Source organism: Strongylocentrotus purpuratus, unplaced genomic scaffold, assembly GCF_000002235.5.
Source record: "Strongylocentrotus purpuratus isolate Spur 01 unplaced genomic scaffold, Spur_5.0 spur5_scaffold_20, whole genome shotgun sequence".
NCBI lineage: Eukaryota > Metazoa > Echinodermata > Echinoidea > Camarodonta > Strongylocentrotidae > Strongylocentrotus > Strongylocentrotus purpuratus.
In genome coordinates this window covers 16,856,314-16,976,168 of record NW_022145606.1, presented here as the reverse complement: position 1 = coordinate 16,976,168, position 119,855 = coordinate 16,856,314, and the positions used below count along the sequence as shown (strand labels likewise).

At 37.3% G+C, this 119,855-nt stretch overlaps 2 protein-coding genes across 7 annotated transcripts; one reads left to right on the top strand and one right to left on the bottom strand.

Moving 5' to 3' along the window:
• Positions 1–13,703: 13,703 nt before the first annotated feature.
• On the bottom strand, positions 13,704–40,565 carry LOC575174 (recombining binding protein suppressor of hairless-like). Its single transcript, XM_030992891.1, is given in 13 exon segments — positions 13,704–15,212; positions 15,215–15,258; positions 16,004–16,107; positions 18,878–19,033; positions 21,545–21,685; positions 22,846–22,958; positions 25,930–26,067; positions 27,243–27,417; positions 28,050–28,215; positions 29,865–29,978; positions 31,756–31,933; positions 36,377–37,334; positions 40,450–40,565. Coding segments are annotated over 12 exon segments (1,806 nt in total). The 5' UTR covers positions 36,567–37,334; positions 40,450–40,565; the 3' UTR covers positions 13,704–14,925.
• Positions 40,566–46,756: 6,191 nt separating this feature from the next.
• LOC590672 (vinculin) lies at positions 46,757–113,760 on the top strand. 6 transcript variants are annotated; one of them, XM_030992885.1, is made up of 27 exons: positions 46,757–47,010; positions 67,182–67,289; positions 68,114–68,285; positions 69,018–69,163; positions 71,073–71,244; positions 71,887–72,111; positions 72,792–72,937; positions 73,368–73,560; positions 75,745–75,890; positions 77,625–77,787; positions 79,996–80,213; positions 81,695–81,806; positions 82,921–83,118; positions 84,127–84,218; positions 84,941–85,063; positions 87,411–87,533; positions 88,495–88,638; positions 89,479–89,895; positions 91,357–91,437; positions 92,562–92,681; positions 97,139–97,273; positions 101,071–101,167; positions 102,570–102,682; positions 103,291–103,406; positions 105,130–105,253; positions 112,153–112,243; positions 113,374–113,760. In XM_030992885.1, exons 1-27 carry the CDS (start codon positions 46,954–46,956, stop codon positions 113,538–113,540), a joined length of 3,999 nt encoding a protein of 1,332 aa, XP_030848745.1. In that variant the 5' UTR covers positions 46,757–46,953; the 3' UTR covers positions 113,541–113,760. The 6 variants fall into 6 exon arrangements, with proteins under 6 accessions (XP_030848745.1, XP_030848746.1, XP_030848747.1 ...); XM_030992886.1 differs by lacking the exons at positions 97,139–97,273; positions 105,130–105,253 and adding an exon at positions 106,778–106,901 and having other exon boundaries at positions 46,759–47,010; XM_030992887.1 differs by lacking the exons at positions 88,495–88,638; positions 89,479–89,895; positions 105,130–105,253 and adding an exon at positions 106,778–106,901 and having other exon boundaries at positions 46,762–47,010.
• The last annotated feature ends 6,095 nt before the right edge of the window (positions 113,761–119,855 follow it).

Genomic DNA, 119,855 nt, shown 5'->3' with positions numbered 1-119,855 from the left:
AACGGCCTCGCCCCCCCCCCCCCCCCCCTTTTGGCGGCGCAAAAAAAGTAAGGAGAATTAAGAGAAGAAAAAAAGGAGAAGAGAAAAGAAACTGGAGACGAGAAAAGAAAAGAAAGTGAAAAGAAAGAAGATAAATGAACTAGAGAAAGAGAGGGAGAGAGAGAAAAAAAAGGGGGGAAGCCACCCCGCCCCCCCCCTTCCCACTCCCGTCCCACTACGGGGTCAGAGGGACCGAATTCGTGTTCCCAAAATCTCCGGTAATTCACGCACCAAAGTCCGGCCCGTAATACACACAAATCCGGCCTACTGACTTTCACACCGGATCGAGATAATAATAATAATAATAATAATAATAATAATAATAATAATAATAATAATAATAATATACCGCACTTATATAGCGCATATAAGAAGAATGAGATATGCTCAACATACAGTTTCTCTTGTTAACATTGGAAAGTATTTTTGGAAAGAAATGTTTTAAGGCGCGCCTTAAAGTTGTCAACAGTATTACACTTTTTTTTAAAGATTTTCCAGTAATTTATTCCAATTTCGGCCGATGCAACCTGAAAAGAACGAGACCCGTAGAATTTAGTATATATTTGTGCAATGGTTAGGAGAGACTTTTGGAAAGATCTGAGGGTTCTGTTTGGAACATATTGGGAAAGTAATCCGTTAAATAAGTGGGAGTTAATCCTTTGAGGCACTTAAAGGTTAAAACAAGGATCTTGAACTCAATTCTAGCGCGGAGGTAACCAGTGTAGTTTTTTTTCAGAATAGGGGAGATTAAGAGAGGGAACCGTGCATACGCGTGGGGGGGGGGGGACAGAGAGAAAAGTTGGGTGAGAAAGGGGGACAGACAAGGAAATGGCGCTAAGTGACAGTAACGACGAATAAGGGAAAAATTGTAATCGGGAGATTGGGGGTCATTCAAGAAGGCTCGGGTAACGTAGAATAGAGGGGCCGACCGCATAAAATCTCGAGCCGTAGATTCAAAGTTAAACGTTAAAAACAGCCCCTAAGCTTTATAAAGGTCATCACTCTTTGATGAGAAATTTGAAAGGGGCACAATATTTTGGATGTCTTTTAAATAGAAGCTATATAATATATAGCTTCTATTTAAAATTAACGGTAGAGGGGCCGCTTCACAACTCTTATTTTTCCCTTCATTTGGCTTCAGCTCATCAGACCAGTAGCCACGGGGAGGGGGGGGGGGGGCACGTTCCCCCAATTTTTTTTCTCCAAGATTAGTTGAAATTTTTAGTCAACTCCCCAGGACGTCGATCAATTACATGCCCCCCCCCCCCCCCCATCAAACTCTGGCTACGGCCCTGCAGCTCATACCAATTCGCTTGAGCTTGTATGAACTCATGTTGGTAGTAATCATGGACAAGGGCGGCGATCCTGGGCCCTATAGGGGGACCGTCCCCAGGAAATTTAGAAATATAGCTAGAAAGAAATATAGCGGAAAGAACTTACATATTTGGCTTAGGGATTTTCAAGAATGCATAATTTCAGCATTCAACATTGCAAAATCTCGCTTGGTCGCTACGCCCCCTCACCCATAAACACATAACTATGATATGACACATTCCGCCACGCTTCCGGCCGTGATTTATCCATGGTTGGTGTATTAGATCTTTCTTTTCTTTTTCATTTCTACTAACAATATTGTGTGCTCCAGGCGCGGATCCGGGGGTGGGCGAGCGGGCCTTGTCCCCCCCCCCCCCCCCCCCGCCAAAAAAAGGGGAGAGAGAGAGAAGGAAAAGAAGGGAAAGAGAAAGGGAAAGAGGAGAGAAAGGGAAAGAAAAAAGGAAGAAGAAAAGTAAAGGAGGGAAGAAGGAGATCGGGGGGTGAAAGGGCCTTGCCCCCCCCCCCCCCCAGCAAGAAAAAAGAGAGAAGGAGGGAAAGGGAAAGAAAAAAGGAAAAGAGAAGATAAGGAACAAAAAAGAGGAAGAAGAAAGAAAAAAAGGTGAAAATAAGGGGGAATCGTTTCGAATAATCTCGCTAACAACGTGTGGATCGGGGGGAGGGCGAAAGGACTTGCCTCCCCCCCCCCCCCCCCCAGCAAACCTAAAAGAGAGAGAAGGAAGGGAAGGGAAAGGGATAGAAAAACAAGAGAAATACGAAATGTAGGGGAGATCAGTTGCGATTTTTCCCGCCAACAAGTGTAAATCCGGGGAGAGGCATTTGCCCCCCTCCCCGAAAAAAATCAATACCGATGAATTACAAATGATGTAATTTTCCGAGATTTTTCCTCACTTTTTTTAGTAAATATACTTTTTTATGCGTTTGTTGGAAAATGGCAAATGCTTATTTAGAGGCCTGAATGCCAGGGCCCGTGGAACGGTGGGGCTTGGGGGCCTCGAGCTCCCCCACTCTTTTTGAAAATGTATATTGAAGAGAAATAGAAAGAAAGAGAGAAAGAAAAAAAGAATAGTGACCTTTCAGTGTAACAAAATAACAAAATGATAATAATAATAATGCTTATCTGAGCTAATTAAACGCCTAAAACCCCTGAGCTTCCGAAGGTTCTGCCCCCTGGACTCAAACAAGGTCCCTAAGGCGGTGCCCCTGGATACTCAATTTAATTTAGTTTTAATGCATAAAACACTTGAGCTTCCAGGGGCTCTACCCCCTGAACCTAACTGATGGCCTTAAGGCAGGCCCCTCGATGCTCATCTGACCGTAATTTATTCCCTAAAACCCCCTGAGCTTCCGGGGGCTCTGCCCCCTCGACCTAACCGAGGGCCCTAAGGTGGGTCCCTAGATGCTCATTTGACGGTTATTAAATGCTTAAACCCCTGAGCTTCCGGGGGCTCCGCCCCTCGCCCCACCAGGGGGCCTAAGACACCTCTAGATGCTTATCTGACCGTTATAAAATGACTCAAATCCCAGAGTTTCAGGGGGCTCAGCCCCTGGACCCCACGCCAATTAGTGACCTGCCAGTGTCATGAATAAGGTATCAAAATATGCTCATCTGACCATTATTATTGGCCAATACTTCCTGAGCTTCCGGGGGGCGTTATTTTTTTATGCGGCACAGATTGGGGCATGGCGCGTGTTAAACCTATGGGAAGTACGTTCTTTCCCTTCTGAATATTGTCTGCACGTACGTGAGACTAGTCATGTTTATAGCTAGCGCATTAGCGCTGCGAAGAAGTTTGTATATCCATCGCGAACTGTGTTTAGATGACATTCCTCTTTGTTTAAATTAGTTAAGTTTTATTGACTAATTATTGTGATGTTCTCCTTATTGACGTGCTGCCTCCTCTTCAGATTTCCAATTTGATTTTAATTGTTGATGTAATGATTTTCCATGCGGTAGTGGATTAAATGTAACACTATTAAAAACAGACCTCTACTACTATACTGTCTAGTACGCACACGACCAGTATTAGTCTGTAAATCAAGACCCCTTTTTAAAAAAAGCCCCAATCTGTGCCGCATAAAAAAATAACGCTTCCGGGGGCTCAGCCCCTTGACCCCCGCTGGGGCTTTGCCCCTAAACTCCACGCCAATTTATGCTACGCTCTACCAGATCGTAAATGTCTTTAGCCTCCCCCCACCCACTTTAAAAAAACGTTCAGAGGGGCCGGCACGAAGAGTGGGGTGATGCGCATCGTCTTCTTTCTCTAATAATTTAATGAAATGTCAAAGCTTCCGCGCTTCGCTCGGGGGGGGGGAGCTGAATTCAGACAAGAATTAAGAGTCGAGAATGGTACAAAGAATCGTCTTCTTTCTCTAATAATTTAATGAAACGTTAAGCTTCCGTGCTTCGCGCGGGAGGAGGGAAACTGAATTCAGACAAGGGTTAAGAGTCGAGAATGGAACAACGAATCATCTTCTTTCTCTAATAATTTCATTAACCTATGAATGGTCAGAGCTTCCGCGCTTCGCGTGGGCGGGCGGAAACTGAATTTAGACAAGTAATAAGAGTCGAGAACGGTACAACGAATCCTCTTCTTTCTCTAATAATTTAATGAAAGGTCAAAGCTACCGCGCTTCGTGCGGACGGGGAGAACTGAATTCAAACAAGGATTGAGAATGGAGAATGCTACAACAAATCGTCTTCTTATTCTAATAATTAATGAAATGTTTCGAGTTTCGAGCGGGAGGTGGGGGGGGGGGGGGGGGGGGGGGGGGGGGGGGGGGGGACTGAATCTGAGCTTCCCGAATATGAAATTTTGATATCTTTTCTCGTTTATCTTGGTGATAAATATCACTTTCACAAAATACATATAATGTTTACCTTTTTCTCACTCGCTACGCTCACTAGCGCAATGGTGAAACCAGAAAAATGACCACTCCGGGCAAGAGGCTTCAGACCCCCCCCCCCTCCCCCGATGAAAATGTAAAAAATTGTATAACCTAAAAACGGGGAAAGAGACGTGACGTGCACCTGCTTGTAGGTACCGCTATGGTGCTTCTAATATGACCTTGTCAGTATTGGTATGTTGAGTTGAAAAGTCTGCAAAATTTTCAAATTTCCGTCCCCCCCCCCCCCCTTATTTGAAAATCCTGGATCCGCGCCAGATAGACCTATATAAATTAATTTATTGTTGTAAAAATGCCACACTTAGTATATTCCTTAGGATCTACTGAATACTGGATATAAGGGTTGGAGCCCCCTAAAAATATTCACATAGATGTGATTTGAGAGCGGGGGCGTCGTAGCCTACTAGAGCCCCCCAATTAAAAATAATGTAAAATAAATCTGTTTTTGTTGTACAAAGCCATTTTTGGTACTTAGACCTGCTGATTACGATCGACGTTAGGGTAGGAGCCCCCAGCATATAGGTGTTAGGGTAGGAGCCCCCTCAGCATATAGGTGTTAGGGTAGGAGCCCCCCAACATATAGGTGTTAAAGTAGGAGCCCCCAGCATATAGGTGTTAGGGTAGGAGCCCCCCAACATATAGGTGTTAGAGTAGGAGCCCCCAGCATATAGATGTTAAGGTAGGAGCCCCCCAGCATATAGGTGTTAGGGTAGGAGCCCCCCCCCCAGCATATAGGTGTTAGTGTAGGAGCCCCCAGCATATATGTGTTAGGGTAGGAGCCCCCCCCAGCATATAGGTGTTAGGGTAGGAGCCCCCCAGCATATAGGTGTTAGGGTAGGAGCCCCCAGCATATAGGTGTTAGGGTAGGAGCCCCCAGCATATAGGTGTTAGGGTAGGAGCCCCCCAGCATATAGGTGTTAGGGTAGGAGCCCCCCAGCATATAGGTGTTAGGGTAGGAGCCCCCAGCATATAGGTGGATTACGGGCTGGCATTGTACGTGTGCAGGAGCCCCAGATATGCAAGATATTTTTTTTTAAATGACACTTTTACTCTGGCATGTAACGGTATAATTTCACTAAGCCACCTCAGAGAATTCTCCCTGTAAAAAACCTTGTTACACAGTGCCGATTTTAACCAACGCCGAAATATCTTCCAATTTATTTTTTTTTAATTCAAAAGAATAAATAAAGTGAATAGAATAATTTTACCAAAATTTCCTCAGCAGCTTCAGAGATGACTTGATAAATAAGTATTTTTTCGATAAAGGATAATTCTTAGAGAAACAAAATTGCATTCATCATGCAGACTTTCAAAAGATTCTTCTTCTCTTTTTTTTATGACTCTAAAAATCTCATTCAAGTTAATTCCTGAACGTTTGATTATTAATAATAATGTTTCTGACAGTAAAGTCTAGCAAGTAAGCGGGTTTTCTTGCATAATTTGAATACTAGGACACTGCTAACGTTTAAATTTCACAGATAGGACATACATGACACATTCATAATTCCTGCAAAGTTCTATAGAATTTGATGTTTGCTGCATGAGGGACATAGTATCTTTAAGGAAATCATGAAGGGAAGGGGAATAACAAGTGTTTATTATAGTTGTGTCCTCCGATATGGATTTTATTTTCTTAATCAGTGTATTTTCCCTTTTTTCCTGTTGTTGTAATAAGAAATGTTGCAATATACATCAAATGGACCAAAAACTGAAAAGTAATGCACTTCTTCAATGTCTGATTATTTCATAAAAATGTACTTTATTGTTGCATTCTAAAAGGCAGAAGAGTTATTTGTTTTCATAAAAATACTGCCCAAATACATTAAATATGACACAAAATGCATTCATCTGTATAACAAAGGGGAGAGGAGGACATTTTGACAAACGAAAATCAGCTTATGACAAAAAGCTGAGAGTACATGTATTTCAACCTGATGACCTAACCAAGTCATGATTTACTTGTACACCATCTAAGCTTAAATGATCACCTACTATGCTCATATTAAGTACATGTACAACATATAATACACATCTCATTCATCAACGGAATAGTCATCATACACTCACTACAAGGAAATAATTTTGGGGGACAATACGAAACGGAAATGATCAAAACTCAGGTATTGACAAAGCATTGTATAAGTGGTTTTCCCTTAAAGGGATAGTTGAGTTCTGTTTTCAGACCGCAAATGCCTTCAAAGTGCATGGTTATTGCTCTTATTCTTATCTATGACATTTGTAGTGCCCTTTTAGAACCTAAAATTGTTATGAAGGTAATTTTAGACCCCAAAATGTGTGAAATTTAGTCAATAGGATCATACCAATTCAGCTCCACTTTCAAAAAACACAGTGACCATTAATTAATTATTTAATTAAAAGTAACAATACATGAGCCGGCTGATTGTGGATAATATAAGCAACACGAAAATGCCAACCAAAAAGCCACATCGGCATTGGCTGAAATACGACGTTAATATTTCGTTTTTTCAACGGCCGGTTTTCAACGTTTTTTTCAAATGTTTCAAAATATCTAATATTTGTGGTGGTACACAAGTATTAGAAATCCTTATATTTTCAGCCGTCTCTGAACCGATTTTGATCAAACAAAGATGATTTTGTCATTTAAATATTATGTTCTTTCAAATTTGACACTCAGTTTTTCATTATCTCACAGAATTTTTTTTTTGTGTAGCGCCCTCTGCAACAGAACTCAACTATCCCTTTAACAAGGAATGACCATGAACATCACATTTTACAGCATTCATGTACTGTATCAGCAAATTGACCATTGTATTTTAAAAAGAATGTCGAGTTCTGAACAAGGTGAATATTTTCATGTTCATGATTTTAGGGCGCAAGAGTATCAAAGAAAAAATGTGGGCTGAAACTAATGGTTCTTCAAATACCCTCATAATTATCAAAAATATGACAGCATAAAGTTGTGGCGCACAACTTTTATAATAATAATATGGTTATTTATCCATCAGGCTCTGACGCTCATGGCGCTTAACACATATTACCCTGGTCATAGCCGACCTGCCAAAGTAACTAGCGCTCAAGCATATCAGGTACCCATTTAAAATCTTTAAATGAGATTTTTACATATTTCCAATATAACAAAAAATAAAAATCAATTTTCTGATTAAACATGGTACAGGAAGATATGTACTCACAGTTTTGGCAACTTCAATTCACTTTTTTCTTAAAGGGAAAGTCCACCCTGAAATTAAATTAGTTTTAATAGGAGTAGAAAAATGAGAGAAACAAGTCAGTGAAAGTTTGAGCAAATTCTGATTAAAAATAAGGAAGTTAGGATTTTTGAAGTTGTGATCAATCAAACACAAATTGGCAACTCTATGACGTATCATGCGAGCTCAACTTCCATTTGCTCAGTACTAAAAAAATCTAAAATTTTCATTTTCCCTCAAGAAAAATTTCAACCATACATGCACCCTAAATATAATAATTGCAAATATGTTTCTATACTCCCCCTGCAAGGAACAAATATATATTCCGTCATCAATAACGAAGAAAACATGATTTTATGGAATATTATGCACAAAGCAAATGAAGGAGAGCTCGTATAATAAGTCACAGAGTTGCCAACTTGTATTTGATTAATCACAACTTCAATAATTCATAACTTTCTTATTTTCATTCAGAATTTGCTCAAACTTTCACTCACCTGATTTTCTTATTATTCTGCCTCTATCGAAACAAACTTATTTTTGGGGTGGACTTTCCCTTTAAAGGGATAGTTGAGTTCTGTTTTCAGACTGCTAATGCCTTCAAAGTGCATGGTTGTTGCTCTTATTCTTATCTATGACATTTCTAGTGCCCTTTTGTTATGAAGGTAATGTTAGACCCCAAAATGTGTGAAATTTAGCCAATATGATCATACCAATAATAACAATGCATGGGCCAACAACAAAACCAACATCGGCATTGGCTGAAATACAACGTAAAAGGCGCTATTTCGTTTTTTCAACAGCTTTTTCACATTATTGAATAATTGTGGTGGTACACAAATATAAGATCTGGTTATATTTATGGATATTTCAGCCGTCTCTGAACCGATTTTGATCAAACAAAGATGATTTTGTCATTTAAATCGTATGTTCTTTCAAATTTGATACTCAGATTTTCATCATCTCACAACAAAATTATTTTATGTAGCGCCCTCTGCAACGGAACTCAACTATCCCTTTAACGCTTTTTTTTCTTCATAATAATAATAAATACAAACAAAATTAATAAAGAAATATGAATAAATGCATGTACACATATTTCCAACAAATGGACAATTCCCTCTGAATATTTTTTCTTCATAATAATAATAATAATAAATACAAAAAATTTAATAAAGAAATATGAATAAATGCATGTACACATACTTCCCGCAAATGGGCACTTCCCTCACAATGTTTTTTCTCATACAAATAAATGAAATCATGTTAAGTCATCCTTTTCGTTGTGGTTTGATAATGGTTCCTATTAATGCATGGTTCCTGAAATAGGTATAATATTAAATAAGTAAATAATTGGTATTGCTTTCAATCAAATCATTACACTATACTATAATCATAATACAGCAAAATTCAGTATTTTCATGTCTTAATTCAAGGGAACAAAACAATTATGTGTATTACCAATACACAATTTCTTACAAGAAGCATACTAAAAAAAGGAAAAATTCAAGAAATATAAGAACAAAGAAAAAAAGTAATTAAAAGCATTGGCAAGTTTGAAATTATAATACAAAACTTATTGACATGTGCTTTCTTTTTCCAACAGGATCGTAACATATTCATTTCATTGAAAGAAAAAACCCATTTTCATTGGGTTTGATAGAGAGTTAGATTGTGGGTTTATAACATTAATTTGAAGGCAAAGAGTGTAATTTCTTGTAAATTACTCCAAAACTTTGCTATATTTTGTGTTTAAACGATTTCTATATACATGTACTTCTTACTGTTTTAAAACATAAGCATAACAACCCAAAAAATGTTCTGCTATATATTATGAAAATTTTTGTGCCCAGCAAGAGCACTGCCCCCTCCCCCCTAAAAAAAAAAAAGGAACGAAAAGCCTTGCTGTACGGTCCAAAAAAATACTGTAGTTTTGTAAGGAACTTGACATATAAGGTTCTTTGATTCATGACTCCATAGTCAAATTCCCTTGAATGTCAATTTCTTATGCAATGGACTTGGATAAATATACAATTGTACGCGAGCCCCAAAGTGGTCTTTAAAGGTAAAGACCAGTATTGGAAACGCCCCAATTTCAAAAAATGAAATGGAAGCTCTTATTACCAATCATGTGCAAGAATATGTTTTGACTCAGTAATACATGATGATAAAAATTTTGCCGGGAAACCGCCTACTAATTGATATATTTGGTAAATTAGTTTATCTATTGGTATGTGAGAGATAAACGCACGTGTCACGCACGTGTGCGTAGTCCCATATACATCTTTTTGTGTACAGTGCTTGTAACTTTACGAAGACTGGGCCAAATTTCTTATCATTTTGATGATTCCAGAACCTTGCAGTACACACCAATACTTATATGCTAGATGATCAACCTTTTTCTGATTGATTCCACAACGTTTCTTTCACAATGCAATTACATGACCATAACGGGTCTTTATCTTTTAGAGTCATCTTGCATACAATCAAGGCCGTTTTGCTCCCTCAATGCATGAACTAACATATTACATAGGTTATAAACAAGTCTAGAACAGGAAAATATGTAAGCAGTAACATCAATAGAGCATATCTAACAGGCCGGTAGGTATACATGTAACATATCAGTGTGTTCCCTTCATATCCCAATTCTTTTTCCTCTTCAGAAACAAAATAAATATAGTAAATAGCTGATAATGATGAACTTTCACATATATGCAGGGATATTGATGAATATTCAAATAAAAACAGTTGATATTCATGAATATTCAAACATGCTCAATGTAATGAACATGATATCACACATTGTTGGTCATCACATGTATATTCAAATCATATAGGCTGTGAACACTGGGGACAGCATCGATGAATGAAAAAAAGAAAAGGGCCAATAATGATGAATATTCAACAAATGTTTGTTTCTTCTATCTTTTTCAACCAACACAACAAGAAATACCATTTTCATGAAGTAACTTCCATTACTATCAAAACTTTGGTCATTTCAAATGATTTCAATTCTCTATTTAGTTTTTGTCTAAAAATATATATTACTTTTTTACCCAAGTATTCTTATATTGCTCCAGTCTGCCTTTGTATTGCTACACTTGAACATTGTAAAGCCTCATACATACCGGTACCTGTGTTAGTAAACCATGGTGGTTTAATGCACAGGTTTTGTATGTGTACTGTGTTTTACTGTCCTTTTTCTTTTCACCCACAATGAATATGCATATGATCACTGTTATGTTATGAACGAAATGAGGCAAGGAATAAACCTAGCATAAAGTTAAGCACCTCTCATGAGCATGGGCCACCATGTTTAAAGGTACTATGTCCCTTTTGCAGCCAACCTCAAATTCTGTAAAATTTTGCAGGAATTATGAATATGTCATGTATGTCCTATCTGTGAATTTTAAACGTTAGCAGTGTCCTCATATTCAAATTATGCAAGGAAACCCATTTACTTGCTAGACTTCACTGTCAGACACTATTGAGTGACTGACTGGCTTTTTTCTTCTTTGGTAATAACATACATGACAAGAGTTGTAAAGGGTAAACGAGCATTTGTCTACATCAATAACCCACTTCTTGTGATGGCCAAGATTAAACTGATTGAATCTTTGCGCAGCATAAAACGTATGACCATTTGGTACGATTGTCTGAAAATCAAGACTATTACTTTTGGGCTCTATAGCCCTAAAGTCGATTTGACAACTAATAGTCATTATTTTCCCACTTGAAGACATTTTCAAGCCCCACCTTTTTTAGGGAAGTTCTAAATTAGTATTATCTTTCAAATGCAGTTGGAATTTAACTTTTTCATTTTTTGGGCCTGCAAATGGGACATAGTACCTTTAAAGGGACTTGGTAACATTGTTTAGATGAGAGATAGTGGTGCTAAGGTAGTGACTTCAATGCTAGATGTCTACTTAAAGATAATCTAAAAATTTGAGTGAAAACGGACCATTATTCATGGTACAAATCGTGAAAAACTGATATGATCGATTCCTTAAAGTGACTTGGTAACATTGTTGAAGGTTGATGAAATGATTGCTTAATTTTTGTATAAAATGTTATTTACTATATTCCTTCTACTGTACAAACCCTCTGACATGCAAAAAATCCTGAAAAAATTCTCAAACCACGAAGATATCTATGGTTTTCTTTGAAGGCGTTGATGTATGATACCCTCTAACAGTGATTAACAGTAAATTCTCCCAACCATTTTTCCATGAAAAAAAGACATAAAACAGGCTATAAAAAATCTGTCAACTCTTAAATGTCTGGAATTGAATGTAGAGCCATTTTATTGCTTTGTGAGATTTCCATTCACCTAAAATGTAATTAAATTGTAACAATATAGTTGGGAGAATTAAGGAATCGATCAGATCAGTTTTTCCCCAATTTGTACCATGAATAATGGACCCCTTTCACTCAAATTTTCAGATTATCTTTAATTGTTATTATTAATGATACAAATTGGGAAAAAGTGATCTGATCGATTCCTTAATTCACCCAACTATATCATTACAATTTTATTACATTTTAGGTGAATGTTAATCATCACAAAGCAATAAATTGGCTCTACATACCATTCCAGACATTTAAGTGTTAACAGATTCTTAAGTGCCTGTTTTATGTCCTTTTTTCATGGAAAACGGTTAGGACAATTCAAAAATGGTTGGGAGAATTTACTGTTGATCACTGTTAGAGGGTGTTGACCAGTGTCCCCTTCTTAGAAAACCATTAATATCTTTGTGGTTTGAGAATTTGTTCAGGATTTTTTGCATGTTAGAGAGTTAGTACAGCAGAAGGAAGATAATAAGTAACGCTTCATACCAAAATTACGCAATTTTTAAAGTCACCCTCAGCTCGCATGCAGTGTACATTTATACATTAATACTGCTGTATCGCTCAAACCCACTCCCTAGATAATGCAATAACGCATGAGTTGCAAAATATGCTTAAATCAATTAAAGAAGAAATATTGCATTACAAAAATAGATTACTTGTTTTATTCCAAATGTACTGGCAGTGTGTACTATCGCATGGAAGGAAATATATGCATAATATCTTTGTCATGGAATAAACACCTATTGTACAAGAGTTTATCTTGTGTATATAAAATCATATTAAGGTCATCTTGAGTTCTGGTAATAAAAACGTGCCACAAAAAAAAACAGTCTAAATACTTGCTCAACTATCTAAAAATAAAAGTTACTGTGAAATAAAACAATATAAACACATGCACTTTATAATTATGGATTTTATAAGACACAGATAAGGGAGTGAAGTAAGAGGCCTTTGTTGTTGTTCTCCCCATCTATTAACACATGGCATGTTTTCTTTTGCAATGGCAGCTTTTTGAAGTACATGTACATTTAGATTATCAGGTCATGTGGGGAAAAGGCTGAAAGTTTTTTGGGTCGCTCATAATTTATTTAAAGTAAAATTTATATTGTCACTGAACATGTTATCTTATATGCTGGGATACAATTGTGGAACCAATTAGATGAACAAATGAGATCAAGTCGACTTTATCTAGACTTAAACAAAAATTGTCCTTGTTATTTAAAGGTAAAAGACCAGTTTTGGAACCCCCCTCTCAAAAAATGAAATGGAAGCTCTTATTACCAATCATGTGAAATAATATGTTTTGACTAATACGTAATGATACAAATTTTACCGAGAAACCGCCTACTAATTGATATATTTGGTAAGTTATTATATCTATTTGGACCTGATAGATAATTCGCACGCATCGCGCACATGTCGCGTAGTCCCATATACATCTTTCTGTGTGCAGTGCTTGCAACTTTACCAAGACTGGGCCAAATTTCTTATCATTTAGATGATTCCAGAACCTTGCAGTACACACCAAGACTATTATGCTAGATGATCAACCTTTTCTGATCGATTCCACAACGTTTCTTTCACAATCCAATCGCATGACCATAACTGGCCTTTATCTTTAATAAACAATTTACCAGATTTGGTGGTTACTTAGGGTTGATGCATTTGACTTTATCTCCGTGCGTGAGCAAATGCATATGAATGTATAAATTGTGTACATGTGTTTACTTTGGGTACTTCATTTCAAGTATTGATTAATTGGAATCTGTATTTCCACGGTATTTGTTGATTGTTTTCTATTTTATCTTTAAGGACCACCATCCACACAAGCATTTTGTTGTTCTACTGGTCTTTTTCATATTCCTAATGTATTTTGTATGTTTTTTATGGGTAAAGTTAAATTGAATATTTTGAATCTTGAAAATGGTGCACGTGTGCAGTATGTATTATTATGCATTTTTGGACCAGCAAATTGTTAACAAAATCATGACATTTAAATACTTCCCAATATTGAAGAATGAAAAAGTGAAAAGTTTGTTTGGTATAATGTTAGCCCAGAGCCCAGAGGGATGGAGGTAGATGACACCTCATCCAGCCCATCAGAGCAAAACACATTTTCAGCTACATTTGGCACATTTTCAGGCACTTTCTGGATATAAAAAAGAAGGGTTGATTTCATTCAAACCTAAAATATCAAATGTAAAGCCGAAAATAAGTCCCATGTGATTAATATGTAAATGACCGACAAAAAGGAGCATCAAAATCAGTGATTATTCAGTATTTATCAAAAAATGATTCTTGCTATTGAGAGGATGTACTAGACAATCAAATTACTTTGGCATACAAACATCCTTTTTCCACATTTTGTTTTGGTTTGTGTGAATTTTATCTTCGTTCATTACCAGAAATCAAGAGTACCTTTAAACCACAAAATAAGGAACATTTTACAAATAGAGAATATCAAATCCTCCACCCACAGTTCAGTTACACAGTATATTGTGTATTTATAGGTCATAAGGCAGGCATGTAATATTTATACTTATTTTTTTGGCTGATACAAAATGGAGATATCAAAAGCTTTCTCCATCATATGAATGGCAATTCTGTCATTTGATTTTGATTTCAGAAATGAAATACAAAATAAAAGCCATTCAGGGTCCTTTTCCACATTAAAAACATTCAAATACTGACTTTCTCATGCAAGTCCATACCCATGATACTTGCAAGATTCTGTACTCCCTTTTTCTCCATGGATAAACAGTGCCGAGACAAATTCACCTTGTATAAGCCCAGGTGAAATTGAAATGTCTGTGACTGTTAACATCCTCATGAGCCGTGCAGAGCATTCCACTAAGGTCACTTTGTTGTTCATGATGCTCATAAGGTCAAAGGTCAAAGGTCAGATAATAACAAACTATCTTGAGCCACCAAACCTGCACTCACTCACACAGAAAATGCTTGGATTGTTCCTCGATAGTGGATACATGCTGTAGCGAGGCATATGGTTAAAGAGTGTTTCTAAGAAAAGGCTTTGAGTCTTCCGCCGACGCCACAGGTTACCTTCTTTCTGGAAATGTCTCAATAAACGAGTACCGACTGACGATGACTCTCATTTTCCGCTCATCCTCATGGTGTTGTACGCCATCATCTCGCCGGACATGGCGAGCGAACCCCCCATAGCGCCCTCTATGGCCTGCTGCATACCATCCTGGCCTAACATGTTTATGTCTGGAAGTCGTTCTCGTCTCATGATGTTATCTATGGCTCTGCAGTGGTTGGTCTGGCAGGGTTCAGGGGTATAGGTGAACATGCGACCTGTGGGGTAGATGATCCCATCTTGCCTGACAAGCATGATGTTAACCTGGGTCGGCCGCTGGATGTACCTCCATTCCCACACAGGGCTGAGATGTCTGGTACCACACACAGCATACAGTCATTATTCCTAATGTGGAACAAAACACAACACATTTATTAATGAATGGGACAGAGGTTAAGAAACTGCAAGTCATTATTCCTAATGCGGAACAAAAAAAACAAACACACATTTTTAAAGAAAAAAATAAAGAAAGAAACTTTTGATGAAATCAATAGGTGATCTGTCAATGACAGACCACCTAATGAGAAGAAATTTCATAACACACAGATAAAGCACTCATTTAAACTCTATCGATATCTAATTGTAAGAATTATGATTATCATTATTGATATCATCATCACCATCATCACCATCATCATCATCATCATCATCACGATCATCACCATCCCCATCACCATCACCATCCCCATCACCATCACCATCATCACCATCATCACCATCATCACCATCATCATCATCAGCACCATCATCATCATCATCACCACCACCCTCATTTCCATCATCACCATCATCATCACCATCACCATCACCATCACCACCACCATCACCATCATCATCACCACCACCACCACCACCACCACCTCACCATCACTATCACCATCACCATCACCATCATCATCATCATCATCACCATCACCATCATCATCATCATCATCACCATCACTATCACCATCATCATCATCATCACCACCATCACCATCACCATCACCATCATCATCATCATCACCATCACCATCATCATCATCATCATCATCACCACCATCATCATCATCATCATCATCATCTCCTTACATTGAATGGGGTTGCTTACCTGTACATTGTCTCTGCTTCCACACAACCAAACCAAACTTTGAGGTCTGGTGTGAAGTTCTCTCCTCTCAATTCTAGCATTGCTACATCACCACCACCATTGAGCTGTGAATACAAAGGGAGATAACAACGGCGTTAAAGCAATTTTATATTAAACACATGCTTCAACGAAAATGACTCCACTATCAGTGTGGATAGGAGGCATTCACAGGTTGAAAGCACCAACGATGACTCAATAAATGAGTACCGACGATGACTCAATAAATGAGTACCGACGATGACTAAATAAATGAGTACCAAAGATGACTCAATAAATGAGTACCGACGATGACTCAATAAATGTGTACCGACAATGACTCAATAAATGAGTACCGACGATGACTCAATAAACGAGTACCAATGATGACTCAATAAACGAGAACCAATGACCTTTAACCATATGCCTCGCTACAGCATGTATCCACTATCAAGGAACAATCCAAGCATTTTCTGTGTGAGTGCAGGTTTGGTGGCTCAAGAAAATTTGTTATTATCTGACCTTTGACCTTTGACCTTATGAGCATCGTGAACAACAAAGTGACCTAAGTGGAATGCTCTGCACGGCTCATTAGGATGTTAAAAGTCAAAGACATTTTTTCATTTTCACCTGGTGGTAAAAGGGTGTTCGTCCACCCACATCACACAGCCTTCTGCAGTCTTGTCAGAAATGACACCCCCCCCCCCCCCCCCATACACACAAGTGTAAACATATATCAGCTGGTGGTAAAGGGTGTACATGCATCCACATCACACAGCTCTCTGCACTCTTCTAAAACATGACAATCCTCCCCCCCCCCCCCTACACACAGGAGTAATCATGTATCAGCTGGTGGTAAAAGGGTGTCGTGAACCCACATCACACAGCTCTCTGCACTCATTTTAAAATGTGACAACCCCCCCCCCCCTACACACAGGGGTAATCCTATATCAGCTGGTGGTAAAAGGGTGTTCGTCCACCCACATCACACAGCCTTCTGCACTCTTCTCAAATATGACAACCCCCCCCCCCCCCCTACACACAGGTGTAAACATATATCATCTGGTAGTAAAAGGGTGTCGTGAACCCACATCACACAGCTCTCTGCACTCATCTCAAAAGTGATCACTCTCCCCCCCGTACAAACAGATGTAATCTTATATCAGCTGGTGGTAAAAGGGTGTGGTGAACCCACATCACACAGCTCTGCACTCTTCTCAAACATGACACCCCCCCCCCCCCCCCTTATACACAAATGTAATCATATTTCAGCTGGTGGTAAAAGGGTGTGGTGAACCCACATCACACAGCTCTCTGCTCTCTTCTCAAATATGACAACTCCCCCCCCCCCCCCCTACACACATGAGTATTCTTATATCAGCTGGTAGTAAAAGGGTGTGGTGAACCCACATCACACAGCCTTCTGTACTCTTCTCAAACATGACACCCCCCCCCCCCCTTATACACAAATGTAATCATATTTCAGCTGGTGGTAAAAGGGTGTGGTGAACCCACATCACATAGCTCTCTGCTCTCTTCTCAAATATGACAACTTCCCCCCCCCCCCTACACACATGAGTATTCTTATATCAGCTGGTGGTAAAAGGGTGTCGTGAACACACATCACACAGCTCTGCACTCTTCTCAAACATGACACCCCCCCCCCCCTTAATAACAAATTTAATCATGTATCAGCTGGTGGTAAGAGGGTGTACGTGCACCCACATCACACAGCCTTCTGCACTCTTCTCAAATATGACACCCCCCCCCCCCCTTACTAACAAATGTAATCATGTATCAGCTGGTGGTAAAAGGGTGTGGTGAACCCACATCACACAGCTCTCTGCACTCATCTCAAACATGACAACCCCCCCCCCCCCCCCCTTACACCCAAATGTAATCATATTTCAGCTGGTGGTAAAAGGGTGTCATGAACCCACATAACACAGCTCTCTGCACTCTTTTCAAACATGACAACCCCCCCCCCCCCCCTTACTAACAAATGTAATCATGTATCAGCTGGTGGTAAAAGGGTGTGGTGAACCCACATCACACAGCTCTCTGCACTCATCTCAAACATGACAACCCCCCCCCCCCCTTACACCCAAATATAATAGTTTCAACTCTTTATCTTAACACCACATCCCATATTCTAGTACACCTAGTATAAGTGAATCTAATGCTTACATGTAAGTCTGATACAAGAGGTACCGGTGTTACAGGCATCTTAACGGGTCCCACGCCCTCATAGAAGCTGTACTCTGCCCTGTCTGTACTGATAATAGTTTCAACTCTTTATCTAAACACCACATCCCATATTCTAGTACACCTAGTATAAGTGAATCTAGTGCTTACATGTAAGTCTGATACAAGAGGTACTGGTGTAACAGGCATCTTAACGGGTCCCATGCCCTCATAGAAGCTGTACTCTGCCCTGTCTGTACTGATAATAGTTTCAACTCTTTATCTTAACACCACATCCCATGTGCTAGTATACCTAGTATAAGTGAATCTAGTGCTTACATGTAAGTCTGATACAAGAGGTACTGGTGTAACAGGCATCTTAACGGGTCCCATGCCCTCATAGAAGCTGTACTCTGCCCGGTCTGTACTGATAATAGTTTCAACTCTTTATCTAAACACCCCATCCCATATTCTAGTACACCTAGCATAAGTGAATCTAGTGCTTACATGTAAGTCTGATACAAGTGGTACCGGTGTTACAGGCATCTTAACGGGTCCCATGCCCTCATAGAAGCTGTACTCTGCCCGGTCTGTACTGATAATAGTTTCAACTCTTTATCTAAACACCCCATCCCATATTCTAGTACACCTAGTATAAGTGAATCTAGTGCTTACATGTAAGTCTGATACAAGTGGTACCGGTGTTACAGGCATCTTAACGGGTCCCATGCCCTCATAGAAGCTGTACTCTGCCCGGTCTGTACTGATAATAGTCCAAGAAGCTCCATCGTTGATGATCTCTCTCTTAGGGTCCTTGGGAGAAGGTGTGGCCTGAGGGATATAACAGCATAGCATGTACAGTATTGCTTGAAATAAAGTAGACACATTGGGTGGTATTCACAAAGGAGGTTTAAACCTTCATTCAATCTCGCGACTGCTGATGGTTGACTTTTTGTTGTACTGAGCGAGGGTTAAACCCATGGTTTAAAATTAGCTGAAAATAAGCGTAACACAGTCAAGAGGTCCAATATTAGAAGCGCGCAAGGTAAGGTACACGCATTTTGCGCTAATTTTTAAACCATGGGTTATGTAAATGATGGTTTAAACCATGGGTTATGTAAATGAAGGTTTAAACCATGGGTTAAATGTAAACCTCCTTTGTGAATTCGGTGGTATTCTCAAGAGCGGACTAACTTTAGTCCATGGTTTAATCCACCGACTAGGTATGGAATGCCAAGTGTCCATATGAATATGTTTTTTGAATAATTTAATCTATCACTGAATTAAAGTGAAAAGTAATAACATAATTAGTAAACAACAATATAACTATGATATAGTTATGTTATCATGGTAATTTAGGGACATATCAAATTATTCAAAAAGAACTTTACTCTAAGTTGGACTTAAAAATTATGGAGAGCCATTTGTAGCCTTAAAATAAAATATATTCATAAGCAAAAATTCAAGTATTTTAAACTTACCATAAATTCTACATCAAGAACATGAAATCTCCTTGATAATAGAAAATATAAATAACTTGAATCAACATTTTATGGCTTTTAAAATAACTTTTACAAAATATTTTCAATGATGCTAACAGCTTTCCATAATGGTTAAGTCCAACTTAGGGTCTTTGTGAAACACCTCCCTGGTTGGATAATCGCTGGGATCCTCGGAAAAATGTATGGTCTGATAGATGTAGGCCTCTAACCGTTCATCGGATCGGGGGCTATTTTGAGCCGATCAATAAAAAATTGCCATCTTGGATTATAATGCATGCCTACATTACAATCCAAGATGGCAGCCTGCATGTTTTGCCCCCGGCCCCCCCCCCCCCCCCCCTCAGTGTTATTTAGGGTATGCTCGTTCCCTCTTTTTGAAAGCACCCCCTATCTGATGACTGCCAACATTTCCGAAACCCCCCTTTCGCGGGCTTTTCCTGCCTTGGAGAACCCCTAAATTATGAAAAATGCTCAATGTACCCCCTAAATTCGGAATAATTTCTCAGGAGTCCAAAGAGACGAGAGAAAAAAAGAAAAACACCCCCTTTTTAAAGAAATGTCCGGGTGAAAAGTTAATATACCCCTTTTTTTACAATTCTCAAGCCGGACTTTGTCGCACGAAAAGTACCCCTTTACCGGACAGTGGGGGGGGGGGGGGGGGGGGGCGGGGTTTTGCCTCTTCTCTTAGACCAATATTATTAATTTCAAAGTCATGAAAAGGCACTAAATATCAACAAACATGGTCTACAACAACTCCAAATGACAAAATAATCCCAGCTCTAATTTTTTTTAAAGCATTTGATAGCCCAAAAAAAAATTTTGCCGATACCGATCACTGGTGCGAGGGTGTCGCTCCGATCTTCCGATCCGATCAAAGCCCCAACTTACAGGGTTAGATAGATGAACAGGTTAGCATGCACAAAACGCGCAAATCCTGATATCTCTCGTGTCATATATTGACTCACCTGAAACTGTATAATTCTTTCTTGTGAGAGGCATAGATACATCTTATCATTGTCCTTCATGTAGAATGCACATTTGTGTCTCTCTTGTGCCATATATTGACTCACCTGAAACTGTATACCGTATTTGCCGGCGATAAGGCCGCACCCCCGATTTTGACATTTAAAAAAAAAAAAAAAAAAATTGTCGAGGTCGGGATTTGATCCCTTGCGTACAAATGTTGATGTGACTAAAATCACAGCCTAAGAACGCTCGGAAAAAAAAAAATAAAAAAAAATATGTTTGTCGAAGTCGGGATTCGATCTCTTGCGTTCAAATGTTGATGTGACTAAATCAGTGCCTTAGACTGCTCGGCCATGCCGCACTGATGCTAGCATATGGAGTTTTCTGTGATGTATACATTGCGCCTCTCTCTTGTGTATTGAAATGGATTCAAAATAGCGACTTCGCGTGCTAGATGCTTCGCGGCAGCTCCGTTAAACGGGCCCTTCTTTTACTTTTGCAATGCATTGGCACGAACTTAGATCAAGATCTATCGGGAGATGTTGTTTTTGGAAGTTTATTTTCGTCTTCATGTCAACAATGCAAGATAAAATTGTCGTTTAGATGTGGGGAAATGTATAGTTATTGTACCGTTCGTAGATCTAGTCCCATATGTGCAAATTCGTTCTGGTTTTGACTTTTAAATTTTTTTTTTTTTACTCTTTCGCCGCATGGCCGCACCCCAACTTTTTGATATTTTCTCTTCCAAAGATACTGCGGCCTTTACGCCGGCAAATACAGTTATTCTTTCTTGTGAGAGGCATAGATACATCTTATCGGTGTCTTTCATGTAGAATGCACGTTTGTGTCTCTCTTGTGCCATATATTGACTCACCTGAAACTGTATAATTCTTTCTTGTGAGAGGCATAGATACATCTTATCAGTGTCCTTCATGTAGAATGCACATTTGTGAAGTTGTGAGACCGGATCATCAGCGTCCATCAGAGCCATCTGCTTGTCAACTTTGCGGATTATCTGTTCAAATAAGAGAAGAAAATATAAAGCAGGGGGTTTTTCACAAAGATCCTAAGTTGAACTTATCTCTAAGTTGGACTTAAAAATTATGGAGAGCCATTTGTAGCCTCAAAATAAAATATATTCATAAGCGATAATTCAAGTAATTTAGACGTTTTATAAATTCCACATCAAGAACATGGAATCTCCTTGATAATAGAAAATATGAATGATCTAAATCAAAATTTTATGCCATTTAAAAAACTTTTACAAAAATGTTTACATAGATGCTAACGCCTTTCAATGAGAGTTAAGTCCAACTTAGAGATAAGTTCAACTTAGAATCTTTGTAAAAACATCCCCCAGATGGGATTAATATTGCTTTCTTCCACATTCACTTCCGGGTTGAAAGTAGTATGCCATCCTTTCATACAGGTAACCCTACATTTGCTTTGGTAACAACAGCTCTAGACATTATTGAGTCTAAGATAGAGTGTTTGGGTTAGGCAAAATGTTTGCTTCGGTGCTGCAGTTAGGAATATTATCATCTGAGCATGTGAGGTAGAATTATCTAACAAGGTTCACTCACCATGCTTGGTAGGGAGGGTCATGCTAGTGATTGTATTCACTTGTTTGATTGTCAATCCATTCAAGGTTCAATCACCAGTCTCTTTGCAGACTGTGATGCTTTCTCATTGTATACAAAATATTCCAGCCTTCATGTTAGGAGGTCTAAGAGGGTTAACTTACCAGTCTCTTTGCAGACTGTAATGCTTTCTCATTGTATACAAAGTATCCCAGCCTTCATGTAAGGAGGTCTAAGATGGGTAACTTACCAGTCTCTTTGCAGACTGTAATGCTTTCTCATAGTATACAAAGTATCCCAGCCTTCATGTAAGGAGGTCTAAGAGGGGTAACTTACCAGTCTCTTTGCAGACTGTAATGCTTTCTCATAGTATACAAAGTATCCCAGCCTTCATGTAAGGAGGTCTAAGATGGGTAACTTACCAGTCTCTTTGCAGACTGTAATCCTTTCTCATAGTATACAAAGTATCCCAGCCTTCATGTAAGGAGGTCTAAGATGGGTAACTTACCAGTCTCTTTGCAGACTGTAATCCTTTCTCATAGTATACAAAGTATCCCAGCCTTCATGTAAGGAGGTCTAAGATGGGTTAACTTACCAGTCTTGGTAGGGCCATACCAGTGATTGTATCCACTAGTTTGATGGTAGACCCGTAGTGAATGTAGCCCTCTCGAACCGTGAATTCCTCACTTTCTGATTCATCATCATCCACTGCAAGAGATTAGGATTCAAGATTCAACATAATTTATTGTCATGTAAAAAAATACCCTATTTGCCGGCGTAAAGGCCGCAGTATTTTTTGGAAGAGAAAAAATAAAAAAGTCGGGGTGCCGCCTACAGTGTGTATGCGACGGAAGAGTAAAACAAATTTAAAAAAGTAAGTCAAAACCAGCACGAATTTGCACATATGGGACTAGATCTAAATAAACTTCCAAAAACAACATCTGCCGATAGATCTTGATCTAAGTTCATGCCAATGCATTGCAAAAGTAAACGAAGGGCCCGTTTAACGGAGCTGCCACGAAGCATCCAGCACGCAAAGTTGCTATTTTGAATCCATTTCAATACACAAGAGAGAGGCACAATGTATAGATCACAAAAAAACTACATAAACTAGCATCGGTGCGGGATGGCCGAGCAGTCTAAGGCGGTGATTTTAGTCAAATTTTTTTTGGTCAAAAATCGGGGGTGCGGCCTATACAGCGCTGCGGCCTTATCGCCGGCAAATACGGTACATAAAATTTGTCTTCGGACATTTAAAGGTGCTATACATGTACATAAATATATAAATACAGACAAATAATTACATTTCAACATAACATTTAACAATCATCACGATTTTAAGAAGGTTGCATTAAAAGAATAAGATAATACCGAGGAAAAGGCAGTGCAGCCAAAAAGCTTGTTTTATTTTGTTATTGAGCTCGTCCATCCAAGATGGTAGTATTAAAAGAATACAGCTCCATCATGTTTTCATACTACCAAATTATCACAAATTGAACAAAGAACAAATTATTAAAGGGATCGTTTAACAATGTTAAATCTGAGATGCACGGCCCTACATGTTATCAGTGTCTGTGATATGGTGTTATATTGAAGCCCTACAAAAAATTGCTCTTCAAAATGATCAAGAAGTGCCTCAAAAAAGTAAAAACCTTTGAATGACTGGTTTAACCATACTCGTTTTCCCCAATAGACTGTAGTGTTATGAAAACCGTTTGGCAAAACGCAAAATGTGATTTCAATTTTCAATCATAAATATCTTGATAATCGCACAGGCGATGGGCTTGTAAAAGTCACAGGGTTCCTAACTGACCTAAAGGTTTATAATCATCATTGCAGGCTTTGCAGCATGAGCTAAATCAAGGGTTTGTTTAAAGGATCTAAGACAAAGTTACCGGATCCCCTAAAGATTCAAGATTCAAGATTTATTTCATTTAATACTAGCAACCTTTACGGCTGAATTGTTACTGAATATACAATATGGTATTATTCAATACTGATTACTGTATAAGCAAACATAATTTCCAACAGACATTTCGCTTATGACAGGGATGGATATAGTTTGCAGGTTGTTATTTTCTTGATATTAAAACACTCAGGCTACTACCTACATGTACATGGTCAAAGAAGCATTACTACAATTTTATATTTTGCTGAATTTGGCATCCTACAATTCATGGAAATGCATAGAAATCATGGCTCATACAGTATTTCCATTATAAAATATAATATATGAGTCTGGAATGAAATAAGAGAACTCACTACAGGAACCTGGACATTAAAGATAAAGACCAGTTATGGTCATGCGATTGCATTGTGAAAGAAATGTTGTGAAATCTATCAGAAAAGATTGATCATCTAGCATATACATATACCGTATTTGCCGGCGATAAGGCCGCAGCGCCGTATAGGCTGCACCCCCCAATTTTGACATATAAAAAAAAAAAAAAAAAAAAAAAAAAAAAAAAACTTTGCCAAAGTCGGGATTCGATCTCTTGTGTACAAATGTTGATGTGACTAAAATGGCGACTTCGCGTGCTAGATGCTTCGCGGTGGCTCCGTTAAACCCTTCTTTTACTTTTGCAATGCATTGGCACGAACGTAGATCAAAATCTATCGGCAGATGTTGTTTTTGGAAGTTTATTTTCGTCTTCATGTCAACAATGCAAGATAAAATTGTCGGTAAGATGTGTGGAAATGTAAAGTAATTGTACCGTTCGTAGATCTAGTCCCATATGTACAAATTCGTGCTGGTTTTGACTTTTTTTTTCTGCTTAGCCGTAAAGGCCGCACCCCGACTTTTTTATATTTTCTCTTCCGAAAATACCGCGGCCTTTACGCCGGCAAATACGGTAAGTATTGGTGTGTTCTGCAAGGTTCTGGAATCATTAAAATGATAAGAAATTTTACCCAGTCTTGGTAAAGTTACAAGCACTGTACACAGAAATATGTATATGGGACTACCCTATATCTATCTAGTCCGGATAGATATAATAATTTACCAAATATATCAATTTGTAGGCCGTTTCCCGGCAAAATTTGTATCATCACATATTAGTAAAAACATATTCTTTCACATGATTGGTAATAAGAGCTTCCATTTCATTTTTTGAGGGGGGGGGGGGGAGGGGGGGGGGGCGTTTCCAAAACTGGTCTATACCTTTAAAACCACCTGCTTATATCGAATGACTGCTTCTTGATATACAGTGCGTCCCAGAAAAAACGAAACCGAGAAGTATCGATGTTCTATCATAACTTAATCACAAATCTGCTTTTTGCTACGGCAGGCACCCAGTGAAAACGAATTCGTTTGTTAAAATTATGAAAATGTAAGGGCTACTTTAAACAAACAGAACTTTGTTATTCCTGGCTCATTTTTCCTGATGGAGGTGTCATATGAAAGGGCAGAAACTCAACTTTCTAGAAATGTGATTTTCTCTTCAAAATTCAGATATCGTCCGCCAAATGACTTTTTGGTTTCCTTCCTTCAAATTGCTTTTAATCACTCGTGTGTGAAATATGCATCATCTGAGTAGCATCAACTAAAAGAGGAGACTCTAAGCTTTCCAAATATGTATCATTCATTAATTATGGTTGTGATTAAGTTATGATAAAACATCGATACTTCTCGGTTTCGTTTTTTCTGGGACGCACTGTATAGGTTTCTCTGTATACTTACAGAGGTGTATCGTGAATGCTCCCCACTGCTGTGAGCTTGCCTTGAAGTTATTGTTCTCTACATGTAGGTATCTGGTGCTAACCGTCTGCGATCTCAGTCTGTTGAAGAGCGCCACGGTCGACCCGGACTGAATACATACTGCAATAGAGGGAAATAGTATACATGTAAGTAATAATAATAATAATATGTCTTGTTTACCCAGGGTAGCCTCATCAGTATTCATACTGTTCTCCCTGAGGGCCCTGCAATCATATTATTACCCCGGTCATCTGATTCAGGCTTACCCGAACACAATGTATGCACATTCTCCACTCCCTGGGGAGCATTCCAGCCAGGCGTCATTTTTAGAAGCGCTAATCTAAGCACATTTGCTTTCGCATCCTACTGGGCACCCATTTAACACCTGGGTGGAGAGTGGCAAATGTAGATCAATGTCTTGCCAAAGGACATTAAAATATTGGAAGAGGACGGTACAAGGGACAGAGGGAGGGAAGCAGAAAGAGAAAGAGAGATAGACAGAAATTGAACTCAGTCACATCGCCAAACCAACTGCAAAGTGAGTAATTCCTGGCCATTCAGCCTTCAGGGTATTATCACAATTTGTTTGGCCTCTTGTCGGTCTGGGCAGCGTCTCACAAAACCGTCATAAGTACAAGTTCACCAACATCCCATTGAAATGCGTGTATTAAGTTTAACACATGTTTCAATGGGATGTGGGTGAACTTGTACTTTTGACGGTTTTATGAAACTTTGCCCTGGTGTCGGACTAGGAAGACGGAGGTACAAGGGAAAGAGGGAGGGTGACAGAACAAGAAAGAGCGAGAGAGAGAGAGAGAGAGAGAGAGAAAAAAAGGAGTAGGAAGAGGGAAGGGAAATAGGGAGGGTGGCAGAAAGATAAAGAAAAGGAGAGAGAAAGAGAGTGAGAGAGATTGCACAAGGAGGAGGAAGGGGGTACAAGGGAAAGAGGGAGGGAAGCAGAAAGAGAGAGAAAAGGAGAGAGTCCAATGGCTTCTATTGGTAAATCAATAATGATAAATCAAAATCGATTTTAGCAACTGTCCACCAAAAAAAAGTATATTCTAATCTCAATTGCATTAACTCCATCACATAGATCACTTGGAGTGAGTTTAAGAGTTTAAATCCTTGCATTAATTGCCGATATCTGCTGTCTCATTTCGGCGATTTCCGTCAAAGAGAGAGATAGAGAAAGAGAGAGAGAGAGAAAGAGAGAGAGGGAGGGAAGCAGAAAGAGAAAGAGAGAGAGAGAGAGAGAGGGAGAGAACACAAGTAATCAGATTAAAGGACATACTTACAGTCAGCATTTTTGAGTGATTGTTTTTTCTTGGAAGGTTTTGAGATGACCTTGATTCTCTTACTGTTGAACATTCCTATGTCTTCTCCATTACCATAAAACATCTTCACGCTCAGGAAGAAATGCTTCCTCTTGTCCGAGTCGGAGATATATAACGTCTTAGCTGCACAGTAATCCTGAAATAATAATAAAAATAATAATATACCATACTTATATAGTGCATATCACAATATGTCTCTATGCGCTGTAAGAAAGAGTAAGAAGGAAATAACAAAGACATTAAAGAGAAGGTTGAGTTCTGGAAAGAGGTGAACAATTATTTGTGAGCGTTATCATTGTATTATGCACGTGTGGAAGAACATCATAGTAAAAATGTTCCCTAAAAAGCATGTCTCTTCAAATGCCCTAATATTCTAAATATGGCATAACATAACAATCGGGACAGATTTTTTTTATGCCACATGGTTGAGTATATATAGATATATAAATGTCCAATATACTGTATTCTATCTAACCAAATTTCAGTGTATTGTATTTTAATGTCATTTTTAATCTTTTGTAAACTCAATTATTTGCTTCAGCCTTTGGTTGCTATATTGAAACCAGGGCCCCGTCTTACAAAGAGTTGATATCAATCACAACTTATTTGCCATTGACATCAATCGTAACTATGTGCATAGGAGATAGGAGACTGCAAACTTGCGATTGATTGGAGGACTTGGAAGTGATTGAGATCAATCATAAGTCTTTGTAAGACGGGCCCCAGTTCAATCAATCAATCGATCGATTGATTCCCCCTGTTTAATACCTTTCCTTCCAGGTTGAGTTGTTGCATGTCTTGATCACTGTTACCGATCCCAATAAAGGCACAGACTTGGCTCCCAGCTTCCGTCTCTCCGTCCTTCAGCATCTGTTCTCGCTTCCTCTTCCAGCCAGGGTTCAGCAGATAGATGCATGGAGGAGGGCAGAAGAACCTTAAAAAAAACAGCAAAAACATTATCATAATAATACTAATAATGATACAAACGGCGCTAAGGCCTCGAATAAAAAATGTTGTATTGCCCTTTGCGACCGACCCAAACATTTTGAAATCGACGGTCGGCTTTTTAATTTGTTTTTTACCGTTTTTTAGGAAAAAAATGTAATAAAGCATTCAAAACTGAGAAATATCAGCCCAAAGAGGGAGTTAAAAAAATATTTAAAAAAAAGGAAAAAAAAGATTTCCGACAGACCCATGTTTTGGCAACTAAAGGGCAATACAACATTTTTTATTCGAGGGGGGGGGGGGGAGGGGCCTTAATATAGCACTTACCACTGAAGTCTCTAAGTGCTATAACAAACAAAATACAATGATAAACAATTACATTTACACAAAACAAAAAGAAAATGCAATTAAACCTACTCATGTTGGCTCAGTCATAGTGAATACAATTAACTCATTTCATCATATGGTTAAATAAAACTATCGAAAAATGACCGGGAGTGAAATATTCTTATCACGATCTTCGCAATCGAAACCATGTGAAGCCCTGTGGACCAATCACATATCTTTAAAAGCTATCTAATATTGCTTTTTAATAAGATATGAATTCTCAATTACCATGACCGTATTAAAGATACATAGGACTTTAATAAAGCAAGCCAATGTTCACTGCTTGTTACTTTCTTAGCAGTCCAGAAAATTTAAATATAATGCTTCTGCACTGTCTATTAAAGGGTATAGACCAGTTTTTGAAACGCCCCCCTCTCAAAAAATGAAATGGAAGCTCTTATTACCAATCATGTGAAAGAATATGTTTTGACTAATACGTGATGATACAAATTTTGCCGTGAAACCACCTACTAATTGATATATTTGGTAAATTATTATATCTATCCGGACTGGATACATATCGCATAGTCCCATATACATCTTTCTGTGTACAGTGCTTGTAACTTTGCCAAGACTGGGCCAAATTTCATATCATTTTGGTGATTCCAGAACCTTGCAGTCCACACCAATACTTATGCTAGATGATCAACCTTTTCTGATCAATTCCGCAACGTTTCTTTCACAATGCAATCGCATGATAAGAACTGGTCTACACCTTTAAACCTGGTCAGGACCAAACTAGACTGCCAAAATGTCTTGAGCGATTGAAATTTATCCCTCTGCAGCTCTGCAGCTCGCTTAGTGTCAAGAGTGAAGAGGTCTCAACACATAACACCTATCTTAAGAGATATACACTGGTTGCCAGTTCAGTTACGGATCCGCTACAAGGTAATTCTAATCGTTTTCAAAACTCTCCATGGCATGTGTCCAGAGTACATCTCAGATTTGCTCACACCGTACATCCCACCAAGGCGTTTGCAGTCACCTTCTCACCCTCAATCATGGAGCCACAAAAACCTATGATGACAGGGCATTTTGCATGTGATGGACCAAAACTTTGGAATGCTCTCCCAGTGTCGCTACGCTCCATGACTGATGTTGAAGTTTTTAAGAGAGCGCTGAAAACTCACCTTTTTGATGAATGCTTCAAGTAATTATGTAAATGTACATTGTACATTGTAAAGCGCTTTGAGAGGGCCTTTGGTCCTGAAATGCGCTATAAAAGAACGAACTATTATTATTATTATCTACCTTTTCTCGTTCCCGTACGACTTCTGGGCTACTTTGGCATGTTGTATGACGACTGTCTGATGACATCGGTCCTCTAGGTATTTCTTCATCGATTCTTTGGTTAATCTTTGGCCTCTGCAGAGAAACATGGAAGAAAGAGTGAGAGCTAAAAAGTGGGAGGCAGACTTTCAACATAATCAATATATTTTCATGGCTTTTTCTCACATGTACGTGTAAGTCATAATTCACAAAATGTTGTACAAAGTATGTAAATATAAATTAAAGTGACATACAGTAAATAACAATAATACAAACAAATTTATATAGCACTTGCGACATAAAAGTTTCAAAGCGCTGTACACAAATCAAATTACTTCAAGAAAAATCAATATTACTAATGGAATTAACATTATTCAAATTACCAAGAAAACTAAATATTACTAACGTAACTTAACAAATTAACATTACTTAAATTACCAATTAGATCAAATATTACTAACATAACTTAACAAATTAACATTACTTAAATTACCAATAAGATCAAACATTACTGCCATTTCTAACATGTACAGTACATTGCAACCAACTGGCATAAATAATTCGATTGGAAGCTCTGTTTTTTTTTATTTTGTTGTTTTGTAATTTGTAGGTTTGTTTTTCATCAACATTTACAATAGCTAATTTCAGACTCTAAGTTCAAAGGTCCCAATCTCCCGGGCTTCTGTCTCTTTTTTGTTGGGGGGGGGGGGGCACTTCCAAATGTAATTGGGTTTGTACATTCTTTTCAGAATTTCAAGCCTCAAAATGTCACCTTTCGTGCAAACATTTGATAGATCTTCCTTGTCATTCAGAACTTCCACTATGGGGAATAAGATCTAGCAGTACATTTCTATAAACGGGTTTTAACAAAGATTCATGGAACTTTGTATTTTTGGAAAACAAATCCAGCATGCTTGAGTGCTTTTGGTGCATCCGGTTCACTGCAATGTAGTTTTTTAAAAGTTAAATAATTTAGTGGGATCCTCACATAATATTTATTGTCTGCAAAGAATTCAGTTAAACAACATATTTCTGCATTCCTCATATTCTGTACTGATCACTGTTATCATCACTGTTCTCAGCAATTTCTTTTATATTATAGTACATTTATACAAGAGTGCAATACAAGAACATCACAGTAAAATTCCAGCAAGAACAGATGTCACTTTCAGAAGAAATATAAAAAGACAGCAGTGTCATTTTGAAATGCCAAAGCAAAATATGGCTCAAACATTTGAAACTCAAGATGGGTTCCACTAATACAAGTACTTGACGAGAAGGTTGAGTTCTGGGGAGAGGTGACGAGTAATTTGTGAGCGTTATCATTGTTATTAGCACAAGTGTGGAAGAACATCAGAGAAAAAAATGTTCCCTTATTTTTATGCCACATGTTTGAGCAGTCCCATATACATCTTTTTGTGTATAGTGGTTGTTACTTTACCGATAATGGGGCAAATTTCTTATCATTTTGATGACTCCAGAATCTTGCAGTACACACCAATACTTATATGCTACATGATCAACTTTTTCTGATCGATTCCAACCCGTTTCTTTCAAAATGCAATCGCATGACATACTACCAGAACTCAACTTTATCTTTAAGAAACATTATTGTTAACTAATATGGGACAGCATAGAAATTCCTCTAGTTTGTTCAGATTCCTCTGTAAATTTGTAATTTAGTCCATACCATCGTATCTCAAAAATCATTCTCATCTTTTATCCACACACAGTTGCATAATGTACATGTAACTTTTTAAAACCCTGCTGGCAAATTGGTTTTAGTTTCGCCAAAGTTGTTTTTTTCTGTCGGTTACAATGCACTTTTCAGATGGGAACAGGGTTTCAGACCAATTGCAATTCTCCTACGTACCTTGAATGTAGTTCATCTGGGTGCATAGCTGTACTGCCTGTATTGGGAGGGGAGGAGCTAGGGGCGGGGCTTGGAGGGCTATGTACTGAGGTTGCTATGGTATTGCTATGGTGAGGGCTTGACGTCCTGGCAACCATGCCTAAGGCTTGTTGTGCATGTGACGGGATACTGGCTGAATCTGAATCAGACAAAATAATCAAATCAATTAAGCACAAATGAATCTTTAGCAGTTCAGGTAATCATCATAAGAAAGAAAGAAGATTAAAATAATATGCCTCCGCCCTAAATTCAGTATAGGAAATGGATATGATCTGTATACAATACATGTACATGTACATGTATGTAACAATGAAAACAAAATGTCTAGGTACTGACTATGATCTTGACCTACAATGTAATAGCCCAAAAATGTAATTGACCTCTATGACCTTTGACCTACTTACCGAACATCTAATTAGATTGTGTTACAATGATGGCCCATACTATCACCAAGTTTGAGCCTCATATCTCAAGTGGTTCTTGAGATATCACGATAACAAGGCTAATATCTAGAATCTCAGAAATTGACCTCGGACGAACAACCTGAAAACATACATGTACTGTACAGTACATGCAAGAATAAGAATATGTAATTCTCATATTCCCATGTGTGTAATATGACAGTAAGAACATTGCTCTCCAGGGAAAAAATTAATATTTATTTTTCGGGGGCTGTTTTTTCAAGCTTGCCTGCATAAAAATAACACTCTAAAATTTGTTTTGCATTGAACTCGATGCACATTTACGGGGGCTCTTTTCTGATTTTCGGGGGCTCTTTTGGGCAATTCGGGGGCAAATTCGCCCTGAGCCCCCGTGTATTTTTTTCACTGTTGCTCTCTCAAGTTCACAGCAGTTTCTATTTTAAAGATACAGACCCGTTAAATGGTCATGCGATTGCATTGTAAAGAAATGTTGTGGAATCGATCAGAAAAGGTTGATCATCTAGCATAAGTATTGGTGTGTACTGCAACTTCTGCAAGGTTCTGGAATCATCAAAATGATAAGAAATTTGACCCAGTCTTGATAAAGTTACAAGCACTGTACACAGAGAGATGTATATGGGACTACCTACACACGTGCACGACACGTGCGATATATCTTTCAGGTCCAAATAGATATAATAATTTATCAAATATATCAATTAGCAGGCGGTTTCTCTGCAAAACTTTTATGATCACGTATTAGTCAAAACATATTCTTTCACATGATTGGTAATAAGAGCTTCCATTTAATTTTTTGAGAGGGGGGTGTTTCCAAAACTGGTCTTTACCTTTAACTCTAACCAAAAATGCATTTTGTTTTGTTCCTGCCCCTTTAATATTACGGGTCAAGCTCACTATCCATAAGGACCGCTATCCATAACGCATAACTAAATGAATAGCAATCCTAGCGGCCCTTATAAATAGCAAGCAAATCATAGACAATTTACCTATTCATAAGGACCGCTATCCATAACGCGGGAGCAATATTTTATAAATAGCGGTCCTTATGAATATCGAGCACACCCCAATATTACATATGTGTGCTCTATAAGTTTACACTATTATTATTATTATTATTTAATTCAAAATGATATATTGGACCACATTCTGGATCCAATATTGCTCCGTGTCTTTAATATAGTGTTCAAATGAAGAGAGGTGGGATGAACTGTACAGTACAAATGTTGGCAAAGAAAACAGCAGAGCAGAAGGTGCAGCACATGCTCCACACATTACCCCATTTTCCATTGTCAATTATCATTTGAATTGCAGTGACTTTCCAGAATAATATACTATCAGAAATTACATACTAACAAAAATACTCCAAATGTATGCCAAACAAGCTGATAATTGTTGTTAATCTATAGTTCCCCCATTTCATTTCTAAATTTGTTCATGAATAATTTTGTATCTTTTGTATCAATGTAATTTTTCATCGAGAATGAAATAAATGCGAGTCCAATTCAATCGTCATATGAATCTACTTCCTGAAAATGATGCCTGTGCAGTTGTCTATTTTGAATCGATAATTATGAGTCGGGTATCCCTTGTCTGTGAGCAAGCAGGTCCCTACACACTATACCAATGATGGGCAAGCAGTCCCTATACACTATACCAATGATGGGAAAATTGAGGCCTGTGACAGCAGCACAATGGACTAATGAACATCATCCAATGCCTAGTCTATTTTTTCAGACACTTTGATGAGGGCGATGCCATTGTTCCATGTACATTGTACATCAGAATCACCCTTGAATGAAAGACGGTGAAACATCATAGTAATCCAATTATCAAATGTAACAACTGGGGGTGTTTCACAAGGACTAAGATATGAATATGGCAGGCCATTCATGCCACTGTTTGCTCTCACCATTTAATGGCATTGGACGTAAAAATCATGGTCTCAAACCTACAGAATTTACATTTTTTTGATAATTTATTATTAAAGAAAAAATACGAGGGCTGTTTCTCAAGACTATCCTGCAGACCATTGTATTCTGTGCTTACCATGTATAATATGATTTTTTTTTCTTCTTTTTAATTAAGAGGTATGGCAAAGTGTACTTGTACATGGAGATGAGGACTTTGATAGAAAATATCCAATGACGCGATAGCTCAGTTGGTAGAGCAATGGTCTCGTAATCCGGTGACTGGGTTCGAAACCAAGTCGATGTGCTAGTGCCCTTTGGTAAGGCAGTAATAATAACAATTTATATTCTAAAATCATTTTAATAACATATTTTTGTTTAAGTCTTCCTGAGAAGAAAAAAGTCTGCTTCATCACAAAAGTTGAAAAAGGGCCTAATGAGTTCCTTGATTTTGTTTGTAGTTAACAAATGGGATAGCTTTGAATATGAATGCATTTTTTAATACCAATCAGAGACTCCACATGTCGATAGCAATTTTGACTTCCAAGAGAGTTACAATTTTACTTTTGTACTGTCAAAAGATATCAAGTTCTTTCAATAAGTTGTTTCTACTGAACTACTGAACAGTACATACTGTACACTGTACATACATGTTTAACAGTTTGTACCTCATCCGATTTCCAGGAAGGGATAATTCCTCCTTCAAGCACAAACTATTTAACAAAGACCTGCATTTTACCAGTTAATACAGATCTGCAGAGTTACAGTTACGATATATGCAGTCCTGACTATGCCTCCAAACATTTTTTCTTTTCCTCTCCCTTTTGACTTTCAAAACCAGACATACTGTACAGAGGTTTAGGATCACAGCTTTTTATTTGTTTCCCACGGTACTTACATTCCCATGGTTATTAGGAGGTGGGGGGGGGGGGGCGGCCTGGTTACACTGTTTCATTTGACCTACATGTACATGTACACATGAATACGTTACTACACCAGTCGCCCTATTATTAGAACTTACATAAAACCAAGGTATTGCATACGGTTGTAGGCTGGCCACTTTTAAAAAGAAGTGTGGGGGGGGGGGCGGTGGGGTAAGAGCACTTTTTTTTGGGGGGGGGGGTAGGGCGAAGAAAAACATTTTTTTTTCTTTTATTTTTTTTTTGGGGGGGGTAGTTTTTTTGTTTGAAATAGGTAAAATTTAAGTTGCCATCCTATCTTTTGTTTGGTAAGGACCCCCCCCCCCCCCCCCCCCCCCCCCCCCCCGTCCGTGTGACACATTTATACATTTAACATATGAATAATTATGAAGCTGAGAATGAAATGCCTGTACATGTGCTTATATGTACATCGAGTCAACAATATTGATCTACATGTAATAGTAGTTCATTGATCATGCAAAGTTTGGCCATTCAGGTAAATTATCTAATTATTCAATAAATGAATAATAAGGCAACAAGCCTTATTATTCATTTATTGAATAAGTTTACAAATACTCAGCACTTCTTCTATTGATTTCTTCTTCTTGTCATAACACCACCAAAAAAAAAAAAAAAAAAAAAAATATGATCAGATACAGTAGATGTACATGTACATGTATTCAAAAAGTACAGGTAATGTTGGAAAAATGTTATCTTCAAAGATAATAATAATAATCAATAGTTTGGATTTATATAGCCAGATTTGATCCATACTTTTCCTGTTCACCAAAGTTATTAAGTTATGGTTAGGGATAAAATTGAGTTTTAGTGAAAGGGTTCATGTCGAAGGTTTCTTAAAGTTAGGAATTTGATGACACACAGCAATAATAATAATAATAGCTAGTTCTTATATAGCGCTTTTCAGGACCGAAGGCCCTATCAAAGCGCTTTACAGATATATATATATATTACCCCGGTCATCGGATTCAGGCTTACCCGCACACAATGCATGCACGTTCTCCACTTCCTGGGGAGCATTCCAGCCAGGCGTCATTTTTACAAGCGCACACTTGCTAATCTAAGCACATTAGCTTTCGGATCCTACCGGGTACCCATTTAACACCTGGGTGGAGAGTGGCAAATGTAGATCAATGTCTTGCCAAAGGACATTAGTGCAGCGGCAGGACTTGAACCGCGGACCTTGTGATCCACAGTCCGGTGACATATCCACTCGTCCACAACACCTCTCGATGCAATCAATGCTAGAGCATGCAGCATAATAAATAGAAAGACGCAACATTCAGAAACTTACTGTGATATTTGGTTTGCTCTGGTGCCATTTGGATAACAGTACCATACGACATAACTGAAGCTCCGCCCATCATGATTGGATGGTGACCGCGTGACATCATATGCAGGTCGTCAGTCAGGTCCCCACCCCCGGCGACGCCCATGGCACGTTGTGATAGGTTGATGGCCTCGTACGTTGCATGCTGATTCATGACGCAGAGTTAGTGAGTTGCATAAATTGAATTGCTAAAAGGTTGCAGTCTGATTGTCGTTTAAGTAACGGTTTTCAAAGTCCTGCTGCAATGTCAAACCGGCTTTATTCTCTTTGATACATGAACATGTCCTTTTGTTGCAGTTTCGATGGATTCTTACTTTCTTAGTACCGGCTTCCTAACGTTTTATCAAAGCCAGCATTCATTTTAACTGTCATCCGGTCCCACATGTAGAGTTTTGCGTAGACTTTTCTTGGCACACAGAGCTAATACATAATGTTTGCTTTATAAAAATAGAGCTGCATCAATTGCTTGGAATATTTCTGAATAAATTACAAACTGGAAGCATCTGGGATACAGTGGCACATCGTTTGGATTTACAAAAGATGAAAGAAGAGTTGCATATTCAGCATCTAGTCTATATTATACAGTGTACACACTGTACTAACACCTCACATGCAGCCCCACGTGATCAAATTGATGTTACCATTTTACACAGGAACAATACGGATCCAGCACATTACTTATTGGATCCAGCTTTCCCTATATTCTATAAACTGGGTTAAACGAAGGAATTACAAAAATTTCTTCACTTTGGAATAGCTTTAAATCAGAGCCTTTTATGAGGAGAGCTTGGACGATGGCAGACGAGGAGTATACTTTTAGCATGCAGCAGACTTTGGTTAGCCAATCTTCTTCACTTATAATGCTCTGGTTCCCTACATGTTTCTTGTCTCATTCTATGGGCCCATCTTGGAAGCAGAAAACCTGAAATAGACCAAAAACAAGAAATAAAAATAATAAATAAAAATGAGCATTTCTTTTATAATGAGAATCTAACAAATGCATATATTGGCTCATTTGGCTGATTAAAGGTAATGCAAAGTTTTGGGAAATTTTGAAAATGGGAAGGATAGTAATTCTTTAAAATTTTGATATGTGGATGCCCCTGTGGATGTATTATAATCACTAAAAAATGTAGCTCCTAAAACACTTCTGCTTTCGAGAAATTGAATAATCAAAATTTCACAATATGCAGTTGTGATATAATAATTTCCAAACGGGAATAACAAATCGGTCGATTGTAGTCAAGAAAAATTGTTTTAAAGCTAAAGCAATATCAGTCTACTCTTGAGAGGGAGCTACATGTATACAACATAAAGAGTTTATTATTTACAATTTCATCACTTTAGACACGATTTTAACCGGGACAACGATCATTGAATATTGTAAAATTGCATATATGCTTCCAATATGTTCATTTGAACCAAATTCATGACCCCATACCAAAACTATGTTTTACCTTTAATCTGTAAATTAGAAAATATATACAGGTACAGTAGAAACTTGTGAGGTCCTTGAGGCCAACCTGGGATTTATTCATTATTATACAGTGTACATGTATCAGGAATCTTGTTATATCAGGGTAAAAAAACATAAATAAACGAATATAGAGAGCTGGGACCATCAAAATCACCTTGTTACAGTATAACAGATACACATGCACATGTATGAAGGGGTGACCAAAGTTTGCAGAGATTTGAAAATATGAGAGAATGTGATATTTGATCTTTGATTTCTCATATTCTACACAAATTTATTCGTTTTGATTATTAACAAATAAACTGCACAGTCCTATACTACAAGCTGGTTCAACAAGAAAATTTATTGTCAAAGGATTACAGAGATATTGCGATCTAAAATTTCAGTGTTGGGAGCCGTGCGCGCTGGAACTAAAAAAGTGATAAAAACAACAAGACCTTACATAACTTCACGCACAGGTATTTACAGCTGAAAAAATGTGATCCATCAAAAATAAGGTCATTTGATAATTTGCAAGGTAAGATATCATACAATCAGTTGGTACCAGTTTTTACTTACAATTTTGATGAGAATTTTTCAAACTTAAAAAAAGTTACATCAGACTTAAACTTAAATGAAATACTTAACCTTATAAGGATGCTGAACAAAATCGTAACAAATAGAGGGTTTGATTAAAATATCATTTATTTTGGTATCGGATCAAACAGGAAATCGCACATATGGAAAACTTACGCGCATCTGCTCTGCGCCTCGTCGCTTATCCTGTTAAGCACGGGGAACGTACACCAAAAAAGCCATGTTTTGATATAATTGCTGGTATTACGGGAAAATGGAATTTTAAAAAAAAAATCTTCGGACGGTTTCTTATAATTTGAAATGTCGTCTTAAAAATGATACTAAATTTGGGATTATTCTTTCAGGGGAAACGGTTGCACTTTTCCCCTAAAAGTTTTGACTTTTTCAGCCTGCCTATGGAGATTGCACTGTTTTTCCCCTTTTTTGTCGGGTTTCGCTCAGTCAACCAGTCGGCAAATCTTACACGAGTGAGGTATAAAAAATCTTCGGACGGATTCAGAAACCTTGACATCCCACCTTTACGTTGGTATAACGATTGTTTTCATTTGTGGAGGGGAAACGGTGGCAATTTTCCAACAAATAAAAGGTAGCTTTTCATAGTAAACCAAGGTGACTGGGATAGTGTAGCGCTATAGCTACTCACAACGAGTGCGCCCGTACCGTACAAACAATGCACAGTTATAGCTTCCGTGCAATCGCTGTAGAGGTCAGTGTGTGTATTTAACGCAGTGCGTACAGAGTGTGTGCGTTGCGCTCAAAATCTCGGAGACCGCATTACGCGCATCATGTCTATACATGCGCACCCGAATGGGTCATTGCACTCCAACTAGAGGGAAGTCAGTATAATCATTGGCAAAGGGAATGAGTTCGATTTCGTCTACGGTGTAATGGCAAGCCTCTGCTGGTGTAGTCTACCGTAATTTTGCATTTATTTAACTATAGGTGAGTTTCATTTCTAATTCTAGTTTGTTAGTGTTAGTAAGTAGTCAACGAGAGCAAGCGCTCGCACCCCTGCTTTGTCGCATTGAACTAGTCCGATCAGTGTACTTTCACGCAAGAGTGCACTTGAGCGCGCTCTCTTCGTTAAATTAAAGCGGTTGTTTAGTGCTGTATTCTTTTATGCGCGTTTAGGGCTAAAAGTTTTCCATATGGCTTTCTCCTCGCACCAATGTCTTATAACATTGAGCGAATGGCAGCAGCCGGCAGTCAGCCAGCGATAGCCAATGAGAAGGGTCCTGGTCTGGGCCAATTTAGGAAAATAAGGCTGCACTTCGCTGAGATCGGATGAACGTTATGCACATGCACTAAATGTAAGCTAAAGTTCTACATGCAGAAGAAAAACGGCCGCGTTAAGGACACAAATTTTCCCCGTTTACGAGGAGCCATGATGATGATGAAGTGCAGAAATGGTGTGTGGACAAAGCACTTGTCAATTTTCAGTAAAATGATGCCAATTATTCAGTATAAGGAAAAACACATGCCAGTTAACTGCAGGTGCCAGAACAAAATTGTGCGTAGTCTATCTCTCATTCTCTGGGCCACTCAATAAAACAAAATTAACTATAAAACTCTACTACTACTCTAGACTCTAGTTTATAAATCGTTATTCAACAAATGCTGACATAGATCTACATGTAGTCATAGGTATACGATCATGTCCTGGCAAATCATCCAAATACAGGGGCGAAATGGGCAGGAGCGACGCGGCAGACCGGCTAACTCGTACTCGTATGATCGCAGACCCACTTCAGCTCGGCTTAGCTCAGTGCAGTGCCTGCGCCTGTGCACTGCTACTACTACCAACGCCGTACTACCAGTAAATGCTCTGGTACATCATTGAAGAATCACCACCATTAAGAAGTTCAACTTTCTCGTAAATACCTCACTAAATATTCCACGATAAACATCCCGAACTCACTTCACCTCATCTGCAATATACATTCTACACTTTAACAACTGTAAGCACTTATAATTATATATTTACCACATTAAATCCCCTTCTGACGGAAAGTTTCTCCGCCTCTTGGGTTTTCTTCTTCCAAGTTTCAGACATCCAAGTTCGCCGTTTGGGCGAATTTTCTCACCCACTCGGCAAAAATTCCCACGATCAATTTGCGCATCAAATTTATATGACATTAAATCATGCAGATTTTTAAAATATTGACAAATTAAATCATTAACAATATTTATTTCGTCACTCAGTATTATTTTAATGAATTCAAATCATTAAATTCATCTAGAATATAAAAAATGATATCCAATATTTGTACTTCATATACGATTGACAAATCGGCAACCGCTTGTTTCGCTCCTGAAAAGCACACCGTGGGAACTTTGCATAGTTGATTATGAGCCGTGGGAATGGCTGTTCCCATCGAAACTACCCTCCCCCTGGATTAGATAACGGGGTCAGACAAGGGCGACGAGTCCTTTGTTCACTGCCTTGCCATTGGGCCCGAACAATGCATTTCGACAGACCTCCGGTTTTTCCCATGCCACACACTGTTGTGTATCTCGGCTTAAATTTGTTAACAAAACAACGCTGACTCGTTCTAGAGTTGCGATCATTAAAAGCTTTACATTACGATATGTTTCGATCCCAAAACAACATTGAGCTGGGAGAAACGTATTTTGTTTCAACATCGTAGCAAAAGTTCATTCCAATGTTGACCTTGGCTTGCTCAGGGGGGCCATGTGGAGCAAAAGGCAAATACTTAATTTGCATACAGTTTTCCCAGGCAAGGCTGGGGGACGCGTCCATTAGTAAATAGGGGGGATTGGAAAGTAAATGTTTTAATTACCTAGAATCTCATATTTTTTCATTTAAAAAAGCATAACAGCTGCCTATATTTTATTATTACAAGTTTTTATACATGCAACTATTACGTTATATTTTAATAAGCATATAAGTATTTTCTTCTTCTTTCAAAAACATATTTTTACTGCCCCTTACATATTAATAGAATAGTCACGATTGCCTCTCGATCCCGTTGAGGCACAAAGAAACTTTCTGCACCTCTGCCATGTACTGCGGACTGGTAGGAACCAATATGAAGGGCAGAACTTTATCTGCGATCGACTTAATAATCCACCGTCATGTCCAAGGGCGGTATATTAGGGGTAACAGGGCATGCAGTGGCGATAACCCTTTTAAGTTTCTGAGAAATGAGAAATTGGGTTATTTTGTGGGAACAAATTAATTTACTCCTTTGGTTATACGGATAATATATGAACATTTTTATTAGAATTATAATTATTAGTATCATTATTATCGTTACTATTACATGTATTATAATAACAGTGATCATAATTATTATTATCATTATTATGATCATTATTCATCATTATCATTGTTATCGATATCAGGCGCGGATCCATGGGGGGGGGGGGCTTTAAAAAAATATAATTACACAAAAATAAAATCATTTTATGTAAAAAAAAAAATTAAAAAAAATTGGTTGGTGCTCACATTATCCCCCTCCCTCCCTCCTCCCCCTCCTCCCCTCCCCCCCCTCCCCTCCCCCCCCCCCCCACTCCCACTGAGCAAAAATAACGATCTGCGCGATTTTCACATTTCCGGGGGCAAAAACCAAAAAAATAAATTATGCTCACCCCCCCCCCCTTATCTTTTTGTAGGGGCACCTTGTATGTAAAAGCCTTCACCTAGCTTCGCCGCTGCCGTTATGTCTTCCTTCGTCAAACGTTATTTTACCCATCCGCTAACCTTAATTTTGCTAACAGTCACCTTTTTATGTTCCTCGACAGTATATTTTTTAAATCTAAAATTGACATTTGTTATCCAATAATAAACACTTAACAATATGTATAATTATTTGTATACAATAACATAACAGGATAGCATTATGTGTATATCTTTAATAAAGTTAAGTATTTGGCATATAAAATATAACAATTAAATGGACCTTCCAAATTAATTTCATTCAAAGTAACTTTATCCTCTAGAATGTTGGACATCAGTATACAAATGGAAAAGAAAAAAAAAGGGGGGGGAAATCTAATGATTGGGCAATCCCAAAATAAATGTTCTATAGATTCCTCGGAGTTATAACAAAATGAACATACGGTCTGATTTCAAAATATTTAATAATTTCAGATATTTATTAACGCCAATTATACGATGTATTACATGACCTAACAGGAACCAAGACAAATTTAGCCAAGTCTATGTTTGGCATATTTAACAGAGAATTCTATTTAGGCCTATCTATTGATTTAGGGGGGTTAAAAACTTGTTGAACAATTAATTATTGATATACCGACATATCCTCGTTACCTTTATTATATTTGTACCATTTCCTCTTGAGCTGTTTATGTCTACCTCTGGATATATAGCATTATTGCTAATCAAGCCCCTTACCATGGAACCTAGGAAAAACACTGCTTTGGTACACAGAATAAATAAAGAAATTTGAAACGTTACACGTAGAAAAACAAATTACAAACAAAACTTTAATACAACTGATCAGGGGCGGCGATTTCTTTTCATGACCGGGGGGGGGGCGAAATGCGATGGACGGGAGCACTGACGTAATGAGCAAAAAAGTTTGGTGTGGGGGGGGGCAGAAAAAAAATCACCACCACATGTTACGCAGCCCTGGGAACGTTTTTCAAAGTGGGGGGGGGGGGGGGGTGGGGGGCTAAAGTATTTACGATCAGGTAGAGCAAAGCAAAGCAAAATGGGGCGTAAATTGGCGTGGGGTCCAGGGTCAAAGCCCCGGGAGTGTCAAGGGGCGGATCCTAATGAAGCTCACGAGTTTTAGGCATTTAATTACGGTCATATGAGCAAATTTTGATACCTTATTTGTGACACTGGCATGTAAGTCACTTATTGGAGTGGTGTGCAGTGGGTGGAGCCCCTAGAAGCTCAGGGGTTTAAGGCATTAAATTACGATCAGATGAGCATCCAGGGGCTGCCCTGGGGCCCTTGTTGGGGTCAAGGGGGCAGAGCCGCTGGAAGCTTAGGCATTTTAGGCATTTAATTACGGTCAGATGAGCAACCAGTAAATCACTGGTATCGAATTAGAAATAAACCACTTTTTAATTTCATTTGGGGGAAACTGCCCCCAAAGCCCCCCCCCCCCCCCCCCCACATCAGTACGCAAGTGCGAGGGAGCATAGTGAAAGAGAGGGGTGAAGGTGACCGACGTTATCCCCTCACAGGTTTTTGAAGTTTTGTTGTAAAAATTATATTCCTTAGCAAAACTATAGTATAAAAACAAGCAATACTTTTTCACACTTCAATTTTCTCGGTATTTACCGTTTGAAGGGTATTATGCGAGGGAGCGTAGCTACCGAGTGAGAAGAAGTTCTAAAAAGTCATTTGAATTCAAAGTGACACACAATAATCAAGCAATCAAGAGAAAAAGAGCCTGTGAAGTATTTAGGCATTGAGTTGGCTAGCGCAATTTCATTTTCATCTTTAGTAGAATCAGTTGTAAAAAAAGCAAATTCTCGTCTGAAATTTTTGTACAGATATCAAAGTTGTATGGATTTAAAAGCAAGACGTACACTCTGTTTTGCTCTTATTCAATGTTTATTTGACTATGCTAACCCTGCGTGGTATAGTAACATAAAACAAGTTAGATCAAAAGAAGTTGAAGATTATACAGAACAAAATGGTGAGATTTATCAACTGTTCTGGTCCAAGAACTCATGTTGGCTACAGCGAACTTTCTAAAGCTGGTTTTCTTGAAGTCGACCAAAGATCAAAACAACCCGTATCATGAAATATATCATACCAGGTCGAATCATTATATTCGATCCAACTTCGATTTTGTTACTGACGTACATGATTATAATACAAGAAATAGCCGATTCAACTTTAACTTACCAAAAAGAGTAGGTAGTATTGGAAATTCGTTTTATTACAATGCCATAAAACATTGGAATTCCCTTCCCAGTGGTGTAAAAGAAATAGGAAACTATGATCGTTTTAAGAAGAAATTAAAGGAATACCTAATACTTGACAGTCAGAGAAGAGAAGTGAATGACATGCTATATGATTGAAATTTTTATTCTTCTGTCGGTTCATACTTTTTCATGTTGTATATACTTATGTTTTCGTACGTTATAGAAATTCTACAAATTCATCGTTATTTTCCTCTTCTTCCTTCTCCTCTTTTTCTTCTTCTCCTTCTTTTTTTCTTTCTTGTACTTAATATCATTTTTATCATCAGTTTAATGTTGTTATTATTATTATTATCTTTAATAAGTAGTTCTTTTAATTTTCTTATCTGTCTGTAAATATTACTATTTTAAGTTATTAATTTTATACATGTCTGTAAGGGACCCCACTGGAAATAAGCTCTCGAGCTTTCGTGGGTTATCCTGTTCAAGCTGATTTATTTTTTGATCTGTTATTATTGTATATTGTTGTATGTTGGAAGCTTGTCGAATAAAAATCAATCAATCAATCAAGATTTTTGCATTTTTATTTGTCTGAACGCTGCACTCTTGGGCCCTCCAAAGTGTGTTGTAGTCTTTAGTCAGTATGTGCTATACATTTTTTGTTTGCACTTTTTCAAATTTTGAGGGGGGGGGGACGATCCCCCTCTAAAAAAATTGAGAGGGCACGTGTCCACCCCCCCCCCCCCGCCCCCCGGGATCGCCTCCCCTGCAACTGATGTATAAATGATTGAAAAGTCAAATATAAAATACCCCAAAGTTTATTACATTTTACTTTGGTTGTTCTTACCTTGGGTATATTCGAGTTAATTTTTTTCTTTTTTCTTTGTTCGATCATTGAGCTGAACGATTGAGCAATATTGAATGAGGCAAAATTCCATTTACTACTTCATTCATGAAACTACAAATACTGAGTTTGTGCGGTCGGTATACATTCAAGATCTGTAACTTTTTAAATATTGGTTTTGCATGTGCCATTATTGAATTAAATGTAATAGTGCGCAGAACAATTTTTTAAACATAAAAATACATCATATATTTGTTTCATTAGTGTTGCCTCATTCTTTAATCTTTAATACTCTAATAATGTAGTGTGAGGCTGCACCAAGCTTTTGTATAGTAAATCAAAACAAATCTGAGGCACAACATTTCTGAGTGATACCAATTTCTACAAACGGCGCCAGTTTTCTTCCTAATACATATATATATATATATATATATTTATTTTAGTCCCACAAAAATCGCACCGACTCAGCCAGCCGCTGAATAAGCGGGGGGGGGGGGGGGGGTCAGCCATTGGCATATTTTGGCACGTGCCCCCCCCCCCTGGATCCGCCACTGAGTTCGGTGACATGCTATCCACTCGACCAAACTTGGATAAAACAGAGTCAATGCGTCTTTTCTTGGTTTCCGACTGCATAACACAATGAATACATGAACAAAACAAGCAAATCTAAATCTGATCCTGACATATTTATACCTCTCTGTTATTATGATCATAGGCAGGCAGCTTTAAGAAGAAAATTAAATGATGGAATATTAGAACAGTATACATTAAGGATTTTAATATTTTAAGCTTAAATGAAACTAAAGATTATAAAAAAATGTTTTAAAAAATGTTTTTAAAAATAATAATAATAATAATAATAATAATAATAATAATTTCCTTATGCCTGGGTCGGGAGACGGCATCCATGAAACGATTGTAAGGAAGTGTCACCAGTCCTTCTTTGAACATTGGGGTGTTGTGCCAGAATTTAAGCCCTTTTGGGGATATTTTTATTTGAAATCTCACGATATATAACAGCAAAATCTTTACATCTTTCCGCAAGTAACTGACGACACAGGGCAGAAGAAAGGCTTAAAAGAGCATACAAAAACCGGCAAAATACATGAAAACCTACATTTACCACATATTTAAATGGTTTTACACAGTTGTCACTAAGTTTGTGAATCCTTTTTCTTATTTACAGAAATTAGGGGAAAACCGAATAAGAATGTGAGGTTTCCTTGAAAGATAATCAAGTCTTCATCTTCGTTGGAATTGCTGTACTGTAACTGACCATAGCTGGCGCTCAACCAAAACCATTCCAAATGTCACTCCCGAAACCTGTCAATACCAAACCAAAGAGTAACACTTTAGCATGTAAATTTTGTTTTGTGTCTCCTCGTCACAGTAGGATAAGAGTGGCTCTTGCACACGTATTTATTATTAAGTAGACTTTGTTTGGAGTGAAAATATAAAGTGAAGAAAATAAACCGTGAACTTAGTCTGCATCGTAAGACTAACCGTCTGAATCGGGTGAGGGTGGGGCTAGATAGTATACCAATGCACAGGTGCATTAGGGGTGGGGAGGTACCAACGATAACGAAAGGGGAGCGGCGATATTCCCGGTATGTGCGGTAATTGTGTTGTGAACCTATGCAGGAACTTTGACTAGTGCGGGACAGCTGTAAAAATCTACGATTGTTGCGGCTTCTAGTCGGAATATTCAGACATTGATTACCCTCACATAAATTAAAGGAACATTTTCTTCCATTTTGAGTTTCCCAAGGATCTGTCATGCCGGTTTTTCATACCAAGACGATCGAAGCAATCTTGGATCCTGTTGCCCAGCAGGTAATTTATACATTTTTATGAGTCACCGGGAGCTTAGCGGCTTCGGTCGCCTGAGCTCTGGCGTGTATACGAGGAGTAGGAGTGGTATGGTTGGAGCTCGCTGTAGCTGTATTGTATGTTATTATGCATGTGTATCATGTTCATATTTCGTGGATCAATTTTACCAAAAATGGTAATAAAGAAATCGAAATCCTGTTTGTGAATGTGATAAGGGACTTTAAATCATGGAATGACAAATAAGGCTTGACATTGATATGGGCGCATGGGCTGCTTTATTAATAGAAGAAATATTATTATTGGGGCGTTGCAAGAAAGTTGCAATCATTTGCAAATACCCAAAATCAAGTGGAAGTCTTGTGATTTGTGATTAATTGCAATTGATCGCAACTCAACTTTCTTGCAACACCCCATTAGTAAGAGAGAGAGAGAGAGAGAGAGAGAGAGAGGGGGGGGGGGTAAATCTAGACCTAGTTGACTTATTCTAACGTTAAACTTATAAAGTTATATTGTAACAAAATCCTAGGAAATTTAGGAGACTATCTTTTCATAATTGTTTATCCCACGGTTATCGCTAGTAAAAATCGAAGGCAATGTCATCAACGAACGAAGAAAGAAAGAAAAAAAGCCCCATATTCCCAGACATTGTGTCAAATTTTGACAAAATAATAATGAGTACTTGCCAGTACAGTGTACATGTACATGTAATTTACAGACCAGAATGGTAACATGTAGGAAAGGCTTTGAGAACCCAAGGAGAACGATTTCCCTGAAAACCCTATTGGAAATCTTTGATATCAGCATGTACATGTAAATATGATCTGTTTAAGAAAATTTTGATTACATGTTTACTGGAGTATTGGCTCAGTCAGTAGAGCGTCCGCCTCACTACCGGGAGGTCGTGGGTTCGAACCCCGGCCGCGTCATACCAAAAGACGTTAAAAGATGGGAGTTGTTGCTACCTTGTTTGGCGTTCAACAATAAGGGATAGAGCAACGTCGATCTGGCGCTGCTCAGTGGCTGCCGGGCTCACGATCAGTTGGGCAAAAAGAATTTCCGTTTCGGTTTAATAAAATTTGGAGTGGACTATTAGGCTATTATTACTATTATTATTATTAAAGTAATGAGTTAAACTACATACTGTAATACAATGAACACTGCATACTGGTACATGAACATGTAGATGTTCATCTGTGTAAGCTGAGGAGTTAGGTTGTTGCCCAGGTTTTAAATTGAACCAACAGTAGGTCTTAAGTGACACCGCCTTGCTTAAAGAGAAGGTTGAGTTCTGGGGAGAGGTGAAAAATAGTTTGAGCGTTGTTTTTATGCATTTTTATTATGCAAGTGTGGAAGAAAAAATGCTTCAAATGCTTTAATTTTCTAAATATGACAAGTATAACAGCTTAAACATAAAACCCAAATTTTATGCCACATGTTTGTGTAGTCCCATATACCTCTTTCTGTGTACAGTCCTTGTTAGTTTACCACGACTGGGCCAAATTTCTTGTCATTTTGACAACTTCAGAACCCTGCAGTACACACCAATACTGATATACTTCATGATCAACTTTTTCTGATCTATTCCACACCGTTTCTTTCACAATACAATCGTATGACCAGGGGGGTGTTTAACAAAGATCCTAAGTTGAACTTAACTCTAAGTTGGACTTCAAAATTATGGAGAGCCATTTGTAGCCTTGAAATAAAATATATTCAAAGCAAAACTTTAAGTATTATAGACTTTTCATAAATTTCACATCAAGAACATGAAATCTTCTTGTTAATCAAAATATGAATGATATTAAAGAACATCTTATGCCTTTTGAATGACTTTCACAAAATATTTTCAAAGAAGCTGACGGCTTTCCATCATTGTTAAGTCCAACTTAGAGTTAAGTTCAACTTAGGATCTTTGTGAAACACCCACCTGAACTCAACTTTATCTTTAATGTAACATCTACCACTGCCTCCTGGAGAAGGGATCTAACTCCTCAGGTGATGCATTCCTGAGATTGATCATGAGTAAGATGAGAGTGGTAGGTCAGTGTGACCAAATACAAATAGTGAATGACCATGGGTGCAATGGTACAAGATTTTGCACGAGGTAAAAGATACATGTAAGAGACGCTCTATCCAATGAGAAAAAACAACAGTAGCAATAACCGATTCAGTAATACGAACATCATTTTTAAAAGCAAAACAATGAAAAATACATACATAAAAAGAAACAATGAAAGTTACACAAACATCAAAGTTGCATAAAGTCACACTACAAATTATATTTGATCGGGGAATGCAATAGCCTAGTCACCATTCAGAAGAAAGCTACAAGTATTATGAGTGTGATGTACAAGTGTGCAGTGTACGTGTACATGAAAGCACACCAAACCCTGAGAGGATATTGACACTAACCAGAGAAAAACAAAAACACCAACAGCAACAACAACGAAGCAAAAACAAACTAACAAACATATGATAAGAAACAAATACAAAAGAACATAACAAAACACATAGCAAAAAAATAAAGAAGATAATTATACGGTAATTTATGAGGTATTCGGTATTAAGAGCCATCCAGTATAAGGATAAGTGAGCATACTGCACATCAAAGTGTTCATGTTTACATTAGAAATGTCTCGAGTTCCATAGGCCCGTCATCATCATCTCGAGATTGCCAAATAGCCCGCTATTTCTAAGTGGGAAATAATCCCAAAGTTACAAATCGCGTCTTCATCAGCTCGAGATTCGACCTCAAAACTCGAAACTCGACCTTGAGAAATAAGCTCGAGATATTTGCTCAGCGTTCGCGCATAGTGCGAGTCTTCGGTCTGGTGAAGACGCACTGGACAAATAGCTGGATATTTTGCCAAATAGTGGGATATTTTGCAAACTATCCCAAGATATCTGGGGATGACAATCCCGACCAAATATCCCGCTATTTGCAACTTCGAGCTGATGAAGACGCAAATTAGCTAGATAGTTTGCGATCGGGATAGTTCAAATAGCAGGATATTTGGCAATCTCGAGCTAGTGAGGACAGGCTTGTCTCCTTTATTTCCTGTAATCCTGCACCCATGTTCACATGTAATCCTGACTTGGAGCTTCTGAAATGAGCCTGGTATTTCCTGTAATTGCAACTAGCCATACTGTAATCCGTCTTTGCGAAATATATAATTTCCTGCCAGAGTTTAAGAAAATGAGGCGTGAAACAAAAGTTGACACACATTTACAATACATCCTGCTGAAGTATATATTACATTATGTACAGTATTTAAGTAACATTATGGTTTTGTTGTATCTAATATGTGGTATGACACTAATCTGCCATTCTGTCTACATACTGCGTGTTATTCCAGTAATTTTAGCAGAAATTAAATAAAATCAAATGCATTTAGGAGGTATCCATAGTGTCATGGAGAAACTGAGGAGAGAGAGAGTGAGAAAGAGAGCGAGAGAGAGAGAAAAAAGGAATGTGGGGGGGGGGGTGGGAGGGGTGGAATTGATAATATAAAAATTGATAGGAAATCAAAATGAACAAAAATGAATTAAGTAATTGAATACAAATATATGTACCCCTACAATTAATAACCACTTTGTTTAATGTTTTTAGAAACATGTAGATAACCAGACAACTGCAAGCCCATCAAATGAAAAAGTACATCTCACATGGTAGGGTCATAGTGTACAGTGTGTAAAAGCCCCACAGTGTTGGGAGTCCCAAATTCCCCACAAATTTGATTACAACATTTCACTTGAATTGTATCATAATGTGAAAGAGGATGTCATTTGAAACACACTTCTGCGCAGATTTCCTCCCAACAAATGTGTTTGAAGACAAACATGGATATAAAAGAGAAATAATTCGTTTTTTCTGTTGTACATGTACGCCTGCTGAAAACCTAAATTTTGTATTCTTTCATCAATATTCGACTTCAAACACATTTGTTTTGAAAATCCTTGCAGAAATGTGTCTTAAATGACATCCTCTTTCACTTTATGATACAATTTAATTGAAATTTTGCCATGCTATTTTTGGGGCTCCCGACACTTTAGAGGGGCTTTAACAACTGAATTAATCATGCTCCTTGTAAATTTGATATTTTTTGTATTTTTCCTACCTCAAGAATGAAAGGTGGACTGGTTGAATTATGGCCTTTGTTGAATACTTTTAGATGTAAGCTTTAATGTGTCACGTTCTCCAGAAATACAATTCGGGACAAACACATTACTCACATACTTTAACAAATGACAAAACTTGGTAAGGCCCTAAAGGGTATACATTATTCAATCTTTAACTGTACTAATATGTAGGTGTACACTGTAGATCTAACCTTATGACTGAGAAACATGTAAGCCAGTAAGTGGCACTGATTATTTTCAACTTGGGAAAAGTTGGGCTACTTGATTTAATTTCTATAGGTGCCTACATGAACGAATAAACAGAGCTACCAAGTGTCACTCATTTCGAGGGTCTGGAAACGCTCTCACGCACGACGGGCTTGCGCGATTTCGAAAAAACACTATAAGCTCTACAGTTGGATGTGTATGTGAGTCATGAAAATGTCACGCATAGCTGATCTTTGAACGTGGCGTCTCTGAATATATTCTGTTCTGTGTTTTTTCGGTTACTTCAAATTGCTAATTTGTATTTGATTGATCACAACTTCAAAAATGCAGACCTTCTTTATGTTCAATCGGTATTTGCTGAAAATTTCACTGACCTTTTCCACTATTTTTCTGCTTCTATGAAGTCCAACATAATTATTAAAGGTAAGGACCAGTTTTGGAAACGACCCAACCCCCCCTCTCAAAAAATGAAATGGAAGCTCTTATTACCAATCATGTGGAAGAATATGTTTTGACTAGTAATACGTGATGATACACATTTTGCCAGGAAACCACCTACTAATTGATATATTTGGTAAATTATTATATCTATCAGGACTGGATAGATACACTGTATAGTCCCATATTCATGTACATCTTTCTATGTACAGTGCTTGTAACTTTACCAAGACTGGGCCAAATCTCTTATCATTTTGATGATTCCAGAACCTTGCAGTATATACACACCAATACTTTATGCTACATGTAGATGATCAACCTTTTCTGATCGATTCCACAACATTTCTTTCACAATGCAATCGCATGACCAGAACCGATATATACATGTACACCTGTACCTTTAAACTTTGGATGATTGACTTGTGTAGGCCGACATTTCCCTCCTTTGCAACCCTTCTAAATACAACCGACATACATGTACATGTACACGATGATCTATGATTCTACATGTACTCTATGTTGATCTATGCTAATGTCAAATGCATGCAATTTGAAATTAATCCCCTACACACTTCAGCCCAAAAGGTAAAAGGGCAAATATAGAGACAGGTAGAATAATGTCAACATTGTGGTTTTTATCAGTTTTGAATCCAGTTATGTACAGTACATGTACGTGTACACATTCTATGTAGTTTACACCAGCCTCTTGCCCTCTTGGATACATACAGTACATGTTTTGAATGTTTTGAGTTTGGTTTTTGATGAGCTGTCTTGATGTAATTTTTGTTCAAAATGAATGCTTTATTCTTAATACTGAAACATTACTGGAACAAACATGTATATTTAGCCATGGTTTTAGAATAATAAGGGGGGGGTGGGGTAGCTTGGGTTTTTGCTAGAGAGTGTGCATTCTAAAGCTAAAAGAAGGTAAATTATTATCAACTACTACACTACAGCTACATGTAAGTATATATGACTACCTAGAAAGGATCAAATAGCTTAAATTTTAACACGAGATGAACTTGATATTGAACAGTACTGGTAGTACATGTACATAACCATAATTTAGGTTTATGACAAATTTAGTACATAATGAAGGATTTTTAGTCTATCGTAATTATATTTGTGTTGGAAAAAAACACACACACACACACATTAAAGATGCCCACATTCCTCCACATTCCTCACTTTGACCTTAAATGACCTCTAACTCAAGACCAGCTAGATGATAGTCTACTCTCACTGCCTCGCAGGCTTTTTATTGTACATTCTGATGTCGTGTATATCGATAATTGGGTCTGAAATCACTATGGAAGTTAGTTTATACATGTAATATTCGATATTTCTGACTTAATCCATGAAATGTTGTCTCATAGTACTTTTAAATAGCTTCACAGGTACATGTACATGTACTTCTGCTATTAAATTGATCAGCTAAATTAAAATGATGTTCGATGTTGGTGAAAACTTTGTATTAAAGGTACTATGTCCCTTTTGCAGCCAACCTCAAATTCTGTAGAACTTTGCAGGAATTATGAATATGTCATGTATGTCCTATCTGTGAAATTTAAACGTTAGCAGTGTCCTCATATTCAAATTATGCAAGGAAAACCGTTTACTTGCTAGACTTCACTGTCAGACACTATTGAGTGACTGACTGGCTTTTTTTCTTCTATGGTAATAACATACATGAAAAGAGTTGAAAAAGGTACATGAGTATTTGTCTACATCAATAACCCACTTCTTGTGATGGCCAAGATTAAACTGATTGAATTTTTGCGCAGCATTAGGCCATGTAAAATTGATTTCATGTTGATCGTCCCCGCCCGCTTCCTTTTTGGGGGCCGCCTCCTATTTTTTGTTATTTGTTATTTTTTTTTTTTTTTTTTTTTTTTTTTTTTTTGATTTTTTTTTTTTTTGAAAGAAAAAAAACATGAAAAACACTGCTAAAATGGCTCTATTTCTGATTTTAAAAAAAAAAAAAATTGTCGGCGGCCATCTTGAAAAAAAATAGCCTCGACTGTCGGGGAAAATGTACCGAGCGGCCATTTTGAGCGGCCATTTTGAAATATCAAATATCAAATAACATGGTACACCCTCCTCCTCTTTTTCAAAAAATCCGGACGATCAACATGTAATCAATTTTACATGGCCTTCAATGTATGACCATTCGGTACTCTATAGCCCTAAAGTCGATTTGACAACTAATAGTCGTTATTTTCACACTTGAAGACATTTTCAAGCCCCATCTTTTTAGGGAAGTTCTAAATTAGTATTATCTTTCAAATGCAGTTGGAATTTAACTTTTTCATTTTTTTGGCCTGCAAATGGGACATAGTCCCTTTAACACCAGGGGCCCATTTCACAAAATCTTTTTTTTTCTTCAATAAATGACAAAAATCAGTGACAAATCTGCTGATAACCAATCAGAAGCAAGGATTTCAGTAGCTTATAAGCTACTGAAATCCTTGCTTACAATAACAAAAACTGTCATTTGTCACTGATGATGAGTTTTGTGAAACGCCCCCCCCCCCCCCTGTTTACACATGTGTGGTATTGCTTCACATCAAAGGGTCATATTTCCGCTACAGTATGTTCTCAAATATGTAAATTTGTGTTATCTGCTTCTTGTTCTTGTAAAAATAGGGTAATTATTGTTATGTTGACCAAGTCTTGAGAGGAAGACATATAATTTGTATTGAACATAAAGTGAGTCTGAATTGATAGACTAGGTAATGCCTACTGGGCAGGAGTAAAAAGCTAGAATACACATTAGTGGAATTCCAACATTTAGATGAGCACAGTCACAGGAGGATCAGGGATATTTTTGGATTTCTTTTGCGATAGAAAAGCTAGGGTTTGAGGACAGACATGTTAATTTGGATTGGCAAACTATGGTTAAAGATAAAGTTTTCTAAGTTAGAAGTATTTTTACGTACACTAACCTTGTCAGGCAGTCACAGGCTTAAAGATAAAGACCAGTTCTGGCCATGTGAATGAATTGGTGAAAGAAACGTTGTGGAATCGATCAGAAAAGGTTGATCATCTATAAGTATTGGTGTGTACTGCAAGGTTCTGGATTCATCAAAATAATAAGAAATTTGGCCCAGTCTTGGTAAAGTTACAAGCACTGCACGCAGAAAGATGTATGGGACAACGCGACACATGCGCGATATCTATCCAGTCCGGATATAATAATTTACCAAATATATCAATTACATGTAGTATGCGGTTTCCAGGCATATTTTTTTTCATCACGTATTAGTCAAAACCCATTCTTTCACACGATTGGTAATGAGAACTTCCGTTCCCAAACTGGTCTATACCTTTAAAACCCAAGTTGGGCTAAGTGTCATGTTCAGAGTTGTACTACCTGGGACCTGTTTCACAAAGCCTTTTCTCATTGACAAATGACAAAAATCAGTAGGTGCGTCTTCATCATCTCGAGATTGCCAAATATCTCGAGATTGCCAAATAGCCCGCTATTTGGGAAATAATCCCGAAGTAACAAATCGCGTCTTCACTATCTCGAGATTCGACCTCGAAACTTGAAACTCGACCTTGAGAAATTAGCTCGAGATATTTTGCTCAGCGTTAGCGTGTATTGCGAATCTTCGTTCTAGTGAAGACGCACGGGACAAATAGCTGGATATTTTGCCAAATAGTAGGATATTTTGCAAACTATCCCAAGATATCTTGGGATATTATCCCGACCAACTATCCAGCTAATTTGCTACTTCGTTCTAATGAAGACGCAATTAGCTGGATAGTTTGCGATCGGGATAGTTCAAATAGCTGGATATTTGGCAATCTCGAGATAGTGAAGACGGGCCTACGCCCTAGTGATAAATCTGCTGATAACCAATTAGAAGCAAGGATTTCACTAGCTTATAACAATAACCATCATTTGTCACTGATTACAAGTTTTATGAAATGGGGCCCTGGTATCGGTATATGTATGAGGGCTATTGGTTTGAAAATATGAACTCTCAAAATGAAAAAAACTCCACCTACAAAAGACCTGTATGTATGGTACATGTAGGCAATACCTGGGGGGGGGGGGGGGGGGTACTCTGATTTGGTTCGGATGGGGGTGTGCCGCTCAAGTCTCGAAACCCGCACCTATAATTAGAGGTAATTTTTCTTGAAAAAAAAAAAGACACATTTTCCACAATTTTCGGGTTTTCTAACACCCACAAACTTTGGAAATTTTGAAAAAACAAACCCATTTTTAATGTTATTTTTGTTAAAAGGGGGGCCATGTTTAGGGATTTTTTCGTTATGAGGTCACCCCTTAGAGCCCACACCCCTGTATGTCCTAATAGGTGAGTACCCCCCCCTTCCCCCCTTTCCCCCTCCCCCCCCCCCCCCTGGTGAAGTGAAATACAAACTTGTATAAAGGGAACTTAAATCTCATCACATTGGAGAGTGAGGCTGCTTGGAGGTTAATTCTTTTGCATTAATTTTGTTGCAATTTTAGTAAGACTGTGCCAGTTTAATACAACAGTTAATTTGCTGTATTTATTTAGACTACATCTTTAATAGATACTGTACATCGTGTGGACAGGTCTGGGTAGAGATTTCAATCACAAATATCCAATACATACATGTACAGTAGGCCTGCTATAAGGCTATAAGAAATGATAATTGAATCCAGTGAAAAATTATTTTTCTTTGCAAACACTCAAAATATGTGTAAATAAATAGAGTGAAAGTTAGATGTCTCATGCAGACTTTGTGTGTATTGTTTATTATTCTGTAACACATTATTTCAGACAGCATTTACATTTGAATTACTCCCTTAATTCTTCTACCATGTAGGTTGTAACTGTAGGGCATATTTTTTTTTGTTTTCATGAATCATTTTTGTACAAATTCAGAATTAACAAGCACTTACAAATCAGAGTTGGGTGGTTAATTTTATGTTGATTTTTTTATTTGTTTAAAATGTATTTACCAACAGCAATACATACATTTCATCCAATGAATTTACATCTACAAGAAGCTAAGAGAAACTATTGGTCGGTAAAAGGGGCCAAATAATAGCATATGGGCTTGTCGATCCTAACCCATTAAACAGCTTACATGTAACAAAGTATTTTGGTGCAAATCAGTTTAGAAAACGTAACAAAACAAAAAATAATGAATTTACTGTTACAATCAATACTATAAAAAACAAGAATACTCAACAGTGTCTTACAATATTTATACAAACTAATAATGTAAAATATAAATTGTGTACATACCGGTATGCAAATTATTTAATTTGATATTTCATTCATAACGTATTCAGCAAATGACTTAATTGTAACAGAAATTCAAAACCTATTTTTAGACCTTGTCAATCTGACATCAATAGGTAATTAGGAAATTTATTGCACTACACGTGCAATAATTTCAGAAGTATATTGCAAAACATACAATGTAGTAATGTACATATACAGGACACGTACATGAGGTAGGTCTGAAATCCATGTAGTACCTTTAATATCATGATATTTGAAGGGCAGATGGGGATGGGTGTATCCCCTTTGAAAGCTGTGATAGCCATTAGCATTGTATGCCAGTGTGTCATACTCAAACTAATATTACAAACTAGTCTGGGTTTGCTAGACCTCGTTATGTTTCAATGCTATCCCACCCGGATATTGAGTGGCTTATGCCGAAAGGGTGGGTAGCGTCGTGTAGCGTTGGGTGTTGTGTTGACTTGAACGCGACCATTCGTCCCCCCCCCCCCCTCCGGCTTTGCCAAATGGGTGCGTTGGGAGTGTCGCGTCGCATCGCGTTAACTGGAACGCGACCGTTTGTCCAAAGCCCCCCCCCCCCTCCCCCGGTTTTGCCAAAAGGGTGCGTTAAAAAAAAGATGGAGAAGCAGAACTATCCGTTTATCGTACTTTTAGGCTGCTTGAACCATTCTTTATTATTGAAACTGTGATTGATTCCCCAACGTTTCTTTCACAATGCAATCGCATGACCAGAACTGGTCTTTACCTTTAAATGGTAACAATCCTAAAGTGCCAAAAGTCTGGCATGTGACAAACATCACAATTTTTTAGCTGCCTTTCTTAAAGGTAATACAAAGTTTTGGGAAATTTTGAAAATTGGCTGGATAGTGATTCTTTACAAATTTGAAACATTTGGATAAATAATAATAATAATAGTGAACATTTATAATGCGCCATGTCTGTCAAAAATGACACTCCTGGCGCAGTTGTGTGGATGTATTATAAGCTCTAGAAAATGTAGCCCCTAAAATGCTTCTGCTTTTGAGAAAAAGTGAATATAAAAATTTACCGGTGCTCCCGGTAAATTCTGATAAATTTCAAATAGCGCCTACGGCCATACAATGGTAGCTGCGACCACGAAAATCTCACAGGAATACCCAATCGGTCGATTTTAGTAAAAAAGCATTGTTTTAGTTTATAGTTAAGTTTAATTAATATCTAGACCATGAGAGGGAGCTATGCAATGTAAAGAGTTTATTATTTACAATTTCATCATTTTAGACTTGATTTCAACCCAGACAACGATCGCTGAATATTGTAGAATCGCATATGCTTCCAATATGTTCATTTAAACCAAATTCATGACCCCATACCAAAACTTTGTATTACCTTTAACAATACCAAACATCACACAGACATAAAAAAAAATCACACACCAGCTTGGAATGTTTCTGACTTTCTGGCTAGGCTGTGGCTTGCATCTTTTCCGGTAAGGCGTAGTTGCCTAGCAAACTTCATCGAAAGATTGCTGTTACATGTAGGTCCTGGCTCGGAATCTATTGGCATGTTTGGTTGGAAGTGTAAACGGCCCTCTAACCATGAAGTATTAGGTTCATGCCCTAACTCAACTGCATAGTTGCCTCATGGTTGCCTAGTACACCACCACTATAGGCGCGTCTTCATCATCTCGAGATTGCCAAATATCTCGAGATTGCCAAATAGCCCGCTATTTGGGAAATAATCCCGAAGTAACAAATCGCGTCTGCACTATCTCGAGATTCGACCTCGAAACTTGAAACTTGACCTTGAGAAATTAGCTCGAGATATTTTTCTCAGCGTTAGCGTGTATTGCAAATCTTAGGGCTAGTGAAGACGCACGGGACAAATAGCTGGATATTTTGCCAAATAGTAGGATATTTTGCAAACTATCCCAAGATATCTTGGGATATTATCCCGACCAACTATCCAGCTAATTTGCTACTTCGGTCTAATGAAGACGCAAATTAGCTGGATAGTTTCGATCGGGATAGTTCAAATAGCTGGATATTTGGCAATCTCGAGATAGTGGAGACGGGCCTAATGTGTCACCTTGCCCAATGTCAACTTTCATTTCTGGTGGAGCACTCCATTATGGTATACGTGCACATGTATTGCACATGTATGACTGATCCTGTACTTTATGGATTTCAGGCCTGATAATTACCTGATTTAAATTGGTTTCCCTATTTATTTATTTTTCCTGATTTTCCTGATTTTTCTTTTCTTCCTCTCCCCCAGATTTTTTTGTTTGTTCTTTCTTTCTTCCTGATTTTGCCCAGATTTTCCCCAACTTTTCCCCAATTTTCTTAGTCATTAGGGGGGAATGTTGTTTGATGCCATTTTTTCTCCCTGAATCCTTTTTTTGGACTCGAGAGAGAGGGGAGGGGGGGGGGGGAGAGAAAAAAAACACCTTTTTTTTAGTGCTCACTATTACCCCTGGGATTTAGATGTTTTACTATTTAGTAGTTTAGTGTACAAGGAAGTAGCAGGAGGTCATGGGGTCAGGGCTCTGGCCAACTGCCCCTTCCCCTTGTATAACGTAACCATAGTTACAGTCCTTTCAAATTGTAGATAACAAAAGACATCTTACAATCCAATATAAAGTACAAGTATTTTGGTACTGATAATTCATATTCTTGTTGTATACCCTATACTATTACTCAGAAATGTAAACTACCTAAACCTGTAAAATTCTGGTTTCAAAATGAGGTTTCTTGAAAATGAATACTTCCCTGTGTAAGTGAAATTCAAAGTGCAAATGGAATACCTGTGCAACCCATCACCTCATGCTAGCTTTATTTGAAGCAAACGACATAATTGATCGTTGACCTTCCTGTCCTGTTAAACGTTTGTCCACTATATTGCTCAAGTCATCATCATTTTATTGAAGTCTGTCTCCTTACTCCAGTCTCCACATTGCCATAAGCCAGTTCACGGTTGCAGTCTGAGCATGAGCGAGCAGATAAAGGTCATTGCAGAACAAATTGTGAAATACACGGAGACAAAATACTGGATAGATGCTCATGAAAGTTATGTAATCATTATTCATTTACCGTATGCACAAGCAGTGCACTCCATGATACACAGGTGGAAGTAATCTTTGAAAAGGGGAAACAAAGGCTATTTATGTAGCACCTCCATCGCTGTAGGAGCATGGACCTACTACAAATGGTAGGAGTGATTATTTCAGAATGTTTAAAGTGGGACCTCTTCATGTTTTGAAGACCTGTGGATGGATATTCAGGGTCATTTGTAATCCAATGTAATGTACAGTTGTGTAATTGGTAGTGAAAGGGGAAGAAAAGATCTAGGATTGGGTAAATTTGTCTTAGATTCTGAAACAAAATCCTGGATTTAGCCCATGCTGCAATGATAATTATGAACCTTTAGGTCAGTCAGGAACCCCATGACTTCTACAAGCCGATCGTCGGTCTGATTATCAAGATATTTATGATTGGAAATCAAAATTAAATTTTGCATTTTCCTGATGGTTTTCATAACACTACAGTCTATAGGGGAAAACGAGTACGGTGAAACCGGTCACTCAAAGATTTTTACTTTTTTGAGGCACTTTGAAGCGCAATTTTTTTTAGGGCTTCAACATTACACCATATCACAGACACTGATAACACGTACATGTAGGGCCATGCATCTCAGATTTAACATTGTTAAATGATGCCTTTAATATCTTTTCAGAGCCCGAAGGTGATTAACACTGTGTAAAAGATTATAACTTCATGCCAGGATTGATAACATTTCTCTGTTTCTCTGTTCTCAATTAGGCATGTGGCACGGTTCCTACCAGTCAAAACATCATTGTCAAATGGCTTTGACTGCAGACACAATAGGCCTGTTCTTCATCAGCTCGAGATTACCAAATAGCTCGCTTTTTTTTATTTGGGAAATAATCCAGAAGTTACAAATCATGTCTTCATCAGCTCGAGGCTTGACCTCAGAACTTGAAACTCGAACTCCAGAAATTAGCTCGAGATATTTTGCTCGGCGTTCAAACATAGTGCCAGTCTTTAGGCTGGTGAAGACACACTGGACAAATAATGGGATATTTTGCAAACTAGCCCAAGATATCTTGGTATGATTAGCTCGACCAAATATCCTGCTAATTGCAACTTCAGGCTGATATGATCGAAGAGGCAAATTATCTGGATAATTTGCGATCGAGATAGTTCAAAAAGCGGGATATTTGGCAATCTCGAGCTGATGAAAACAGGCCTATATAATTATAAAAATGTCCTGATTGAATTAGAACCAACCCAAACATTTCGCTAACAAAGAATACAATGTACTTATTAATTGAATGCACATGTGACTTTACAGGCATCGTTTAACATTGTTAAGTCTGAGATGCATGACCCTAAGACATGAAATTTCAATTTTCATTCATAAATATCTTGATAATCAGACAGGCTATCGGCTTGTTAAGGTCATGGGATTCCTGACTGACCTAAAGGTTTATAATTATAATTGCAGCATGAGCTAAATCAAGGATTTCGTTTAAAGGTAATACAAAGTTTTGGTATGGGGTCATGAATTTGGTTCAAATGAACATATTGGAAGCAGATACGATCCTACAATATTCAGTGATCGTTGTCGCGGTCGAAATCGACTCTAAAGTTATGAAATTGCAAATAATAAACACTTTATGTTGAATAGCTCCCTCTCAAGGTCAAGATATTAATTAAGCTATAAAACAATGTTTATTGACTAAAATTGACTGATTAGCTATTCTCGTTCGGAAATTATATACCACAACTACATACTCTGAGATTTTCATGGTCGTAGCTACCATTGTACGGCCGTAGGAGCTATTCTAAATTTATCAGAATTTACCGGGAGCACCGGTAAATCTTTATATTCAATTTTTCTCGAAAGCAGAAGTGTGTTAGGGGTTAAAATTTCTTGTGGTTTTAATACATCCACAGGGGCATCCAAATATATTAAAATTATAAAGAATCACTATCCACCCATTTTTCAAAAATTCCCAAAACTTTGTAATACCTTTAAGGATCTGAGACAAAGTTACCGGATCCCTTTAATAGGAGAATAACAGGATGTTAAAGTTTGTAACTCAATGCTACAGTAATATGTTTTGATGGTTGAAATTTAATATTTTTGTTAATGCTTTTGCACAGATAATATAATGACACTATGACAGAGGAAAAACTGGAGAGCAGATGAAGAATTAGCTTTGGAAAAAAGAAAAAGAGACATCTGATAAAAATACAATAATGATTGAAATATATGAATAAGTAGGGCCACCCTTGTCAGCCCATAAGTTGACAGGCCTTTTTGACATTTATATTGTTGACACAAGAAAATTAGAGTTACATGTATGTCAGCATACATTTATATAGTTTCTCTTTTTCATGTTTGATATCTGACATTTGATAAGCAAACACATACTTTCAGGTCTCTAGATCTTTTTACAATTTTAGAATGGAGATTGATGATAACTTCTTACTTTAGCAAGGGGATTGGTTTTAACACAAACATGCAAACAGTATTAATCAGTTAATCAGTTAATGTGTTCAGTATTAGTGAGACATAGTATTATATAATGTCTACATCTATTCTTATGACAGGAAGTCTCCTCACATCCCTCAACGAAATAAACCTCCTAAATGTATGTACACGCGTATGTAACTGCACGGAAGCACATAATCAGGGTTAATATTAAAGCCCCTCTATAGAGTGTTGAAAGCCTCCCCCCCGAAAAAAAATAAAAATAAAAAATTATGGCAACATTTCACTTAAATGTTTCATAATGTAAAAGAGTATGTCATTTAAAAGACACATTTGTGATGAAAAAATACAAAATTTAGGTTTTCTGTTTACAACAGAAAACCCAAATTTATTCTTTTATCAATATTTTTTGGGAACTCCTTGCAGATTTGTGTCTTGAATGACATCCTCTTTCACATTATGATACCATTCAAGTGAAATTTTGCCATCACATTTTTGGCAAATTTGGGGCTCCCAACACTTTTAAGAGGTGCTTTAAAGGCATTGTTTAACAATGTTAAATCTGAGATGCATGGCCTTACGTGTTATAGGTGTCTGTGATATGGTGTAATATTGAAGCCCTAACAAATTTGCGCTTCAAAAGAATCATGAAGTGCCTCAAAAAAGTAAAAATCTTTGAGTGACCGGTTTTACCATATTCATTTTACTCAATGGACTGTAGTGTTTTGAAAACAGTTAGGAAAACAAAAAATTAAATCTAAATTTCCTATCATAAATATCTTGATAAAAGTCATGGGATTCCTGACTGACCTAAAGGTTTATAATTATGATTGCAGCATGAGCTAAATCCAGGATTTTGTTTCAAAATTTGAGGCAGGGAGGGGGGTGGGGGGGGGGGGGGGTGGTCTCAATCCAAGAAGCTGTGGCACTGTTGTTTGCTCTGACTGCTCAAGTTTTGTCCTATCGGCCATCTCTGAACACACCAACCTGATTGAACCATTTGTAGTAGGTCCATGATTGAACAAATGATGAACATATCTGCTCTTGTGAGAGGGCAGGATGAACAGCAATGTAGCTGATGTACATGCATGTACAGGCATAAACATGGAACCAAGTCAAGCTGACAATCGGAAGACAAGGAAAAACCGTGAAGTCCTTGAAACTTTGCAAATCCTCTCAAGCCAAGCGCACTAGTGTGTCTGCATGTTATAGACTACTGTCCAACCATGACACACACAGCCTAGTCTGCAAGCATAGACCCTATTTTGACACTTTATCGACGAATCATTGTGCCTTGAGAGAAGCCTAGCCCAGCTACCGACTGGTTTTTAATCAAATTAGAGTACGTTTCAGGCCATTCTAAGCATTTCGCAGAGCAGCTACAGTACATGGCCTATGGTAGTCTTATAGTGCAGACTCACTTTTACGACTGACCAGGGTCTGTGCTTGCAGACTACACACAGCCCATGGCAGCCTACATACCATGCCCTCATATGGGGAGTGCGTATTACAGTCCACTTTCATTATACCAGAACAGGCTATCAAATAAGCTGATAAGTCTTATGTCCATAGATAAACAATTATGGGTGATTAGTAGCATGGATTACAGCTAGATGTCTTTTCCATTGAGTCATGCAGATACAGATATAGCAGGGGTTCACTTGTTTACCAACAAAATATCAAACATACTATATAGCCTATACAGGCTATTCCTAAAGCCTTACAAGTTACAGGCCTATATACTGTGTGCAAAAACATCAGACGGCGAGTGGAGCTTTAAAGGTACTATGTCCCATTTCCAGGCCCCCAAAAATGAAAAGGTTAAATTCCAACGGCATTTGAAAGATAATACTACTTTAATAGAACTTCCCTAAAAAAAAAAGGGGGGGGGGGGGGGCTTGAAATTATCTTTAAGTGGGAAAAAACAAACTATTACCGGTAGTTGTTGAATCGACTCAAGTGCTACTAAGTCAGTAAGTAATAGTCTGATTTCAGACCATTGTACTGAATGGTCGTACCTTTAGTGCTGCACAAAGATTCAATCAGTTTAATTTTGGCCATTACAAGAAGTGGGTTATTGATGTAGACAAATGCTCATGTTCCCTTTACAGCTTATTTTATGTATTGTATGTCATGACCAAAGAAGAAAAAAAAAGCCATTAGGACACTGCTAACGTTGAAATTTCACAGATAGGACATACATGACATATTCATAATTCCTGCAAAGTTCTACAGAATTTGATGTTGGCTGCAAAAGGGACATATACAGTAGTATCGTTAATTACTGCTAGATATATTTTCAAATGTATCATACCCATAGTAGATACACAGTATATACATGTACCGTAAATCTCCGTTTATAAGACGCACCTGTGTATAAGACGCACCCCTATTTTTAGCTGTAGGCAGCAAGCCAGGTCCGTGTTCAAAAATCCATGCTGTAAAGGACCTTTATTTTACTGCAACTCGATGTTGGTTATTTTGTAGGCTTTTTCGTGTTGGTTATAATACACACAACCAGCTGGCCCTTGTATTGTTATTATTAATTAATTAAAATTAATGGTCAATGTATTTTTTGGAAAATGGAGCTGAATAGGTATGATCGTGTTGGCTACATTTCACACATTTTGGGGTCTAAAATTACCTTCATAGCAATCTTAGGTCCTAAAAGAGCACTAGAAATGTCATAAATAAGAATAAAAGCAATAACCATGCACTCTGAAGGCATTTGCAGTCTGAATCAAGAACTCAACTATCCCTTTAATACCTATATTACAATGTACATAGTATGTGCACAGTGTATATAGAGAGGAAAGTTTGTTGTTTTAGAGTACGCTGAATGAACAGGGGATGCACCCTACGTTGACAGGGTCCAATTAAATGGAAGGTAGATGTTATTAAAGATGGCACATGGTAATTGAATGGGAAACTCATTTAGGCAATTATCTACATTCTTCACCTGGTGCCAAGTACTCCTTCTCTCCCTCTCTCTCTCTCTGTCTCTCTGTCTCTCTCTCTCTGTCTCTCTCTCTCTAGAGCTCTCTCCCTCTCCCTCTCTGTCGCGCTTAGAGACATCGTAGATGTATTAATCATCATTTAAAAGCGGAATATTACCATCATTATTATTATGTGTTCCTCATGTTTCTCCTCATGTTTCTCTTTCTGTTTCTCTCCCTCTTTCTGTTTCTATTCCTCTCTCTTCTTCTTTCATAATTCTCCCCCTCCCTGTCTCTCCATTTTTTTGGTCTAAATTTCTCTCATGCATCAACTCCCTCTCTTCCTCCCTCTCCGTCTCTCACTCTCCATCTTTGTTGTCTAAATTTCTCTCATCGACTCCCTCTCTTCCTCCCTCTCCCTGTCTCTCTCCAGCTTTTTTGTCTAAATTTCTCTTGTCTACTCCCTCTCTTCCTCCCTCTCCGTCTCTCACTCTCCATCTTTGTTGTCTAAATTTCTCTCATCGACTCCCTCTCTTCCTCCCCCTCCCTGTCTCTCTCCATTTTTTGGTCTAAATTTCTCTTGTGGACCTCCTCTTTTACACCTTTCAAGGTTGATCTCGATGTTGGTAATGGGAAAATTGAATTTAGGGCGAGCCTGAGTCATAAACAATGATCGACCGCATCTTTATCATCATGACCTGGGGAGTGTTTCACAAAGACTAAGATCAACTTTAACTTGGACTTAACTTTAAGTTGGACTTAACTATGGCAGGCCATTCATGCCACTGGTTGCTCCCACCATTGGTCTCTCAATTATGATCTTTAGATACATGTAATACTTTTCCCCTCAATAATGAACTATCAAAAATGGTATATTATGTAGCTCTGTGACCACGATTTGTATGTCCCTTGAGAAACCAATGCCAGGAATGGTTAGAGGAACTAGTGGCATGAACGGCCTGCCATAGTTAAGTCCAACTTAAAGTTGATCTTAATCTTTGTGAAACACCCCCAGGTACAGTAATCACATCACCTGAGCTCATACACTGTGCTACTTGCACTCATGTGGGACTGAACAAGGGACTCACTTCATAGATATGCTTCATATTCACATGCTAAATAAGTTGCTAACATAATACTTTTACACAACTTTTACTCAACTCTGTCTATAAATCAGTCAAACAATCAGTCGATAAGTCAATCAAGCTTTCAATTATTAGGCAAGACAAACAACCAATGAATGAGTGAAAGAATAAATCATTATTACACCAATCTAATTTCTAATTATCAGTTTATATTTCATTCATTCATAAGTCTTCTTATTCCTTCCTTGTGTTCAGGTTTGCACACTGGTCAACTATCTAATAGATCAATCGATCAATCAATCAATTACTTACAACATGGACCCTAGGGTTTTACAGAAAGCTTTCTTACGTTAATATCAAACAAAATAAGTGAATTATTTCAAATGCTTGTTTAAATGTAATGTATTTGAATCATCTCTTTTCTTCCATGTATCCCAACTGCTAATTCTTTATGAGGAAGCACAAAATGGCAACACCATGCAAAACTTCTCTGAACCGTCAATCAATCAATCACTCAATCAATAAATCAATCAAATAACTATCAAATTTAGAGTATTTGTTCAACCATTAATTCGGTTATATATTTACTCATCTGTTTCATTTTATTGTGTCTTTTTTTGCAGGTTTCCCAACTGGTTATCCTCCATGAAGAAGCACAAGATGGAAACGCTATGCCAGACCTCTCCAGACCAGTTATGGCGGTCAGTGCTGCTGTCCAGAACCTGGTCAAGGTAATCATTATTCTTAAAGGCATCGTTTAACAATGTTAAATCTGAGATGCACAGTCCTATGTGTTATTAGTATCTGTGATATAGTGTAATATTGAAACCCTAAATAAATTGCGCTTCAAACTTATCAAGAAGTGCCTCAAAAAAGTAAAAACCTTTGAGTGACCAGTGTTACCATACTTGTTTTCTCTAATAGACTGTAGTGTTATGAAAACCGTAAAATTTGATTTCGATTTTCAATCATAAATATCTTGATAATCAGACAGGCGGTCGGCTTGCAAATTTTGTGTCCTTTCATCAATATTCGACTTCAAACACATTTGTTTTGAAAATCCTTGCAGAAATGTGTCTTACATGACGTACACCCTCTTTCACATTACATTTGTTGGGTTCTCAACACTTTAGAGTGGCTCTAAGGCCTAATACTGCAGGAACAAAATGTCATGCAATGCAGGCTACCTGAAAACAGTCTGGCCATTCCATGAAATGCCTTTTATATTTTGCTTATTACTTTATAGCAATTACTCGTTTTCTTTCAGAATCATTTAGCAGCTGCTACTTTGCTAGTATTTTGTATACATGTATATATTTGGTGATAAATTTCATGGAGTTGAAATTTAGTTTTGATTGTTTCCAGGAGGGTGTTTCACAAAGCCTTTTTCAATGACAAATGACAAATATCAGTTACAAATCTGCTGATAACCAATTAGAAGCAGTGATTTCAGTAGCTTATAACAAAAGCTGTCATTTGTCACTGATGACAAGTTTTGTGAAACGGGGGCCCTGACCTCCACATAATCTTGAACTGTACCTGTTTCTCAATGTAGGTTGGAAGGGATACTGCCAACAGCACCGATGACAAGATCTTGAAGCAGGAGATGCCGCCAGCATTTCAGGGAGTGGAACAGTCTGCCACCAAACTCTATGAAGCGGCTATGATGCTCAAGGAGGACCCCTACTCCTCCCCAGCAAGGAAGATGCTCATTGATGGTGCAAGAGGTAAACCTGCTTTAGTGACCACCTGTCTACAAAGACCACCTGTCTACAACAAGCACGTTTTTTGTTTCCCCTGAAAATGGTTTCTCATTGAAACATTTTCTAAAGGAACCTGTCTACAAAGACCACCTGTCTACAACAAGCACATTTTTTGTTTCCCTTGAAAATGGTTTCTCAGTGAAACATGTACTCGAGGAACCTGTCTACAAAGACCACTTTTTCCCATGGGCGGTCACTGTAGATATCATAAATATCTTGATAATCAGACAGGCGATCGGCTTGTAAAAGTCATAGGGTTCCTGACTGACCTAAAGGTTTATAATTATCATTGAGCTATCAATGAGCTAAATCAAGGATTTTGTTTAAGGATCTGAGACAAAGTTACCGGATCCCTTTAACCAAAACCTGATTACAAACTTAACTCCTGACGATGGATAGTCAACCTGTTCGAAGCGTCACTCCACTATAGTTCTCCTTAGAACTATAAGCTAAGAAAGATAACCACCAGTCCTTTTCAGGACTACAAACCTTCAAGAAAGATTACAGAGAGTCCTTTTCAGGACTCCTCAATCCTCCCTCTCTCTCACATGGTGCACCCGCAAGCCTACTGTATAAAATTAACCCTGTGTTTCAGTCAAAATCTGGAGCAAATGTAGGAGGAGCAAGTGTTGTATCACCACCTATGGTATCGAGAGCCCTGTCTGTAAAGAGCTTTCCTTTTCCTTTCATTGTCAGGAATTCTCAGTGGAACCTCTGACCTTCTGCTGTGCTTTGACCAGTCTGAGGTCCGTAAGATTGTGCGGGTGGCCAAGGGAGTCCTGGAGTACCTAGCAGTCTCTGAAGTGGTCGAATCCATGGAGGATCTGGTCACGTTTGTCAAGGTCAGTCAGTCACTCACTCACTCACAGCAATGTCTAATTCTTTGGGTGGTATTCTCAAAAGCGGACTAACTTTAGTCGGGACTATATTGCTCTGTAAGCTCAGTGTGCATTGCTAGTGGAGACTTGCAACTTCAAACATGAACCATTTCCCAAGAAGCACTGATGAATCTTGAAGCTTAACTAGGAGAAGTACATAAAGGGTGGTATTCTTGAAAGTGGACTAACTTTAGTCCATGGTTTAACTTTAATCCACAGACTAAGTATGGAATGCCTAGTGTCTATATGAATATATTTTTGAATAATTTGACATGTCCCTATATTACCATGATAACATAATCATATCATAGATATATTGTTGTTTAGTAATTATATTTTTACATTTTATTTTAATTTAGTGACAGGTTAAATTGTTCAAAAACATATTCATATGGACACTTGGCATTCCATACTTAGTAGGTGGAGTAAACCATGGACTAAAGTTAGTCTGCTTTTGAGAATACCATCCATTATGTACGTCTCCTAGTGCAGGCAAGTTCAAGCTTCAAGATTCATCAGTGCTTCTTGGGAAATGGTTCATGTTTGAAGTTGCAAGTCTCATTAGCAATGCACACCCATGAAATCCCTCCAAACACAGCCCACACATTTTTTTCTGTTATTTCTTCGTCATGTAATTTGTTACGTCTTCTTGTTTACAGTCATTACGTGTTTTAATAAATGTTCTCTGTTGGCCACTATTCTTCTTTCATTGATTATGTATTCCATATTTTTTTCGCACTCATTATTATCTGAGGGGTCCACAATTTACAAGCTCTGCTTTTCAGTGGACCTCTCCATTTCCTCAAAATATGAATGCAGTTAAATTTTAAAATTCATTTTCTGTCTTCCTAAAATGTATAAATAATTATTAAGATTTGTTTATTACAAATGTAACTATTTTTTGTATACATTTTACATTGTATTCGTTATTATGTATTGTATTTTGTTGGAAATGAAAAAATAAAAATGAAATTAAAATTATGAAATGGAATTAGTCTGAGCTTACAGATCCGAGTTTCGCCATGGGTTCGTTGATGACATTGCCTTAGATATTTTCCCGGTATAACCGCGGGACGTAAAATCATCAAAATATATTCGGCGGAAAGCTTTAATATACTTTGTCTTATCATTTACGAAAGTCTTGTAGTTGCGTATTAATGACGGAAAATATGGAAAATACTGCAATATTTTCAGAGAAAGAAACACAAAAAATGGCGCTTCGTTTCGCACAGTTTTCGCTTTTTTAAACAGGGTTTGACAACTAACTGCAATATTTATGAGTTAAAAAAAACTCTTCTTCTTTAATTTGACGTTTTAATCATTTCATTTGGTGGTTTTTAAAGCGAGATTTTACAGTTTAGCCGAGACTCTTTTGTAGCCTTTAAGCTTAAACAAGTTGTCTACTTTATGCAAATTAGGCTTCAAGGACGAAAGCTTTTGCACAGTTAATCGTTCCCTAACCCTGCGTCTGGTAAGGTCAACCTGGCCAACGAAGTAACCGCAGGGAGCAGGGAATTTACTCAAACTCCACATATCATTGGCATTGTCATTGTTATTGTTATTGTAGAGGTGTTGTGGACTTGTGGATAAGTCACCCGACTGCAGATCACAGGGTACAGGGTTCAAGTCTCGCCGCGGCACTAATGTCCTTTGGCAAGACGTTAATCTACATTTGCCACTCTTCACCCAGGTGTATATGGGTGATATGCTTTGCGCTAGTTACTTTGGCAGCTCGGCTACGACCAGGGAAATATGTGTAAAGCGCCATGAGCATCAGAATCTGACGTTTACCGGCACTATATAAATAACCATATTATTATTGTTATGGTCATTGTTATTGTTATTGTTATTGTTGTTATCTTTGATTCATCAGAACTTGTCCCCCGGTATGGCCAACTTGGCCAACAAGGTGACCGGTAGGAGCAAGGAACTGACCCACACTGCCCATGCCAATGGACTGGTCAACCACACAGAGAACCTCAAGAGAACCACGCCCATCCTCGTCTCTTCCATCAAGATCTTTGTCACTACATTGCAGAAAGGAGGTATGGTGCTTAGTGTTAGGTGTAAAATATTAAGATTTATTATACACAACATATGAAGTGAGTGGTGTTTGATGTTAGGTATATGTAGTTTTAGATATACTGAGAGGAAGTACATGTAAATGGTATTGGGTGTTTGAAAAAAGGAACTGACACATGCCAATGGATTTATAAATCACACAGAGAATCTGGAGAAAACCATGCCAATCCTGGGGGGCGTTTCACAGAACTTGTCATCAGTGACAAATGACAGATTTTGTTATAAGCTATCAGCAGATTTGTCACTGTTTTTTGTCATTTGTCATTGAAAAAAGGGCTTTGTGAAACGGGTCCCTGGTACATGTTAAAGGCACACTGTCCTACTTGTAGCTACTTGCTCCCTCTATATAGAAAACTTCCCCAATCGGTGCTTGTTGGTCCCCCATGATCCTCTTTTTCTTATGTTGAGATAGCCACCTGTCACAGTGACCTCGCTGGCTTGCTGGGTGGTCTAATCCCTTCTGGCTGAAGTAGTAAAGCCTGCCTTTAAGAGAAAATGTTTTGTCTCATTCCATTACTGTATAATTGCCCATTATGCACAAAAAGAAACTGCATTTTGTATGACATTGTGTCAAGGCTTTCCCGGTGTTTCCTTACATACTTCAGGAGCAGGGCGGGACGAGGCCCAGCAGAATCGCAACTTCATCATTGGTCGTATGTCACATGACGTCAACGAGATCATCAGAATCCTCCAGTTGACCTCAGCGGATGATGATGATTGGTCGATGGATGACCTGACGATCATGAAGAAATCGTTGTTGAATATCACAAATCAGATGAACATGGCTCAGACCTGGCTGGCCAACTCAAATGCTGAACCTGGTGGATTGGGTAAGAACGGTTAATACTTGAATACTTTTAGATGTGAGCTTTGATATGCATGGCTGATAATTACCCAATTTAAATTGGTTTCCTGATTTTTTGATTTTTTTTTCTTCCCCCGATTAAAAAATAAATAAATTTATTACCAATTTTTTTTCTTCTTCCTAATTTTACCCCTATTTTCCTGATTTGTTCCCAATTTTCTTACTCAAAAGGGGGAATGTTGTTAGATGCCATTCCCCCCCCCCCCCCGAATCCTTTTTCTTTGTACTCAAGGGGGGTTGGTTGATAAAATGTGGATATGTCACAGTCTCAAGAAACATTTATAGGGACAAACCAAATTTTCCCATATTTAAACAATTACCGGTACACATTTTTGTAACAGTAATATATGTCATAACAGACAGCCCAATTTGGAGGTAGCATTATATTAATGGGATTAACTTGGATCATCTGATTAACTACTTTCTGAATAAGGTACACTTTGAATCCCTAGAAAAACAGACAATGTCATGACAATAATCTTTTTTGAATTATTAATGACATTAATTTCCATGGCCAGTTATTGTGTTGTGATGAATGTGATTAAAGTTGCATTATTTCATGGCATGGAACTTTCTTGTATCTCAAGCACTCATGACATTTGCAAAAGTTGAATGCACCTGAAAGTTTCTGGTTATACAATACAGGTGAGAAAGCAGTGCGGGATATCCTGAGGGATGCCAGGAGGGTAGCAGATCGCCTTGAGGGACCCCAGAGAGAGCATCTCCTTGCAACCATCAACGAGATTGAAGTCATGATGAATGAATTATGTGCTCTTAGGGCAAAGGGCCAGGTAAGGTTATAGGTGTTTTATGTGACAAGCATTTATTACTGACTGATCAAGTAAGTAAGGTTTGCCATGCAGCCTCCTTCTCCTTATATAAGATAGGACAAATTAGGTGTTACTTAGATGAGAAAATGACAGAACAACTTTTCCAATGACAAATGACAAAAATCAGTGACAAATCTGCTGATAACCAATCAGAAGCAAGGATTTCAGTTGCTTATAACAAAGACTGTCATTTCATGTTATATTCATACTATGTTACCATGTCAAATTGTTTATGACTGTTATTTTTGATGTATCACTCATAGGCCTTTTTAGGCTGGCCGTCTGATGATAGGTGTGATTTTTTAATAAAGAAAAAAACAAAATAAAGTTTTTCACTGATGACAAGTTTTGTGAAACGCTGCCCTGAATTCGTTTTCTGTTGTCATTTCAGGGTAATTCCCCCCGTGCTCTGCAGCTTGCCAAGCAGATTGCAGAGAAGCTTGGCTACCTCCATCAAGAAGTGGACTTTGCTGTCAAGGATGCCGTCAAGAGTGGGGTAACAAGAACTGCTTATACCCTTGCTGGTAAAGTGGAACAGGCCCAGAAGTGGCTTAGGAACCCTGCTCAAGATGACAAGGGAGTGGGTGAGTTGGACCGATCCTTTGTCAAAACGGGTGGTTATAGGGATATGAATCCTGTAATTTGTAATGAGGTAATGAGTGTTTGGCCCGAATTTACAAAGGAGGTTTAGATTTAACCCATGGTTTGAACCCTCATTTACATAACCCATGGTTTAAAAATTAGTGCAAAATAAGCCTACCTTGCTTTGCGCGCGTCTAATATTGGACCTCTGACTTGTGTCGCGCTTATTTTGCGCTTATTTTAAACCATGGGTTATGTAAATGAGAGTTTAAACCATGGGTTAAATCTGAACCTCCTTTGTGAATTTGGGCCTTCATCTCTATAGCAAACACATCCATACAATGTATGTGTATGCTCAGCCTTAATCAATTCTCGCTACCCCAAATAGCGATTCTGCCGAGATCCGGGGAAAATCCTGAAAACGCGCATTGCATTATGGGATAGCTTTTCGACATTACAGCTTCCTGTGCAGGCGTTCGTGATCACAACCCTCTCTTTCACGGTAGAGTTTAACGGCCTTTTGTGCTAAAGTCACTAATTCTGCCCGAAGCTTTCCATTGCATATTATAATCTGTACAAATTACACTGATTGGCATCGATTTTAGCGTGCGTGAAAACTCTGCACAGCGAACACAGGCGCTAGCGCCAGCGGGATGGGACTCTATACCGGAAGTTGTAGTGACGACCCGAGAGAGTGAAAATTACCTCGTCTCGCGAATTTCGAGATTTTCGTACCTATTTAGGGTAGCGAGAATTCAGTAGTCTTACCAAGCAATCTCCAAATATTGCAAATAGTATAGAGCACACAGAGGAATACAAGCTAACCCGTTGACTACTGAATGGTATAGGTTCCATAGGCTTAACACAAGGACCACCAGGTACCCGTAGGCAAAGGGTTAAGTGTAAAATCACTGTGATATTTGCTCTAACCAACATGTACAGTGTAACTCAAAGATTTCATACCGGGTTAAAGGAGTATCAAGTTCATTGCTTAGGCCCATAATTATTTTCCAACTCTCTGTTCTTCTGGTAAGCACCTTATTGTAGCCCGGAGAGCAAGGTCATCTCCTGGAGACGGAGCTTTTTCAGCTGGCGCACCATGTTCATGGAATCAATTCCCAGTTCATTATACATTCCTTAGAAACTTATGATTCTTTTAAGTCTTACTTGAAGACAGTCCTGTTTTCGAAAGCATACAGTACTTGATTGTAATTATAAACACATTTTTTGACTTTTTTTGTACTGCTTCCTAACTTTCGGAATTTCATGATGCGCCTCAGAATATTTTTACTAGAAAGGTGGTGCAATATAAGTGCATTATATTATTATTATTATTATTATCTTAGGTTAGGGCTAGTGAATTTACAATTGTTGCCACAGCATGTTTCATGGGACCTAAATCTGTCCCATTGTAGAGGTGCCGTGGTCGAGCGGTTAAGTCGCCGGACTGTCGATCACAAGGTCCGCGGTTCTGGATTTAGCTCATGATGCAATGATAATTATAAACCTTTAGGTCAGTCAGGAACCCCATGACTTTTACAAGCCGATTGCCTGTCTGATTATCAAGATATTTATGATTGGAATTACAAATTTTGAAAACCGTTCGCCGGACGGTTTTCATAACACTACAGTCTATTGGGGAAAACGAGTATGGTAAAACCAGTCACTCAAAGATTTTTACTTTTTTGAGGCACTTCTTGATCATTTTGAAGCGCAATTTTTTTTAGGGCTTCAATATTACACCATATCACAGACACTGATAACACGTAGGGCCGTGTATCTCAGATTTAACATTGTTAAATGATCCCTTTAAGGAAGACATTAATCTACATTTGCCACACTCAACACAGGTGATGTCAATGGGTACCTGGCAAGCATTAATTCTTTGAAATGCTAGAGCGCCGCAATGGCAGCACAGCTAAAGCCGGGGTAATAATCTCCAAGTTTGGAAGCGCTTAGTGTTTTTGAGCGTCATGTAACGCCTGGCTAGAATGCTCCCCAAGGGAGTGGAGATTGTGCACACATTGTGTGCGGGCAAGCACTGAATCCAATGACCGGGTAATAGCATATTTGTAAAGCGCTTAGAGACATTTGTATTAAGCGCTACATAAGAATTAAATATTATTATTATTATTATAACAACTGAGTATTATTATTATTATTGTTTGTTGCTTTTTATTTGCTAGGACGCAGAGCCGTCGCCGGCATCGTTGCACAGGGAAGGAAGGTGGCTCAGAACCTGTCTGAACCGGAGAGAGGAGAGCTTTTGAGGCTTTGTGATGAAGTAGAATCTCTCTCTCAACAGATTACTGACCTCGTCAACAGGGGACAAGTAGGTTTATCAACTTATTTCTTTTCCGGGGAGTGTTTCACAAAGATCCTAAGTTGAACTTATCTCTAAGTTGGACTTAACAATTATGGGAAGCTATTAAAATCTTTGAAACAAAATTGTAAAAGTTATTTTAGAAGGCTTAAAATGTTGACTCAAATCATTCATATTTTCTATTATCATGGGAGATTTCATGTTCGTCATGTGGAATTTATAAAAAGTCTAAAATACTTGAATTTTGCTTTTGAATATATTTTATTTTAAGGCTACAAATGGCTCTCCATAATTTGAAAGTGCAATCTAGGGTTAAGTTTGACTTCAAATCTTTGTGAAACACCCCCTGATTTATTAAAGTCATTAAATTGGTGCTTAGGAATAATTACAGAAGGTATGAATATCAGCAGTGTAATGACAAAATGTTTGAGATGGATATCCTAAAGGAAAATCTAAAAGAAAGTACAAAATCAGAGGAGCAGACGGCTGAAACTTAGCTTGAATGAAATTGCACACAAAATATGAAAATTATGAACTTTTTGAAAGTTTTAATCACTGTCCTTGCGGAAGTGAACAATTGGTACATGTATCTCTTAATATTATGTTAATGTTCTTTGGAAATTTGTATTATAATTCATGTTCATTTCAGTTTTTAACTGCCAGACACGAAGATCTTAATAAAATCCATTTATCTATCTATCTATCTATCTAATCTATCTAGTGCCGGACAACTTTCCCATTTGTTCAAACACACAAAATTATTTCTTTTTTCTTCTTCAAAACACGTATGACTCTGGAGGGTCTCTCCTTTTTAGAGGACCTATAAAGATATACTACCCACAATATATTTGTAGTTCTGCCTCAAGGAAGATGTCACATTGGAGAATAATAGAAATTAATAATATTTTTAACATGACAAACAGGATAGTTAAGCGTGACTATGTCACAATCTACTTACAAAATTGCCAATTTGTGATTCGCATAGCTATAGTGATCTCATATTACAAACATTCATTACACTCTTATTATTGTTTTAATTTATTTAAGCTTTCGTCATTCTGTTTCTCTTATTTTTCTGCTTCATACAAATAAACTTATTAGAAAGGTTGGAATGCCCTTTGATTATTACAGTCATAGTCAGGATCGTCATCATTCTGACCATCATTCTAATCATCATCATTATCATCATCATCATCATCATCACCAACACCACCGTCACCAACACCACCACCACCACCATTACCATCACCATCATCATCATTATCATCATCACCACCAACTCCACCATCATCACCATCACCATAACCACCATCATCATCATCATTATCATCACCACCACTACCACCACCACCATCCCACCACCATCATCATCATCATCACCATCATCACCACCATCACCATCATCATTATCATCATCATCATCATCATCATCATCATCACCACCATCACCATCATCATTATCATCATCATCATCATCATCATCATCATCATCATCATCATCATCATCATTATCACCATCATCATCACCACCATCACCATTATCATCATCATTATCACCATCACCACCATCATCATCACCACCACCATCATCATCATCATCATCATCATCATCATCATCATTATTATCACCATCAACATCATCATCATCATCATCATCATCACCATCATCATCATCATCACCTCTTCCATTTTCCTTGTATGTTGCACAACAATCTAGAACCATATCTGTGATTTCTATTACAGGGTAATTCTCCACAGTGCTTGGATGCAGCCAGGCGCCTTGCAGAAAGACTGCCATCCCTCCAGAAGATGATTGAGAATGCGTTGGCGAAGGAGGTTGCTGAAGTCTTCATGGATACCACCACACCTCTCAAGGAGCTAGAAAGAGCTGCCAAGGCTCCCGCCGGTAAGATACACTCAAGACCCTCAGAAGTGTTCCTCAAATAAAATTGAAAGCCTCAGGATGACCCAGGCCCGTATTCAATTCCATACTTAAGTACAAAATTTAAGCCTTTTACTTAGTATTTGGCTTAGATAAAATACTTAGCCAATTTTGGTATTCAATTAAAATTTTTGGTTAAGTATTTTACCCTAAATCTAAGACAGCTCCCTACGAGACTTACGCCAATTATTTGGAGGCCTTGATAGGCAGGCATGTGGTTTTCTTACGCAGTATTATAACCTGCACACAATTATATCAGCGCGCATTTATTGCAACGCATTAATTGTGCATTGCAATGCTTCTCAGTTAGTATTTACTTATATTTTGTCTTATGTAAGTATAAGTCTAAAATGCGATTTGAATATGAGATAAGTAAATTTCTTAGCTTAGCCATTTACTTTGTAAATTTCTTACTTATGTTAAGTATTGAATTGAATACCGGACCTGTTGCCTAGGGTAACACTCTATCCAATGAAAATACAACTTTTTTTCAATGGAAAGCTGAATGAACATAGAGTACAAATATAAAGGAATTCAAAATATTTTCCCTTTTAGTATTGCACAAAAGCGAATTAAAACCTTATTTTCCGCACCTCTCCAAATTACAGGTCAAGAGGGTTCAAATTTGCAGCAGTTACAGTGACGACATAATATGTGCACCCGATTGGCTTGCCTATATAGCTAAAGCAATCAGCCGTGCTTAATGAATGCAAAGTCATTGTGAATATGCGTAATCCACATAAGATGATGTTATCAATTCGATAGCTTATTTTAGGTTGACAACTCCTGATTTTCAAAGCTTTAGATTTCGAGTTTTCAGAGAGCTGTTACTCATCTGACAGGCACTAAAGTAGCATATAATTGGTATTATCGTAATCAGGCGCGTACGCAGGGGGGGGGGTGTTTGGGGGGGTTGAACCCCCCCCCCCCTTTTGGTATTTTTATGTGTATAAACCCCCCTAAACCCCCCCCCCAAAAAAAAAAAAAAAAAAATGTCCTCTTACCCCAACCCCCCCCCCCCCCCTGAAAAAATCCTGCGTACACGCCTGATCGTAATCTATGGCTTGTAAGCTTTCCTTTGATATACAATTCATCTATTTCATTTTTCACTTCCGACAGGGTCTTAAAAACCCCACTGCACTAGTTTGACCAGTAGGGATTAGACCTCCCTGCATCGTCACTGACAGGTGGTTATCTCATCAAATCAGCTCTCAATTAACATAAGAAAAAGAGGATCATGGGGGACCAATGGTCGTCAATTAGATATTGTTTGCTATATAGAGGGCGAAAGAAGCTATAAGTAGTGCATGTGGGGCTTTAAGGTTTGTCTACAACAACCAGGAATTTAGCAGCTTAAAGGGCTCTCTATTTGCCTTGGTAGGGAGGTTTAGTGCCTTACAAAAGTGCCCTAGTGCATTGACTTGCTTTCAAACCTGGGACTTCCAGGTTATGAGACCAATGCTCTACCAATGAACCACCATGCCTCCACTTTGGGCAGGCATATATGCATCTTACCAAAACGGGTGAAGTAAAAGCAATTAATCTAGAACTTCTCCACTTATTCCCTCCTTTTGAACTGATAGCAGCATCAAAAAAATTGAGAGGTGCAGTATAGTTGCCTCAATTTTTTCTATAATCAATAGATGCTGGAAACAATCACCTTTTTTCAAAAGCTACAATTAGTCACCAAGGTTGCAGGAACAGCTAAACTTCAAAAGCCACTATCTTCCTGAACCATGCTACCAAAATACACAGCTAAACTGGTTGCAGGGAGCTGGGGCCAGCAACGAAAGGCCTCTAGTCGAACTCAACCCAAAGATTCCTTTTTTTCTCTGTAGTCCCATACCATAGAGGTACCTTGGTCAAGTGGTTAAGTCGCCAGACTGTCGATCATAAGGTTCGCAGTTCGAGACCCGCCGCGGCACTTATGTCCTTTGGCAAGACATTGATCTACATTTGCCACACTCAACCCAGGTGATGTAAGTGGGTACTTGGCAGGAACTAATTCCCTCAAATGCTAGAGCGCTGTAATGGCAGCACTGCTAAAGCCGGGTAATAATCTCCAAGTTTGGAAGCACTTGGGATTGTAATAAGTGCTTTATAAAACTGTGTATTATTATTATTATTATACATAGAAATATTCCTTTGTTTGTTTACTACCCATGCATGTAGATGACCCTAATAGGCAACAGACCTATACTTCAAAGGCCACAATCTTCCTGACTCATGCCAACAAGATTTCAGATACCGCTAAGCTAGTGGCTGAGGCCGGAGCCAGCAACGACAGGCCTCTCGTTGAAGAACTCAACAACAAGGCACAGGAAGTGAAGGACCTCGCCCCTCAGGTGGTGGCTGCTGGGAAGGTTTTACTTCTCAACCCTGGTGAACAGGTAGGTAGTGTTTTTATTTGGCAAGGGCGTCCAGCAAGGAGGGAGGGGCATGTAGCATGTGCCTCAAATTGATTTGTGACCCCCCCCCCCCCCAACCAAAGAAAGAGAAAGGAATAAGGGGGAAATATAGCTCTCATTTATTTCTTCCAATATGTACAATTAAAAAAAAAAGTTAAAGGTGATACAAAGTTTTGGGAAATTTTGGAAATTGGGTTGTTAGTGATTTTTTTACAATTTTGATATATTTGGATGCCCCTGTGGATGTATTATAAGCATTAGAAAATTAAGCCCCTAAAACACTTTTGCCTATTTGAAAAATTAAATATAAAATTTTTCCGGTGCCCCCGGTAAATTTTGATAAATTTCAAATAGCGCCTACAGCTGTACAATGGTAGCTGCGACCATGAAAATCTCAGAATATGTAGTTGTGATATATAATTTCCGAACGGGAATTGCTAATCAGTCGATTTGAGTCAAGAAAAATTGTTTATAGCTTAATTAATATCTTGACCTTGAGAGGGAGCTATACAATATAAAGAGATTATTATTTACAATTTCATAACTTTAGACTCGATTTCAACCGCGACAACAATCACTGAATATTGTAGGATCACATATGCTTCCAATATGTTCATTTGAACCAAATTCATGACCTCATACCAAAACTTTGTATTACCTTTAACAGTATGTCATGCATAATTTCATGTTTACATCAAGATAACAGAATAGTACATACACTGTACATATGAGCTAGTAATACAAATAAATGAAAGAAAAGGGTGTCCCGAAAAAAGCCTCAAGGACTTGTAAGGAGGGGATGACCAGAGAGAAAAAAACAAAACCCAACAACAACAACAAAAGAGAATAGTTGTATACAAATGAATCATGCTAAGGACAGCCAGAGGGGTGTGGCCGTTGCCATGCCACACTCCAGGGGGGCGTTTCACAAAGCCTTTTTTCAATTACAAATAACAAAAATCAGTGACAAATCTGCTGATAACCAATCAGAAGCAAGGATTTCAGTAGCTTATAACACAAATTGTCATTTGTCACTGATGACAAGTTTTGTGAAACGCCCCCACAGCAAGATAATAGACAGTTGAATGGAATTAACTACTTGTGTGCGCCTCCAGTATAGTATAATTGATAAAAGAGGTGGGTTTTGACAAGAGTTTTGAATAATTCAATGGATTGAATCTTTACTGAAATCCTTGTGCTGAAAACTGATTCTTATACTGTTTTCACACTGGCAACATTTTGCTTAACCCCTGGCTATAGGTGGGGTTAAAGGGGGGTCTTAGCTCCACCTATAGTCCGGGGTGAAGCTTATTCCACTTTGTTTTCACACTGGCAAAATTTCGCTTAACCCCGGACTATAGGTGGGGTTAACCAAGTTTGAAAAGAGTTTTAGAGATGTTTAGTAGAGTAACCTGCCCGATTGAAAGTTGTTTGACAAGTTACTGTGTTATTTCCATATGTAGACTGCAGTCTCTCACTTTGACGAGTTGAAGAGGGAATACATGGGGAAGGTTGAGACTCTGACTGACCTAGTAGACCAGGCTGTAGACACAGTGGAGTTCGTCAAAGCATCAGGTAAGACTGAAAACCCATCATTACTAGTTTAGCCAGGAGGGATTAGACCACCCAGGAAGGTCACTGACAGGTGGCTATCTCATCAACTCAGCTCTCAATTAACATAAGAAAAAGAGGATCATGTGGGACCAATGGTCACCGATTAGGCATTGTTTTCTATATAGAGGGAGCAAGTAGCTACAAGTAGTGCAGCGGGCCCAGAGAGAATAGAAGAGGATGAATGGAATGATGATGAGAAGGATCAGATAATGAATGAATTGAAGGAGGAATACATGGGGAAGGTTGAGACTCTGACTGACTTAGCAGACCAGGGGGGTGTTTCACAAAGATCCTAAGTTGACCCTATCTCAAAGTTGAACTTAACCATTATGGGAAGCCGTTAGCATCTGTGATTTTTTTTTTTAAACGTTGTGACACTCCTGGTGCTGCACCGATTATTACCCTGGCTTTAATCAGCAAGGTAGCCACTGCGCCGCTTTGGCATTTCAAGGAATTAATTCCTGCCAGGTACCCATTTACATCACCTGGGTTGAGTGTGGCAAATGTAGATCAATGTCTTGCCAAAGGACATTACTAAATAAATAAAAGAAAACAAAAATTGTTTTTGATTCTTAGAGGAGGCTTTCAAGAGAGATAGTGAGAAGGTAGCACAAGCCATCCAGCAGAAAGTTTTCATAATTAGTTTTTAATTTGTAATTTTTGGTTGCAATTAATAAATAATTTTGTTTCTTCACCCCCAATTTATTCACCCCTTCTCTCTCTCTCTCTCTCTCTCTCTCTCTTTCCCTCTCTCTCTCACTCTCTCTCTCACTCTCTCCCTTCTCTTCTCCCCTTCTCTCTCCACTCCCTTTCCCTCAACTTTCCTTTCCTTTTCTCCTTATTTTCCTGCTCCACATTTATCCTTTATTTCTTTCTTCCCTTTCTGAGTTTTACTGAGTTTTTTCGTTGAATTATTGTTAAATAATGAATTGTAAATAGATGTTTTTTTAAATATATTCAAACCAAATCTCTGTAAATCATGCATGCAATTCAGCCATTGACTGCAATATGTTGATGAATAAATACCTTACCTTACCTAATAAATGAAAGAAAAAATTTGTTTCTTGATTCTTAGAGGAGGCGATCAAGCGGGATAGCGAGAAGGTCGCACAAGCCATCCAGCAGAACGACCCCAACGTCATCGCAGCCAAGGCATCTAGCATCGCTAGGCGTGCCCAGCGGGTTGCCGTGGTAGCATCCAAGGAAGCTGCCAACTCCGAGGACCCCAAGTTTGTCCAAGATGTCAGTAGGGCAGCCAATCAGCTTTCAGGAGGTGAGAGGTCAAAGGGTCATAGTTCAAAGGTCAAGTTACATTTTATCCGTTTTGTAAAGAACAGTTCCCCCACATGGAACAAGAATAATCAAAGATTGGCTGTATGGTACATTTGTATATTTGATTCAAGATGGAAGAGCTTAAACACTTACTGAGGTTCTTATATTATGAGTAAAAATCTTGTAACTTCACGATTTGCTAAGAGATATAATGTGGGTATCCCAAAATAATCTATCATCAATTTTAATCCCTAATTTCTCACCAAATGATGTGAGTGCCGGGCTAGTATTCAAACCCTCACCCTTTGAATTGAGAGTACAGTGCATGAATACCATGATGGCTACACAACACTAATCAAATTTCTTCCTGATGCCTGTAATAATAATAATAATAATATTCAGCTTTTATATAGTGCTTAATACATCTCGGACGTCTCTTAAGTGCTTTACAGATATACTATTACCTCGGTCGTTGGATTCAGTGCTTGCCCTCGCACATTGTGTGCACAATCTCCACTCCCTGGGGAGCTTTCCAGACAGGCGTTACTTGACGCTCAAAAACTGTTTGACCAACAATGATGGTCCCATCCTACCGGGTAACCATTTTAACACCTGGGGGTGTTTCATAAAGCTGTGCGTAAAGTTACGCATGACTTTACAAATAACTTTAATATGAAGAGCTAAATGGGATTCTCAAATCCTTAAAATTCATAAGCTAAAGTTCAAATATGCAGATGTAGATTAACCTTATCTTTATTAACAAAACATTTTAATGCAAGTGTATTTTTGGCTACGATATAATTGAGATTATGGGAAATACAGTCACACTTTGTTAAAATGTCAGGAAAAACTTTGGGCATCCATTTGGCTTTTCATGTTCTAATCATTTGTATAAGTCATTCGTAACTTTACGCGCAGCTTTATAAAACACCCCCCTGGGTGGAGAGTAGCAAGTGTACTTTTCGCTGAGATACTTAATTGCATTTGTCTTTTTGTTGTGCCCTTTTAGACATCCCTCCATCCGTGACGGCAGCTAAAGGTGTGACCCTTAACCCCGCTGATCGCAACGCCCAAGACAAGTGGTTCACTGCTAACAAACAGGTAATATCTCCTTTACTATCTCACAGTTACTATCTCACAGTTAATATCTCACAGATACTATCTTACACAAGGGATTTCAGACATGTAACATATTCATTCATTGTTCTGATGTCTTTACAAACATATTTGATTTCTCTCCTTACATGTTTTTATTTGAAATAAGTTGTTTATTACAATTATGAATGTATTTCCCTCAACTACATTTTCTTAAAGGTGACATTACTGCAAAATACATTTGTTTATTTATCTTAATCTGTGAAACACATTTGTTTATTTATGTTAATCTTTGAAATACATTTGTTTACTTATGTTAATCTGTGAAATGGATATACAGTGTATTGTACTCTACAGATTTTGGTTTGTATTCTTTTGGTTTTTTTTGTAATGCAAGAGTTTTATATACTACATGTATATCCATTTAATTTTGAAATTATTTTCTTACAGTTTGTATATTTTGTATAATAATGCTTAAATAATCAGTATACATGTAGGTAATTCAGCTTTGTTCTGAATGAATTTTTAAAAAGAGGATTCTGGTTTTGTTTTGTATATCATGATTATTTAAGAGTTTGAGTGTCTGTCGGCAATGCCCCCATCATGTATAAATTGTAAGACAATCACTTTTGTCTGGTTCTTATGTATATATGATCTATTTCTTAACATATAGATGAATATTCATGGTGTATTTGCAATGAATATGTATGAGTTTATCTCTCCTATAGTTGATGAAGTCAGTTGCAGCAGTGCGTATCCCCCTCACCGTTGAAATACCACTGGAGCAGTCCCTTCCTCCTCCACCTCCGCTCCCCCCTATGGGAGCAATGGAACACTCCGCAGTGCCACAGGTTGTTGACCTCATTCATGCCCATCATATGCAAATGATATGCAAATGAGTCCCTTATGTACCTCCCTCTTTCATTAATCATTCATAAGAAGTGTAGCTGGCTAACCAAATAAACAAAATTGCATTTTCTCTGTAGCATGTGTAGCTGTATAAAACAAAGTATATGCCCATTTAATTGTATGTACATGTTTTGTCTTAATCATGTATACTGTGTTGTCATTGTGAGTGAATGCACATGAAATATGTAGATATGATAGTTAATCATATGCAAATTTATGCAGATATATCAATGTTTTTAGCCTTAATAATCTTCTTTCCCGCCAGTCATGCAGTTTTCTTGTGTACTAACTTGCAGGTCATCGTCCATTTCCTCCTTTAGATCTCTATTGTCCACAGCATGTCTGATGACCTGATGAATATTCATGTAGCTCAGGATTGGAGCAGCCAATTAGCTAACAGCATGTTAATGAGTATGTATGTAGACCAAACTCAATCAGCACACATATCCATATATGGACGTCACTTCTATGCACCTACTAACAAAAGATACATTAATTGTGTCAATATGATGACATATGTAAATGCAAATAGAGTTGACATAAATATGGATAAAATTCGTGAAACAGTGTGGGAAGGATGGTATTTATAAAGAAAATATGACACAAGTCAAATTTGAAGTAACCCTTTCAAGTGTTGTTTTAAGAGGTATTGTACCTCTATTTAGTTATGATGGACTGATTTGCTAATTACTTTCGCCTTTGCTAACATTTTAAGACATTTTCTTTTTTAAACACATTCTTAAAGAGAAGGCTGAGTTCTGGGAAGAGGTGAAAAATAATTTGTGACAGTTATCATTGTATTATGCAAGTGCTGAAGAACATCAGATAACAAATGTTCCCTGAAAAGCATGGCTCTTCAAATACCTTAATATTCTAAATATGGCATGTAGCAGCATAACAATCGGGACAGATTTTTATGCCACATGTTTGTGTAGTCCCATATACATCTTTCTGTGTACAGTGCTTGTAACTTTACCAAGACTGGGCCAAATTTCTTATCATTTTGATGATTCCAGAATCTTGCAGTACACACCAATACTTATATGCTAGATGATCAACCTTTTCTGATCGATTCCATAATGTTTTTTTAACAATGCAATCGCATGACCAGAACTCAACTTTGTCTTTAATGGTACTGGAAAAGAAATGCAAAACTGATTAATTGAGATTGTTGTATGAATGCTTGTGAACCTGTTTCTATCATGATGATGATGTGTTGGTCTGTGAATATGGCCGATCAGTGTGCTATCGATTGTGTGTGTATATGTGTTTATTGACTGAACATGCATTATGATAATGACGGAGAGATTCATTATTGTGCTATCCGTAAGGTTCAACAACAAAAGTTTTGCTACTTGTATTTCATTTTTTAGGAAATTTATGCCATTTGCATGAAAACCAGGCAATTTATTTTTCGTTCACGTTCAGAGAGAATTTCGAAATGGCCTATCAATAGCATTGTGAGGTTTAGTCTCATTAAATAGTTAGCTGTCTTTTTGGAGCCCAAAATAAGAAAACAGTTACGAAGTTAATCTTATGAGGAAAAAAAGCAGCTAATCTTAATCATTGTTAAAGGTATTCCTTTTACTTTGTGTGAAGGAATAATATACTGCATAGACCATTTATTAACAGATGCACAATTGCACATAATCCTAAAGGTCCATGAGACTACATACTGGCACTTTACAATGCACTGTACATGAAACTCACTTGACAAGCATGAAATTGTTGTGCAGTTAATTGTTCTACTCTCGTTGAAAATATGCATTTAGTTTGTTTCTGAACTTTCATTTAATGTTTCATTTAATGTTTCATATTTAAAAAAAAACAATTAAAAGTTAATATTCAATTTTGCCTTTTTTTGTATTAAAAAGAGATTTAATTTGATTGATAGCCTTACTCTTCTGTGAATATGGTAATAATTCAGTGTTTTGAAAGTCTTTTAAAAACTGTGCAGTTTAGATCCAAAGGCATGCAATACAAAGAATTTTTTTCAGAAGAAAAAAATATGATCACTTAGCGAAAAAAAGTATTGAAGAAGAAATTACTTTGGCCATCTACTAAGTCATTTAATAGAAATTACTTATTTCAATCGGGATATACTTTTATTAGAAATCTACTATTAATTGGGATATTATTAGAAATATACTGTTGATTGACATTCAAAGTTGTAGAATTTGCTATACAACCATATGATAAACTGTTGAAACAAAGGCATGAAATGATACTGATTATATGAAGACAGACAAAGTTATTGATGATGGATTGATTGGGTGGTTTTATCCATAGAGAGGGCCTAGTTCCTTTGCTCCAGTACAAGCATCGTCAGGCTACTCTACCCAGAGTGCACCTCCTGTGCCTCCTCCTCCTCCAGGCTCCGCCTACTCCAGACAAGCCACGCCCTCTTACCAGGTTGATTATGATGTGTTGAATATTCATATACGTTGTGATTATATCACGGAAGCAGATTATGTTTCTGTTTGAGATACTGACTGTCTGGGTCTGTGGCATAAGTGGATTGGCTGGCTTGTCATCCATAATTGCCTTTATCTTTGTTTGTTTTTAGAATTATCAGGCCTGATAAAAACCCGATTTAAATCGGTTTCCCGATTTTTTTTATTTTTCCCGATTTTTTCCCGATTTTTTTTTTCTTCCCGATTTAAAAAAAAAAAAAAAAAAAAAAAAAAAAAAAAAAAAAAAAAAAAAAAAATCATTTTTTTTTAAATATTTTTTTTTAACCAATTTTTTTTTCCTTCCCAATTTTATCCTGATTTTCCCGATTTCCCTCTTATTATCTCTATTCTTCCCTATTTTTCCCCCAATTTTCCCAAGTTTGTCTCAATTTTCTTACTCGAAAGGGGGGAATGTTGTTAGATGCCATTTTTTCCCCGCGAATCGTCTTTTTTTTTTTTACTCAAGGGGGGCGTGGTTGAGGGGAAAACAAAAAACCTATTTTTTTTTTAGTGCTCACTATCACCCCTGTTAGATACAAGTAGGACCATTGGTATCAATTAGTTAAAATCATTTTTGAAAAATAAATTTATTGTAAGAAATAAAAGACCACATTTTGCTAATTAATGTGAAATTGAAGAAAGAATAATCTAAACTTGTTAACTAATTCATATTTGTTTACAAAGAAATTCTTGTTTTCTATTTATGTAGAAATAAAATCATACAAACTTAAATCCTCCCCTACCCCCTAACAAAAAAAAAGGGAAAACAAATAAAAAAAAGAATCATGGAGTGCGCATCCTAACAGATTTTGACCAACGCTTCTACTAAGTGAAAAGAAAAGAGAATTGAAAGCATTAATTGTGCATTTGAAAATGATCAGTGTACTTACTGCATTTCTTTTCATCTTATCACCTCACAGCTACCTTACCTTGAAGCTGACCAACCTACTCCTCTTCCTCCTCCTTCTCCTCAGTTATATACATCATCCCTGAATGGCCATTCTTATCACCATGACAACCAACCTGAATCCTACTCCCACCCTCCAGCCTACTTCCAGGACGAGGTTACCCTCCTGCTGCTCTCTGTGTGCTCTTAACTCAAATCCTGCCATAATGAATATAGCCCAGTGCCACAGGGCTAATCCCCATTGTGCCAAGCCACAAATCCCCCCTGTGCCAAGTTTATTTTGAGATAATCTGATGCACGCGATGGTACAATCAATAGCGCATGCAAAGCACTCAGCACAGTACAACGAAATGAACAATAACTGCTATTATGAATGCGAGCATGCATTCATAAAGCAGCTAAGTTGTGGCTCGCTCGTGTGAATTAAGCAGCCAATCGATAGCGCGCTCGCGTGTACAAAGCACTATAACGGTAGCGTGCATGCATCCTTATTGCAGGATATGAGTTAACTAGTCTTTCATCATTAACCCTTTTTCTGTTATCCCTTTCCCATCACTCTTGTTCTTTGTGGATAATAATCATTAATGGTGACAATGGTAAAGATCATAATAATAATCAAACATGTACAACATAGTAGGTTAAAGTCATGACAGGCAGGTATCAGTTTCAATGGGTACTTAAAGTGCTACTGACAAAGAACCGATATCTTACCTTTAGCCATGCAGCCAAATCTTTGACTGGCGAGATTTTTGGTTTTGGGTGAAAATACCACAAAGTGTATTCCTTATATTTGTTACTTAGTTTCTTATCCCATCTATTGATCTTTTGTACAAGGATAACTTTATGGCAATTCTTACAAAAAATTGAAATTAAAAATCCCTTGTTTTTGTCAAATGATGAATTAAACTACCAATTCTCTATGACTTTTTCCACTCACTATTTTCAAGTCACTGTCTAGTAACATCTGTTTTGTGTCTATGTCCTTTCCTCTTTACAGAAAACTCCACTGCATTCTTCTCATCCATACCATGACCCATTGATCTCTGTGACCCCAATGTCTGACCTTCGACCTCAAACTTGCCTCCCTGTAGCCTCAACCTCCCCTCATGTCCAAACCCTAACTTCTGATCCTACCCTAAATGGCTCAACCCCCAACCCTCCTCACCCATATCATGATCCATTGACCTCTGTGACCCCAATGTCTGACCTTCGACCTCAAACTTGCCACCCTGTAGCCTCAACCTCCCCTCATCTCCAAACCCTAACTTCTGATCCTACCCTAAATGGCTCAACCCCCAACCCTCCTCACTTTGTCGCAACCTCCTCAATCCGTTTGAACCCTTCTCCATTGCATGAATCTGGTGTGACCTCTTCACCCCTTCATGACCTCAGCATGACCCCAGTTGACCTCGAGGTCAGTATAGTGCATAAAAATGTATATGATCAACAGTTATAATAGAGCAAATACAAACAAACTTTGCTCCTTAATCTTTGTTAAATACCTGCTGTTACCCCTTTTTTGGTAAAATTCGTGTATGTGTTATTAAGGCTACCATGATATTGAGCAATACATCCAAAATTATGTATAAATACTACTTTGCTAGGATGATACAAATAACATTCATTTGGAACAGAACAGCAGACAATTAAACACAACTGAATGTTAGTAAATATCACATAGTTTTACCATTTGTGAAAAGATATATACCATATCAAATTATTTTACTTTAGTTACGCGTCCTAGCTCTTGAATGAACTTGACTGTTTGGTGCATCCTTGCATTTCTAATGTGTTGCCAAATAATTATTTAAAAAAACAGAGAGGACTTCATAAACAATAGAAAAAAAAACACAAACAGATTACATGACAAAAAAGCCAATATGACTAATTGAAGATTAGGTACTGCAAAAATAGTCACAAAAACTATTTATTCATGATTCTTTCATCTTATATCAAATAATTTCTATAACTTTTGTTTCTACTGATAATATTCATATTTCTAAATACGCTTTTGCTATACGTGGGGGAAAATAATTTCCAACTCTTGACGGATAAGGGACTTACATTCCAAGCAAAACATTACTTTTCACTGGCTATAGACCACTATGATTAATTTGCATACTTATACATAATGCATCTGCCTCTATATGTACACATAAACATGTACAAGTCGTATCTCTTTTTATGAATAAGTCCACTTTTCGAGCCTTTTACACAGTGATGAGATGTTTTCTCCTGTGACAATAGCTCCAGACTTTTATTGCTAGGAGTAAGGGTTGGGATTAGCCATTATGTGTTGGCTCTGGATTCATTTTCTGAATTTGGTTATAGGGATTGGGTAACTTTGTCTCAGATTCTGAAACAAGATCCTGGATTTAGCTCATGTTACAATGATAATTATAAACCTTAAGGTCAGTCAGAAACCACATTACTTTTACAAGCCGATTCCCTGTCTGATTATCAAGATATATTTTATTGGAAATCAAAATTTTAAAATTTGTTTTCCTAACGGTTTTTATAACACTTACAGTCTATTCGGGGAAATGAGTATGGTAAAACTGGTCACTCAAAGATTTTAACTCTACTTCTATGGTAATACTCATCAACGCCTGTTCAGCATCTAGATGCTCTATTTGAGGTTCTTCATGATCATTTTGAAGCGCAATTTTTTTAGAGCTTCAATATTACAAACACTGATAACACGTAAGGCCATGCATCTCAGATTTAACATTGTTAAACGATGCCTGTAATGTAGATTTGACCCAGAGCTATAGTAGCAAGAGCAAGTGTGGTACAATTCTTTCACACACTTTATCACCATTGAATTATCCTCTGAGCTTGAAGTGCTGATAACGGTGTCTTGATTTCTTAACAGAATGGTGAGCAGGCTGCAGCGCCTCCCCCTCCCCCGCCCCCACCCCCAAAGGCTTCTTCGGACGGCCAAGCAGGCTACCAGGTCTCTAAACATTAACCTTTGAATGCTTTAACTTTGTCTTGTGGTTTGTGTTTGTTAAGAGTGTTCAGGTGATTTATGAGATTGATTGACAGTGCAGGGGGTGTTTCACAAAGATCCTAAGTTGAACTTATCTCCAAGTTGGACTAAACTCTAAGATGGAGAGCCATTTGTAGACTTAAAATAGCATATATTCAAAAACGAAAAATCAAGTATTTTAGACTTTGTATAAATTCAACATCAAGAACATGAAATCTCCTTTATGATAGAAAATATGAATGATTTGAATCAAATAACTTTTACAAATATTCTAAAATATGCTAACGGCTTTCCATAATTGTTAAGTCCAACTTAGAGATAAGTTCAACTTAGAATCTTTGTGAAACACCCCCCCCCCCCCAGATCTGGAAGGGTTGAAGATGTTTAAAGGCTTGACTGTATTGTGAAAAGTTCACTGGCTATTTTACTTCTGTTTATGACAATTGATTGTATTTTGCGGTTGCAAACTTCTTCGATTCCATTGAGCTAAAGAGTTTTTGACTAATCACCTTAATGCCCAAAACTACCCCAAAATATTTGTGTTGTAAACAGTGAGCAACAGAGCAATCTTTATGTAGTCCCTTACATAGAGTTTGATGCATATTTTTGATAAACATTTTTTTCAAATGTGGATAGCTCAGGGAAACAAGCCCTTTTTTGGGACGTACCATTCCATGGTTTCTTATTGTATATGTGATGAGTGTGTGTGGGGTGAATGTGTGGGTGACTTTGTGGATGACTTTGTGGGTGCGTCTCTGTGTTCTTGTCATAATTCTACGTATCTTAAGATCATTTAAAATATTATGTGTTACATAACTGTAAACATATTAGTGATATCAGTGAAATAAAGAAGAATGGATAAAAAGAGCAAGAGAGAGCAAGAGATGCAAAGATGATAGTCAGGATTATAAGGAATATACTGGAAGACTGACAATAGTTTAAAAGGATTACTTACAATTATCTACATTTGCACTAATAATCTTATATTTGTGATCTTATTCATAACACCGATGTAGGCATGATGACATACCAGTGAAAATTGTCATTATTATATTTTTTCTATTTACCCTTGAATTCTCTCCTAACAGCCTTTAGGTACCTCTCGCAATTTCCCCCTCGGCCATGGATCTGCGCCAATGAGGGGGCACTCCGCCGCCCATGATCCAGCAAGTCAACATAAGGGTCCATCATTCACAATTCCCCAAGAGGTTTCAATATCATTTTCTTCCCTTCTTCATATTCTGAAATTTTTCATTCATCTTTTTTCTAAATTATTTTCCTTACATGTTGCACATTGATGTTTTTACAATTCCTTTTTGTTTTAATTATTTCCCCTTTTACTACGCACACTAACAACAAAAACTATGATTTGCAGATGAGCAGATGTGCACCAATGGCAGAACTCCATACATAAGCACCCATGTTGAGTCTTATTAACCATGAAAGCAGGCTGCTGATTGGCTACTGACGATCATACCAATCGTCTGTGTGAATAGGTCATTGCACTCCAGCAATTAATAAGAGAATGATTTGTGGATGCAAGCTCATACGTGATTGGCTGATTTGTGTTGTAACATGTATTGTTGAGGTCTGTAAGTGGTCAGAAGTATTAGTTGTACACGATGGAGTGCGTCTTTGTGCTGTACCTGTGTGTGTGTGCGTGTATGTGTGTGTGTATAATGTCTGTGTGTATGTCTGTACATTACTTTGTTACATGTACATGTATCTATATGTCATTAAACTGTACAGGATACTATTTTAAACATTGTAATTATATGTTTCTCAAGTAAATTATCTTATTTTATGGGTAATCTTCCGTAGAATTTTAGTGTTAAAATTCAAGAACACTGTTAATCTGATCACTTTTCTTTATTAACAAATGCCACCATTTACTTTTAATTTTGATATCACTTAGGATGATGAATACAAAATTTAATGAATAGAATATGAAAAATGAAATATAACAAATTATATTTAGACCTTCCTAACACCAGCCCCTCCCCCACACCCCCACACACATACCCCTCCCCCACACACACACCCCTCCCCCCACACACACCCCCACACACAGCTTAGCTGTAGATTTACCCATTTTATTTTTTTCATGCATATCAATAAAAGCATAGATATCTTATTTGTGTCTTAACTCATACAATAGACACTTGCTTGATGCCAATATACATGTACACTGTAGAAGGATATTTTCATTGCACATTTTGCAAGTTATATATTCTGGTTTTCCTCCTCCATACTATTAGAAACGTTTATGTACCAAACCCCAAATGGTCCAAGATCCCCTTTTGCCTAATCTAATCTAACCCTAATCTCAGTGGCTTTACACACTGTATATACATGTCAATTTAGCATAGTCTTCCACACACTACCTTAATAGTCTTAAAACACCCCATCCCACATGTCTGCATGCAGAAATTGTTGATAAATTCATTAGGCACCACCACTATAACTACTCAATGAGACCAGGGGGATGTTTCATAAAGCTGTTCATAAAGTTACGCATGACTTTACAAACGACTTGTATATGAAGTGCCAGATAGGAAGCCCAAATTTTTTTCTGATATTTCCAATAACCTCAATTAAATTATGGCAAAAAATATACTTTGCATTAAAAATAATAATAATAATAATAATAGCCTAATAGTCCACTCCAAATTTTAATAAACCGAAACAGAAATTCTTTTTGCCCAATTGATCGTGAGCCCGGCAGCCACTTAGCAGCGGCAGATCGACGTTGCTCTATCCCTTATTGTTGAACGCCAAACAAGGTAGCAACAACTCCCATCTTTTAACGTCTTTTGGTATGACGCGGCCGGGGTTCGAACCCACGACCTCCCGGTTGTGAGGCGGACGCCCTACTGACTGAGCCAACACTCCGGTATAAATGGTTGGTATAATAAGAATTTTTAATCTATATCTGCACAGTTCAACTTTATTTGATGCAGTTAATGATTGAGCATCCCATTTGGCTTTTCATATACAAGTCGTTCATAATGTCATGCGTAACTTTACGAACAGCTTTATGAAACGCCCCCCCCCCCAGTATTTAATCTCCTTTTCCAATTCAGATGCATTATAATCACAGATAATGTAGGAAGACATTATAGTTACTTGTGTATGAAGATGCTTAATATGCTACTGATGTACAAAGTAGATCAACTTTATAAATGTGTGTTTGTTTGAAAGTGTTGAATTTAAAGTTATGATTATGTGTAGTTGCTTGCGTGTCCTCCAAGCAAAGTTGTCGTCTATTTCCTACTCTCTGAATAAAAATAAGTAATGGTTATATGAATACCCATATCATTATCACTTATATACACTAATGGTAATTTCTAGAGCTGGAAAATTAGGACAGTATTGCTGAGAGCCATGCAATATGCAGCGTTTGTACATGTATATCTACTAGCTTGCATGTCAAGGGTTGCGTTGGATAAAACTTACCATTGATGGTAACTTGCCATCAATGGCAACTACCATGATGGTAACAGGGCTCAATAAATAGCCAATCAAAAGCAAGGTTTCGATGGTAGTTACCATTGATGGCAAAGTTACCATCAATGGTAAGTTTTGTGCAATGGGGCAAGGTGTACTAGAGGAATGAGAGCCATTCAATGTGCAGCGTATGTACATGTATATTCACTAGCTTGCATGTCAAAGGTCGTGTTGCATAAAACTTACCATTGATGGTAACTTTGACATCAATGGCAACTACCATGGTAACAGGGCTCAACAGCCAATCAAAATCAAGGTTTCCATGGTAGTTGCCATTGATGGCAAAGTTACCATCAATGCTAAGTTTTGTGCAATGAGCCAAGGTGTACTAGAGGAATGATACATTGTAAGTGTAGGAATGTATACATGGTGATATGAATGTGTAGCAGCAAAGTACTAATTGTATAACAGTCAAATTGAGTGTTAGTTTGTCCTGTAAATATCATGCAATTTATTTTATTCTACTGGAAACACAAAAGCATTATTTTCAAATTGGCAAGGTATTAAATGTAGCTGAAATAAATTGAAATGTGTTACTATCCCCGAGTATATACATTATTTACTATAAACTGTCCAGGTAATATGGTTATTAAAGGTAATACAAAGTTTTGGGAAATTTGACAATTGGTTGGATAGTGATTCTTTACAAATTTGATATATTTGAATTATAAACACTAGAAAATTTAGCCCTTAAAACACTTCTGCTTTTGAGAAAAATTGAATATGAAAATTTCAAATAGCACCTACGGCCAGTACAATGGTAGCTGCGATCGTGAAAATCTCAGAATATGTAGTTGTAATATATAATTTCCAAACGGGGTTAGCTAATTGGTCAATTTTAGTCAAGAAACATTGTTTTATAGCTTAATTAATAGCTTGACCTTGAGGGGAGCTATACAACACAAAGAGTGTATTATTTACAATTTCATAACTTTAGACTCGATTTCAACTGAGACAACGATCACTGAATATTGTAGGATCGCATATGCTTCTAATATGTACATTTGAACCAAATTTACGACCCCATACCAAAACTTTGTATTACCTTTAATCAGTAAACTCTAAACATGTATGCATTCGTGTCTGTACATGGTGATAAAGAGTCACATCCACCCATTCTATCATAATCTATTGTCTTCCAAGGTGTTTATCCAATCTTAATTCTTATTAGGGATAGAATTGAGAACTATTTTTGAGACATTTATTATGTTAGACTTAGGAAATGCATTGATGAACTAATACAGGACAAACTGACCTTCAATTTGCAACTAAATTGTAATGTAGCTAGTTTTATATGTTTTAAGATACATGTCTACATCAACAAGAGTTGATTTCTCAGAATGTTTGTGTGACCATGTCCACATCAAAGCATCCGCAAACTGCATGGCTTAATTTTGCAGCTTTTAAAGTATTCTATTGTATTTCGGTTCCTGAATGAGTAGATGTATATAATGAATGATTAATTATCCCCTTGTCATATATTTCCTCTTATTCCTTTTTATTGTAAATTTATGAGTACATCATGCTTTTTTTTGCCAGATATCATTCGTGTAGACACAGTTTGTATCTGATTTTTTACCATAAAGAAGAGAAATTCTTTTTTTCCTTTTTTTTGTAATGAAATGTCAGCAGTTGTATAGAGTTTAATATTTTTAAAGACACAATCTTTTAGTACTTTTATTGCAAGTGAGCAAAATGAAAAGAGTCACTTTACCATATATAATCCTGTTTGTTGCAATGCATACATGTTCATTGTATAGAGCTTATAAGCTAGCCCTAAAATACATTGTGTATGTCTTGAAAAAAGTTAAAAAACCAAAGAAAATGCAGTTATGTATAACAGTATCAACACATCACTCATAAATGCACTTTTTACTGTTTTTTTTTAATGAAAAACAGTTTGTTTGCAAATAGTATTACATGTACATTGTAGAAGTTTACTAAAAAATATACTTGTATCTAAATGTAGAACTAATCAAAATATGTGTATATGTTATATGCGCAAAAGTTGAAATGTATTTCCATATTTATAGCAGTAGAAACTCATCAGCACTGACTATCGGATGGATAAAGCTCTCAGCATCTGATTGGTCACTCAGCTGATGACATCACATTAACCAACCAATCACGTTTGCTTGCACACTATGTTACCATGTAGATACAAGATGACTTGGACGCTGTGCTGAAAACGTTCCCTAATTACCCTAGTACTCCGTCTGTAGAGACGCCTTCTTCTTATGCCCCGCCCCCTGTCAGATCAGCTCCGCCCACCACTGCTCCCAAGCCAAGACAGGTTGACCAATCACTGCATCCCGTGTCCTGTTCATTTATTCATTTATTCATGAGTGCTGTCCACAATTAGAATATTCATTAGTTGTGTTTGCATCATGCCACTGTTTTGACTTGTCTGTTTTTCATATTTGTGTAAATCATATGTTATGAATATTTATGTTGTATTGTGATTCTGACATCCATTTTTTCTTCTTCAAAGATATGGATACTCTTTTGACTGAACTCTTATTGATATAAAGTCCTCACAATTTGCAGGTGTACAGATACCCAGAATTGGCTGAGGTAGTCTAACATAAATTTTCTGCGATTCCCAATTACAAGTACGATTAATGCATTCAACAAAAAATCAGGAGCCATCGTAAAAAATAGGATCACAAGAGCTGGTGCAGTCTCCATTTATTGAACTGTGGTTATCCATATTGAAATTATAACTTCCTGGGTAGGTTCGGTCATCATTTGTTCATGAACAGGGGGGCGATTCACAAAACTTGTCATCAGTGATAAATGACAGTTTTTGTTATAAGCTACTGAAATTCTTGCTTCTGATTGGTTATCAGCAGAGTTGACACAGCTTTTTGTCATTTGTCATTGAAAATAGGCTTTGTGAAACGCCCTCCTGGAAGCTCATTCAACAACCTTTAGTATCCTATGCTGCCCTGTCATTCATTTGAATAATGCGTGTATAATAACAAAAATATCCAGAAACCTGGATAGATAATAGAGCATCTATCGGTACGCATTCAGTTGCATATCACCAAAGAGTTGAAGTCACCTACATTTATCTGATCAAAATAAACCCTTAATAATGTTCTTCTTGTTACACATTACTTTCGCTAATAGGAACTGAATTAAACCTTTAGAAAAAAGTTCTTCCACTCACTAATTGATATATGTACATGCAAAGAATAGTTATTGGTTAATTACAGAACACATCAACAGATTCCTTACCTTTTTTTTATTTGAAATATATTCCAGTTTTACAGTACTGGTATGCAAATAACTTAAGACGTTCTTGAATCAATGTACAGTGACGTTTAGTTCTATGATGTATTGTTATTATATTGTGTAATAGCATGTGATTCAAGTAATTTATTAAGTGTTTGGATGTAGTGTGAATATGTAAAGAAGCATGTTCATATTTACTGTGTGGAGCGCAAACATACATCAATATCATATCATTTCTTAGACTACAAAGTTCATTGAAAATTTACACATTCGTTGTCTCTACTTTATACAGGTACAGTATCAGTGTGTTAAAGTTACATGTAATTGTCTTGTGTATTCTGAAACACACATATCATTTGAATTGATCTAATCATCATATTCCTGCATAACAAGAAATGTTTTAATGCCTAACTTCATTATATTTAAGCTTCTTTTACCCCAGGAAGAGTGAAATTTGGGGGGAATGTATGACAATGATCTGATTGTATCAGTTTCAAGTCAACTTCATTCTTAAAGTATTCTCACAATGTTTTCTACATTTAGACTCTTACAATGTTACCAAACATTTCCATTATTTACAAGTTTGTCATTACCATTGCATGTTACAGTGTATAACGTTACGTGGAATGGAACATCTGAGAATAAATTATTGTAAGACACTGGATGTATATGTACTAATACTTCATTTTTTTTCCATACAGCTATGGAATATGCATGTAACAGTGGTTTTATATTATCTTACTCTGACTAACTTGCGTTAATGTTGTCATTTATGAAGTGTGTTTTGACTAATCATCTTGTTTATGTTTGAATTCAGCGCTAAGTGTTGGCAGTGCATATCAACTCGGCCTTCATCTTTTGTCCACACTATGTTTGCTTGTATTGAACAGCTCAATGTGAACAATTAATGCAGAACAACTTTTGTTACACATGTATTTGTTCCCATAAGGCTTTGCTCTGTACCTTTATATTCAAAAGTCTGACAATATCATATACCAATGCTAACTACTATAAATGTTATGTTTAAATGGAGTTATGAATGATAAGATTAAATCAGCACATGCTTTCATGATTAAATCTCCAGCAGCTTTTATTAACAATTGAACTCCTTACCTACTTGAATCCTTATTCTTCACTAAGAATACTCTTTTACAGATATGTTTGAACAAAAAATTAGTATATGGAGACCTACATTTAACTGCATCTGTTTTAATGGAGATGAAAGCAATATTATTCATATATAGACCATGTTAATATCCTTTTATTTCGAGATAAAGAAATTATGGTATTTGCTCATTTAAGGAAGTTTCTATGATTTTTGCAAACAAAGCACTGCCCAAATATGCACATCTGTTTTGCATAATGCGAATCACCCTTATCAAATGATATTTGATTTGAAAATAAACTTTTGTCAAGCATCTGAATTTTATTTTACTATTGAAGAACTACACTTGCACGTATGCAGACAAAGTCTGTAGTTCTTATGCTAATTTACAAGCCTTCAGGTTATGCAATGATTTTATTTCATGCGGTGGTTTTTAGTTGTGATTTTTAGCATGAAATTTTTATGGAGATTTTACAAAGGAGAATATAATTATGTCAAGCAGATCCTCTTCTGACTAGGAAGAGAGAGAGAGAGAGAGAGAGAGAGCAAAAAGCATTTATTTCCATTTCTATTTAATTTTCTTAGAATTCATTTAGTTCATCCACCGTCTTCATGATCAGCTATTTGTGTTTGCCCATATTTTCATTGGCTTTCTGACAATGTAAAGATAGAAGACATTTTGCACCAAGGTCAATAGACCATTTCGTAGTTAGCACATGGTTAAAATGACCCCAAATATCCACAGATCTTCTACTCATGGAGAAGTCCCACTTTGTGTATTCTAGAATAATCAATGCCAAAGTCATGTATGTGCTTCATGAAAAGCTTTTGTTTGCCCTCTTGTATCATAGAATGTACCGTAGGTGCACATATGAATAATGATTACATAACATGAGCACATATTCATCTCAGTGGGTTTACAATTTTATCAGAAATGACCTTTATCTGCCCATGTGCAGATAGTATTTACGAAATGGCTTATTGATATAAAAAAAAAGGTCTGTGATAAATTGATTAAAAGTACATAGTCCCCTTTGATATTGTTGACAAAAACAATAAGATTTGTCCATCACACCTCTAAAGGTAGTTATAAACATCTATTTAAAAAAAATCATTCTATCTAGTGATTAATAAAAGGACATAAAACAGTCACTACCAGTACTTGTTTTTGATAATTTTGGAATCGGTTGATTTAGTTTCTGTGTCACATAGAAAGTCATTGAAATTAACCCCTTGACTATTGGATTATCTAATTCTCAGAGACATAACACAGGGACCACCCGGTTCCAGTAAGCAATGGGCTAAAATAAGAAAATGTAGGTTCAAAAGGGTGAGGCGTAGACAAATTTATTATTATTTATTATTATTTCTATTGCATTATTAGCTTATACCCGGTTTAGTCAGACATAGGGCTTTAACGTAAGTAATACTGTGAACTCCCATTGCATTATTATCTTATACCTGGTTTAGTCAGACAGGGCTTTAACGTAAGAAATACTGTGAACTCCCATTGCATTATTATCTTATACCTGGTTTAGTCAGACATAGGGTTTTATGTAATTAAAACTGTGAACTCCCATTGCATTATTATCTTATACCCGGTTCAGTCAGACATAGGGTTTTATACAAGTAATACTGTGAACTCCCATTGCATTATTATCTTATACCCGGTTTAGTCAGACATAGGGTTTTATACAAGTACTACAAGTAATACTGTGAACTCCCATTGCATTATTATCTTATACCAGGTGCAATCAGATGTAGGAGATGTCCGCCAGGCTCTTACAGTCAACCAGGAGCCGATTATGCCACCCCCTCCTGATATGAGTAGACTTCAGTTGGAAGGTATATATTGTGCATTAAATTGAACCCAAACCTTTGAGAAAGAGCATTTTTTAACCTAAAAAATGGTGTCTGGATTATAATTAATCATCTTTTGATTATTTGGCATAGAACTGTTTTGGAGTAGCCATGGGGATTGTAAAATTGCATGTAGTTTGTATTGTATTTGTACTCTTGGTAGAAAAGTGTAAAGGAAAGACAAATATCGAGTCGCCAGATGCATACTTTGTTTTTGCTTAATAAGTTATTTTGTTATAAATGTAATGCTTCCTGGGAGAAATTTCAATAGTTTGAACATATTTGTGGCTAACACCCAGTAAATAAGATTGATTGATCGATCTGTAATTGAAAAACAAGTCAGAAAAAATCTTGGAACCAGCGGGATTTGAACCTGCCATCTACTGCTTGCCGGGCAGCGACTCTACCACTAGGCCATCACTGGTCCATGGCACAGTCGCGATGAACTAGAAACAAATACCCAAAGCACTCCTGATTCATTCTGACTTATTAATATTCATTAGTCCGCCATAGGACAATAACTTTTATAAATGTAATGCTTTTTCAATTACAGATCTTATTCACTGGGTGTAAGCCACAAATATGTTTAAACTGTACTTAGTTATTGTTTTACATCCGACAATAATAATAATAATAATCTGGATTAATGTAGCGCTTAATACGGAATACCGTCTCTAAGCGCTTTACAGAAATTATTAACCCGGTCATCGATTTCATTCACGCACAATGTGCACAATCTCCACTCCCCACCGTGAGGGCATAGGCAATTTCTAACACAATGCTTTCGTCATCCTACCGGGTCCACATTACCCTCTTGGGTATTGAGTTGCAAATGACATTATATCATTTTAGATTGAGTTGACGACCTTTCTGCTATCAAAAAAATGTTTTAAGCTTATTTGGGTGGCAGCGGTGGGATATCTTAGCAATGAACGCCATTGTAGCTTTGAAGTTTAAAAACAGAAATGTTGCGTTTTCCGACAGTCAGCAGGGTGTCGGTACATTCTGCTTTGATGTTCGATTGCAATCATGCGACTCAAAGAAAGTCTATGAACGAGGGATGAGTGTCATGTTCTTCAGACCGAACAGAATTCTCTGCACTCCACTCATAGCCATCAAATTTTATAAGATAAGCATGACCAAGAATCACCCATGGCTGCTTGCACGTGTTCCACTTTGGCATACTTGGTTTCCCAGCAAACAAGAAGATTTTATATTTTTGGGTGGCAGCGAGTGGAAAGCCAAGTGCTGTATCTTAGAGTTAACACCATTCTAGGTATTAGCCAATGATAGGATTTTATCTTTCTCAGATGACAGCAAATGTATACCGGTAATTGAATGCATTAACAGCTATTTTCTCTTCTGCTTGATTCCATTCACGTTACAGAAGCAGCCCCACCAAGGCCACCCCTACCCGGTGATGTACCTCCACCACGCCCACCCCCTCCCGAAGACACTTCGCTACCCCTCCCAGAGCAAGGCTCTCATCAACCCATTATGGTTAGTCAAATTATCACTTTCATTCACATTCTATTTTCTAGTAAAGATGACTAAGGCTAGGCTCGCCTTAGTTAAATAATCATTTTCCTTCACATCTGAGGGGGTCAGGCTTTTGTTTTTTGTTTAAAAAAAGGTTAAATTTCCTTTACTATCCCATTTTTTTTACTGTTTCGGGGGCTGGGGGGGGGGGGGGCCGCGCCAGTATAGAAACAGCTAGGCCTTGAATATTAAAGCCGTCCACGATATATCTTTTATTAACCGGAGTGACAAAAAAAATACCAAGAATTCTCCTCCTGATCCTTACCTTATCATTTTGTTGAACAGAAAATCTAAGACACTGTCTGTTAATCTTTGCTGGAAAGATGACTGAATGTTACAATCATTTGGGAATCGCACACACACCCCATTTAAACCGGTAGGCGGGAATGCGGGCACCTTTTAAAAGACTATTAACCGGTAGGTGGGGCATGGCTAAAATTACGACTCCAATTTTTCGACCAATCAGATGGCTAGAGGTATATAATATAATGAATAGCAAAAATATTGTTTTAGATTTTCCAAGAGAACCCATTTTTTGAGCATTTTATAATTGCATTTGTTTTCTTCAGCAAGCTGCCTATGATCTTCACGTTGAGACAGAACAATGGTCCAGCAAGGATAACGATCTCATCGCAGCAGCAAAGAGGATGGCACAACTTATGGCTGCCATGAGCAAACACGTCAGGTGGGTTACCCTATATTACATTCTTAAACCTTGTAGTATTAATGTTCTTGTTCTTCTTTTTCTTATTGTTTTTTCTTATTGTATCCCCCCGTAACTGCCTGCCGAGGATACTTTGGATCCAACAGCGGCACGCCGCCGCTAGGTCTGCATCCGCCGGCGCATCATACTCTTGTGCGCGATTTAACCACCACATTCATTGACGGATTTCTTTTAAATTTTGTATAGAGTTGTATCTTGGTACAATTATTTACACATCTTTACTTTTTGGTGATGCTGGCCTCATTGTTCTGTCCTTTATAGGGTCAAAGGTCATTTATCCCTTTTGTGCGCTACTCCTGCAACATTTCTTGACAGATTTCTTCCAAAATTTGTACAGAGATGTATCTTTGAACAATCTACACATCTGTACTTTTGGGTGATGCTGCCCTCGTTGTTCTGTCCTTTTTAGAGTCAAAGGTCATATGTCGATGCGCTGTAACTCAAATTGCCACATGTCTTGACGGATTTCTTTCAAATTTTGTATGGAGGTGTGTTTTAGTTATATCTAGACATCTTTAGCGTTTTGTGATGCTGCTCCTAGTCTTGACAATAGTCCGCTCCACTAGTGGCGATCTCTACGTCATCCTTTTGTTTCAGGGAGGGGAGGAGATCTTTTTCCCTCCTTACATAAGGAGGATACAAATATCGCTGCCACTGCCAGGGGATACATTCGCATTGCGCGGCAATGGAGATTCAATATTTCTAGTTTTTATTTTGTCACTATTATTTTCAATGTTATTATTATTATTATCATTATTACTATTATCATCATTATTATTATTTATTATTTTCTGACTCTTTCAGTATTACTTCCTGAATTTCCTATCTTGCTGATTATAAAAGATCAGTTTTTTGTTGTAGCAAATTCTGGCTACTCTTCTTTCTTCCTAATTGTGGAATGTGTACGATCTGTTGAGGAAATTTTAAAACTAACAGAGAGTCTATATATGAATACAAAATACGAAATTTTGATGGCAAAGCATCCATTCTGGTTTGTTATGCCTGTATTCCTAACACTTTCTTTGAAGCTAATTTTAATTAAATTTTTTTTTTTCCTATTTGCACCAAGACTGAATTAATTTTATTAACAAATTTCCATATCGAGGTTCAGTGACACAAATATTCCATATTTTGCAAAAAATGAGTATTTGATATAGAAATTTTCAGAAAAATGTGGGTGTTTTCCAGGAAACACAAAGACTTAACTCCACCAACACCCCATTGAAGTCAATGGCTAGTGAAACATAGACTTAACTCCTTAAGGCCCAAGTGCTCAGTGACACATGAACCACCTTTTCTCAAAATGGCCAAAATGGAGTTACGTCTTTGTGTCACTGACCTTAATATTTCATTTTGACCATATTTTGTTGTCAAGTATGAACGTCCTCGGGTGATATTTCTTCTCTCATTTAGTCCCAACAGTATAACACTGTAAATACCAATCTTAATTTTTCCTTTAAATCTCTCCTTCACAACTTAATGTTCGATTTGTCCTTGTCCAATTCCAATAACCCCTAACCTCTGATCATTTGAAAAGATTGAAATCTATGTATTTAATTAAATCCTATATTATTTTTAGCCTCATCTGCACAAGTTCATACATGATTTGTCCATATGCCATTAACCTTTGACCTTTGACCTTTGACCCATTAACCTTTGACCCTTTGACCCATGACCTTATCAGTGGAGAGGGTGGTAATAAGAAGGATCTGATTGACACAGCCAAGGAGATTGTGAAGGTGGCAGCACTGGTGACCCGGCTGACACGAGAGATAGCCAATCAGTGCACAGATATCCGTATGAGAGTGGTAGGTATAGGGTGTCCCAAAAGATGGACACCTCTATATGTGTGTGTACAGGGTGTCCAAAAACATGGATAACCTGTCATGTAGCTAGCTTGCTCTCTCCCTCCATTGATAATGAATTATTTTATACTTCCATATGAAATATTGTTATTGCCATTATAAGAAGATTGTTGTTGAAGTAATATAAGCACATCTCCCATACATTTTTGACTGTGTGTTCAAATGAGCATTGTTAGTTAATCTGTTGACTGGTGCATTCTATCAATTCTATAGGCTTTATACGTGGGGGGTGTTTCACAAAGATCCTAAGTTTAACTTATCTCTAAGTTGGACTTAACAATTATGGAAAGCCATTAGCATCTTTGAAAATATTTTGTACAAGTTATTTTAAAAAGGCATAAAATGTTGATTCAAATCGTTCATATTTTCTATTATCAAGGAGATATCATGTTCTTGATGAAGAATTTATGAAAAGTCTAAAATACTTGGACTTTTGCTTTTGAATATATTTCATTTTAAGGCTACAAATGGCTCTCCATAATTTTCAAGTCCAACTTGGAGTTGAGTTCGAAGCAAAGTATACTTGTATATTTTGCATGAAAACTAATGAAAAATCCATTATGCAATAATATTGCTGTCAATGCTATGTTAAACATGCATATCATGTGATATAAATATCACTTGTATGCCTTAACGCAAAGAATTATGCCTAACTTGGCCGTATAACAAAGCATATGAAGATACAGCACTAAGACTGGGAAACGATTGGCTCATGTTAGCCAGCCCCATCAAAAGCTCAGACACATATGCCCAATTCACAAAGGAGGTTTACATTTAACCCATCGTTTAAACCGTCATTTACATAATCCATGGTTTAAAAATTAGCGCAAAATAACCGTACCTTGCCTTGCGCGCCTTTAATATTGGACCTCTTGACTTTGTTGCGCTTATTTTGCGCTAATTTTAAACCATGGGTATGTAAATGAAGGTTTAAACCATGGGTTAAATCTAAACCTCCTGTGTGAATTTGGGCCATTTACTTATTGTAAACCTAATATTGGGCATGATATGGTTTTGTTATAACCTAACCTCTAGCCCAAGTTATCTCAGACTATTTATTGGGATTGTTAAATCACATCATACCGGGGAGAGGGCAAGCTAGCTATGATTGATTATGTATATGAAAGCAATGCTATTTGTAATCCAACCTGCTGGACAGGAGCATAGTGTAATCATTGAAGATTTACTGCAACAGATATCATTAATTGTACTCCTTACCGTTCATCAAAAATGTATGTTTACCGAAATGAACACCTAACTCGAGAGTTAGTGTATTTTTTAAAATTCCATACACATTTCCTTATACCTGAGTAACCAAGGAGTTCCATTCTTCTTATTGCAGTTCTTATCTTTGATTACATTATGCACTGTGTCCAAGAGAATCCAGGTTTATCGAAAGGACTAACCAAATGCTTGTAACAGAAATAATCTAATTTGAAGATGTATAAATTTCCATCTCATATTTAGCGGCGAGAAAACTTCAAAGAAGGAATTAATCGAGATTGCTAAGAAGATCGCTCAAGCATCGCTAGAAGTCGTGAGACTCGCAGGAGAAATAGCAGCTCAGTGTACTGACAAACGCATGAAAAATGTGAGCATGTAACACCCATTCCATTGTGTTCCCATACAGTCACTTTCTTGTCATGTTTTGCATTTTGGATGCCTCTTGTTGTGCATTTATCTATCATCCTTTGTTCTCTTAGTTCTTTGTGTCTGGTATCCAATCCAATCCAAAAGATATTTATTTATAGTGCCTTTTCCTTGCAGTTACAAAGCGCTGCACACATGCTCCACAATGTTTGGGCCACTTAAAAAAAAGTTAGACACTTCTCAGAGATCAGTAATTTGTAAGATTTCTTCTTGAAATTTCCTCATTAATTCTTCAATGAGATTTAATGGCTACAGGTCACTTAATCAAAGGTCTGCTAGCTCATATACCGTGTGAGTAAAAAAAAATTACACTTAAAAGTTTGCTATTTATTTTTAAAATCATATATGAGCAGTAAATTATTATACATCTTATAAAAGAGTGTTTTATCCTGAATCTTTTAGTATCATTTTTGTGTGGTATGTGTTTACGCTTGGATAAACAGGAGGCATTGTTTGCGAGAGTGCAAAAATCGACTTGTGCCAAAGTGATGCCTACAGTGTGTGATATGTTGGGATTAAAGTTAGAGAATGAATTGCATGTAACAAATGAGATGCATTAATTGCTTATGCTTTTTTGCAGAAGCAAAGTCACACACACACACGCACAAATGTTTTGTTGATATTTTATATTTGATATGTGTGGCATGTTATTTTGTTAGGGATGTTATTTGGATCTGCAATGACCGAATTAATACCCAAATCCTAATGGGTTTTTTCATCCAAGCGTGAACACATACCCCACAAAAATGAAACCAAATGATTTGGGATAAAATGCTCTTTCTTAAGATGTGTAATAAGTTACTGTTTTTTTAGGAGTAAACTTTTTGTTGACTCACACAGTATAGGCACACCAGAAAAAGTTCCCCCTTCAACCCTCAACTGTGGTCTTAAAGGCCTTTGTTCTACTGAACCATTTTTCCACTGTGGTTCTATAGACCTTTGATCTTTTCAACCCTGGGTCCTGTTTCATAAAACTTGATATCAATAACAAGTTACAAGCTACTGTTATAAGCTACTGAAACCATGGCATCTGATTGGCTGAGAGCAAATTCGTCATAGAAATTTAGCATTTGTTATAGATAACAAGTTTTATGAAACAGGCCCCTGGTCAATTTTAAAGATATTCTTCAGTCATCACTCCTTGTTTTGTCTATTGTTTTGTTATGTATACTCTATTTTATGTTCCTTTCTAATCGATTTCATTCCTCCTCATTTTTCTGTTGGAACTTTTTCTTTTTTCTTACAAATAAACTGTAAATTCAGCCTTTTTATGGATATCACTTTTATTTCTTATTGAATTTATTCAAAATTGTTCACAATGAGAATAAGCTTTCCTTTTCATATTTTGTGCACAAACAGTTATTGTTTGACCCACTGCACAATTTGAATTAAAAAAAATTAATAAAAAATGTCAGCAAAATGCCTCAATTAAAGTGGACATATGAGAGCCCAGAAAATTCTTTATTTGTTTTGTTGTTTGATAAAAATACCAGATTATATGACTATTATTAAGTTTATATATTTTTGGTAAAATCCTGTTTTAACATGACTGATTTGTTTCAGTTTTCAATACACTTTCATTATAAAAATATTGATTTGAAGGGACTTTACAGATAGAAACTAAAACTCTGTTCATGTATCGTGTTATTTGTCTCTCTTGTGATGTCAATGCTTAAGCATTTTGTTGGCCAAAATTGCATGTTGAAATTGCAGTAGTGCACCTGTTTTTATCTGTTCGTGAATGAACATGCATGAAGTCTTGCACACATTGAAGAGCAAACTGAGGAATGAATTATTGCACAATTGTTAATACCGTATTTGTTTTTAATGAATGGCCGTACACTAATAGTATTACAGTATGCTTGTTGTTTTGCTCTTAAACTGAAGGAAAAAATAAGTAAAAAGCACATTGTTTTAATGATTTATGGTTGTAAATAATCAAGATTAATAATTGCAATAAATGAAAGCCCCCCCCCCCCAAAAAAAAAAAAAAAAAAATATATATATATATATAAAAAATTATATATATATGTATATATATATAAATTATAATCAACAACAGAATCATCAACAAAACATAGTAATAATGATATTTATTTTTAGCATGGTGGGGTAGAGAGAATCAAATGAAGATTAAAAGTAATTTGTTTACAGCCTTCCTTAGTTGCACCTGTAATGAGAATAATGTGACGCTTCCCAGATACTTATTCTAATGTAGTTTTACTCATTAAATCTGAAATGAAGATATTACTATTAGTTTAGAATAATTATAAACACTTGTTTGTTTAATATGTTAATTAATGATTCTTAAGAGTATTGTAAGGTCTTTGTTTAGAATAAGATTAAGATTACTTTTTATCCTAGTATAATAGATTTATCTCTTGAGATTCATATGTTAACATCAAAATCTATTTTCTTGAATTCACAAGATTTAACTCTGTCGACAATATTCACTGTGTACACATCATGCTCATTCATTACATTTTGTTATGTCTTTAGAATCAGAGTTAAAATATCTGTTTTCATGATAATTCATTCAACCATAGTTTTTGTGTAATACACGTTAGGTCTTTGTCCATATTTTGTGATTCTGGTCTGTTGTATAACACCCAAGAGGTTAACAATACATGAACATTTGACTACTCATTAAATTTCAGTGTTTAAACAATAAACATGGAAATTTGATAGGAGTATTATCATCAGAAAGGCAAATTTATCAAATATGTTAATATTTAAATGCTAGGTACCTAATGTACATATATATAGCTTTGGGATTATGTACTTTTTGACAGGTCATCTTAAACAAGATAAGTTAACTTCCTTAATTTGATTTAATCATTTTTATCAAATGAGAAAGAGAAGTATGTAAAAGTTAGGGAAAAAATATTAGAAATGTTTAAATAAAGCAATGGTTGTACAAAACATAGCCTGTGTATGGTTAAAACTATTAATGTTAGAATTTGTTAAATGGAAGTATGAGTAACAATTGGATCGTTCAGTCCAATCAGTAATATAGAAATTAAGTATGCTTGTTAAGTTGCTTGATAGATTGAGGATTATTTTAGAATGGATATATCAATAACAAGATCTTTGGATTTCATTTCCAAAATGGATGACATGATGCCATTATTGTAAGATGATTTTGAAATTAGTGTTCTAATTTTTTAATACCAAAGGTTTGTTAATTTTCAGTTCCATCTCGTTCGATTATCCCTTGTCGATTGCAGTGTTGTAATTATGTCTGATCGTCAGCTAACATTTGTTCATTGCATGATCATATTTAGAACATGATGTATAGTTGCATCATAGTGAATGTATCCTGACCTGTTTTAACCTAGATTTGTGTGACAACCTTTTTGTGTGTGTATATATATTCGTGAGTTCGGACTAATTCATCCGTCAGTACTGCTTTGCTGCGACTCCGAACAAAAAAGTAGCCACGAAAAAAATGGAATATGGAACGGACTCATGGAGTAGCCGACACGACCAGAATGTGCTCGCTTACGTGTAAATATTTGATATTCAAATTGGCAATGCACATCGAACAAAAAAGTAGCCACAAACAAAATGGAATATTGAACGGACTGATGGAGTAGCCGACACGACAGAAATGTGCTCGCTTAAGTGTAAATATTTGATATAACATTGAAAGTGGCAACACACGTATGTGCGTAGGCATTGAACCTTTTCTCGAGATGTCTTCATTAATGAAAGGATTCCTTCTATCCAGATCAAAATCGCTTGACTGAGATGCCATTCCAGAGGAGAACTGCATCTTCCAACATTTGGAAGAATGGTGGAAGCCGTCAATCAAAGTGCAACATATTTATATAATTATATTATAATTATCTTTGTTATTGAATGGTCGTAGTTATGACTGTACAGACATGTTAAATAATCCTTATAAATAGATATATGGTATCTATGTAGATGTAATTGGATTTGATTTTATCTGTGAAAAAAGTTTTTAATATGAATATATTCTATGTTACTTGTATTTATTATTCATTAATATCCATTGATTGAAGTTTTGTTATTGGTAATAATTAAAGGAGTAAAAGAACTTTTAAAGGTAATACAAAGTTTTGGGAAAAAGAGTTTATTATTAACAATTTTGTCATTTTAGACTCGATTTCAACTGTGCCAACGATCACTGAATATTGTAGGATTGCATATGCTTCCTATATGTTCATTTGAACCAAATTCATGACCCCATACCAAAACTTTGCATTACCTTTAAGGTTTAATTTTTAGACAGAATTACATGTATCATTAGGGTAGAACACAACCCTACACAAAAAATAATGAGTTGAAGCTTCTTCTATGTCTTCACAATTAACAATACTTATTATCACATTGAACAAATGTTCAGTTTAACAGTTTTTACAAATGGTATTCATTGTACAGTTAAAAGTCAAGTAAGGTGTTGGGTTTTTCAAATATTTGACATAGGCTTGTTGCACTTCAATGCATGCTGCAAGGGAAAAATTTACAAAGGCAGTTATATACATGGCAAAATGTAGTGGCCCGCTCAAGAGCACAATAGCAATAATGGTAAAAATCATAGTTTGATTACATCAAGAGAAATTTGTATTTAGGGCTTGAACCTGGTAAAATACTCTTTGGAATTGATTAGACTTAATGATTTCAAAACTGACATTCAGATTTTTCAAATTGCAAATTTAATACTGCTACATTAGAAACAACTGCATTTTGCATCCTGGATGCATCTTTTGATGCCTGTATAATTTGCCAAACTATTTAAACAATGATCAGATCCCCCACTGAAAGCCAAAAGACATACAGGGTGGTATTTTAGAAAGCAGACTTACTTTAGTCCATGGTTTAATCCATCGACTAAGTATGGAATGCCAAGTGTTCATATGAATATGTTTTTGAATAATTTAATCTATCCCTAAATTAAAACAGAATGTTATAACATAATTAATAAACAACAATATAACTATGATATAATTATGTTATCATGGTAATTTAGGGACATATCAAATAATTCAAAAATATATTTATATGGACACTTGGCATTCCATACTTAGTCGGTGGATTAAACCATGGACTAAAGTTAGTCTGCTTTTGAGAATACCACCCACAAGTTATGACCCTTTGAGCTCTCAGGGGAGGAAACCTTCTTCCATTTGGTTGGCATTCATTTGAGTCTTGTCATTTTTCTTCAGAACCTTCTACAAGTCTGTGAGAGGATCCCCACCATTAGCACTCAACTCAAGATCTTATCCACGGTCAAAGCCGTCATGCTTGGGTCACAAGGTGAGGGGTGAAAGTTCAATGTTACCGTACTTCTATAGTGTGACGTCATAAAAAATCTGTATTCTGAATTTCTCAATTTTTTCTTCATTTTCCATAAGAGCATCAAAAATAATGTCCAGAGCAATATAACACTGAATTCCTATCAAATAGGAAATCTATTTATTCAGATGGTCATATCTCAGGCAATACTTAACATATTCAATTGGTTTTCCACATTTTGACTTTTGTAATTTTGATGCTCTTTCGGAAAATGAAGAAAAAATTGAGAAATTCCAAAATTAGAATTTTATGATGTCACAGCTTCGGTACTCTATTCAAATGTAATCCAAGTTACACGTATAGGTGTTGTGATGTAGTGGATACATAACCAGACTGGGGAACACAAGATACAGGGTTCAAATTGCTCCAACACCACCGATGTCCTTTTGGCGGGACACCAATCTTTATCATCCCATTGTCTCCTGGAACCTGGTGACAGCTGTATTAAGCCTATGGCAACAAATGAATTCAGTAGTCTACGGGTTAAGCAATGTCAAGGCCTTTGAAGTAAATGGGTACCAGTAGGAAGAAGTTTCTTGAATGCTTGATCGCCTTATAAAGGCAGCTAGGCAAGAGCCAGGGTGATATTGCACGATTTAAAAGCAGTAATACAACATGGTAACAAAATCTATGCAGCTCAGGAATAGATATGTTCTCCATTGTTACCAGTTTGTTGGCAGTGATGTGATTGTGTGCTATTGTTTTGTTCATACACACACATTCAAGTGGAGGTGTAGTATAATTGTTTACTGTACTCTCAATCTGATGATTGAGAGTTCGAATTCGGATCGGATATTAACGTTCTTTGATAAGTTCAAGTTCAATTTCAACTTTGATTTATCTTTCTTTCATAACACACATTACAAATATGACATGAATATAACAAGTTAACAGAATATGGCTTTACAATAGAAAGATGAGGTGACCTTGGTTAAAAGCTAGGCTTGTGGAATTAAGGTCCCTCATGAGTAGCTTATGAGTATGTCCTAAATGAACAAACTTGTCAGATAAGAATAATGCATACATTAACCGCATTTGCGGGCGATAAGACATCATTATCATCCCAATTTTCCATTTTTGTGATTTTACAGAGTCTGAGGAGGATATGGAAGCTACTGAGATGCTCGTCGGCAACGCCCAAAACCTGATGAAGGCCGTCAAGGAAACGGTGAGAGCCGCCAAGGCTGCCTCCATTAAGATAAGGACGGATGCTGGCTACAAGATGAGATGGGTCCGCCAGAGACCCTGGTATCAGTAGATAGATCCTTCTATCAAGAAGCCACTGCCCAGGGACCGGTTTCACAAAGCCTTTTTTCAATGACAAATGACAAATATCAGTGACAAAACTGCTGATAACCAATCAGAAGCAAGGATTTCAGTAGCTTATAACAACAACTGTCATTTGTCACTGATGACTAGTTTTGTGAAACCTCCCCCTGGAATGCCCTGTCAAGATGCTATATATGCTGATCAGGGGGTGTTTCAATGATCCTAAGTTGAACTCAACTCTAAGTTGGACTTAACATCAATGGAGAGCCATTTGTAGCCTTAAAATAAAATATATTCAAAAGCGAAAATACAAGTATTTTTTAATTTTTATAAATTCCACATCAAGAACATGAAATCTCCTAGATAATAGAAAATATGAACGATTTGAATCAACATTTTACCCCTTTAATAATAACTTTTACTAAATATTTTCATAGATGCTAACAGCTTTCCATAATTGTCAAGTACAACTTAAAGATAAGCTCAACTTGGGATCTTTGTGAAACACCCCCAGGTTCGACCTCCTTGCGTCTACCATAACTGAAGGATATAGGAATGCTAATCAATCTATGTCAGGGATGCCAGGTTAGGCTTTGCCTCATATTAGACCCAGTTAATTTCTCTGTTTCATGCCTTTTAGGCTTCATCCTCATGTAGGGAGCTCCATCATGTTGATGTCTCCTTTAAAGTTGTAGTAAAACCATTAATATCTCAGATTTATTCACTGTTTGATTTTCAACGTTCACTGACTATTCATCTGAAAAATAAATCTGATAGCAAAAAGTTATGGTGTACATGGTTGTAACAGTGTTCATAAAAGCAGATTTGTCTCCAGGCTGTAGACGTATGTGGTTTGTCTGAGCATATAAACATGATAAACCTTGATTAGTAAAGGTACACAAGCAGTGTCATCGATATGGACGTGTTTTATTTGATTTGTTATATTTTGATGCGCCTAAAGTTTTTCTCACACTAAACCATGCAATGTATTAGCTCTGAAAATAATACATGTAATCGGACAGCGACATGCCTGATCAACAAGTACCATTGTGACGCCAAAATGTGGAATTATCAATTTAGAATACTGACTTGTCTCAAGGTAAATGCTGTCCACAGTTATGTTAGTCAGGCTGTATTACATGGTCCTCGTAATGTTCTGTCATTGCATTTTAAAATCACTGAGAGCTACCACCACAGAGTAGTCATACTCATTCGAGTGTTGGCACTGTATATACTGAACATGGTGCTTATGCCTTTTGTTTGACATAGTTATAATACCTTTAAATATTAAATGATGAAAAACAATATTTTTTAGGTTTCACTGTAAATTTCCCTGTGTTCTGTAGGAAAAAAATGCATGAAAAGGACATACGGTAGAGATGTCACAAACAGATACTGTTTAACAAGTCACTGTTTCACAATTTTTTGTAATCACAAACAGTTGGCAGTATTTGATATTGTAATGAATATCTATGTATTTGCCTGAGAGCGCATCTGATATAAATTTTGGATTGTGGCACTAGTTTTAATTATTTTGTTTAATGTCATCATTTGATTTGCTCATGGGTCATGACTATGCATTTCTTATACATGTATGTTTCTTGTTTTTTAAAGATTTCTTATTTGCAGCAATTAATGGTCGATTTTAGGAGAACTTGTTTATTTCTGAGAAACTGCAAGGAAATGTACTTTTTGCCCACTCTTTGTAACTCTTGATATGGGCAGAATTATACAAAGACAGTTTTTTATGGATCTGTTGGGAACAAAAGCTATTGGCATATTCATGTATATCAGTGACATTAACTTTTATATATTTGTATTAACATGTATGTCAGTTTGCTAGTGAAAATAAGTGCACTCTTATGTTTGTATGTTTTTGTATATATTTGCTGTTTTGTTTATGTTGTTGTTGCTGATTTTTTTTTTTTTTTTTTTTTTTTTTTTTGGGGGGGGGGGGTGGTAATTGTCTATTTTATGTATCTATTGCCTAGGTTGATGGCGCAATAAGGTTTATTATTAATCAGAATCAAGTTTCAAAAGGGTGTCAGAGTCTTCCTTGTATAGAAGTAGAATTTTGTTCCTCTTATTAAAGAGGAATTCTTAATATATTGTGTATGTTTTGAAAGTTGCGTGTTATTTTATCTCTTGCTCTGTTGCATAATTGCAAAAGTTGGGAAGAATTTGGTGTTGTATAAAATCTTACTTTTCATTTCATATGAATCAGGAGTTTTAGTATGATTCTTTTAGATAAATAACTACATAGCTGTCTAGCTCATTCAGAAATGTAGCCATTTTTATAAAATAGTAACTTCAACTCATTTGATTATGTTTATCAAGAAAAACCTTTAAACGTATTTCAAGAAAACATGTGCCATTTTGACGGCAACACTTGTTGGAGGTAATGCTTTTGTCATGGCATAAGCTGCAATGTTTCAGATTATCTGTTACTTTGAGATTATAAACCATTTTGTTTCTTACATTAGTAGTTTTTGTATGACTAACTTGCCAAGTCTTTATAATACATCATTTTCTTTTATATCTCTACTAGGTAAGTGCTCAGAATATCTATTTTCTTATTAGTAACGGTGTGGCAACTTGGGTCAAAGAAATATTTCTATGATGTATACACTGCTTTTCTATATATTAATTGCAACAAATTTTGGGGAATTATCATGGATAGTTTTCATATTTGGTAGTTTTCTCTCTAAAGATTATTTTCTGTGTCGTGGTAATATTGTAATTAAGAATGCATGTATATGTGCAAATTATTTAATGATAGATTATAGTATGGAGTACCTATTTATTTAGCTTCATAAAGTGATTTTTTTTATTTCATAGAATTGATGATATCCATTTACTCTCTTGCACATGCTTATACTCAGTTTAAGATTTTCTTTCTTTTTGAAAATCCATTCAACAATAAAGCAGCAAACTCGTTTGATAGCATGAATACGTAGACGATTAGAGAGGTTAGCATGTTCAGAACTTGATATACATATTTATGCTATATGTTTTCTATCATGTTTCAATATGCATTTTGATAAACTAATATTTTGACAATATAGAACCGTCTTTAATAATCTGTGAAACCTGATCCGACTGCCAATCGCTTATTTACAGATCAAAAACATTAATATGTTGCAAAAGTTGTGTGAGTATGTAGAAAGAAGCAATAAATAATGAGGTACTTGACATATACATTGTGTGAACTATTTAGAGAACAAAGTATGTATCAAAAGTAGGAATATAATATGCACATTTTTTCTTCTTTTTGCCTTTGTGAATGTTTTTATTTTCTTGTTTTGAACAACCATCTGGGCTCAACTAGTATGTGTATGCCATTCATATTAAATGACAGTTTAATGATAATTCATATCATAAACAGTCAATAAACAGCCAAGTCCTTTTCGATCTCATGTCTCTGTTTATTGTTTCTAGTTGTTGCTCTGTGGGACACTGTGTAATTAAAAGGATGAAAAGTAAAGCATGTTTAATGTTTTATAGGGTTCTAGGACACCTACCCCCTGGACATCCCCCCCCCCCCCCAGGTAACCACCCCCAGTCAACAACCCCGTAGGACAACTACCCCCTGGACAACTATACCTTGGACAACTATCCTTCAGACAACTACCCCCAGACAACTACCCCCTAGGACAACTACCCCCTAGGACTACTACCCCCAGACAACTACCCCCTACGACAACCATCCTCTAGGACAACTACCCCCTGAAAACTATCCTATGGGGTAGTTATCCAGGGGCAGTTGTCCCGCGGGGTAGTCCTAGAGGTTTTCCTTCTAGGTTGGTTGCCCTAGGAGGTAGTTTTTCTTGGGGGTCGTTGTCATAGTGGTAGTTGATTGGGGTGGTTATCCAGGGCTGGATGTCCAGGAGGTAGGTGTCCAGATACGGTTTTATAGGTATTGGATGATATCTGTTATTATTTTTCATATAGTATACAATCATTGCAGTCTTTGAACACAATAACAATGTGTATCAATAATCAACATTTTCATTTCATGTAAAAGAAATCATAAAAATGGGTTATGAACACCATGGTACAATATTCATATATGGACAAAAAAACAATACCACACCGGTAAAATAGAATCTTTGAAGAAAGTAGCAAACTGTACTAAAATGATGGGAGAGACATATAGAGAGAGAGGGGGTAGGAAGGGGTGTAGAAAGTGGGAGAGAGAGAGAGAGAGAGATGGGGAGGGAAGTCAGTGATATATGGAGAGGATCGAGGGAGGGAGAGAGGGATTGTGAGAGAAGTAGCAACAATAAGGAGAATATGAAACGGAAAAGAAAAATACCGGTAATCAAACGAAACGTATACACTTGTGCGATCATGTACATTTACCAGCAAACTTTGTTTATTTTACCTACCGGTAGTCAAAATCTATTTACGCATTATACATGCTATATTTAGATGAATTGCCGAACAATATCGGGGGCGGATTCAGGGGGGGGGGGGGGGGGGGGGGGTAATAAAAAAAAAAGAGGGAGGGAAGAGAGAAAGAAGAAGAAAAGAGCTAGGGAGGAGAGAAAAGGAAGAAAGGGGAAGAGAGATGAGAGAAAAGGCGGAAAATCGATCCTAGCCCCTGGATTATAGGATTAAATTTGTAGATGATTGGGACATTGGCATTAATATATTTTCCGGTAATTGGTGGCTAGTTTTGTCGGTAATTGGTGGACTCTACCCCCCCCCCCCCCCCCCCCCCCCCCCCCCCCCCCCCCCCCCCCCCCCCCCACTGAAAAAGGTCTAGCGACGCCCCTGATAAGTGATAACAACACAGTTAACACTCGGGATAATTTTCGCAAGTAGGCCTACTGTACCAGACCACTGTCCTTGTGCACAACGTCTCTCGACGTGACATATCACTTTTCTCTAACTTCTAACCAATCAGAAGGCCTCGTTTTTTTCTCCAGGAAGTGCTGGTGGACATTATGAAGCGCCAAATGTGGTTCTCAAACTGCAAAAGATCCCTACTTTTGGAGGGGGTAGGAGCGGTGGCGGATAGAGGGGGGGGGGGGGGGGATATAAAAACACGTGATTTTTAGCTTTTGGGGGGACGCCTCCCCCCTGGCGCTCAAGGGGGCGGGGTGCAAATTTTCGAGGACCAAAAATAAATATGTAGATTTACTCACTACATTTTGTTACAAAATAATTGTTTTTAGTTCATTTTGTAACAAAATAAATTCGGTACAAATCATTTTGTAAATAAATAAATTCGGTACAAATCATTTTGTAAATATATTACCGGTAATTCGGTCAAGCGCGTAGCCAGGATTTTATTTTAGGGGGGGCGGTAGTAAGCACGCGAAGCGTGCGAATCACTTAAAGAGCGCGCGTAGCGCGCTCCCTAGGGGGAAAAGAGAAGCTTTGAAAGAAGACGATTCTTGTACCTTTCTCGGCTCATAATCCTTGTCTGAATTCAGTCCGCCCCTCCTGCGCATAGCGCGGAAGCTTTGACGTATTATTAGACAAAGAAGATGATTCATTTCTCGACCCTTAATCCTTATCTGTATTCAGTCCCCCTCACGCGCTTGCGCGGAAGTTTTGACGTTTCATTAATTTATTAGAGAAAGAAGACGACTCGAAGTACCGTTCTCGACTCTTAATCATTGTCTGAATTCAGTTCCCCCTCCCCTTCTCCTGCGCTAAGCGCGGAAGCTTTGACGTATTAGACAAAGAAGACGATTCGTTAATTGTGCCTTTCCCTACCCTTAAATCTTATCTGTATTCAGTTCTAAGAGGGGGTGTTTCGAAGCGCGGAAGCTTTGACGTTTCATTAAATTATTAGAAAAAGAAAACGATTCGTTGTTCCGTTCTCGACTCTCAATCCTTAGTTTGAACTCAATTTTTCCCCATACGCGCGAAGCGCGGAAGCTTTGACGTTTCAATAAATTATTAGAGAAAGAAGACGATTCGTTGTACCCCCATAGGAAAGAAATGAGCCTGCCGCATACTCCTGCGGCAGACTTGCCGCAGATCTGCAGCAGACCTGCCGCAGACAGTCATCTTTTTCACATGCAAATTAGTTTTGCCGCAGACTTGCCGCAGACCTGCCGCATACTCTTTCAGTATGATGAAGAGTCTGCGGCAGGTCTGCCGCAGACTTGTTGCAGACCTGCCGCATACTCTTTCAGTATGATGAAGAGTCTGCGGCAGGTCTGCCGCAGACTTGCGGCAGACTTGCTGCATACTCTTTCAGTATGATGAAGAGTCTGCGGCAGGTCTGCCGCAGACTTGCTGCAGACTTGCCGCATACTCTTTCAGTATGATGAAGAGTCTGCGGCAG

What these genes read in the sequence shown, in the direction of transcription:
- LOC590672 (XM_030992885.1), top strand. Translation starts at nt 46,954, where the DNA reads ATGCCGGTTTTTCATACCAAGACGATCGAAGCAATCTTGGATCCTGTT. An exon ending in TGGATCCTGTTGCCCAGCAG is followed by an intron (nt 47,011 to 67,181) that starts GTAATTTATACA and finishes CTTTTTTTGCAG; the next exon opens with GTTTCCCAACTGGTTATCCT. An exon ending in AAGCCACGCCCTCTTACCAG is followed by an intron (nt 87,534 to 88,494) that starts GTTGATTATGAT and finishes ATCACCTCACAG; the next exon opens with CTACCTTACCTTGAAGCTGA.